The 106,566-nt window shown below is 44.3% G+C and overlaps 1 protein-coding gene across 3 annotated transcripts; it reads left to right on the top strand.

The window, feature by feature from the left end:
- The first annotated feature begins 27,657 nt into the window (after window positions 1–27,657).
- Window positions 27,658–90,607, top strand: LOC147881168 (RNA helicase family protein). 3 transcript variants are annotated; one of them, XM_087369919.1, is made up of 12 exons: window positions 27,658–27,816; window positions 27,945–27,991; window positions 28,087–28,167; window positions 62,297–62,513; window positions 62,769–63,219; window positions 63,395–63,598; window positions 63,733–63,893; window positions 65,097–65,282; window positions 89,409–89,640; window positions 89,734–89,924; window positions 90,039–90,173; window positions 90,311–90,607. In XM_087369919.1, exons 1-12 carry the CDS (start codon window positions 27,728–27,730, stop codon window positions 90,345–90,347), a joined length of 2,031 nt encoding a protein of 676 aa, XP_087226045.1. In that variant the 5' UTR covers window positions 27,658–27,727; the 3' UTR covers window positions 90,348–90,607. The 3 variants fall into 3 exon arrangements, with proteins under 3 accessions (XP_087226045.1, XP_087226044.1, XP_087226046.1); XM_087369918.1 differs by having other exon boundaries at window positions 90,267–90,607; XM_087369920.1 differs by lacking the exon at window positions 65,097–65,282 and having other exon boundaries at window positions 90,267–90,607.
- Window positions 90,608–106,566: the final 15,959 nt, after the last annotated feature.

Genomic DNA, 106,566 nt, shown 5'->3' with positions numbered 1-106,566 from the left:
GTATCTAGATGATGCAAAAGTTTTATAATGCCAGATGTCTTTCATATGATGCGATTTCTTCACCCATGCTAGCCACATGATATAATCTCTTCTTTTTTTTAATGGGCCTCCGACAACACTTGAGAAAACCAGTTGCACATCTCGAAGCACCTAGATTACGGACCACTGGGAGCAAATCACATGGCTCAAAATACTTGTGTTGAGCTCTTCCAAGGTTACCATTCACTTGATGTGCGTGGTCTATTTCCTTAAACATGCTCTCATGAAGGTGACTTTGCACACTTTCGCGGAGTCTCGATGCTTACAGATCTTTCAAAGCACTAGCGAATACTAAAAATGGGTTAACAAATACAAATCTCTAGATGCAAAATCACACAAACTCATTGGAGGAAAAAGTTGCGCAATTTTATCAATGGAGAGACAGGAGAGAGGCACTCTGAAAACAATTATACACTCCTCGATTGTCCAAAGCATCCTAAGATCTAATATGACGTTGAGAAAAAAAAAGAAAGAAAGTTTATTAAAGTCTTTGGAAGACCGATGGGTCTATGAGACTGTGAAAATTTTGATACAACAAGCTGTGGTAGTGGAGCTACTGAACGAGCGTCCATACCAATGCAAAATGCAAAAATGCAGAATGGCAATACAAAGTCCTAAATACAACATAGTCATGTCGATGGTCGACTATATATCAATCTCAGCATCGTTATCAATATCATCATCATCATCGGCAGCAGCAAGATATTAGGATGGATGAGGCAGTGCAAGCATGAAGTCGGCAATAGAGTGCTGTCGATCACTCAGAGGTGCGGTCCTGGCACGTCTATTGGTCGTAGCTCTGTGTCTGACCAGGGCTATTGTGACTCCGTCAATTGGGCTCTGACTCTAAACAAGAGGGGATGTTCCCAAGTGTGATCTGTGTGCCGATCCTCTATCTGAGCTGTTGGGTCATAGGCTCCGGGTCACGGTCATGTTGAGGCCTCGTCTCATGGGAGTCCATGTGATCTAGCTAAAAGAACTCCGTGATAGAGCTCTGAGAGTAATCAACCAAGAAAGAAGTTTGCTCCTGTCTCTGTGCTCGGAGTATCCTCTTGCGGTGTCTAAGTGCCTCATGAATGAAACCAGTCAAACATCGTTGGTCTGGGTAGGAGAGGAAACATGCCAAAATCCTATAACTATCCTTGAGGAGGTAGTGGAAACGTCCTCGAATCTCAGTACACAGGACACCTGAAGATGAAATGCTCCTTTGTTTGAACCTCTTGCATGTCACACAGTGTGCATATGCGTCTCTCCCTGGGTAGTCGCTCTGCGTTGCCGCTCTCGATGCAAAGTTTGTGTGAAGAGATCCGAAACTGTCCAAGAGAGATCCTCAGCGAGAGGTAGGTGAATCTGTGTGTATCCTGGTAGGTCAATGAAACCCTCTGCTGTGATATGTAAGAAGTGATCTCTGTAGAAGCTAAGCTTCACTAGGAGTTCACTCGGTCCAAACCAGGTCCAAAATGTGTGTAGCTGTAGTAGATTCTCATAAATATCCTGGTTGACCTTGTGTGATAGGAGGGGAGAAAACTGAGCATCCATGTTGTATTGGAAGGGAGGTAGTTTATCCATATGGAGCCCCAGTCGCTCAAACTATCTCTTTGTACATGCATACCAGCACCTTTGGTCTCCTTCTATTGCAAGTGCCTTAGAAGAGGATAGAGCTATCCATGGTAGCCTGCTACGTCCCCAGTTAAAATCCCCATATTCCCTAACTCGGTGTAGATACGTGATGACCTGAAATGCAGCATCTAGTTGTAAAGGGGATAACCCAAACTCAGCCTGAATGATATGGTGAGGAACAGATGACTTACCACAAATCATCCGTGATAACATGAGAACCTGTAGCCCCTCCACATGAGCCCACTCTGTATCCGACAAGTTTGGCTTCCAACAAGGACTGTTATACATCCTCGTTGGGCAAACCAAGGAGTCAAAAAGCAACCCCTTGGTGCGTGAATCCAGAAAGTGCGAGCGGAAGCATTGCCTCTCTAGTCTGGCCAATGAAGCATACCCTCTACTGAAGCGTGATTGCATCGCAGGTCTCATAGTGAAGCTGGGACTGGAGAAGATAACCCCAAGATAAGTGTATGATGAAACTATCTCAATAGATGACCCCTCAAATGTGAACTGCTCTTGACGCATGAGAGGATTTGGGAGAAAGGAGAGGAGTGCAAGAATAACTAATGGTACATTATTGAAGTAGGGTTAGAGAATGAAGTATATACAAGCTCAATATGGTTAGGGTTGCGTAGGCCTTTTAGAACTTGTTGTAGACCATGTACAACATAGTGCAATTTATACATGTGTAGGTCCAACGGTCTCATGTTAATCCAACATTTACATGTGATAGGCATTACCATGCCATCCTTGGCTTGTGTGAAGTAATATATTGTGGTATGTATATGCCTTGGGCTAGGAATCAAGTTGGTAAGCCGGTTTTGTTAGAGGTGGTTCAAGGGGAATTATACAAATTAGACCTTTAGCTAAGTTTTTCTCATATTTTTATTCCTCTCAAATGCAAGGTTAACCTTTAATTTAGTAATTAAAGAACAACGTTGCATATATATCTCTATTCTTGCCTTGTTTGTCAACCCTTTCCTCACACCCTCCTCATCTTCTTTGCCAATGTTGCATCATAGTACAATGTTGTGCGCAATGAGGCTTCATATCATGCCATCACCCCAAATTGAAAAGTGATCTTCATCATTCTCGAATACTTAGCATACTTTGTTCAATCATAGCTAATTTCAGAATCCCGAGTGGCACCACTCACACCATGAAGTGACATTACATATGCCCATTGTTTTAGTACTTGGGTCTATAGGCAAAATTTTGATTTATAATCGTATAAGGATTGTTTGTTTTGAAGATGGTACAAGGGACGAGCTTTTAAATGCTATGAGAGCCATATGAAGTAGTTGCCTTGGATCTAAGGTGAAAGAAGAATCATTTGTCTCTCTATGGTCATGGGCCTTGTTATTCTACTTTTTATCCTTATGCCATCATTGTCGATTGATAGTTGATCACCATTTTGAATGGGATATTTCCTATTTCTTGTCTTTGGCAGAGGTTTTATCTTTGTAAACTCTCGGTGGCAACTCTCTTGTCAAGGGAAGATTAGTTTAATAGGCTTGCTTGGCCAGCTTGTTTATACAAGTAGTAGGGAGAAGGGATTGATTGACTAGTCGCTCTTGATTGATCGATTTGACTTGACCAGGTGGTTAGTTGGTTAGTTGGTTAGTTAGGTTGACTAATCGCATTAGAGCTAGAGGGGGTCGCGGGGTGGGGAGAGGGACATAAGGTGGGGGGAAATCAAGCCCCGCCCCGTCCCCACCCATTCATCCACCCCCCCAAAACTTGTTGCTCAAGGATTTTGCATGTTGATGAGATTCCCTCAGGATAGTTTTGTAGGTTTTAGTTTATTTTCTTGCTCTTCTGAGCTAGTTATGTCACCCTATGGGCGCTTGAAATAATATGCTTCTGTGCTTACAGTCTGAGAGGGAAAACATTAGGATTATTTGACCAACCCAAAGTTGGGTTTAATATAAGTCTATGTGCTAGTATGTTAGTGGCTAGTTTGTGTGAGTCATGCACGGATGCGTCAATTTTATGAGCAAAAACCTATGAGCAGGTTTATCCGAGCGTGTTTTTCAAGAGATTTTTAAAAATGTTTTTCTTTAGGAAACATTGTTTTTACACTTTTATTTTCACTAGAACTAGATCCCTTTATCATAAAAATATACAGACTAGTCACTCATTCACTTTTACACAACATAATTTTCTTATTTAGAGACATCCCTTTGTACCCCTGTTATTACCTTAAAAAAGTGTTGATTCCTTTAAGAAACATTCCTCATAATCACTCTCAATGTAATAATACTATGCATATATAATTACTTATTAACACATTTATATCATATGGCAATATCTTTTTAGTGTTTTTATAGCATATTTATGGACATGTTTCTAAAGAAGTTTAAATTACTATAAATAAGTATTAACTTGGGCTTATATATCACTCTCATAAAATACATGTAATATTTAATACTATATATGAAAGATTTTCCAAAATATAACTCCGTAGATGTGCTCAAATGGGGTGTTCCGATTAATTTGAGTGGTTGAATGACTATATTTGGACATTGGATATGAAAGTTATGTCACTTTTAAAAGTGCTGTCCAAGGTAGTTTCGCCAGCGAAACTACCTTGGGAGACTTGCTTCAAAGGAGTTTCGCTGGCGAAACTACCTGGATGGCTTGCTTCAATGAGTTTTCTTTGAAGAAACTCTTTCATGAAGATAGGTTGAGAGAGGGTTTTCAATGTCACCCCCTATTAAGTAAAAGTTGTAAGAAGGATCATAAGAGAATTTTCATAGAGAAGTCTACTCTACATGTGGGTTTCTTCAAAAGCCATCCCATTATGCTCTCACCATTCCTACAGATTCACCTAAAGATTTTTGTATAAAATAGGCATTGCTATAATACTTTGCATATTTCTAAGTGAAACTATGTTTTCTTCTGATCGATTTTTGCCATATTTATGCATAGTTGGAAGCTTTTTTTTTCCTTCGCTCGGACGCTCGGAAGATTTCGCTCAGAAAATGCTCGTCCCCGTCATGCACATAGTCAATAGGATAATTAAGGTCTATAGGCTACAATTCCCCAAGTTTGCAAGGAGTCAAGATGGTCTTCAAGGCCCATGGAGAGTCACAGCAAGTTAAGAGGTGGTTAATGAGCATTGAGGTTCAAGGCGATGGGCATCTTTATAGCCATGTAGCTTTTTTCTATGACCATTGATAGCTTTTTGTTTTGCTTCTAGCCTCATATGATCTAGATTTTAGTTTGACAGTGGTTAAGTTAGTTGAACATGAAATCTAACCTGAGACAAAATCATTCACATGCACTTTTCGTAGAGTATTTTAGTGTATGAAGCTTTTTCATTGGTCACAATCATCACATTAAAAAGTATTCAATCACATATACAACCACTACATAGAGCCGATAGGGAAGAATCTTGAATAGATTATAAAAAACGGGCCACATAGTTGCATTAATGAGGTAAGAAATTCATCTCCCTTTTGATAGTCCTCACTTAGATGGATTTGAAACCTTTGTTGTCCAACTCTTCCTTCCAAGCTAGTTCTTCTCTATAATTTGGCTATAGCCATGAACCTCCTACTTTTTGATCTACAACCCTTGCATTCAGTTCTCCCACTCTTGGACCTTGCTCTTAGTTAGCATTGGGAGACTATTTGGTTATGCTTCCATTTTGGAATGCTTTGCGAGCCTTGACACTCTCTTTCAAAGTTTATTCTCTCTCGTCATGGGGGGGGGGGGGGGGGGGGGGCTCATGCTCCCGGTCCCACTCCTGCTCTTGCACTAAGACCTGCACCGAACACGTGTCAGTCAAACGAAATGGAAAAAGGTGGCAAAGATACAGATAAAGCCGCCAAGAAAGATAACAACAAAGCCAAGAAACAAACACAGCTGAAACTCGAGGATGTGAACACACGCTACAACCGTAGTGGACTCGGAGTTGACAACAAAGCAAAGGCGGGGTCCACCTCTGCCTCAGCTTCAGCTTCAGTTTCACTTCAGTCTCACCTTCGGTCTCAGCTACATCCTCATCCTCAGTTTCATCGCGAGCCTCAGTGTCAGCTCTAGTTTCAGTTTCAGCTCCACTTCCATCCACAGCCTCTACAATTACAACTACTGGCTCTGATATACCCCTACCCATGACATTGATTGCTCCACCCTCCCCTAAGATAGAGGGGTTATCACTGACACCATCTCTTCCATCTCTCCCTTCTTCTTCTGCTCCAGTTCTCTCCGATTATGACACCTACTTTGGAGGGGTCATACGCTATTTTGCACTACTCGACCTTGTTCTCCCCTTTGCCTCTCAGTCAGCCCACGTCCTCCAGGCCACTATCATCTCCATACCGCACCCATCTCACCTAGTCATTACCCAGCCTCCGCTCTCATCCTCACACTTTCATGCCACAGTCCTTTCAGTTTTCGCTAGAGCACAGACAAGCTGACCCATCAGAGGCTTCGGAGAGTTTGCTGATGGAGGTTCATAGCATCCGAGAGTGCGAGAGGGAGCTGTCACGCTTCGCATAGGAGCAAACACGCTTCACCCAGGATTAGGCATGTCTCATACAAGAGCAGTCTCAGGCTATATGAGACCAGGCTGATCTTATTCAGGGGCTCAGATAGGAGATCTCACAGACAGGAGGTCACTGCTATACGTACAGCCCCAGGGAGCACCCTAGTTGTGGAGGCATAGATTGCGAGCATGCAATCTGCCATCGAGGAGACGTCCAGATGGGTCGACGTATAGATTAGGCATGTCATGTCCAATATTTATGCATTAGTACTTGACTCTGAGGTCAATAGCTTTGCGGAGTGTCGAGGACTTAGAGCAGCAGGACAAGCCAATTTCAGGCGTGATCATGGGACCATGGACCACATTCTCGCGCTCAAATGTATCATCGAGGAGGCAAGGGCACGGAAGCAGAGGGTTTACTGTTGCTTTGTGGATTTTCACGAGGCATTTCACAGTTCTGAGAGCCCACCTCATACGACACCTACATTTTTGGGTTATGACCATATCATTTGGACAATCATGGCACTTTATGAGCGAGTTTTAGGTAGACTCTGGACAAGATCTGGATGGACAGATGAGATCATGAGCACTATCGAGGTCAAACAAGGGTGTCCATTATCACCTACCTTGTTTGGCCTCTACATTGACGAGCTCGAGACAGTGATGCAGATGCAGGGGGGGTAGGTTGCTCTCTCGCGGGCACGTTGATCTGGATATTGCTTTACATAAATGACATGGCTCTCTTGTCTTCCTCAATAGAGGGGCTCGAGAGACACCTATTCCTTTTGTGAGTCTCATGATTTGAAGGTCAACTTGGGTAAAACCAAGGTTACGATCTTCAATACATCTTGAGCTGTCATGCGCCAGGAGCAGTTCGCATTTGATGGGTCCCTTGTGGAGGTAGTTTCATCATACACTTATCTTGGCATCGTCTTTTCCGGACCCATCTTCACTATGAGACCCACAATTCATGCACGCCTAAGCAGAGGATATGCTTCATTGGTTGGACTAGAGAGGTAGTGCTTCCACTCTCACTTTCAAGATCTGTTATCCTTGGTCCGCCCAGCAAGGATGTATGGCAGACCATGCTGGGGGCCAGACTTGTCGAATACAGAGTGGGTCAGGGTGGAGCGGCTATAGGTTCTCATGTTATCATGGATGATCCGTGGTAAGCCATCCGTTCCTCATCAGATCATTCGGGCGGAGTTTGGGGTCACCCCCATTACAGCTAGATGCTGCATTTCAAGTCATCGCGTATCTATACCGAGTCAGGGAGTATGGGGATTACACCTCTGGACGTAGCAAGATACCATTGCTAGCACTGTCCTCTTCTATGGCACTTGTAGCAGGGGGAGACCAGAGGTGCTAGTATGCACATACAGAGATGGTTTGAGGGGCTAGGGCTCCACATGGACATACTACCTCCATTCCAATATAGCATGGATGCTCTATTCTCTTCCCTCCTATCACACGAGGTCAACCAGGTTATCCGAGAGGATCTACTACAGCTACACACATTCCAGACTTGGTTTGGCCCGAGTGATCTTCCAGTGAAGCCGGGCTTCTACAAAGATCACTTCTTACATATCACAGCGGAGGGTTTCATTGATCCACCAGGATACACGTAGATTCACCTACCCCACTCATTGAGGATCTCTATGGTCTCTTCACACAGACTTCATATCGAGAGAGTGACAGAGCAGAGCGGTTACCCAAGGAGAGACGCATATGCACACTGTGTGACATGTAGGAGGTTGAGATAGAGGAGCATTTCATCTTCAGATGTCATGTTTACTATGAGGTCTGAGGGCATTTCTACTGCCTCTTTAGAGATAGTTATGGGGTTTTGCCCGTTTCCTCTACTACCTAGACCAGCGGTGTTTGGCTGGTTTTATTCATGAGGTGCTTAGACACCGCGAGAAGAGACTCCAAGAACGGAGAAAGGAGCAGACTTCTTCCTCGACTGATACCTCTTAGAGCTCTATCACGGAGTTCTTTCAGCCAGATCACATAGACTCCCACGAGACGAGACCTCAACATGACCGTGACCCAGAGCTCGTGACCCGACAGCTCAAACAGAGGGTTAACACACATATCATACTTGGGGACATCCCCTCCTTGTTTCGAGTCGGAGCTTGACCGACGGGGGTCACAGTGGCCCTGGTTAGACACAGAGCTACGACCAAGAGACCTACCAGGACTGCACCCTTGAGGTGCTGACATCGCTCTATTGCTGACCTCATGCCTCAACTGCCTCACCGATCTCGATGTCCTGTTGCTGCTGCTGATGATGATGATGATTATGATGATGATGATGATGATGAGATTGATATATAGTCGACTATCGACATGACTATTTTGTACTTAGGACTTAGTATTGCCATTTTGCATTTTTTTGCATTATGCATTGGCGGGGATGCTCATTTAGTAGCTCGACCCCCACAGCTCATTGTATCAGGTGTTCCACAGTCTCATAGACCCATCGGTTTTTTGAAGACTTTAATAAACTTTCTTTCTTTCTTTCTTTCTTTCTTTCTCTAAGAGGGCGATTACAAACCTCTCTTTTGTTTCAAGTATTGTCCTAAAACATACATAACTCAAATTGAAGGTCACCTCTAGACAGCATTAGAGATCACTAGCTTTCACACCTTCTCAAGACTATCTTTCTCTCTCTAACCTCAAGTACATTCAATGTTGAAACCCAAGGTCGCGATGTATACTGGGTCCTCCATGAGGTAGGAGTGAAAATGGACTTCAGTTAGAGAGTTCTCATCCATTTTTGGTCACACCCATAGTGAGCAATGCTCTTTTGCCACACCTAGTCTTTCTCTCTCTAGAACATTGAATCATTTTTATTGTAAAAAGTATTTAAAAATGTCCTTGGGAGAGTGTTTTGATCATGCTACTACTATCATATCTAACAAATACTAAATTTAGTATAAGCAGAGCTATGCCACTACACATTACACCCACAGTTTTGATGATTGCACTTCTCACTAGGTTTGATTTGTGAAACACCTAGTTTATTTAAGATATACCAACCACCGTAAGTGTACTTGGGATAGTAAAAACAAATAGAGTTACTACACACCCTTTGGATGGAAATATTGCTATACATTCAATTGATGATCCACACCTAATATCATTAATGGAATTCAGCCCTCTTTTTGGACCAATTGCTTCTCAACATGTATCATATTCTTATCTTCCAATAGTCTCCAAGATTCTCTATATGAATTGGAGTATTTGGGATGTAATGAATGACCAAGATTGACTACTAACTTAGCTCTTTGTAAATATGTATTGGCTTGCCTACAATGAGTTCTATTTCTTACATTTCAGCCTAAGTTGGATCCTCATTGGATATAGGCCATCATAGCTCAATGTATAGATAGATTACTAGTCTTAAGTCCTCTAAAAAATGCATTTTTAGAGATGCTATATGGACATGCAAAAATCAATACATCAAGAACTAACATCCAACACCATATGATATATAGTTTTTGCTGCATACATATAAATGGTTTCACTTTTGAAGACCTTTACAATGTTTGCATTGACCAATCTAAATTTTCTCATATACATTCTAGTCACCTTGTTGTCAAAGGCGTCTAGCAAATTGCTCGCAAATTGTAACAAAAATGTGAGTTGAGGCCTGCGGACATAAAAAATGTTACCACTGGTGACCAACTTTTGGAAGGGATGTATGGATTGTGAATCCAACAATGATGTAATTGTGCACATCATCGTTTATGCACACCCTCCGCGTAAGAAAGAATTCAAAGGTGGTGGAGGAATGCGAAGAAGAGATATTACTTGGATGGGAGTCTATGATTTACAAAAATGAATTCTTTTGTGAAATTTCAAACAATTTTTAACTTCTATGTGCAATACATGCTTCACTCTCATAAATTTATTCTTTAACATACTTAGATGAAGACTAAAAGAGGGAGCCAAAAAACTGAATAAAGGGAAGGATTGTAAATTATAATGCAAGAGTGCTTCCCATAGAGATGGCCTCCTTAATAACACCTTACATTCTTTTGATAGTAAACTTGAGGTGCATTAGGCAAATTTATACCTACCTATATCTAGAAAAATGGGAGACTTTACATGACCGACCTCTATAAGAGGGCTCCAATGAGATGGGAGGAGGGATGTATAGAGGTGGGATGGGTGGGCAAGGAAGGGGAGACTAATGTAGCTAGAGTCCAAAAAGGACCAGGAGCGACACATGGAAGAGGAAATGGACTCTCTGCTATAAAACCAAACTTGGGATTTGGTTCGCTTGCGTATGGGAAAAATAGCATTGTGGAATTAATGGGTTTATAGGGTGAAATGTGAAGATGGAGGAAAAAGGATATACAAGGCAAGGCTTGTTGTAAAGGGGTTTGCATAGAAGCAAGGTATAGGCTTTGATGAAATATTCTCTCCTGTTGTTAAAATGACTTCAATCAAAATTATTCTGAGTCTTGTGGCTATAGAAGGCTTGCATCTTGAACAATTAGATGTGAAGATAGCTTTTCTTCATGAGATCTAGAGGAAGAGATTTATATGCAGCAGCCACAGGGATAGGAGGTCCAAAGGAAGGAGGAATTGGTATGCAAGTTGAAGAAAAGTCTGTATGGCTTAAAGTAAGCTCCAAGGCAGTGGTATTTGAATTTTGGGAGGTTTATGTAGAACAGGTTTTAGTAGATGTCATTCAAGCCATTGTGTTTATTCTAGAACCTAGACAATGGCGATAGATACGTGATCTTGTTATTGTATGTTGATGACATGCTTATTGCAAGCTCTAACATGTAGGATATAAATGTGCTCAAGAGAAAGTTGGCAAGTACATTTGCAATGAAGGATTTGGGTGCTGCAAAGCAAATCCTTGGCATGAGAATAACAAGAGATAGGAAAAACTGCAAATTGGCATTGTCTCAGAGTGAGTGAAACCTTGAGCAAAATTTAGTGCAAGGAGAAATACCTTGAGCACAAGAAACAGCCGTGCAACAGTTTCCTACTGCCAATGTTCCGATCAATAATTTGCTTGAGATTTCACCTTGAGGATTGGACTCATGACGAGTAGGAGAAATCGAAGAGTAGGAGAAAATTAGTTTAGGTAAGTATTTTTTGTTCATGTCAAGGTTTTTGTTGAGTTAACATTAAAAAAAGCATAACTAATTTTGTTAAAATGTTCTATATACATATGCATATCCATATACATGCATACATACTCTAATGCCATTCTCATATCACAAGCGGCTTCTATGAAGTACTTAAACACATTCTATGGCTATGCTTGTTAAGGGTTTGGACTTGTCTATTGAACTTCTTTGCAATTTTGTAATGAAATTGAATTTTGGTAATCTATTCGCATTTTTTTCCATAATTGAAATAACAAGGATGGATCTTTGATGTGGGGACAAGGTCAAGATGTTGGGGGGGAATGAAGTCATTGCATTTTTGTAATTAAACCAGATAGATACTATAGTGGTGTGAATACTAGGAAAAATAATGTCTCGGTGATAGTAGAGAAGTGTATCAATAATGATATGCTCTTTCCATTTCCCACTATGGATGCAATGATTATAAGTGAAGTAGTTTGGAGTGTTTCAAAGTGGCCTAAGACCTCTTTACAACATATTGGTGTTGCTTCAAGTGATCCAATAGATTTAAGGCATGATATACTCCTTATATTGTAGATGAGATCAATGGCTAGGAGTGAAGCACATGGATCTAAACTATGGGTTAGAGGTCTCCCCACCCTTAAATTATTTTGCCAACTTCAACATGGCATTGCCCCACACCTTAGAGCATTCTCATTGGTACACCTCAAATCACTCTCTAATACCTTAAAATTAGAAAACATTACTTCAAGGCCATTTTGAGGCCCCATTTCTCCCCTAATGAATCTTGGAATCATTGTCTTCTTCTAGTCCCTCTTATCATGGATTATGCGTAGCTATTTATGTGGATCCATCTTGGAGTACTTATGCCATGCATAGTATTTCTTGCAACTCTATTGCTATGTCATATGCTTCTTTCTTTACTACATTAGAAAACTGTGCTCTTCTTAAATTTTGTGGCTACCAATTTTGCCTTGATTCCACTACACAAATTTCATTTATAGAATTCACTAGTCATAGAAACGTCTACATTCTTGAAGTTTGTATTCCAAATCCTACCAAAATTAGACATGGATATCCTCTCACAACCTTGTTGCTTAATCAAAGTGTTGACCTCACATAAGATGTCTATCCACTTATATACATATGGTATAACCAATTGTGTCTCTCCAAAACCATCCAACATTGTTTTACTTTTGTGAGGTGTATGCTTTGAGTTATTATCCACAAATCTTGAATGAGAGCCCTACCCATACCTATGTGCGGCTTGATCCTTCTTATAATCCTTGTATTCCCGTGCACATATCTTTGCACACCGTTCTCAAATTTCTCCCTATATTGATAAATGATGCCTTCGGCATTCCATGTATTTCATACCATGCTCTACAACTCACCGCCTAACTATTTATCCTAAATTTATTGCATATCCTTCTAGCTTAGTCATGATGTCAAGCCATTGACAACATATTATATACAAAGCTTGTATGAGGTTCCAAGGAGCTACCCAAAAAATCTTTTGTATTGTCATTAACATGCTTGATCAGCATGTTGGAAACAACCTTTCTCACAATAGTCAATGGAAAAAACTTATTGCATCGATTCTAGTGATACCTTGTACATTGATGTTGAATCTCTCTTTGCTTACGCTCTCTCTAAATGAAAGTGTCTTTTTTTCTTTCAATATGGAGCATCCTTTTCCAACATTTTGATTGCTGATGATATCATCTATACTAGCATCTTGGTCCATGGGCATGTATTGTTGCAATTGGCTTCCATCCAATAAGGTAATCTGCTTGATGGGTCATTTACATAGGCAAAGACAACCAATGGCTTGCATAGAAGACTCTACGGCATTTGATTTAGTAGTAGTTTGTTCTCTCTTCTCAATCCCCACACCAATGAATTATCACCTAGTAGATCAAATTTTTTGGAGTCATTTATGAAGATATATAAGATCCCCATAAGATCACACCTTCCCCAATGGTCTATACCATGCTCTCTACCCACAAGACAACATTTTTCTCCTTCTAAGATTCACAAATGCAAATAGGCATTGCCTCAACATAAGATTGCTTACGCTCACTCGGTAGATCCAAGGGATGCTATCAAAGGATAGAAGGATAAAGTCTGAACCCTTGGAAAAGTCAAGGATCTAATGGAGGAGATCAAAAGAGAAGGCAGGTCATTTTTAGCCATCCATCAAGAGATAGATTCAAGGGTGGAAATGGAAGAAAAAGGCATCTTGCATCTAGGCTGTCCAATGTGCTCCTGAATCCTCCATCACTTGCCTTCATCTACATCTTCCAATATGTGCCTAAATCCTACCCCTTGATTTTATCCTTTCATCTTCATTACAAGGTTCAATGGTCCATCATATGGTAACTTCTCCCTCTTTATTACACATCCCTTTTGTCAAATTTTGCCAGTTTGGAGCCCACCAAAGGTACCTCACCAAAGGTGCCTCTCACCATTTTGAGGATCCTAGGGCTTTGATCCATCTACCATCCACCCCTTCCAAAGGAAAAGGTTTCCTAATTTCAAATTAAAGGTAACCATGTCAGTTGGGTCAATGCTATGGGGACCTTATCCCATGAATTACAACTAACTTAATCCATTCCTTATGAGGCCCTTTTGAGACTGTGTTTCTCCCCTAATGTTCACTTGAGATCAAAGGACATTGATTTTGCATGGCAATTACAAGTGTCACTTATTGGAATATTACTCATGGGCATGGACATAGCCATTAAGGCAAATTTTCCCTCTTGTTTGTGGCCATTTGAATCCAACATCCCTTTCATATTGTTTGTGCAACATGGAGAGGATAGAGACCCATGACCTTGGAGATCTTGCTACTTATGGGATTCCAGGAAGCAACGTTTATGATTAATGTATGCATTGAACTACCATTATAGATCTGAATATAATAAGCTTTCCAATATGGATGGCTCATGTGAAGTTGTAGGTCCCGCAATTATAAATGTCGATTTAGAGACATCAAATGTGGGCCAAATGTTTACCACAGTACTATGACAACTTCTATTATGGAGGCTACAACCACATGAAAAACTTTCATGCCATCAAATTGAATTTAAAACCCTGCCTCTTTGTTACTTTTGAACCCACTTTCTAAAGGTTTCCAGAGAACTTGCTGCTCTAGTTAGATAATTTTGCATCAAAGAACAAGAAAGGATACTTATTTTCATACCGAGAAGGGCTTTTTTTTTTTGCATAAAAAAGAGAGATTTATATTGATGTCATAAACAATTTATACATCTTAGAACTCCCCTTCATAGGAGAAAAAAAGTGACATGATCAATCCTATTTGTAGCATACCTATAGTATTGTGACCAACTTAAGAACCACAAGAGAAACATTAGACAACAACTATGCAATAGCAACATCTCTCTGAGAGGGGGGAGACAGGTTGACAGCTTTATCATTCTTAGAAGACGAAGGGTCCCCATCTTGTTGAGTCTTAGGATCAACTTGTCCAATAGTAGCACAAAGCTAAGTAGTAGAGGAATCCCTATAGAGGTACTTGGGAGGTTTGTCATGAGTGGCATCCAAGTTGCACCTAATGATATGTTCAGCTAGGTCCTAACTGATCTTGGTATGTTCATTGTTGTAGGCACTTTTCTGAAAATCAAGTCTTCTTTTTTCTTGTCCCACCAGGACATAAAACTAGCATCAGTATTCATCACAACATCATTAAATTGAAAATTATGTTTGGAGATCCATATGAACCACAATGCATGTGCTCTGGATTTGCATCCAAGTCTCCTATTTAGTCCTAAAGTTATCTCTAATAGAATGTCTTTCCAATTTATTGGTTCCCCTATTGCTAGCTAAATGCATTTCCAAACTTTTATAGCATGGGGGCAAGCAATGAAGAGGTGGAAAATGTCTTCAGTTGACCTAGTACACCTCCTGCATCTTCCATCTGCTCTCCTTATAGTAAGTCCTCTTGCATTAGTCCACACAACTCTATGAATAATGAGCCAAGTTAAACTATACATTTTTTCAGGTATCTTAGTGTTCCATAGTTTTCTAAATCTTTCTTTCCATTTGTCCCTACTATCCTGTAAATGCCACCTTGCATTGAGAGTTTTGAAAATATCCTCAATGTCAGAAGGAGAAGTGGGAATTGGGAAAAAGGCTAAGCTACCTACCTAGCTGAATTCTTTGTAATAAATCAAGAAAGCTCCTCCCTTCCACTGGGTGCCACCTTGCCAAAGCCCCAACCTATTTAGCACTAAAGCCTGGCATTGATTATGTAAAGCCAAATCCCTTCTAAATTCTGGCCAAATTTTCCATCTAATCTATTCCCTATTCCATAATTGTCCCCAGGTTTGAAGCTCTTTCTTAAATAGGTGCTCGCTAGTAAAAACTCCTCATCACTTAGGTGAGAACTTTCAAAATAGTGGACACCCAAATAGAATCAATAGCCATAAAATTCCCCTTTCCAAAGAACAGTATATAGGTCTTGATTTCCTCAAATGCCTTCCATATGGATTGCCAAAGGGGACTTCCTTTTGTTTTGCAAATGTTCAGGATTGCATAGGGCAAGGAGAGTAGGATAATTCTTCCACTTGGTTGCCTGACAGGTCTAACTAGCCTCACATTTCTAAGAAGTTGAGCCCAATCACACTCTGGGTTCATTATGGCCTTAATTACCTAGGTTGCAAATAATTTTTTGGCAGCTAGGGTTATATCAATCACTCGTAGCCCCCTTCTTCCCTAGATTTGGTACAATAGGACCCTCTCACCTTGGAGATACTAGTGTTGCTCCCCTAGAGGAAGGACCTACAGTACCTAATGAATCTATCAAGGCTAGTTTTTAGAGGGGGCCCAACAAGGCAGGTAGAAAATGGAAATAGGATAAATGCAATGGTTTAGCACCAAATTTCTTCTTGTAAGATTGGCTTGAAGCCCCTCCATTTATGTAACTTCTTTTGGAATTTGTCCATAAACTAGTCCCACCTTTGTGTCATAGCAATATCAAAGCCCGTAGGGATTCCAAGCAATCTAAAAATAGTTCACCATTGATACAGATTTTGGCTGATGCATTCATTGGCAGGAGCTTCACATAAGAGATAAAAAGAGGCCCCAGCTCCATATCTTCCAAAGACTGAATAAGAAAGTCCCATTCAAGCCTATGATACGTCTTATCAAAATCTACCTTGAGGAAACATATGTCCTATTTAGTCTCTTTGGCATATTCACAGCCCTCCCATATATTGGTAATAACCTCAAGAAGTTTTTTTCCCTTAATAAATCCTTTCTATTCTTGTAAGATCCAATCATTCATCTTATTTGTACTCTAAGAGCTAAAGCCTTGGCAAAGATTTTGTAACTACAGTTTAACAGGGTGTGATTTTTTGGTGAGCTTTTTGTCATGAGCTTTTTTTCAATTTTCATGAATATTGTGAGCTTTTCATTCGCCTGAGAGAGAGAGAGGGGGAGGGGGGGTTTCATGGAGGGGTGGGTGGAAAGTTTGGGTTATGGTTGCACTTAAGAGGAGAGAGGGGGGGGAGGGGAGATAAAGGAAAAGGGGAGGGATGGTCGCATAGGTAAAGTGGCATGGAGAAGGGAGGGGAGGGGAGTTGGAACATATATTTGTTATTATAGTTAGAGGGGGAACTTATAAGGTATGCAAAGAGGAGTGCAAGGAGGAGAGAGAGGATGAGGAATGTGAAACTTATGTTCATCTACTAAATGTAAAGGTGAAGGGAGAGCATATGGGAAATTTGTTCATTTTCAAAGTGTATAATTTGAAACTTTTGACCTCATATTTGGATTCCTCGTCGAATTCCGGTCATTTTGAGTACCAACATGACCATATTCCGATAAAAATTGGAAAAATGGTGTTTTTGTCATTTTGGCCTGTTTTGGGCCTATTTTGAGTCTGCGCTATGGAGCGAGAATGAGGGGAGCAAATTCGGAGGGAAACCGCACTGGGGCAAGAATCGTGATCTAGCTTTCGAGGGCATGCAGGAGCGAACGAACGACATGGCCAAGTTCTTAATTGCTCGTGAGAAGTTTGATCCCCTTGGCCTCTTTTCGAGTGAGTGGTCTGATGCTGTCCTTGGCCGGATTTCTTCCCACTCCCCTCATTCTCGCTCCATAGCGCAGACTCAAAATAGGCCCAAAACAGGCCAAAATGACAAAAACACCATTTTTCCAATTTTTATCGGAATATGGTCATGTTGGTACTCAAAATGACCGGAATTCGACGAGGAATCCAAATATGAGGTCAAAAGTTTCAAATTATACACTTTGAAAATGAACATATCTCCCATAGTTCCTCCCTTCTACTTTGAATATGGACATATCTTCCATAATTTTTTGCCTCCTACTGCCACTCATATTTGCCCCCCCTTGTGCATAGTATACACTCTTCCACCCCTTCCACATGCTATGAAAATGAACATATCCTATATCCTCTCCCCTCTTTCTAACCTCCCCAGCTTTCTTATAACAAAAACATGTATGGATTTCTAAACAAAGCTTGCAAAAACAAAGGAAATGGTAAAAAAGCTCACATTAAAAAGCTCGCCAAAAATTTTTTCCCAGTTTAACATAGTGAGGGCTCTGCAATTCCTAAGTTCATCCTTAGGCCCTTCTTTGGAAATGAGCTTGATAACCCCTCCACTAATATGGGTAGGCAAGGCTCCATTCTTGACACTTTCTTGCCACAGGAGGAGAAGATAAGGACCCACCACCTCCCATAATGTTTTATAAAACTCAATAGGCAATCTATCATCTCCAAGGGCTTTCCCATAAACCATGACAAAATAAGCCTCTTTAAGTTCTACCACGTAGAGAGGTCTCTCAAGAAAGACCATATCAAAACTCTGCACATTGTTCTCTCTCACAGCCTTGTAGAGATCTCTAGCCCTCTGCACCTCCTCATCTAGGACAGTAGTAGAGGAAAGCAAAGATTGGAAGTGGTTCTCAATAATAATGACGTTTCCTTCCTTGTTGGTAGCTAATGTGTTTTCAGCCCTCTTAAGTAGAGGGACTTCTTCATTAGCCCTCTTTCTTCTTATGAGCTCGAAGGTTTCCTTGTTTGGTGTCATTTTTTAATTTTAGACATGTAGCCTATGCAAGAGGTCTTATTATATAGCTAGCACCTCCTTGATATTGTCTTGTATTTTATCCATCCTATGAGCTTTGATTTTTTCCCTATCCTTCCTAGCTTTCTTAAGCATATTTTGAGTATTTTCTATAGCCATTGCCCATGATTATGAGATAGGCTTATTTTTAGAGAAGTCATCCTCCCAAACTGCTTTAACTTGGCATTGAGGACTCTTTAAAGTAAATAGCTTTGGGTCTACTTTGAACTAAGATGAGCACCTTTGTCCAAAACGAAAATCACAATGGAGAGAAACAATCTTGTGGTCTGACATTGTGAAAGCTAAGTGTGCTTGAGTCTTCATGGAGCTCATTCTACTTAAGATCCCCTGGTGGATATAGAATCAATCAAGTCTAGTGTCCCTTCTAAATTCACCAACTTGACCATTACACTAGGTAAATTCACCCTCTAAATCGGTGTCTACCAGCTGAAGATGGTCTTTGAACTCTTCCCATGACTCTAGTTTAGAGCCTCTTATCACTATTCCCTTTTCCAACCATTTGTCTCTTTTTCTAACATATTAAAGTCTCCAATGGCATAACAATTGCCTTCTACAACATCAAGAGAATCACACATGGTTTTTTTGTCCACAAGTGCGAGTGTTGATGTAGTTTTGTTGGAAGGGTTAGAGTGGTGTTAGTTTGTGTAGGGACCGTCGTGTTAATAATGTGCCTAAGATTGTCCTCGTGTGTAGGGAAATGTGTCAATGCAAACGGATCGTTAATCAGAGGTCACGGCGTGAAGATACGAGCAAATTTATGCGAAACAAGGCCCGCACGGGGGCACGAATGAGCAAGTGCTAGGGATGCCGAAATGGTGTGCAATGGGCTGGAAAAATATCTTGTAGTGTGGTGTTTCCGTGTGTGAAATCTTGGTTCAAACGGGGTTCAGTTTGGGTCCCAAATGGATGAGTTACGAGGGATTAAAGTTGGGGTAAATTTTGCTTTTTGGGGGAGGGGGTCTTAAGGGTGGTGTAAATGGACTTTAAGTCCAACTAAGGGGTTTGAACCAAGTTAATTCTACTTAGATCAACTAGCCTATATCCTCCCAATTACTGTAACTGGAAGGTTAACCTAACTAGTTTTATTAACTACAATTAGTTACTAATTGAAGGTTAGTTAAATTGACCTAACTGTTAGTAACTAACCTAAGTTAAACCTAACTAAGTTAGACTAACCTAGCCTAGGTTAAACTAAACCTAACCCTAGGTTAAACTAACCTAGGGTTAAGTTTAGATTAGTTTTTTTTAAATTTTTATTTATTATTATTTTTAAATTATTATTTAAAAAAACTTTGTTTGTGGGGGGGGGGTTGTCGCGGAGGCGACGAGGGGGGGTTCTGGCGACGGGGAGGGTGGTGGGTGGCAGGGAGGGGAGGGTAGAGTGCGCGGGGAGGGTGTGGGGGGGTTTTCGCGATGGCGGGGAGGGTGCAGGGGAGGGGACGGGAGGGTGAAGGGCATGGGGAGGGTGGGGGGGAGGGGAGGGGAGGGTAGATGGCGCGAGGCGGAGGCAGAGGGTGGAGGGGAGGGGGAGGGGAGCGCGGGGGTGAGTGGCGCGATCGCAGGGAGGGGCGAGAGTGGAGCGAGGCGCAGGCGGGCGGGTGTGAGTGAGGTGGGGCATGGGGCGTGCGGGCACCGTCGCCGGTGAGGTGTGTGTGTGAGAGAGAGAGAGAGAGAGAGAGAGAGAGAGAGAGAGAGAGAGAGAAGAGGGAGGGGGGAAGAGCGAGAGAGAGAGAGAGAGAGAGAGAGAGAGAGAGAGAGAGAGAGGGGGGGGAAGAGAGAGAGAGAGAGAGAGAGAGAGAGAGAGAGAGAGAGAGACAGAGACAGAGACAGAGAGAAGGGGGGGGGGAAGGGTGGTGGAGAGGGAGGGGGGGGTGGCGGGGGGGGGGAGGGGGAAATGGAGGGAGGGAGGGGGTTGGGGGGGGGGGGAATGGGGGGGGATGGAGGGAGGGAGCGGGTTGGGGGGGGGGGGAATGGGGGGGGGGGATGGAGGGAGTGGGTGGGGAAATGGAGGGAGGGAGGTGGTGGGCGGGGGGGGAAGAAAGGGTGGTAGTGGAGGGGGTGGAGGAGATGGAAGGGGGGTGGGGGGGGGGGGAATGGAGGGAGGGAGGGGGAAAAGGGGGTGGTGGAGATGAGGGGAGGATGGAGGGGGAGATGGAGGAGGGGGGGTTCGTGGAGGAGATGGAGGGGGGTGGAGGGGAAGATGAAGAAAGGGGGTGGTGGTGGAGGGGGATGGAGGAGACGGAAGGGGGGGTGGGGGGGGAATGGAGAAGGGGAGGGAAGGGGGTGGTGGAGATGGAAGGGGTGGAGGGGAAGATGGAGGAGGGGGGGGGAGGGGGTGGTGGTGGAGGAGGAGATGGAGGAGCGGGGTTGGTGGTGGAGGTAGAGAGAGGGAGGGGAAGATGGAGGAGGGGGAGGGGGAAAAAAGAAAAAAACTTGACGGATAGAAAACTTTGACGGAAATCCAAAGGGAGGAAGAGATGGTCATCTGAATGCTCTCCAAGTCTTTCTCGATGTAACAGGATTGTTGAGGGAGGACCAATGGACAGTGGGTGGATGGCTAGGTCGCTATTGCTGGTGGTGAGATGGGCTCGAAGTAACGTACCATGTGAGGTTGGGAGTAGGGTGGTGGTCGATGGAGAGGGAGGAGTGTCTTGCGTAGGGCTCGGAATGTGGAAGAGGATGGAGGCAAGATGTGAAAGAAAAAGTATGAGAGAGATGGGTGCTCTTTTATAGGAAAGGAAGGGGAGCTGTGGATTTAGTCAAACACATGTGCACCTTTGAATTTGTCCAAGTTTGACTAGGGAGGTGGTTTTAATTTCTCTTTTGGGTTATGGCATTTAGAACCTTTAATCATCGATTGCCCATAACTTTTGGTGGTTGTGTCGGAATGTGCTTCCATTAAAAGGAGAAATGTTTAGAATTTCAAGCTCTACACTCTGACAACCATCACATGGTCTGATTTATTCCTTAAGTTATTGTTTTTTCAAAAAACATGCATTTTCCTAAACCGATAACGATGAGTTTCAGCTAGGATTTTTTTTTTTTTTTAAACTTGAGTTGGAAAATTTTAGCTCTCCTAGCTCTTGAGTGATATGTTCATGATAGTTTGAAGTAGTTTGTTTTTTACACATACCTGTGTATGTTTACTCTACTTGTGACGCTAGTCTTCCCGTCAACGGTGCCAAATGTTAGCTCTTTCCCACGGCTTCCGTGGGAAGGGCAGGGTATTTTCAGTATGCAGGGTTTCGAGGATTTTTGTCAACTACAGATATATAGGGGTTGCCGTTTGTAGTATACGTGTAGCTTAGGACCTCGAGTCATATTCCGGTGAGAGATGTAGGCTTAAGTATGGTAAGCAAACATAGTGCATGCATGTGTAAAAGGAACATGTATCGTCATGGTTGAGGTAATGAAGGCTTTCGTCTTCATTGGGGGTTGCAGGGTTTAGGAGGAGTTCAAGGGTTAGAGGGAGGTTCAGGGTTTAGAAGGAGGTTCCAAGGTTTAGAAAGAGGTTCCAGGGTTTAGAAGAGGTCCCAGGGTTAGAAGGAGTTCCAAGGTTTAGAAGGAGGTTCCAAGGTTTAGGAGGAGCTTCCAGAGTTTAGAAGAGGTTCCAAGGTTTAGAGTAGAGTACATGGTGGAGAGCTCGTCTCCCTTGTAGATCATGGAGATTAAGGGTTGAGGAACGAAGGGTTTAGGGGGAGCATAGGAGTGGGAGAGGAAGAAGGTGTAAGAGCATGGGGGAAAGAAGAGAGAGGAGGGAGGAGGAGGAGGAGGAGGAGGGAGGAGAAGAAGGGAGGAGGAGAGAGGAGTAGGAGGAGGAGGGAGGAGGAAGGAAGAGGGAGGAGGAGAAGGGAGAATGAGGAGGGAGAGGATGGGTTGCAAGGTTGGAGGGGTGGGGAGGAGGAGTTGCAAGATTAGGACATGCTTATGGACGTGGAGTGCAAGGAAGCATGGACACTTGAGACAATTGCTTGGAATACCAAAGTAGAACTCAACACAATGCCCCAAAGAGTGTGGGCATCATTCCATTATGGGGTATTTATACAAGTTGGAGAGCTTCTCTCTCTGCATGTAGGAATTGTAAGACATTCTCTCTCTACATGTAGAACTTGCATATAGAGGTTGCATGTAGAACTCACATGTAGGAGTTGCATGTAGAACTCGCATGTAGGATTTGCATGTAGGAATCGTATGTAGACTTGCATGTAGAACATGCAAGTTGGATTTCTAAGAGGGATTATTTCTAGCCTTATGCAAGTACAAGAGGAGCTTTGCTGCCGCTACTCTACACACACATTCTGTTCTACCTAAGTCCATGTTGGCATAGAGACAACAAAGGCCTTCTCCCTTCCACTTTGAAACAAATCAGTGAAGTTGAGCCTCTAGGCTCTGATACCATGTCAAAAAAAATGGGCAGCGTATACTTCATCGTGCCATAGAATACAATTCCCATGGATCACCTTAGCTTCAACTCTCCCTCCTCACAACATGAGTACACAGGGATTGATAGAGAAACATTTTGATCCTAAAATGAACAGCAAGATAGGCAATGAAAAGCATATTACCATGCTTCATTGACTGGAGGACTGCTGCAGTACATAAGCAATGCCAAAGTACTCGTCCCACATGTAGCCAGTTTATACCTACTACCAAGTGGCAACTACTAAGAAAAATTGTGCATAGCTAATCTGTCTCCAAGCCCTACTTTTCTCTCATCCTTGCCATGTGCTTTTGAGGAGGTTTTAGTGGCTTGGACCAATCGAGAGAACAAGGCCAAATGACCCTTTATAAAAAAGGGAGCTCCGCTCCCTCCTCTATTTCTCTTTCCCCTTTCAAATCTAGGAAAGCTATGTCCCGATGGAGACATTGCCACGTACTATCCTAAAATGTGCTACGTGTACTAGGTAGCATACTATCATTAACCAATTTGTTAGGCTCTTGGTGACTTTCTTTTTCTGAAGTCTCTTGATTGAGCTTCATCCGCACATGTGGCTTATACTTCCGAAACTTCTTACGTTGGGAACCGTGGGCTAACTTTTCCACTGGTAAGGTGTTCCCAAGTAAGGGTTCATTTGTGGTGCATACTCCTTCCAATCCCTCAAGGGACCATTCAAGAGGAGGTGGCTCAGATTTTGAAGGAGCTGGCTTTGCCAAATATAATTCAAGAATCCTTGTTTGGACTCATTCGAATTCATTGAAGTTTTCGACCTTAGCTTTTTTGTGATTTCCTCCAGCTTTCTTGCGGGATCTTCTGCTATTATTCAACTTTGGAGGTTCAACTTTTGGAAGCTTGACTGCCATTAGGGCATGCAAAATGGCTAAGTCATTATCAAAGACTTGAACTTCAATTTGAGCATTCTCAGCCTCAGTTTCGAGGCCCCAAGGAAAATCTAAATCATCATTGGTATGGGTACCTTCTTATGGCTCATTATCCCACTCGAGGTCAGCCATAAAGAATGCTACCTCTAGATCCATTGGTTCTTCATGTGTGAGTTTAATCTTTGTATCCAATTATTGACATTACTTTGTGTATTGCTCGCTATGGCATGCTGTTGCAAGGGAGCTGATTTGCTTGAGATCATCGTTGAAGAAGTTTCATCCAACGCTCTAGGCACAATTGGTTTTATTGCTCCTGTCCCCACATTCACCCTGACTGCGGTGTCGCGATTTTGGATTGTCAGTCTATCAGTTCCCCAATTATTATGGACTGATGCTTCCCGCAACCAAGGATGTCCTAGTAAGATTTGATAGGATTTCTTGGAGAGATCCAAGATTGTGAATTGTAGGGAAAAGCGGACTCCTACGACTTTTGTTAACACGCCATTCACTATTCCCAAGGGTTTTGCCCGTGAATCATCGGTAGGGCATATGTTGAAATTAGCCTTTTGCATTGGGTGGAGACCCCATTCATCATAGAGCTCCTTTGATAGGACATTTACACCTGCTCCACCATCCACTATGCCTTGGTCTTCATTATATGCCTTGTGGATCAAAGGCACAGTAATGTTGCGTATGTCATCTCTCTCACCCATTCACACAAGGATATCTTCAATGTCTTCCATAGGTGGGGGGGAATTTGCGAGTTCAATCTAGCCTTTGAAACTTTCCCTGAGATTGGAACGATTCCGTAGTAGGATTCCAATGGGAATTGACACAGGGCAACTTAGGACACTAGAGAGTGCAGCTCCTTCAAGTTGATGTAGCGGTACATGATGTTGCAGAGTCTGTTGTTGGAATAGAGGCTCGAGTATAGTATCAATACTCTATGGGGCCAAGTCATGGAATCTTGAGCTTGCTTCTCAGCCTCAAATTGAGCTTATTCCTTTTGTACCCATTGTTGAAGTGCCTGAAAATGAGCTTTCTCCACTTTTGTCTTTGGGTATGGAGCTTCCTTTATTTGAGGCTCAGGAGTTGATGTGGATGAGCTTGGCTGCTCATTGCCTGGCGGAAGTAGAGGCACTCGTGCAGTCTTTTTAAGAAGTCGTCTTGATTGGATTGGAATGTTAGAGTCCTTGGTGGCTTCTTTTTGCTGGTGTGTAATTACATTCACAGGTTGTGATATTACGCTTGCTGGCCCCAGACTTTGATGGTCCACCTCAATAATGTCGATTGGGATGTCAGGCTTAGCCTCTATTTGTTGTGGGACCTTATTTTCATGGAACAATCCATACAGGCATGGCCTATGCCACAATCTCTATAGAGTGGTTGGAAAGTAGCGGGGCTACCACAATGAGGGCACTCTTCGATCCGGTGATTTCTCCATAATTGTAGCACTTGATTGGTGCTCAATATGTATTGGGTCGAACTTGATTTGCATAAACTGGTATTAAACCTTATGCGCCTTCTACGTAGTACACTGGGTACTCGGCTTCATACTCGAATGGCGAGTCTACTTCCTCGGCTTGCAGTTGTTGTATTGGAACTGCCTGAGGAGCTAGATTTGGCGCTTTTAGATATGGTCGTGGATTTGGATTCTTGACTAATTGTGGGACTTGTGTCCGAAACAAGATTCAGCCTCAGAGCTGGGGGTGCTTGTGCAAGTGTCGATTGCCTATAGATTCGCATGGGTGCCGATTGGTATTGAGGTTGAGGCGGGTTGTTGTGCATGTTGAAGATGCAACTATTTTCATAATGGCCACCGACTACGCAAATATGGCACCACAACCTTAGCGATGGATTTGCTTGTTAGTGATCCTGGCTCTTAGGACCGAGCATTCATTTGCTGTATGATTGGCCATGCAGTGTGGGCACCATACATTTTCTCGCCATGGATAAGTCTGAGGTGGCATCTGAGACAAGTGAAGCTTTTGTTCCATGGCCTACATCATTTCTTTTTTCAACTTCATAGTCATGGCCTCTAGACGATCTTCATTAGATGTTTCCGTACTGGACTTGGATTTTCCATTTTTTAGAGCGTTTATCTCGTGCACTGGATCTTCCATCATCAATACTGGTGTCAGAGTCGGTCATGCCATCCTCGATGTCAATGGCTGCTGCATGAGCAGCACTGAATGTTTCATAACTGCTAATCTTTTTCATGTCTTTGCGGATTTTCTTCCTTAGGCCTGCAATGAACCAGGCCGTGAGGTACTTAGCATCGAGGCGTGGGTCACATTTGGCTATTAATCGTTTCATCTTGCCCAGGTACGTGCGTACATCTTCTTGGCGACCTTGTTCGAGCTTGCTTAGTTGGAGAGCAACATCTTGTAGTTTTTTGAAAGCACCTCTTGAATTCAGTTTGTAGTAGATCCCATGTGGCTCTCTATTCCACTAGGAGGTCCAGGTACCATTCTGATGCTTCATCGGTTAAGGCCATGGGGAACCAGGCGACCTTGGTTTCATTGGATTGATCTCCGCCTGCTCGGCATGCGGCATCAAAATGTTGGAGGAATTGGGCTAGATTGCCCCTACCATTATATTTGGAAAGTTTGAGTTTGCCCATGGGCTGCATGCCTTGATTGTTATTATTGCTACCAAAATTGTTGCGATTAAAGAAAAATTTCCCCTCCGCATTGAGGTCAATACCCCCTTAGTAGTGGATTTAGGGAGAGGAGGGCGGTCGGCGAGAGAGAGAGAGAGAGAGAGAGAGAGAGAGAGAGAGAGAGAGAGAGAGAGAGAGAGAGAGAGGTGGAAAGGGGGGTGGGAGGGTGAAGCAGGGGGGCGGGGGGAGGGGGTGGTGGAGAAAGGGTGGGGGGGGTTTGGGGGGGGATGGTGGAGAAGTTCCGTTACAAGTGAACGACACTCAGCTACTCAGCTAAAGATAGTTCCCCTTTTGACATATCTCACCTCGCTTCTTGGTGATTTCATATTTGCAACCTTTCGATCGTCATTCCTTTTATAGCTCCCTGTCGGACTCCAACGATTATGCTGATTTCTCTACTAATCGTTCAAACCAGCTCCAGGCTAATATTGTGGAGCAACTTGAACGTGCGTCCTTCATGAGCGCTTTTGTTCCCCCCTATGAGGTACTAATCTTGAAGCACAACCTATAAAGCTTCAAAGCTTGCGAGCGCATTGCAATGGAGGAGAGCTAGCAGAGAAATATCATGATTTTTCGTCTTGAAATACCTGGAACTCTCTTTGTAGGGTTGCCTTTTGGGTCGAGTCGCCTTCTCACCTACACCTCTTACTATGCCTTTGCAGCTTGCCTTTTGGGTCAAGTAGCTCACAGCTTCCTTGCTCACAGCTTCCGCTTCTTTGCTAGTTGCTTGTTCCTTGCTCACAACTTCAGCTTCTCGTAGGTTCCAATCGTTTCTTGCTTGGGTAGCCTCCATCTGCTTAGCCTCCATCCCTAACGCTTCAAAAACGACGTTCCCTGCATTCTTTCTTTCTTTCTTGTGTGAACTGAAAGGGAGAGCAGGAGTGCACCACGTGGCATAAGGAGAGTGTGTTTTGAAGCACCACATCGCATATTCATACGATTGCCACGTGGAACCTCTCCTTGGTATAGAAGTATAGAAGAGAAGGCGCTCACTAAAGGGGGAGGGGGAAGAGGGACCATTTATAATATATTAGTTAGCACTAGGTATGCTCTTCCACTCTATAGGTTAGTGGTAGGGCTCACATGTGGGAAAGACAACATTGTGGGTTGGAATCCTACCCTTTGAAATAATGTAAGCTCGTCTTAGACATAGCTTAAAATAAATTAATAAACCCAAATAAATCAATTAATCCATGGACAAACATAAGTTAATTAACCAAGTGTTGGAAGCCTAAAAGGCATAAATAAAACGAGGAGAGAATTTGGAAGCTACTCCATCTTCCTTAACCTAGGCCTGGCTTCTACTCCATCTTCCTTCCCTATTCGGATTCCAACCCCATTCCTCTCCATGCCCTCCTTCTCCCATCTCCCTCCACCCAGCACCATGCAGGAGTCTCCTGCACCTCGCCATCCTAGCAGAACACGGACCGCCTCCGGGTACCTTTTCGTCTTTTCCTGTTTTCTTTCAGCCCTGTCCTTATGTAACTTTTAACACCATGATTCTGCTTGTAGATTACTAAATGAAACTCTCCGCGTACTTAAACATTTGCAAACTTTGCTTTCAGAAAGTCTCGTTTGGAAGAACAGCGGCGAGCTTTGCCCATTGCAACTGGTACACATTGAAATTCTTATTCTCTGCACTTTACATTCGTTTGGATTTTTGCGTTATTCTCCTGATTTTGTTGTCTCTGGATCGTTCTTGTACAGCGGAGAAGAAACTTGTAGAAGAAGTGCGCAACAACGATACACTTGTGGTCATCGGAGAAACTGGAAGTGGGAAAACTACTCGTAGGTGAATGTTTTGATCATATATTTCGTCAGCAACGTCTTAGACTCACAGGATTTAGGCTCATTTTATCTCTTTATGTTATACATTAATGGAATCTTCGTGTATTTCACCGGTTTACCTTGGATCACTCGTGATGTTACACAATAAGGCGTTTCAAGTATCAATCCCTCTTTTTTCTCAAGATTGTGGTAGCTCGTGCGGTCTCCAAGTGCGACAATGTACTCCAGTTTGTTCCCAAATGTAGTGTATGCCATTTAGTCCTGCACTTTATCTTGACAAGCTTACGTATTTCTACAAGAAATGTTAGTACACTCACTATTCATATGTCAAATGACACCCCAAGCTAAGAAAAGATGTATATATATGTGCGTGTATGTAGATATGTATGTGTGTGTATAACTTTATCTATATATCTATATCTATATCTATCTATCTTTCCATGAGTGTGTGTATTTATGTATGTATGTGAGGTCCTTTGTTCACTTTTTTGAGGAGTAGTATCCTTGAATGAAGCCGAGATCACCCTCACCATCCGTTCCCCCTCCCTCTTGTCTTTCCGGTGTCTCTTGCAGCCTCATCCTTCCCACCCCCTTCGTAGTCTCTGTTTCTTCCTCCGCCCACCTTGCTAGCGTCTCAACTCCGGTCTCTCCTTAGACTCTCGAGCCAGAGCGCAGCTACGTCATCTCAATGCAAGCATTTCTCTTCACAAGCTTAAGGTGGACTCTCCTGTGCTGGCACAATAATCTCTCTCATCTCGAACTCTTGGGCCGAAGCCTTGTCCAAGATAGTCCCTCCCTTGACTCTGGGATATCGGGGTCTCTCTCTACCCCCTTAAGATCAGAGGAGGCTTGCGCTTGCACCTTTGTCTTGGCAAAGAGATGGCTCCATGCTCCAAAGATTTGGTTGGGCCACTGCCCTGCTACACCCAAGCAATGTGCATCCGCTGCCCCAACCTGAAGCCCTCTTGATCTCAAACCTCTAGATGTCAGAGGGCTGGCTGGCACTCAAACTTCTCATAGCATCGAGGCTCGCCCAAATAAGTCACCCAACCCTGCCCAACTCTATGAAGACTCTTAATTAGGAAGTGACCCGTTTCCTGTGAGGTGGGCCACTGAGAAGATCCATGAAGAGACTGCTCCCACTGACCTTTTGTGGGGGGGTGTTTTTGAGAAGTCTTCTCTAAAGCAAGAGCTTCCAAGGCTCTGAGTTTGGGGTGAGATCTCGTGCTACTAGCTTTCCCACAAGGATTCTGCTCTGAATCTCTAGATCTATAATGATGATCACTATCTGCCAAGCGACCCTGGCTCTAGCATTCCTTGTACCATCCGATCTTGCCCTCAAGAAATTATGCACCAAGTGCTTGAGCTGTCCCATGCATCCCCTATGACAGCACCAACACAAGGCTATGTACCTGGTTGTGGCCAAGAGAACCTGGTTGACCCTGAGGGACATCTTGCAAGGGAGGGTATGGCCGAGTACAAAAGCTTGCACCACACACTCTCTAGCATAGGCACAATTTGCTTCCCCGCTGAAATGTCAATGCCCACCTAGTAGCTTGAATATCTAGCTGTGTGTCCTCGTCAGATCCACCGGAAGCCTACTGCGACCCTTGTCCAGGATCCTATACCTCCTCAATCGCCATCAGGAAGCCGGCTGATTTGGTCCAATTGATCCTAACCTCAAATGCCATACGATACAACTCAAGGGCTCCTCGGGCTTCGTCCAGACTCGATGATGTGTACTCCTCAAAGAGTGCCGTGTCGTCTACAAACTTTGAGTGTAGTAGCTCCTCTTGGTGGATCGGGAGCCTCATTGTCGTGAGGGCCGTTGCTTTGGATCACAAAAGACAAATTAGTGTCGATATGCATTTGGTTGGCACTCTCTATATACAATGCAGAAACCCCTTGAATCCATTTGTTCAAGTCTGCATTGTGCCCTCTTGAAAAAGCTACACCCCTTTGCCTCCTCGAAAAGGATTGCGATAGGTTGAGAGATGTCATCCAGGATATTGCATTCCTGAACAAAACTTGTATGGGGTGTGAATGATGTCAATTGAGGGGGTCCTAGACCTTAGATTAAAGATCTTGGCCAAAATTTTGTAGGCGATATCTAGTAGGGTGATCAAGCGGCACTAGCGAATGTCTGCGCGATCCCCCCTAAGCAAATCCACGCACGTGATGAAATTCTAAGGGAGCACCTTTTTCTGTATGGTTTTAGCCCATTTTGGTGCAGTTATCTTGTTATTCATTCTTAATGTCTACATCTCTTATTGAGTATTTGTGATTGTATTCTTATTAACACCTGTCAATTTGAAGTTGGATCTACATCATTATCTCCCTTTGGTTTAAGATTCTTCCGTTGGTTCTCCATTCTTCCACTATGTGGAAGGTCTAACTAGAAGCCCTTTATTCCCTTCACTTGCACATCAATTCAGCTTTGAGATAGACAATGTACATGTAGGTAGTGCAAAAATTGGACAGAGCTTCAAGAAATGATTGTTGTAGATGGAGGTGCAAAAAGCTCTTTGATTGCTTGGAGATGATGTTATGTACCCGAATGCTCATTCTCAGATTAGGGGCTTATTCTAGCAAGGTTAGGGGAGCCTTGGGATTAAGAGAAGCAGGCAAATGTGGGCCTAGAGGACTTAGGCAATAGCAAAGGGCTAGTTGGCTATATTTAGCAAGGACCCTACTGATAGCAATTGTCACATGTATGCAAAACAAGGAGTTTTGGGTATGCATTCATGCATTTGATGGTGCCCATGTCACGTGTATGGGGCAAGGTTGACTTTTGATCCATGGATGAACAATACATTTATTGTTTTTAGCACGTTTTGGCATGGAGGGTCTCGGAGTAGCTTAGGTTGTAGTCTCTAGGGGTGACGACATTGTAAGGGAAGGACCATGCTTGCTTGTTCGATTGGAAGCGAGACATAGCTGGAATACATTGATTTTTTTGTAATGCTATTGATGTAAGAAATCCTAGATTTACTATATTTAGAAATGTGCTAAGGAACAGAAAAGAGACTGAGATAGCAGAGAACAAGGAATAATTGTATTGCTTGAATATCTGTAGGGTGGATGTGATTGTCATCCATACAATTTGGCCTCTCTTATATAGAGAGTGAAGAGTCACACATGAAAAGGTGTGTACTCCAAAGGGTATGTGCATGAAGAGGTGTGTACCCCTTGTGAAGGGTGTGACCCTTGATGAGAGGGTACATTACAATAGGAATGTCTCTTGATTAGAATGTCTCTTGTGAAGGGTTGTGCCTCATTAAGAAGTGTCCCGTCGAAAGGGCAAGTGTCCCGTCGAAAGGGCATACCCTTCCACAAGTGTCCATTCATCAAACCATCCATAAGTCTAGAAAGAGAGAAAGGAATACGTCACAGATCGTGACATCCCCTCCCACTCAAAAGAAGACCCTGGTGGAGATAATGAACTGATGTAGAAAATATCATGGTAGATGCTGAAAATACTGCTGTAAAAGATCAGGGTACTGCTGTAAGTCTTCATCAGACTGCCAAGTAGCATCGGAGTCGTCCAGATCTCGCCAAAGAACAAGGAATTCCGTGATAAGTCGATGTCGAGTCTCTCGCTGTCGATGGTCCAGAATACGCTCAGGTCTTCGATTTCTGGGACATAATCACCTGCAGGAGGAACTGCTTCATCGCCTGGAATGTACGTCTTTAGCCAAGAAATATGAAATGTTGGATGGATTTTACCCCATGATGGTGGTAATTCCAATTTATAACTTAAAGGTGAATTTTTCTTGATGATCCGGAAAGGTCCATAGTATCTTGGTCGCAACTTAGGAAACACAGACTTAACCGTCTTATAGCGATGTGGGGCTACAAATAAGAGCACCATGTCACCAGTGTTAAATTCCAGGTGACGTCTATGTTTGTTGGCAGACCGTTGATACCGCTCTTGCGCTTTTCGCATATGATCCCTGACTTGCAGTAGAATGTCTTGCATTTCTTGAACCAGTTGATCAGCTAGGGCCACTCGATGTTGAAGTACAAAATTTGTTGGTACAATCGGAGTGTGTCCATAAGCTGCTTGGAATGGAGTCACGCTGATGGCACTATGGAAAGAGTTATTATAAGCAAACTCAAGGAGTGGTAGATACTCTTCCCAGGCGGCGAGGCGTGACTGAACATAATGTCGAAGCATTTCTTCCAGAACTTGTTGACTCTTTCAGTCTGGCCATCTGATTCTGGGTGGTAAGCTGAACTGAACAGTAGAGTTGTACCCAAAGATTCGAACAGTGAAATCCAAAAGTGACTGGTAAACTTAGGATCTCTGTCGGATATGATATTCTTGGGTAATCCATGGTGTCGGAAGATGTGTTGTATAAAGAGTTTGGCTATGTCCGGGGCCTGTGCACTGCTTTTGCAAGCAACAAAGTGTGCCATTTTGGACAAGCGATCAACAATTACCATAATCTGAGTATTACCTCGAGAAGATCGTGGTAGTGTTGTAATGAAATCCATGGAAATACTTTCCCACCTTTCAGTTGGAATTGGAAGAGGCTGAAGAAGTCCTGTTGGAAGTCGTCGACTTGCTTTCATTTGTTGACATGATAAGCAAGATGTAACCATTTTGATGACATCTCTTTTCATCTGAGGCCAGTAGTATGTTGCACTGAGTAACCGATAAGTCTTATTGATGCCTGGATGGGCAGCATAAGGAACTACATGATGCTCTTTTAACAAAAGACGTCGAACATCCTTGTCATGTGGTACACAGACGCGATCTTGATAATATAGAAGGTCGTCCGTATAAGAATAGGATGAGAAAATCTTTTGTTCGGAAGTCGAAGGTTGATCTTTGGAAAGAACCTGTACTGCTGTGCCGAAGTCTTTATCATTGAAATACTTTCCTTTGAATGAATTCGGAACATCCACAGATAATGTAGAGATTACCATGGCTGATGCTAGAGGTAACCTGCTGAGAGCATGTGCAACTACATTGCGTAGTCCTGGTATGTACTCAATGGTCATGTGAAAGTTGGCCAGAAACTCAACCCAGCGTGCTTGTCTAGCATTCATGACTGGCTGAGTAAAAATGTACTTTAAAGAGTGATGGTTTGTTTTGACCACAGAGTCGGCACCCATGAGATAATGTTTCCAAGAGCGATAAGCATGTACAACAGCAAGAAACTCCTTATCATAGACCGGATATCGGGTTTGGATATCAGAATGTTTATGGCTGTCAAAAGCAATAACCCTGCCTTCTTGCATCAAGACTGCTCCTGTAGCGATGTCGGAAGCGTCGGTCATGACCTCAAATGGAAGGTTTGGGTCAGCAATAGCCATAACTGGTGTGGTAGTGAGTGCCTGCTTGAGTTGTTGGAAACTATACTCTGTTTCGGGAAGCCACTGAAAAATTGCTGTGCTTTTCAATAATTCGGACAGAGGAGCTGCGATTTCGGAAAACTGATAGACCTTGGTATGGTAGAAGTTTGCCAATCCGAGAAAAGAGCGGACATCATGAACATTCTTAGGAGTAGGCCAGTTTCGGATTACCTCGACCTTCTTGGGATCCACAGAGATACCTTGAGCTGAAATAACATGTCCCAAATATTCAAGTTGGGTCTTGAAGAACTCACTCTTCTCAATGTTGATGTAGAGAGAATTTGCGCGGAGAACTTCAAAAACTTGGTGAAGATGTTGTTTGTGCTCAAGTAGGGATCTGCTGAAAACGAGGATGTCATCGAGGTAAACGATGACGAACTTATCGAGGAAAGGCCTGAAGATGTCGTTCATTAATGTCATGAATGTGGCCGGGGCATTGTTTAACCCAAAAGGCATGACCAAACATTCATAGTGTCCATACTTTGTTCGAAAAGCTGTATTGTATTCATCACCTTCTCGTATGCGAATTTGATGATAACCTGAACGAAAATCAATCTTGGAGAATTGTGTTGCATGTAGAAGTTGATCGAAGAGGTCATCAATGCGAGGCAATGGATACTTGTTTTTGATAGTGAGCTTGTTGTGGGCTCGGTAGTCGATGCAGAGGCGCATAGACTTGTTCTTTTTTTCCACAAGTAGTACAGGAGATCTGAAAGGGCTGCGACTGGGCCGAATGTGACCTTTGTCGAGTAGTTCGGTGACCTGTCTTTGGATTTCTTCATTTTGAGTGTGAGAAACCCGATAAGGAGGTTTCGACGGTGGATTACTGCCGGGAATAAGTTCAATTGGGTGATCCACTGGTCGTCGAGGTGGTAACTGCTTTGGCAATTCCTGTGGAAAAAGATCCAGGTAAGGCTGGAAAAAAGGTTGGTTGAGGTATTCAGGAGGGTCCTTTGTTGGTGTCTCCTCTACTGCCGTAACCAACAGAAGTGAAGTCTTTGCTTGGCGTTTACGAACCCACTTCTTTACTTGTAGGGCAGAGGCAACTGGAGTTGAAGGAGAGTCCCTAGAACTAGTTAGCTCAATAAGTTTTCCCTGGTGGACAAACTGGATAGTATGGCTGCGAAAACTGATTGATGGATCATAGTCGTAGAGCCACTGTTGTCCAAGTATGACATCGTACCGAGAAAGAGGCATAATGTCGAAGTTCAACTTGTCCGTATAATGTTGGATGCGAAAAGACAAGTTTTTAATCCTGGTGTTGCACAAGAAAGTAGTTCCATTCGCGAGTTCAATCTGATAGTCCATGAGACTAGGACTGGTGGTCAACCGAAGTTTATCGACCACAGAACTGGCTAGGAAATTATGAGAACAGCCACTGTCGATGAGGATGGTGACCGTTGTTCCACGAATCGATCCTTGAACACAAAGTACTTGAGTGGCCAGGGAAGGTTCGGGGTTGTTGGCAAGGCTCAGGTGGATGGTATTCGCCATTCGAACAGCTTTGCCTTTCTTGTCTTGTGCTGAGGTAGCATCTTCTTTTGGGGAAGTGCTAGGTTTCATGTTAGAGTTTTGCTTTGGTTGCTTGGGACAATCGAACCATCTATGGTCGCCTGTACAGATGGTACAAAGTCCTTTTGTGCTGGAGTTGTTCTTCTTGTCAGTGGCCGTACCTTTATGTTGGGGATGTCGGTAATGACTTTGTGAAGAAGAAGAAACACGATCCTTGGAGGAGTGCTTCTGTTGGAATCCAGCAAATGATTTCTGAGGCTTCTGGGGATCTTGAGACTGTCGCTGACCTGGATTACCGAAGTTTTTTCGAAACCTGGTGTTATCTTGAGGGCGAGCACCTTTGGCAATAGGCGAGTTCTGTGTGCGAATAGCACTCTGCTTCCCTGTGTTTAGGAAATCTGTAATGCGCTCTGCGTAAGCAATAGCGCCATCTGTGATGGTGATGTTTGCTTTAAGAACATCAATGCGTAACGAGGGATTTAGGCCTGAGATGAAAGCATGAAGGCGATCATCCTCAGTTAAACCATCAATCTCCAGCACCAATGTGGTGAACTGAGAGATATAGGAAGACAGGTACAAACTGCTTACGGAGCACGTGTTCAAAACGTTCCCATGTTAACACACTTTTTTCGTCCTTTAAGCGTCTTTGCCACCATAGAAATGCTGTATCCTTCAGGAGGGAGGCTGCCAAGGCGATCTTTTTGCCTTCCGTGAGGTCAACAGTGTCAAAATACATGCGCATTTTAGCGAGCCATTGGTCAACTATTCGGCGATTACGTTGACCAGTGTAGGCTTCCGGAAGTTTGACGTCAAGTCTTTTAGTTTTGGAAGCTTGAAGTAATCGGTAGAGGGCACGTAGTTCAGTGTTTTCTACCTCTGGTGGGAAAGAGTCCGCATCGTCGTCCTCTGTATGTGCTGGACTTCGAGAATCTTGGAGTTGTTGAACTTTTTGAACCAGGTCAGAGATGCTGTCCTGAAGCTGAGATATTTGAAGTTGCAATAGAGATTCACTTTGGACGTTGCCTTCAGGGGTCTTTTTAGGACTTGATTCTTTAATCTCTGGAGAGGCTTCACGCGAGCGGTGCGACATGTCGGAAATCCCTGTGAGAAAAGCGCGAACTTGCGCTCTAGTTTGTACCATCCCTGAAAGAGGATTCGGGCTGCTCCCTAAGGTTGCTCATATTGGAGGGGGCAGGCGAGGCAGGATGGAACCACCCGTGGAACTCTGGTAAAGGAGGTTTTGTCGGAGGTAACACTGGAGATTCTGAAAAAGGTGTTACTGCTCGTGATAAGACAGGGGTAGGTAGCAGAGTCCACGGATCTGAGAAAGGGTAAGGAGCTGCTGTCGGAAGAGGAGGATATCCAGGAGAGGGAGTGCCTTCAGGATGTAAATACTGACTTGGAGAAGGTACACCCTGTAGAGGAGGATATCTGGGAGCTGAAGGAGGTGGAGAGTACCCTGGAGATGCCGAAGGTGAAGGGTAAAACTCTCTCCAAAAATGAACAGCAAACTCCTGAGGAATATCGTGTTCCGGATATCTTCGTGTCTCGTGGAACACAACCTGTACTGTGCTGAGGAAATAATGTAACTGAGGTGCCTCACGCAGAAGGTAGAGGATGTGATCCAAGTCACTCGCATGGTTGTTAAGACACTCGTGTCTTATGATAAGACACTTAAGACACTTAAGACACGTGTCTTACCTTAAGACACCTTTAGACACTCTTGTGTTTTTTTTTTTTTTGGGTGGGTGGGGAGTACACACATTGAGTTTGACTTTGGATCTAGCAGTGGCAGTCATAGATTCAGATTAGGATGAATCTTCAGAGATTTGAGTCTTGAGAGTCGAAAGCTTCCTTCCAATTATATGTATCGAGATGCAGTTTTCATTCATGTTACATGTGACAAGATTCAATTGTCAGTTTAAGCCTTTAAATACTCAAAATTTGCGAGCTCTTCAGCCATGAGTCTTAACTTTAACTTTTAAGACTTAAGTGACAAGTCTTGACTCTTAACTACATTGTACAAGTGCATTGTTTCTTCTTGCATTATTTAAGTGTAGCTTATTGTACTTCTAGAATCTAGCAGCTAGCTATGCTAGCAAGTTGTACATTTGTATACTTATACATATATTAATTAAATATTTATTATTATAACCACAATGGCGTGTCTTACGTGTCTTATCTTTAAGACACTTTAGACACTCGTGTCTGAAGCGTGTCTAACGTGTCGTGTCTTAGCGTGTCTTACAACCATGGTCACTCGGAGGGCACGTGACACAGAAGACCCAAGATGCAAAGGCTCCAAAATGGGCTGGCTGTGCAATTTGAACACGATATTGTGTAGTAGCAGGTGCCTGAGGTGTCCTTGAATGGCCGGGTGAATTACCAGGGGTTTCCATGCTTTAATGTGGATTCTTTCATTTGCTGTAATTTGTTAAAGAGAATCCGTAAAAAGCAGATTGGAAAGACTCCACCTGGCAATACTTTAATCTGCCAAGTGATTGCGTAGAAGAAGGCTGCAAATCGTTGTCCGGAGGTCCATGTTGCAGTGTTTTGCGAGGAGTGCTCGAGGCTTGTCTGGTCCGGGCTGTCAACGGGCTGTCTTCATCGCGAGAATAGTTGCAACTGGTGCTGAAATGGCAGGGTAAAAATGGCGAAACAAGGAGAGGGCAGCAGGCTGTCACTGGCGAGGCTGAGAGCATTGCCCAGGGCGGGACTGCGCAGGAAAAAAAAAGGGGGGGCTGGCGAGGCCAATCAAATGCGTAGGGGCTGGCGCAGGACTGTGGGCAGTACGGCACAGACTGGTGCAGGGGTGCGCAGGAATGTCCGTACTGTGCTGGTGTTGCGCAGGGCTGGGGCCAGTAATTTCGTACGGTGCAGGCTGGCTGTCCGTACGGCTGTACGGCAGGCTTGCGCAGGCTGTACGGCAGGGCAGCGAAAAGACGTACAGATTGTACGGAATCACTGCGCAGGAAGGTACGGAAGAGGCGCAGGGCTGTACGGCTGGCTGCGCAGGCAGGTACCGAAGGATGGCGCAGGGCTGTACGGCTGTCAGCGCAGAAGGGTATGGAAGTCCGTACAGTTTTTGGTTTTCGTTGAAGGAGAGGCTGCGACTTTTCGCTAGGGCTGCCTAAAGGGTTAGTGGCCCCAAAAATTTAAATGGGGGTTTAATTAACCCTAGGTAGCTAGGGTAAACCTAGGGGTAGGGGATGGGTTTAATTTTTTTCCCTTTTTACCCCTCTAGAATGATGAAGGTATGAAGCTGTCCTTCATGAAAGAGATAAAGATTGGGATTAGCCAGAGAGCGATGAAGCCCTTGGCGGCAGAAGAAGGTATCAATATGCTGATTCCAGGCCCTAGGAGCTTGCTTGAGACCGTAGAGGGCCTTGCGAAGGCGACAGACCATGGAAGGAGAACGAGAATCAATGAAGCCGGGTGGCTGATCCACATATACCTCTTCTTGAAGATCGCCATTCAAAAACGCAGATTTGACGTCCATTTGAAAAATGGGCCACTGATGGTGGGCGGCAAGAGCAAGGATCGTTCGGATGGTGCTCATCCGGGCGGTAGGTGCAAAGGTCTCCCCATAGTCGATGCCGGGTCGTTGAGCATAGCCTTTAGCCACCAGCGTACTTGGGGCCTAGGAGGTGTGCCTATTCGAAGGGGTGTGACCCTTGGAATAGGTGCACCTGTTCATGAGGGGATATGTCCCTATTGTTAAAAGGGGTGTGACCCTGCATGAATAGGTATGTCCCTTTGCCCACGATGGGGTATGTCCCGTGAGTGAGGAGTCGAGACTCGTCACCAAAAGGTGTGTCCCATGGTGGAAAAGGTGCGTCCCTTGGTTTTTGGGACAGCCCAAGCACCTGAAAGGACACGATTTTGATCGTGTCCATTCACATCAACTTGTGATGTGAGGGAGATGGAGAGGCCAGGATGACTTTAGGCCGGGTAGGCGTTAAAAAATTTTACGCTCATCCTCTCCATCTCTTCCATGCACAATGTGCACGGATGTCCTTCTAGCGGCAAAAATGTATCAGATCAGCGCTAGAAGGTGGGGGGCATTTCCTACAGGCAGGAGCGAATTTTGCTCTGATACCACTGTAAGAAATCCTAGATTTACTATATTTAGAAATGTGCTAAGGAACAGAAAAGAGACTGAGATAGCAGAGAACAAGGAATAATTGTATTGCTTGAATATCTGTAGGGTGGATGTGATTGTCATCCATACAATTTGGCCTCTCTTATATAGAGAGTGAAGAGTCACACATGAAAAGGTGTGTACTCCAAAGGGTATGTGCATGAAGAGGTGTGTACCCCTTGTGAAGGGTGTGACCCTTGATGAGAGGGTACATTACAATAGGAATGTCTCTTGATTAGAATGTCTCTTGTGAAGGGTTGTGCCTCATTAAGAAGTGTCCCGTCGAAAGGGCAAGTGTCCCGTCGAAAGGGCATACCCTTCCACAAGTGTCCATTCATCAAACCATCCATAAGTCTAGAAAGAGAGAAAGGAATACGTCACAGATCGTGACAATTGATGATATGGAAAGTGCAAAGCTCCAAGCGGCTAGTGCGCCTCATTCTGATAAATTGCATAGCTATAGCTGTAGGAGGTAATTTAATTGGAAGATGGTTGGAAGTAGTCGAGGTGTGTGTTACCTCCTTGGTTGTTGCAAGTGCTATGAGATCTGGATAGTAGTTTGTTTGGTTGCTGCAAATGAATGCGTATTGTAGGAGGTAATTTAATTGGAAGATGGTTGGAAGTAGTCGAGGTGTGTGTTACCTCCTTGGTTGTTGCAAGTGCTATGAGATCTGGATAGTAGTTTGTTTGGTTGCTGCAAATGACACGTATTGTTGGGAATGGAGCAAGATTGCAAGAAGAACACGAAGCGGAAGGAAGCTGAAATGAAATTACAGCAACAAAAAAGAGAGAGAACAGTTCATAACAATAAAACCCTAGGATGGTCCCTAATTGAGGTCAACATAGAGGACACTAGCGTAGACATAGAGAAAACCCTAGGATGGACCCATGAGAGAGAACACTAGGGTAGTCATAGAGATAAGGACCCTACGACGGACCCTAATGGGGGGCAACATACATGTGATGACTAACTCAACCTTTGACTGAGGTTGGGGGGAAAACCTCATAAGGGGAAAAGTGCCCCTAGCCCCTTGTTACATTGGCCATTGCCTTAGAGATTAATAGAGAGAGAGGGCCTTGCTTGTGGGTGTGCCCGCCTAGTAAGTGAGGCTAGGGTGGGCTTGTGTTGTGGGTGTGCCCGCCCCTCATGAGAGTAGGTTAGTGTGGCTGTCCAGTGCCATGGAGGTTCCCAGGCGGGGCACGAAGGGGTGTTGTAGGGCTGCTCTTAAGAGGCGCGCCATTTATGGGCTGTGGAGAAGAGGGTGGGACGACCTTGTAAACTACTCGGTGCTTTCTATCAATTCAGACAACGGATTTTGTAGAGGCGTTTGAATGAAATGATTGCGAGTTGCCAAACACATATTCTTGAACTTAGTAGATTGCAATTAAGCTGGAATTAAGACTTATACAGCTTAAACACAAAGTGACATCATTGGAAATTGCAATATGATTGAGGGGCCAAGACGGCCCCCCCCTTATCCAGGGTCACTTTATTCTTGAAAATGGAGATACAAGACCAAGGTGCAATGCACCTTCCAAACTGATGAACTCAGTGAAAACCTAGGACCTAGATACAAGACTCAAGAGCATATGTACAAGGTAGACAACAAAAAGGAGGACTCCAAGCTCAGGTTTCAACTCTTGGCTTGCCCAATCCACAAGGAAGAAGATTGCAACAATCACCACTTACATCCAACATTAGAGCAAGCACTAGTTTCTAGAAAGATAATAGAAACAACATGAAATAGTGCTGTAAATGAGATAAACTTGACAATACAGACTCCCTTCGTGACTTGACCCTTTTGTAGATGAAGTCCTTGATGCCTTTGAAGCTACCTTGGGTGAGGAGAGTGTGGAAATGGGGCTGGAATGAAGACAGCTTAGAAAAAACAGCCTGTAGGCTAGAGAGAGAAAGATTTTATGGAGTGAGCTGTAGAGAGAGAGTGCCAATGCTGATCCCAAGGGAGGGGATGTAAGAGAGGAGGTGCTGCTGTTCCAGAGGTGCAGAGAAAGGCAGATTTCTGCAAGGGGAAGGGGCTGGAACAGTAGAGAGAGAAATTCTGCAGTAGAGAGGGAAAGACTGCAGTAGGAGAGAGAAAGGGGCTGTGGCTGCTCCAGGCTAGGAGAAGGAGAGAGGATGATGCTGCTGTTCCAGAAGAGCTGAGAGGGGGCAGATTTTTGGAGAGGTGGGGCTAGAACTGTAGAGAGAGAGTGTGTTGTTGTAGAGAGAGAGAGTGCTGCTGAGGTGAGAGAATGGCCTAGGGAGAAGCTGGCTGCACCCAAGGAGCTGGAGAGGTTCTGCTGCATCAACCAAAAGGAGGGAGAAGTTTTTCATGTAGGGAATGAAGGGGAGAGGCCTTCTTTTATAGGCTCAGCCCCCCGCCCCCCCTCCCCCCCCGCCCCCCCCCCAAGGCTTAGAGTGGAAGGTGGACACTTGTCCCAGATTTTTGGTGGGCTGCAGTCCCAAAGAGGACAGCCCACAACCTTCCCCAAATCTACCACATTTGGGGCCAGACACTTGGCCTGCATGCCCTGCCACTTGCCATGCATGCTGCCGCATGTGTGGGACAAGTGGACTGACCTGCCAGCTCAGATTCCATGTGGCAGTCTGCCACGTGTCAGCTGCCATGTGTCACTCTCAAAAACCCTAAAATTTCAAAGTTGTCAGAATTCAATTCTGATCGCACCCACGGGTTCCTAACAGCTTGGACTATCTATTGACGTACTCTAAGGTCATAATTGAGCCATACTGAGCTCATTTGTTTGTCGTCTTATCTTGTATCTCCATTACTCTTGGCATGCTACCAAGCCCATACCCAAAGCTTAGGGAACATTCTCTTGAATGGTTCCTAGGTCAGTATGCAATCTGTGCATTTGATTGGTCCCATGTTTGGGTACTCAGGTGGGGTGTGGTTTCCAGATGTCCCTCTCAAAGAGAGGCCATCACTCTTGTGGGTCACTAATGCCCACAACCCCAAGCAAGGGGGTCCACTCTCAAATGCTAGACCTAGTCCCCATTGTCCGTAACTGAACAGTAGGAAAACATTTCATTTCTTAATAAGCATACTATTGAAAAACAAAAAGAAATAGTACCAAGCAAGTGGATACATGTTGAAGCAGGATGATAGACCTGTAGGTCAGACGGCCACCTTGTTGGCTTCAGTCCTCCATGGGCTGGGGGCAAGAGCCCTATATATAGGGCTGTGTGCATCCCTGTAGGTGGGTTGGCCCACCTGGCTAGGTCGGCCTGTTTGGAGTAGGGGCTCAGCCCTGATATAGGGCCTTGTGGAGCCCTAGTTGTAGGGCTGTAGGGGTTGGCCCCTAGGGCTGTGGGTCAGCTTGCATCAGCAGGCTGGTCGGCCTTGCACTTATGGTAGCCGACTAGGAGGCTTTGGGGCTACATTTAGCCCTCCCTTTCCCCAACATGTGTTTTGGGCAATTCATTCCGGTGTCTAGTGGAGGAGCAGAGACAGCCCAGTGTAGCACCTGTGTGGAGCAGTCCTTCCACTCCTTGTGCCTCCTTTTCGTTGTGGTTGTTGAGCTGTCCGGTTGAGCTCTCGAGCAGCCTGTGTTTGCAGAGGTTTTTCGAGATGGCTGAGAACAAGACTAGAATTCCAGTGTTGCCCATGTTCCTGCTTGACCGGCAGTTGGATGGGCTCAATTACAGCATCTGGCGGGTGATGATGGAGTTTGTGTTACAGTCATACGACCTGACAAATTTCATCTTGATCGGGGTTGCCCGACCAGATTCCCTGGCGAAGGACATTGGCATCCTGGAGCAAAAGGAGGCCGAGATCCTGTCTCAGCTCTGGGATTGTGTTAATGCAGGGGAAGATAATTTATAATTCTTAACTGTACTCCTTAGGTGATTAATCACGTGAAGCACATGCCTTCTATTCATCCTTGATCACCAGTGGTAGGGTGAATGAGTTGACCTAGGAGGAATTGGTCCCCATGGTGCTTGACTAGGAGGAGCGCTTCGTCGATTGTACCTATGACAGTCAGCTTGAGGCTTTGACAGCTGATTAGAAGGGCAAAAAGCAGCTGGCAGTTGAGGAATGAGAAGCTCTCAAGGCATCCCGTACATGTAACGATGTGGCCGGAAAGGTCATTATTGGCGTAAGTATCCCCAAAGGAATGTTGAGGGGTCTAGTAACCAATTGGCCAATAGTGTAACTGCTGCGACCACGTATACTCTAGCCTTTTAGTAGCACTAGGTAGGCTCCCAGTAGGATTTCCGAATCCAGATGATTGCTTGCTTGCTTGGTTGTGGCAGTCGGACTTGCCGATCAGGTGCACCTAGCATGGAGTCATTAATCGAGGCAGGCTTTTAGGCAGGACCTCGAGCCATGAGGAGTTGTTTCCGTTGACTCAGGTGGCAGTTACGAGTTTGTATTATGTTTGGACGTTATGACTTGGCAAATCCAGAGGGGGTCTCCGACTGTTCTGTTGCAGCTATTGTTTGATGCTTTCGGAGATCTAGATGAGTCAGTAGATTGCGAGTGCGGGAACCCAGACACAATTATTGATCCTTGCGAGGTGTTATCAACCCGTTGTCATTGGAGCACAGAAGCTCATCGATCTGGTGACAATATACTAGCTTGGACTTGAGAGGGGCTTCAGAGGGGGCTATCTAGCTCTGTGGTACAGGTGCCCATGCAGGAAAGCAGACCTTGCACCTGTGGCTGTATCTGTTGGATTACTGTTCCAGTACCTTTTGCTGGAGTCTTGTACCAGTACCAGTTGTTGGATTGTTGTATTAGATGACCGAGTGTATCATTACTAGACTAGAGGAGTGTACCTAGGACCTGTGGCCTGGAAGCAATAGTTCCAAGTTTCCAGTGATCGTGTTGAGGTAGCTCGTGCCTCGAGGGGGCTTCTTCGACAGCACCTGTGGCAGTCTTCAGTGGTGGAGCATCACACGATGGATTCCTTCAGCTGTTCCAGCGCCACACCCAGCTCCCTGGCATCTTTGTTCCATCCATGACCTGAGAGTGGGTGCTATAGGTCAACATCTCCTGATCTCACCTAGAGAGAGAGAGGGCCTTGCTTGTGGGTGTGCCCGCCCAGTGAGTGAGGCTAGGGTAGCGTAGAGAGGGACGGTTTGTGTTTTGGGTGTGCCTGCCCCTTGTGAGAGTAGGTTAGTGTGGCAGTCGAGTGCGATGGAGGTTCCCAAGCGGGGTATGGAGGGATGTGGGCAGGCATGCCCTGTTGGGCTGCCCTTAAGAGGCGCCCCATTTATGGGATGTGGAGAAGAGGGTGGGCTGACCTGCAGGTCGGCCACCTTGCTGGCTTCAGCCCTCCATGGGATGGGGGCTGGAGCCCTATATATAGGGCTGTGTGCATCGTTGCCTCAAATGGAAGGTTTGGGTAAGCAATAGCCATAACTGGTGTGGTAGTGAGTGCTTGCTTGAGTTGTTGGAAACTATACTCGGTTTCGGGAAGCCACTGAATTTTCGTCCAAGTGGTGATCAGCTGTTCAACTATATCGTTTTATCTTACGCAGGTGCAGAAGCCCCAACAGCTATCATTTTCTCTATCTTTAGAACAACAAAATTTCTAAATTTGTATGATTGGACTTATTCTAGTCTTACAAAGGTATATATAATTCGGACATAGGAGCTATGATTTCGGAAAACTGATAGACCTTTGTATGGTAGAAGTTTGCCAATCTGAGAAAAGAGCGGACATCATGAACATTCTTAGGAGTAGGCCAGTTTCGGATTACCTCGACCTTCTTGGGATCCACAGAGATGCCTTGAGCGGAAATAACATGTCCCAAATATTCGAGTTGGGTCTTGAAGAACTCACTCTTCTCAATGTTGATGTAGATAGAATTTGCACGGAGAACTTCAAAAACTTGGTGAAGATGTTGTTTGTGCTCTTGTAGGGATCTGCCGAAAACGAGGATGTCATCGAGGTAAACGATGACGAACTTATCGAGGAAAGGCTTGAAGATGTCGTTCATGAGTGTCATGAATGTGGCTGGGGCATTCGATGATAACCTGAACAAAGATCAATCTTTGAGCATGTAGAAGTTGATCGAAGAGGTCATCGATGCGAGGCAATGGATACTTGTTTTTGATAGTGAGCTTGTTGAGGGCTCGGTAGTCGATGCAGAGGTGCATTGACTTAATCTTTTTTCCCACAAGTAGTACAGGAGATCCGAAAGGGCTGCGATTGGGCCGAATGTGACCTTTGTCGAGTAGTTCGGTGACGTGTCTTTGGATTTCTTCATTTTGAGTGTAAGAAACCCGATAAGGAGGTTTCGACGGTGGATTACTGTCGAGAATAAGTTCGATTGGGTGATCCACAGGTCGTCGAGGTGGTAACTGCTTTGGCAATTCCTGTGGAAAAATATCCAGGTAAGGCTGGAAAAAAGGTTGGTTGAGGTATTCAGGAGGATCCTTAGTTGGTGTCTCCTCTACTGCCGTAACCAACAGAAGTGAAGTCTTTACTTGACGTTTACGAACCCACTTCTTTACTTGTAGGACAGAGGCAACTGGGGTTGAAGGAGAGTTCCTAGAACCAGTTAGCTCAATAAGTTTTCCCTGGTGGACAAACTGGATAGTATGGCTGCAAAAACTAATTGATGGATCATAGTTGTAGAGCCACTGTTGTCCGAGTATGACATCGTACCGAGAAAGAGGCATGATGTCGAAGTTCAACTTGTCCGTATAATGTTGGATGCGAAAAGACAAGTTTTTAATCTTGGTGTTGCACAAGAAAGTCGTTCCATTTGCGAGTTCAATTTGATAGTCCATGAGACTAGGACTGGTGGTCAACCGAAGTTTGTCGACCATAGAGCTAGCTAGGAAGTTATGAGAACAGCCACTGTCGATGCGGATAGTGACCGTTGTTTCACGAATCGATCCTTGAACACAAAGTTCTTGAGTGGCCAGGGAAGGTTCGGGATTGCTGGCAAGGCTTAGGTGGATGGTATTTGCCATTCGAACAGCTTTGCCTTTCTTGTCTTGTGCTGGGGTAGCATCTTCTCTTTGGGAAGTGCTAGGTTCCATATTGGAATTTTGCTTTGGTCGCTTGGGACAATCGAACCATCTATGGTCGCCTGTACAGATGGTACAAAGTCCTTTTGTGCTGGAGTTGTTCTTCTTGTCAGTGGCCGTACCTTTATGTTGGGGATGTCGATAATGGCTTTGTGAAGAAGAAGAGGCGCGATCCTTGGAGGAGTGCTTCTGTTGGAATCCAGCATATGATTTATGAGTCTTCTGGGGATCTTGAGATTGTCGCTGACCTTGATTACCAGAGTTTTTTCAAAACCTTGTGTTGTCTTGAGGGCGAGCACCTTTGTTCATAGGAGAGTTCTGTGTGCGATTAGCACTCTGCTTCCCTGTGTTTTGGAAATCTGTAATGCGCTCTGCGTAAGCAATAGCGCCAGCTGTGGTGGTGATGTTTGCTTTAAGGACATCAATGCGTAACGAGGGATTTAGGCTTGAGATGAAAGCATAAAGGTGATCATCCTCAGTTAAACCATCAATCTCCAGCACCAATGTGGTGAACTGAGAGATGTAGGAAGACAGGGAGCCCGTTTGCTCCAACTGTCGGAGTTTTGAACGTGCTTGGAAGTCCGCGTTGGCAGGTATGAATTGCTTACGGAGCACGTGTTCAAAACGTTCCCATGTTAATACACTTTTGCCGTCCTTTAAGCGTCTTTGCCACCATAGAAAAGCTGTATCCTTAAGGAGGGAGGCTGCCAAGGCGATCTTTTAACCTTCAGTGAGGTCAACAGTATCAAAATACATGCGCATTTTTGCGAGCCATTGGTCAACTATTCGGCGATTGCGTTGCCAGTGTAGGCTTCCGGAAGTTTAATGTCAAGTCTTTTAGTTTTGGAAGCTTGAAGTAAACGGTAGAGGGCACGTAGTTCAGTGTTTTCTACCTCTGGTGGGAATGAATCCGCATAGTCGTCTGGTTGTGTCACGTCATCCTTTGTATGTGTGGTATTGCGAGACTCTTGAAGTTGTTGAACTTTCTGGACCAAGTCGGATATGCTGTCCTGAAGTTGGGAAATTTGAAGTTGCAGTAGTGTTTCGCCTTGTACGTTGACTTCAGGGTTCTTTTTTGGACTTGAGTCTTTGATCTCTGGAGAGGCTTCACGCGAGCGGTGCGACATATTGGAGATCCTTGTGAGAAAAGCGCGAACTTGCGCTCTAGTTTGTACCATTCCTGGAAGAAGATTGGGGCTGCTCCCTGAGGTTGCTCATGCTGGAGGAGGCAGGCAAGGCAAGATGGAACCACCCGTGGAAGTCTGGTAAAGGAGGTCCTGTCTGAGGTAACACTGGGGATGCCGAAAGTGGTGTTACTGCTCGTGAGAGGACAGGAGTAGGTTGCAGAGTCCACGGATCTGAGAAAGGATAAAGAGCTGCTGTCGGAAGTGGAGGATATTCAGGAGAAGGAGTGCCTTCAGAGTGTAAATACTGTCTTGGAGAAGGTACAACCTGTATAGGAGGATATCTGGGAGCTGAAGGAGGTGGAGAGTACCCTGGAGATGCTGAAGGTGAGGGGTAAAATTCTCTCCAAAGATGGACAGCAAACTCTCGAGGAATATTGGGTTCTGGGTATCTTCGTGTCTCGTGGAACACAACCTGTACTGTGCTGAGGAAGTAATGTAATTGAGGTGCCTCATGCAGAAGATATAGGATGTGGTCCAAATCACTAGGAGGGCACGTGACACAGAAAACCCACGATGCAAAAGCTCCGAAATGGGCTGGTTGTGCAATCTGAACACGATATTGTGTGGTAGATGATGCCTGAGGTGTCCTTGAAATGCCGGGGGAATTACCAGGGGTTTCCATGCTTTAAGGAAGCGTCTTTCATTTGCTGTAATTTGATAATGACAAGAGAATCCTTAAAAGCAGAATGATTTAATCTGCCAAATTGTTGCGTAGAAGAGGCCTGCAGATTTCTGTCCGGAGGTCCATGTTGCAATGGGTGGCGAGGAGCAGATCTGGGCTTGGCATTTAATAGGCTGTCTTCATAGTGAAAGGAAGCTGAAACTGCTGCTGATCTGGCAGGAAAAAGGTGGCGAAACAAGGAGAGCAGGTATCAATGGCGCAGACTGGTTGCAGGCTGATCTGCGACAGAAGGGCTGGCTGGCGCTGTGCTCACGCTGCAGGCTGGAAAGGAACAGGGCTGCAAAACCAGCGGGGCTGCAAATGGCAAGTGGCTGGCAGCGAAAAAGGCGAGGGCTGGCAGCGAAAATGGCGTGGGCTGGCAGCGAGATGGCGCGGCAAGATTGGCAGCGAACCAGCGCGGGCTGGCAGCGAAATGGTGCGGGCTGGCAGTGAGATGGCGAGGCAAGACTGGCAGCGAACCAGCACGGGCTGGCAGTGAAAATGGCGAGGGAAGAGTTGGAAGCGAACCTGCGCGGGCTGGCAGCGAAATGGCGAGGGCTGAGGGCAGATCCTGTGTGCAAATCTGTACGATGGAGGCGAGCCTGCGTGACAAATCCGTACGGCGTCAAAGGGTGCGTCCCTTTTTCGTTGGTGGCTGCCTAGGTTGGGTGATTGCCCAAAAATTAAAAGTTGGGTTTATTTAACCCTAGGGTAGCTAGGGTAAACCTAAGGTTTGGGGCTGGGTTTTTCATTTTAACCCCTCTAGGTACCCTTTTTATAGGTGCTTGGTGCCTAAAAGGTGTGCCTATTCGAAGGGGTGTGACCCTTGGAATAGGTGCACCTTTTCATGAAGGGGTGTATCCCTGTTTTTAAAAGGGGTGTCCCTACATGAATAGGTGTGTCCTGTTGTCCATGATGGGGTGTGTCCCTTGGGTGAGGAGTCGAGACTCTTTATCAAAAGGTGTGTCCGATGGTGGAAAAGGTGCGTCCCTTGGTTTTGGGACAGCCTAAGCACCTGAAAAGACACGATTTTTGTCGTGTCCATTCACATCAACTTGTGATGTGTGGGAGACATCAACTTGTGATGTGTGGGAGATGGAGAGGCCATAGATGACTTTAGGCACGGTTGGCGCGAAAAATTTTTACGCTCATCCTCTCCATCTCTTCCATGCACAATGTGCACGGATATCCTTCTAGCAGAAAAGATGTATTAGATCGGCGCTAGAAGGTGGGGGGCATTTCCTACAGGCAGGAGCGAATTTTGCTCTGATACCACTGTAAGAAATCCTAGACTTACTATATTTAGAAATGTGCTAAGGAACAGAAAGGAGACTGAAATAGCAGAGAACAAGGAATAATTGTATTGCTTGAATGTCTGTAGGGTATCCATTGTGTCATCCATACAATTGGGCCTCTCTTATATAGAGAGTCAAGAGTCACACATGAAAAGGTGTGTACTCCAAAATGTGTGTGCATGAAGAGGTGTGTACCCCTTGTGAAGGGTGTGACCCTTGATGAGAGGGTACACTACAATAGAAATGTCTCTTCAATAGAGTGTCTCTTGTGAAGGGTTGTGCCTCATAGGAAGTGTCCCGTCGAAAGGGCAAGGGTTGTGCCTCATAGGAAGTGTCCTGTCGAAAGGGCATACCCTTCCACAAGTGTCCATTCATCAAACCATCCATAAGTCTAGAAATAGAGAAAGGAATACGTCACCGATCGTGACAGTTCTCTGAAAACATATAGAGCGGTAAGTGAATATAACAAGAACATGAGAGACACCAGTAGGCCTAAAATAGCTGCTGTATATCAGCCCTCAATGGAGCCGTAAAACATGGATACAATCCTCATAAAGGAGTAAAGTACTGTTCAATAACAGCAATACAAAACCTGAGGTACATCCTGCTGGAAGAGCACAAGAGGGGCTGTAGAAGGGCTGAGTATTGCTGTCCTGAATCTCAGCAAGGCGGGTACTTCAAGGCAATGAGAGAAGTTGGAAGATGGGGTGTAGAACCGGGCTGAGAAGTAGGAGGAAAGAGGATTGAACTGAGGGGCAGCAGCAGGCAGAGATGAGGGATCTGCAGAGGGAGCGTGGGCAGCCAACAGGGCAGCTATGGGGCTCAGGTAGGGACGGCCAGGAGCAGGCAGTAGCTGAGGACCTGAGGAGCTGCTGGAATGGATGATCAAAATGAGGAGGGGGAGGGCCCTTATATAGGGAAGGCCAGGGTAGGTGGTCGGTCTAGTTGGCCTAGACCGACCAGCTGGTCGGCCAGGGTTGGTCGGCCTGGTCTGTCCCCCTCTGTCCCCCGCTTCGGCCCTGTCTTGTGGGTGCTGGTGTTGTGCAGGAGCGAGTCCTGTGGAGGTCGAAAAGGAGCCGGAATACGGACTAACTGAGACCTCTCTCACTGGGCGGGCACACCCACATCAAAGGCCCTCACTCAGGACAGAACACCTGGAGATGTCAATCTCAACACCCCCTCTCAGCTCCAGGGTGTGGCACAAGACCCAGAGAGCTGGCATGACACTGGAGGAGGGGAGAGGAAACTGGTTTGGTGAAAATGTCGGCGACGTTGTCGGTAGTTGGTGCTGAAGAGGAGCAAAATGGTACCGTCAAGAACCTTCTCCCGAGTGTAGTGGTACTGAATTTCGATGTGCTTTGTCCGAGCATGGAAGACCGGATTGCGAGCAAGGGCGATACAGCTTTGATTGTCACAAAAAAGTGTGGTAGGAGCGTGTTGCTGAAAACCACAATCGAGAAGAAGGCGCCGAAGCCACACAGCCTCACAGGTGGCACTACACATGGCACGATACTCAGCCTCAGTGGAGGATAGGGCGATCGTGGGTTGTCGTTTACTGGACCAGGAGATAGCCGCAGAGCCAAAGGAGAAAACATAGCCCGTGGTAGAGCGGCGAGAATCGGGGTCGCCAGCCTAATCAGAGTCACTCCAACCTCGGAGAGTGAGCGGGGAAGGAGAGGAGCCACCGGCAGTATATAGGAGCCCGAAAGTAGAGGTTCCCTGAAGATAGCGGAGGAGACGACGAGCAGCCTGCCAATGAGAAAGCGAAGGGGTTTGCATAAAGGTGCTGAGGGTGCCGACAGAGAAGCCGAGATCCAGCTGAGTGTTAAGGAGCCAGATAAGAGAACCAACAAGCTGGCGGTAGAGGGAGGCATCAGGATAAGCAGTGGACCCAGAAGCAGAGAGTTTAGAGTTGGGATCCATGGGAGAAGTGATGGGCCGACAGTCAGCCATGTGGAAAGTTTCGAGGAGCTCGTGAACATAGCGCTGCTGAGAGACAAAATACCCCCTCTTGGTCTGCCAAATCTCGAGACCCAAGAAAAAATGGAGGAGACCCATATCCGTCATCTCAAATTCAGTTTGAAGAGCAACTTTAATGGCAAGGATATGATTGGTATGACTCACAGTAAGAATCAGATCATCCACATAAAGAATGATGAAGGTATGAAGCTGTCCTTCATGAAAGAGATAAAGATTGGGATTAGCCAGAGAGCGATGAAGCCCTTGGCGGCAGAAGAAGGTATCAATATGCTGATTCCAGGCCCTAGGAGCTTGCTTGAGACCGTAGAGGGCCTTGCGAAGGCGACAGACCATGGAAGGAGAACGAGAATCAATGAAGCCGGGTGGCTGATCCACATATACCTCTTCTTGAAGATCGCCATTCAAAAACGCAGATTTGACGTCCATTTGAAAAATGGGCCACTGATGGTGGGCGGTAAGAGCAAGGATCGTTCGGATGGTGCTCATCCGGGCGGTAGGTGCAAAGGTCTCCCCATAGTCGATGCCGGGTCGTTGAGCATAGCCTTTAGCCACCAGCCGAGCTTTATACGTGTCGACAGAGCCATCAGAGGTGTACTTTGTTTTGAATATCCACCGGACACCGATTACGGAACGGTGAGAGGGACGAGGAACAAGGTCCCAGGTGTGGTTCCGAAGAAGACATAAGGGCATAATTGACATGGAGGGGATCAGAAGAGGACGGTGGGGGGTGGCGATGAGAGCGACGAGGCCCATCATCAGGGTGCGGTTCGGAGTAGGGATCCTCAAGACCGGAGGAGCGGAGAGTATCAATGAGCCATCGCGGAACACGTATCGAGCGGGGTTCCAAGGGGGGAGCAGACGAGGTTGGAGCTGGAGAAGGAGGCGGAGGAGAGAGAATAGAAGGAGATGTAACGGGGGACGAGGCAGGTGGAGGGGTAGAGGGTTCCGGGGCATCAGACGGATCTCCAAGAACAGGAGGAGAGTCGGAGGATGGCGGAAGGACCTGCTCGTCGAAAAGGACATCCCTGCTCACGGAGATGATGCGGCGGCGGGGATCATATAGGCGATATCCACTGGAGACGGAGTTGTAGCCCACAAACGAGAGCTTGTGGGACTTAGGATCAAGCTTTCCACGATCAGATTTAGGAATATGAACATAAGCATCACAGCCAAACACTCGAAAATGAGAAACATCGGGCTTAGAACCATAGTAAGCCTGATAAGGGGTCATGCCTGGAACCGCTGATGTCGGAGAGCGGTTAAGAGTATGGATCGCTGTCATCATGGCCTCAGCCCACAGGGACTGAGGGAGCTGACTGTGAGTCAGCATTGTCTGAGCCATTTCAACGCCGGTACGATGTTTACGTTCAACCACGCCATTATCAGAAGGGGTACCTGTGTTGGCAAATTCCCGTTTGATACCATGACTACGCAAGAACCGATCAAACTCGAGAGAGGTGAACTCACCACCCTTATCAGCACGAAGAATTTTGAGCGAGTGGTTGGATTCTTTCTCGACCAGGGCCAGCCAGGTCTGGAAACGACTGAAAGCCAGATCCTTGTGGGAAAGAAAATAGATCCAAGAATAGCGACTGAAGTCATCAACAAGGAGCATGTAGTACGAGGCTCCCCCCAGTGACAACCTGCATAGGGCCACATAGGTCGAGGTGAACAAGGCCAAGCGGAACGGTGGCACGGCGAGAGGCATGACGGGCGAACGGCTCGCGATGTTGTTTGCCCAATATACAAGAGGGACAGAGACCTTGGCGAGTGTCGACGTTAGGGAGGCCGAGGACAAGCTGGTCACGGAATGCACGATGGAGAGCATCAATGTGTAGATGACCAAACCGATAGTGCCAAAGGTCGCCAAGGGAGGTGCCTGTAAGGGAGGGAAGGGCGACAAGCTTGTAGATACCATTGGTAGAATGGCCGGTCCAAACCGGCTGTCCTGTAGCACGATCGCGGATGGTAACAGAGGTCGCTTCAAACTCGACCTTCATATTGTTTTGACAAATCTGATGAACCGAAAGGAGATGAAAGCCGAGAGACGGAACATAAAGAACACGAGAGGAGTGTTTACCCCCTTTGCCATCAGGAATAATATCAAGAGAGCCCTCTGAATGAACGTGAATAGAGTGCTTGTCGCCGATGCAGACACGACCAGAATGAGGAGTGAGATCCTGGAGCAGCGAGGAGGAGGGGGTCATATGCCGAGAAGCCCCACTATCAACGATCCATTCACGAGCATCGGAACTATGGAGAGCCAATGACTCTACTGCAGAAAGGGGTACCGAATTCAAGAGCTCAAGGTGAACAAATGCAGGGGTGGGGGTAAGGGAAGCATCAGCCGCAGTGGCCATGGGTGCGTCGGCTCGTTTGTGTTTGCGGTAGGGACAATTGCGCCAATAATGGCCAGGAGTGCCACAGTGATTGCAATTGCCTTTGGGAGCAGGACGGTCGCTGGAGGGATCTGAAGAAGATGGGCTAGCGGCAGAGGACGGAGCATTCTTGGATCGAGGTTTAGGACGGTGGGCCACAAGAGCCTCAGAAGGGCCATTAGAGGATTTGATGAACTGTTCCTCCTGATCCATCATCATGGGGACAAGTTCCTCCCAAGTGATGGTGCTGAGGCGGCCAGAGGTAATAAGAGAAGAATAGAATGCGGCGTATCGACTGTCAGTAATAACATGAGATAAGAGAGTAATAGCCATATCTTCGGAGGAGATAGCCTTGCCTGCATGGAGGATGTCCTAATGCATGCTCTGCATTTTATTGATGTGGTCCCGTATGGAAGAGGAAGTGGCCGGATCGAGGCGACGAAGCTGAACTTCCAAGGAGATACGTTTCATGGGAGTGACGCGAAGATACATGCCATCAAGGAATTCCCAAATAGCACGTGCAGAAGTAAGATGCTTGATATGATTGAGAACCCCTGGTTGACAATTGAGAAAGATGAACGAGCGCACACGAGCATTCAATTTGTCCTAGATAAGAGGAGCATGTGGATCATCCTCAGGAGCCGGACGAGGGATCCCGGGATCAACAAACTCGGCAAGATCATAAGATTCCAATATGGATGCCATCTGAATTTTCCAAAGGGAATAGTTGGTCCCATCCAACTGTCGAGCATCTGGAAATGTAGGAAGGGTGGGGATGCGTACAGGCTTGTCAGACTCTTGAAAGAAGCTGGACATAGGGGGAACGCGAAGATCCGGAGCAGAATCCTTTGTTTCAGCAGCCATGACTGGAAACAGGGAGTGGACAGCAACCAGGGGCTGAAGAGGACAGCCGACCAGGAGAATAGGTTGTACATTTTGACATTGACACTGCTGTGAGAAGTGCAGCGGAAATGAGCCGAAGAGAGAGAGACAGAGAGACAGAGAGAGAGCATGCCTGACACACACCACACTAAGAAGGAGAGGAGGAGAGAAAGGCACAAGAGAATGTTGAGATTGACATCTCCAGGTGTTCTGTCCTGAGTGAGGGCCTTTGATGTGGGTGTGCCCGCCCAGTGAGAGAGGTCTCAGTTAGTCTGTATTCCGGCTCCTTTTCGACCTCCACAGGACTCGCTCCTGCACAACACCAGCACCCACGAGACAGGGCCGAAGCGGGGGACAGAGGGGGACAGACCAGGCCGACCAACCCTGGCCGACCAGCTCCTGGCCGACCAGCTGGTCGGCCCAGTTGGCTGACCGACCAGCTGGTCGGTCTAGGCCAACTAGACCGACCACCTACCCTGGCCTTCCCTATATAAGGGCCCTCCCCCTCCTCATTTTGATCATCCATTCCAGCAGCTCCTCAGGTCCTCAGCTACTGCCTGCTCCTGGCCGTCCCTACCTGAGCCCCATAGCTGCCCTGTTGGCTGCCCACGCTCCCTCTGCAGATCCCTCATCTCTGCCTGCTGCTGCCCCTCAGTTCAGTCCTCTTTCCTCCTACTTCTCAGCCCGGTTCTACACCCCATCTTCCAACTTCTCTCATTGCCTTGAAGTACCCGCCTTGCTGAGATTCAGGACAGCAATACTCAGCCCCTCTTGTGCTCTTCCAGCAGGATGTACCTCAGGTTTTGTATTGCTGTTATTGAACAGTACTTTACTCCTTTATGAGGATTGTATCCATGTTTTACGGCTCCATTGAGGGCTGATATACAGCAGCTATTTTAGGCCTACTGGTGTCTCTCATGTTCTTTTTATATTCGCTTTCCGCTCTATATGTTTTCATGGTATCAGAGCACCAGAATACTCTCTGATCTTGGAGCTCCTGTAGTGATGAAGTAGAAGGAGCTCGTCCTCGTCGGCAACTCTCTTTCCCGCTGACTACAGAGCTCTCTTCTTCCCCTATATATATATATCTTTTTTTTTTTTTTGCTGCCTTTCTCTCGTCGGCAGCCCCGTTCCAGATTTCGATCTGCCCTCCCCGAATAGATATAAGCTTTGTGAAACTTTGGATGGGGTAAGGTTTTGGTGAAAAGATCCGCCACATTTTGATGTGTAGGGAAAAAGACCATGCTGATCACCCCTACATGTAGCTGCTCCTTGACATAGTATAATGTACATTGTATCTCTATGTGTTTTGTATGTGGCAATGCCACTCCGACTGTCAGTAAGAATTGGAGTAGACTCCTCCAATGGTACTTGGTCTCTTGGTTTGCTATTTCCTGGGATACTGCATACTGAATGTTTGGTTGTGTATTACAGTAATACACACGTAAATTAGGCATCCCAGAGCCTGGCTGTAAATGGTGGCATTAAGCGGTTCGCTGTCATCATGCATGGACAGCTTAAGCCCTGGGTCAATAGCAGTTGAAATGGGCTTGCAATTCTGAAATTTGAACTGTTCAAGCAGTTTTCCTTTGTACTGAGACTGCAACAAACCAATGCCTTTGTCATCGTGCACAAATTGAATGCCCAAGTAATAATCTGTTCCAAAATGTCACAAACTGAGGTGACTAGGCCTGGACTGCTGCAGGTTCAAATCTGCAAAGAAACTTCCAGAAACTGGTTCAGACACTTAGAAAACAGCTCGAAATCCTCCAAAACAGAGGCAACCTGCAGCAAACTCCTCTAGGAGCGAGGTGACTGCTTCAGCAGTTCAAACCTGCAGCAAAGCAGGTTGAAATCTGCAGAAACAAGTTGGAATCTGCTGCGCTTGTTGTAGATACAACTCCAATGAGCAGTCGCACTGAGCTAGGACAGCTCCAGAGAACTCCAGAAAGAGGTGCACAGCAGCAGGTGCTCAAAAACAGGTTGACGAGCCCTAGAAATGCTTTAAAATCTGATTAAATTTGCAGCAGACCAGTTGCCTATGCTGGAAACAGCCTCAGCTACTCACTTTACTCTGAACAGCTCCCAAATGCAGCTTGCCTTCAAAAACGAGATGAAGGCTTAGATTTTTCGAGACAAAATTGAAGGTTCTCTGAACAGAGGCCTGGGGAGATGGTGGGAGTGGAGGGCAACCTGCTCCGATACCAAATGTTGGAAATGGAGGAAGAGTTCCTGGACAACATGAAGCTGAAATGAAATTGCAGCAGCCAGAAAGAGAGAGAAATCGAGGTTAGTCAAAACCCTAGGACTGAGGTCAACATACATGTTGTGACTAACTTAACCACAAACTCAACCTCTAATTGAGGTTGGGGGGGGGGGAACCTTATAAGGGACAAATTTCCCCTAGCCCCTTATTACATTAGCTACTGCCTAGAGATTAATATTTCTAACATGTGCATTACCTAGACAGCAATATATTTGCTGCTCTATTTGCTGCCTGGCAGGTCGCCTAGGCTGTTTGTAGATGGCAGGTTGAGGATTGACCTTGGAGAAGGGGAAGTGTGCTGAAATAGAGGGGAAAAAGAATGGTGATCATATGGACAGCAGGTCGCTTCTTTTTTCATTGAATTTAGGGGTCTAAGATAAGAAAAGCAAGCTAAAGTCAGCCAATGGAAGGACCGATTTAGAGGAAAAAACAAATCTTTTTAGCCCTTTTCACTTTAGTTGACATGTTTTTTAAAGGATGCTTTTTGAGGCTTCTAGAGCTCCAATAAGAGAATGATCACGCCGGAAAATATTTCTCTCAATGGACGCATGGGTAGACCTATCTTATTAGTAATACACTATTGTCACAAGCCCACCTGCCAATATGCATTTTGCCAACATGAATTTTGAAGAAACCCTAATCATCAAAAAGCGCAACTATGGAAGTGTTGACCAATTTAATTTGCCTCAATCAACCTACATATCAGAAAACATAGGAGGATACGATCTCTCTACTCTCAACACAAAGAAGGTAGAACTCGAGCCAAAGGGAACTTGCTAGATCGTCTCTTTTAAATAACAATTCTTACACTGAACTAAAAATTGAACTGATTGAGTCCTTTGATAGGGGTAAAGTTATGGGCTGGAAATCTAGCTCCCGTGTTGGGCTAACGCAGTGGAATCTTTCGAACCGAGATGGCAGCTTATGCTTGGGTACTGGTGAGAACATAAGCGTAGCCTTGCTGACTAAGTTCTTATGCGCTTACCCAGTCTACTACCAGATCTGAGGGAGATACCACTGCCTCTTTCAGGAGGGGAACGGTTTTGGTCCACTCTCATGACTGACCCACTTCCAGGACCAGGTTTGCATTGGGCTCTATTTGATTGAGATGCGACGGTACAGAGATACACTACTATGACAGATTAGACAGCAGTAGGCAGGTACAACATCACAGGCTTTGGAGGTAGATCGAGCACAGTGCCGTGTCAGTCTTCTATGCTTTTGAGTCGACTCCTGGACACAGTGGGTGGAGGAGTTAGCTGACTTGCGAGCACTATGAATCAGTAGAGAGAGACGACATGATACTATCAAGCGAGCGGTGCCTTTTATATATTCTAGTCGAAGGTGTACATATAGAAATAGCTGTTGGAATCGGAGTCCTAGTGTGTGTGGTCCTAGTGTGCGTGGTCCTAGAGTCCTAGGAGTGTCCTATAGTTGTGTGAGTGTGAAAAGTCTTGAGGCCACTTGTGCCACCTCATGTGGTAGGTGTGATTCCTCCCTTAGATTACAGGATCTAGATTCTCTTGTGTGTGACCTCATCTATGAGGTATCAGTGTGGGAAGATAAGGCTTGCCCAGCCTATAAATGAGGCCATGTACTTGCCACGAATTTATGAACTATCAACAGCAGCTATTGTGCCTCAGCTCTTGTCTCCAATCATGTGTCTCTCACCCTCTCCCATTTTCAAAAGTTGGTATCAGAGCCACCTTGAAGCGTCTTGCCCATTCCTCTCCTCGTAAGCTCCTCTTGTAGCTACTCGTGATTTCCTCCTCTCCTTGAGGTGATGAGCGTCATCAACAAGGAGCTGCGTTGCCACACCTGCACTGCCACACCAGATCTGAGTCAGCCTGCTTCGCAATCTGCTCACGCCTTGCTGCTGCCGCCTCTCCGCTATTTTCCTTGGCGCCGTCTGGTGCTAGCTGTGGGGTCCGAACCCACACGCGCTTGTGCGCCATTCTGCTCGCCATACTGCGGAGCTTCTACATGCTCGAGCTTGCTGAGTGCCCGTACACCCACGTTGCTTCTAGTTGCCCACGCAACTTCTCCTACTGCCCATGTAGCTAGACCTGCGATAGCTCCGGTCTTGTAACAAGGCGTTGACTTGGCGGCGTCTCGTATGTACTGGCGACTGACGACCTGAGGGCCGTGGCCATCGACTCGCACGTCAACGCAGCGGAAGCGTGGTGGGCCCATAAACCTCACGATCTATTGTCCATGATTCGGCTCATTGATTCCTTGCTGCCTCCCTGTCTCTTGAGGATGCCTTGATGCAGTAGCAGCCCAGCAATTCAGTCGTCATTTTGACTGACACAAGTCCTGTTCATGACCAATTTACTGCCCGAAACCCTAATTTTTGCCCCTATACAATTTATGCTCAACTTCTCGAATTTTTGGGTGTTTTCATGATGTGAGGGTTCCCAACCGTTGAACGAGAACTCTTTTGTTAGAAATTTAGAAAAGCCCCAATTTTTTGCAAACCCTAATTTTGCAGCAACCCTAACCCTAAAATTTAGGGCTTTTCTGTTCTGTGTCTTCCTTTGCCATAATTGAAGCTTCTACCATGTAAAATTTTGGCCTTTTTTGAAATCTGAGTAAACATTGTAAGGGATTTAGACACTGGCTGTAATAACAGCTAAGACCTTCCCACCAATGGATAGCATAAAAAACTCCTCGTTCATCGAGAAATTCTCAGGGAGCATTTTCCCAACTTGGCAAACAAAACTCTGGCTTCTTCTTATGCGAGAAGGCATATGGAATATCACCAATGGCAAGGAGCCCAAACCCCAAGGTGATGATGCTAGAATCAGTTGGTGGGAGAACCAAAATGATAAAGCAATGGCTATCATTGGCCTAGCTTTAGCTGACAACCTTATCCACCATGTGGATTTTGATAAGACAGCAAACGACGTTTGGGAAAAGTTAGAGAATTTGTTTGGAAATAAGATCTATAATTCCAAAGTATTTCTCAAACAAAAACTCTTCAAGCTCAAGATGAAGGAAACCGAAACCCTCAATGAACACTTGAGCAATCTTGGGTCAATTGTCCAACAATTATCTGCCATTCGAGCCATTGTTGAAGATGATGATCAAGTTGCTGTACTTCTCTCCAATATTGAAGACATTTCCAAGTACAATGAGATCCTTGCTGTCCTAAGAGTCAGCCGCAATATTGAAGGCTTTTCTGTTCTGTGTCTTCCTTTGCCATAATTGAAGCTTCTACCATGTAAAATTTTGGCCTTTTTTGAAATCTGAGTAAACATTGTAAGGGATTTAGACACTGGCTGTAATAACAGCTAAGACCTTCCCACCAATGGATAGCATAAAAAACTCCTCGTTCATCGAGAAATTCTCAGGGAGCATTTTCCCAACTTGGCAAACAAAACTCTGGCTTCTTCTTATGCGAGAAGGCATATGGAATATCACCAATGGCAAGGAGCCCAAACCCCAAGGTGATGATGCTAGAATCAGTTGGTGGGAGAACCAAAATGATAAAGCAATGGCTATCATTGGCCTAGCTTTAGCTGACAACCTTATCCACCATGTGGATTTTGATAAGACAGCAAACGACGTTTGGGAAAAGTTAGAGAATTTGTTTGGAAATAAGATCTATAATTCCAAAGTATTTCTCAAACAAAAACTCTTCAAGCTCAAGATGAAGGAAACCGAAACCCTCAATGAACACTTGAGCAATCTTGGGTCAATTGTCCAACAATTATCTGCCATTCGAGCCATTGTTGAAGATGATGATCAAGTTGCTGTACTTCTCTCCAATATTGAAGACATTTCCAAGTACAATGAGATCCTTGCTGTCCTAAGAGTCAGCCGCAATATGAGCTTTAAGGATATGGTAGCTCATCTCATTGATGAGGACCGTAGGCTTACAGAGAAAGCAGAATCTTCCTTCGAATCTGGCAAGGCATTCTTTCTCAAGAATAAGGCCAAGAAGAACGGAAAACCTCTTAAATGTAATTACTGTCAGAAACTTGGCCATCCAGAGGATTGTTGCTTCAAGAAAATGGCAAAGGTACAAGCCAAAGAACATGCCAATCTGGTTGCGGAGTAGAGCGAGGACGAAGACGATGAAGCTACACCTTCTAGACCTGAGGAACAAGCCTGCACTGCCGCTATTTCTGGTATATCCCTCAATGAGGTGATAGATGAAGAGTGGGCTTTCTAGAGCCATGTGTGTTAGGTACTCTGCCTTCGGTAGTCCCCCTAAAATGATGTAATAAGTTGTCATTTTGTGTGCCTTGTCCTATAAAAGGCTCCACTTATTTCCATGTACCCAGTTAGGAGACAGGGGGGGTGTTATGTCTTTCCTTTATCAGGCCTCGCCGAGTTCCAGGATGTTGGTGTACTCCCTAGACCTATGAGTTGGTCATGCATCCATGCTCAGATTTGAGTCTTTGATCACGTTGACACCTAAGCCATGAGAGTGCTTAGTTCAACCTTTGAATTATGCTCAGCTATTAGCCTCCGAGATTGCCTGGGATGCACAGTTTGGATGATGTCATAGTCTCTCACCCTAGCTCCGAAGGGGGGTTTGTTGGAATCGGAGTCCTAGTGTGTGTGGTCCTAGTGTGCGTGGTCCTAGAGTCCTAGGAGTGTCCTATAGTTGTGTGAGTGTGAAAAGTCTTGAGGCCACTTGTGCCACCTCATGTGGTAGGTGTGATTCCTCCCCTAGATTACAGGATCTAGATTCTCTTGTGTGTGACCTCATCTATGAGGTATCAGTGTGGGAAGATAAGGCTTGCCCAGCCTATAAATGAGGCCATGTACTTGCTACGAATTTATCAACTATCAACATTAACTATTGTGCCTCAGCTCTTGTCTCCAATCATGTGTCTCTCACCCTCTCCCATTTTCAACAATAGCTTGGTATAGTTGTCCAGACCGGCTAAAACTGGTTGCTGTGAATGGCTGGTCAACAAAAATGACTGGAAAACAGTCAAAGACACTAGAATAAATTGGATCCAAATTGAAATACACCTCATTTATTGCTAATTCCAGAATGGAGAGTGTCACCAACAAAGGAGGGGGTGAAAAGCTTAAAGAGTGATGAGAGGGGAAGAGGGAGTGATATGACCAATGGTGAGGTCGAAGTCTATGCTATTCCTTTTAGCCACACTAGCCTCTTTCCTAGGCCAATGGCATCTTTCAGTGGTTTCTCTATATTTTTCCTGGATAATGGAAACCATGATATTTTAGCAAGTGTTCAATTTGACAAGGACATGTACGTTGCCAAGGTTTGTATTTTAAAATGAGCACAGATAAGTATCTTTATCAAATGTTCAATGGTCTTCAGGACCATAGGTTGGTAGTCACCCAATTTTAAATACCTCTTCTTCTTTATCTGTTGTTATTTAGTCTCATTGCATGAAGGAAAGGAAATATACTAGCATGTTAAGAAGGTATGCTATTTTAACTGTTAAGTGAAGCTTTTATTGTCATTTTTACAGAACTACCACAGTTTCTGCATGCTGGAGGCTTTTGCAAGAATGGGAAAAGAATTGGCATTACCCAACCTCGACGAGTTGCAGCTGTGACAGTGGCGACACGTGTAGCCAAAGAAATGGGTGTACAACTGGGTCAGGAAGTTGGTTATTCTATTAGATTTGAGGACAAAACTAATCCTGTTACACAGATCAAGTATATGACTGATGGGATGCTTCTTAGGTGAGTGCCTTTTTCACCAATGCAAAATTCTCAGAAAGTTACGGATACGTTTCTATACGGAGGATCAAGTTTTGATGGGTGGAACTGGTCCCTGTGCTTTTTTGTTATTTACTAAGTTTACACTGATGGCTTGTTTCAGCAAGGGCTGAAGTCCTTGCACTGGCACCAAACAGTTTTTTCTCAATGTCCATTTATATGGCCAATATTAAGCCAAAGTCTTTTAGCATGAAATAAATTTTCCTCTTCATGTTGCAGAGAGGCCCTTTTAGATCCTTTACTCCATAATTATTCAACTATAATTGTGGATGAGGCTCATGAAAGAACGGTTCATACAGACGTACTCATAGGAATTTTGAAGGCAGTGCAAAAGAGGAGGTTTTTGCGGCAAGAAGGAATGAGCACAACGGTCTACAAAGCAAGTGCAAAGGACAATGGAGCTGTCAAAAGTTTCTCTCTCTCTGAACATGCCAACAAGAAGAGTGATATAGGAGGAGTCATAGAACATCAGGAAATGTCCGTAGCGATGGAAAATTCCCCACTGAAGCTCATCATCATGTCTGCTACACTGGATGCCAAAGGATTTTCTGAGTATTTCGATAATGCAAAGGCTGTGTATATCCAAGGGAGGCAATATCCAGTTGAGATACTGTATACTTATAAGCCTGAACCAGATTACCTTGATGCTGTATTGATTACAATTTTACAGGTTTGAGTCTGCCTGCCTGCCTGTTTGTGATTTACATGTACTTGTTGTTGCTAATGCTGCACCATTTCTCTTGTTGCTGAGGATAACTTAACCCCTTTTTCGGTGGAAATTCTGTTCTTATCCATGCCAAAGTTACACTGACATCATGGCCTTTGGTCTTGTGTGTTTGCGCCAGGTGCATCTAGAGGAAGAGGCTGGGGACATGCTTGTGTTTTTGACAGGTCAAGAAGAGATAGAATCAGTTGAGCGTCTCATACAGGAACGTGCTGGTCAGTTGCCTGAAGGTACACAACAAATTGTTGTTGGTCTCATCTATGCAGCTCTGCCATGCGAACAGCAGATGCGGGTTTTTGAGCCTGCCCCAGCTGGATCTCGCAAGGTTACATTACTGTTCTCATTTATTATTTAACTTTCACAGTGCTAATTTGTGTCCTGGTGAACACTTTCCCAGATTACAAATTGGCCAGTGCACATTGTTCTGCTCAACTGTAATACAGCTACGTTTGAATGCAGGTCATCTTGGCCACCAACATCGCAGAAACCTCTGTAACAATTCCTGGAGTTCGGTTTGTAATTGATCCTGGTCTGGTGAAAGCACGCATGTATAACCCACGAATAGGGGTAGAATCCTTGCTTGTGGTGCCTATTTCAAAGGCTCAGGCCCTGCAGCGAAGGTATGCATAGCTCTTCATTTAATGTCAAGATAGTCTTAAGTCTATGGATATGTCTTCACAAATTTGTCCACTTTGTTATATTGTGCAATGTTTGGGGTCCTTAGGTAGGTAACCTTCAGTACTGTTTTGCGGGATCAATGAAATATGAGATTGAAAGGAGATGAAGAAGATGTGGGGAGTAAAATCAGAGGGTGTTTTAGTGCATTGCAGAATCCTTCTTGTCCGCCTTGTGAGATGCACTACGTAGGCGTTGAACCAGCACTTAAATTATGATGAAATTTTTTCAAAGAGCAATGGTCCAATTTAAATTTGGAACTTGAGATGGTACTAAAAGCATCCACACTGGAATGCAAAACTTTTGCATTAAACAGTGAATGTGGTGGCCAGCTAAAGCCAAGTTGAACACTTTTTACCCACTTATGCAATATTGTCACCACAAATTTGGATGCTTTGCATGCTTTGTCACACTTGATTTCTAGAGTCAAGAGACTGGCGCTGGAAAGTTGATACTGTAAAACAACTGCAGGGTACTGCATTTATTCGAAATTGTGTGAGTGACCTCAAAAGGATGCCATTTGTCTTTTCCTCACTAGCATGCTACCAATGCAGCTGTCCTTTATACTAGTTTTTCGAGTTTAGTAATGCTAAACTTAGTTCTTAAATGGTGCGTTGCCCTATCAGCTAGATTTAGATGTAGATGCTCGTTGGGGAGAGACTAAAATGAAAATGTTTAGACTTCACAAGCAGTTGTAGCTTGAATGAAGAGATTTTGGACTACCTTTTGATTAGCCTTCTCCTTTAGTGCTAGCCTTCATCATGGCTGAGTCTGCCCTTCACCTCCGGAGTGCCGACAGAAACTCAGTACGAAGCCTTTGTATAAATGGATGCTCAAGTATGTGTGGGTGTGTGGATTTGTATGTGTGAGAGCATATTTTTATACTATGGTCTACACCCACTGTTGGGCGCTGATGACGTCAGTGAGGATGTCATAGTAGCTAGTCCCTGCTATGCATGATGGAGTTTATGGTTTTCAATCTTGTGAGTGACTATCATGAGATTGAAACTGCACTATGTTGTGTTTTTAGAAGATGAGTTTGGGAATGTTCCTGGATTCATCTAGGTATATGCTAAACTTAGTTTCTCTCTCTTCAGTACCTTTAATTGGGATAAAGGGATTTGTTTGAATTCTTATTATCCCAACAGTGGTCGTGCAGGTCGTGAAAGGTCTGGGAAGTGCTTTCGTTTATATACAGAAGATGCCTTTGAGAAGCTTGACGATTCAACAATTCCTGAAATAAAGCGTTGCAACCTTGCAAGTGTTGTCCTGCAGCTGAAAGCATTGGGGATTGATGATATACTTGGGTTTGACTTTATGGACAAGCCATCCAGGTAAGTTCACTATTGCATGTTTTGTCATGATATTCTTCAGATACTTCTGTACTTCTCTTGCAAGGGAGAAATCCTTCTGTATTTCGAGGAGGATAAGGTCAGGAAAATGAACCACAAAAGAGAATAATCCCTGGAAGTATTATCAATCTGGGTTTGCAGTAGCCTCAGGCCATGTGACCAGGTTACTAAGCAACGAGTCATATACACTACTCTTCATCCGCCAGGCTTTGATCTTCTCTCTCTCTCTCTCTCTCTCTCTGTGTGTGTGTGTGCAGTCAGAGAGTTTTTTGAGGCCATGTTTTAGTTATCTATCACAGATGCAGGGCAGTTTCATATTGTCATTATTTAAGAGTGGTTTTGTGCGGTGAGTTTCAATTTTAGACTTTGACATAACACACTACACAACTCTTTGTCACACTAGATGTGTTGTGTGAGTGCAGGGGGGAGTTGGATGAATTTTTTCATGTTTGTCTCCCTCAGACTTTTTGGGGGACGAGCATTTTCTGAGCGAAATCTTCCGAGCGTCCGAGCGAAGGAAAAAAAAAGCTTCCAACTATGCATAAATATGGCAAAAATCGATCAGAAGAAAACATAGTTTCACTTAGAAATATGCAAAGTATTATAGCAATGCTTATTTTATACAAAGATCTTTAGGTGAATCTGTAGGAATGGTGAGAGCATAATGGGATGGCTTTTGAAGAAACCCACATGTAGAGTAGACTTCTCTATGAAAATTCCCTTATGATCCTTCTTACAACTTTTACTTAATAGGGGGTGACATTGAAAACCCTCTCTCAACCTATCTTCATGAAAGAGTTTCTTCAAAGAAAACTCATTGAAGCAAGCCATCCAGGTAGTTTCGCCAGCGAAACCCCTTTGAAGCAAGTCTCCCAAGGTAGTTTCGCTGGCGAAACTACCTTGGACAACACTTTTAAAAGTGACATAACTTTCATATCCAATGTCCAAATATAGTCATTCAACCACTCAAATTGATCGGAACACCCCATTTGAGCACATCTATGGAGTTATATTTTGGAAAATCTTTCATATATAGTATTAAATATTACATGTATTTTATGAGAGTGATATATAAGCCCAAGTTAATACTTATTTATAGTAATTTAAACTTCTTTAGAAACATGTCCATAAATATGCTATAAAAACACTAAAAAGATATTGCCATATGATATAAATGTGTTAATAAGTAATTATATATGCATAGTATTATTACATTGAGAGTGATTATGAGGAATGTTTCTTAAAGGAGTCAACACTTTTTTAAGGTAATAACTGGGGTACAAAGGGATGTCTCTAAATGAGAAAATCATGTTGTGTAAAAATGAATGAGTGACTAGTCTGTATATTTTTATGATAAAGGGATCTAGTTCTAGTGAAAATAAAAGTGTAAAAACCATGTTTCCTAAAGAAAAACATTTTTAAAAATCTCTTGAAAAACACGCTCGGATAAACCTGCTCATAGGTTTTTGCTCGTAAAATTGACGCATCCGACTTTTTGTGGGGCCTTTGTTGGATACAACACATGGATACCCAGGATCTGTTTGTCGCAGTTTGCTACTTTCCCCCGGAGACCTCCCACTTTGCCAGAGATATTCGAGGTGATGATGAGACATCCCCATTTGCTGCCCTTTATCAGTCCATCGTTGACTTTTCTAGCCGCGGAGAAGTCCTTCTAGTGGGGGACTTCAACGTGAGGACAAGGACCCGTCAGGTATCACTTCTTGATTTCAAAGATGATTCCACTCTACTGGCAGAGGTTGACCTTGAGGAGGCAGGTATGCTACGGGTTTCGGCTAACAGGCGAGGTCCACTTTCATCCTATGGGCAGGCCCTATTAGACCTGGGCAGAATACATGATCTCATTATCTATAATGGTCTTGACAGATGGCCCGCTTCAGGTGGTTTCACATGCTTTCCACATGGGGGGGCTCCAGTGTTATTGATTACATCATGGGATCCCCTGTCTTGACATCTCGCATTACTGACTTCACTGTAGCACCTCTCCCCCAAGGGGCTGATCACACATACCTTTTCTTTCACATCTCCACCTCCCTTCACACAGCACCTTCCACCCCACTCAGGGCTTACTCCACCTACCACGATATACGCTTTGATCGAGATCACTCACCTTCTTACTCTGGCTGTCTGTACATACTTCTCGCTTATATTGACTTCATACCCCTTTTAGAGGATCGTGCTGCCCTTGTCACCCGCTCACTACACGAGGCTGCCATTCACGCCTTTTCCCACACCACCCGCTCCACCCGCCCACCACCCCTTGGAACCGTACCCTGTAATAGTTGGTACGATGATGAGTGTAAGGCCTTACGCCGTCAACTCAGATTCGAAACCAAAAACAGTCTTCCGAGCGCACCAGATACGCTACGTGAATACCGTAGATTGGTACGAAGGAAGAAACTAGACTTCGTTCATTGAAACGAGGAGGAGCTACTGAACATTTTGTTTAGTAACAACTCTAAGGACTTCTGGCGGAGATTTCTAGAAGGACGGTCCCCTCCGCCACTCACTGACACCCAGATCTGGTTTGATTATGCACGCACACTTTATGACATCCCAAATCAGCCAGTCCCTAGCCTCTCACACATGCCTCGTCCCACATCTTGCACCCTCTTCACTAGAGGAGGGGTAAAGGATGCTGTAATGAAACTTCATAATGGCCGAGCGAAGGATCATGAGGGACTATGTACTGAGTTCATTGCATATGGGATTAACCTCCTAGCCCTGATCTTAGTAAAGCTTTTTAATGAAGCGGTTTGTTTGGGATTTCCATACACTTGGACCATTAACACTATCTCACCCATCCACAAGGCAAGGGATTCCATGAGCCCGGAGAACTACATGACCATTATGATTGGACATGTCATGTCCAAGATTTATGCATCAGTGCTTGACTCCGAGGTTAGCATACTTCCAGAGTGTCGAGGACTCAGAGCAGCAGGACATGGACCACATTCTGACGTGATCATGGAACCATGGACCACATTCTGACGCTCAAATGTATCATCGAGGAGGCGAGATCACGGAAGCAGAGGGTTTATTATTGCTTTGTGGATTTTCGCAAGACATTTGACATAGTCCTGAGAGCCCGCCTCATACGGTGCCTACAGGACTTGGGTTATGACCAGGAGATCATTTGGGCTGTCATGGCACTTTACGAGAGAGTTTTTGGCAGAGTTCGGGTAGGATCGGGGTGGACAGACGAGATCATGAGTACCATCGGGGTCAAACAAGGGTATCCTTTGTCGCCTACCTTGTTTGGCCTCTACATTGATGAGCTTGAGACAGTGATGCAGACATAGGGGGGTGTAGGTTGCTCTCTTGCAGGCACGCTGATCCGGATTTTGCTCTATGCAGATGACGTGGCTCTCGTCTTCTTTAGCAGAGGAGCTTCAGAGACACCTAGACGCACTACAGTCCTTTTGTGAGTCTCATGATTTGAAGGTCAACTTGGGTAAAACCAAGGTCATGATCTTCAATACATCTCGAGCCATCATGCGTCAGGAGCAGTTCACATTTGCGGGGTCATCTGTTGAGATAGTTTCATCATACACTTATCTTGGGGTTATCTTCTCCAAACCGAGCTTCACTATGAGACCCGCGATGCAGGCACGCTTGAGTAGAGGGTATGCCTCATTGGCCAGGCTAGAGAGACAGTGCTTCCGCTCACACTTTCAGGACCCACGCACCAAGGGATTGCTTTTTGACTCCTTGGCTCGCTCAGCGGGGATGTACGACAGTCCTTGTTGGGGGCGAGACTTGTTTGATACAGAGTGGGCCCGTGTGGAGCGGCTACAAGTTCTCATGCTATCACAGATGATTCGTGGTAAGTCATCCGTTCCTCACCAGATCAATCAAGCTGAGTTTGGGTCATCCCCTTTACAGCTAGATGCTGCATTTTAGGTCGTCACATATCTGTACCGAGTTAAAAAATATGGGGATTATACCTTGGGGCGTAGCAGGCTACCATGGATAGCTTTATCCTCTTCTATGGCACTTGCAGCAGGAGGAGATCAGAGGTGCTTGTATGCACGTACAGAGAGATGGTTTGAGCGACTGGGGCTTCACATGGATAGACTACCTCCCTTCTAGTATAGCATGGATGCTCCGTTCTCTCCCCTCTTATAAAACGAGGTCAACCAGGTTATCCGTGAGAATCTACTACAGCTATACACTTTTCGGACCTGGTTGGAACCGAGTGAACTTCCAATGAAGCTTAGCTTCTACAGAGATCACTTCTTACATATCACAGTGGAGGGTTTCATTGACCCACCATGACACACGCAGATTCACCTACCTCACTCGATGAGGATCTCTCTTGGGCAGTTCCGGGTGTCTTCACATAGACTTCGCATTGAGAGCGTCAGAGCAGAGCGACTATCTAGGGAGCGGCGCATATGCACACTCATGAGGCACTTAGACACCGCGAGAGGATACTCGAGCACGGAGACAGGAGCAGACTTCTTCCTCGGTTGATCCCTCTCAGAGCTCTATCACGGAGTTCTCGACACACAGATCACACTTGGAGACATCTCCTCCTTGTTTAGAGTTGGAGCCCGACCGATGGGGGTCACAATAGCCCTGGTTAGACGTAGAGCTACGACCAAGAGACGTGCCAGGACCGCACCTTTGAGTGGCCGACAGCACTCTATTGCCGACTTCATGCCTCCACTGCCTCATCCATCTTGATATCTTGCTGTTGTTGGGGATGATGATGATGCTGAGATTGATATATAGTCGACCACCGACATCACTATGTTGTACTTAGGACTTAGTACTGCCATTTTGCATTTTTGGCATTTTGCATTTTGCATTGGTATGGATGCTCGTTTAGTAGCTCCACTACCACAGCTCGTTGTATCAGGATTTTCACAGTCTCATAGACCCATCGGTCTTCCGAAGACTTTAATAAACTTTCTTTTCTTTCTCTCTCTCTCTCTCTCTCTCTCTCTCTCTCTCTCTCTTGCAGCCACCTATCCACCCAAGCAGGTTTGTGCATACTTGCACTTGCACACAAGACTTGATGCTCACTGTACCTTACCAAGGTGTTTTTTCCAAACTTTTTCTAGCCTTGGGTGATTTCTCATTCAAGCCATCAAGCAATGTGCACTTGTTGGGTTGTGGCTGTCACATCTTTGAACAAAATCAAATTTTGCTCGGTGCTTAGAAAATGCATTAATAATTGTAACCAAGGGATTAATGTGATTTCCTTAGGAAGAGTCCCTGGAAAAGTTTAGAAAGCTTACTATTTTAGCTAAATCTAGTAGAAACTGTTACAGCTTATGGGGAGGACGGGAGCTGCGGTGTGGCATAATTGCGGTCCGCCTGTAGGTCGTGTCTCTAGTTTGGTAAACATTGAGGGAAGATCCCCAAGCCTGATCTGTCCATCGACACGCTGATGGGTCTGTTGTATCTCTTGCTTTGGGTCTTGGCTATACTGTCTCCCTGGGGCATGCTGGTCCAACTGGAAAAACTCAGTTATGGCACGTTAGGTGGGGTTTGGCTGAGCACCTTGATCTTGTCCTCCTCTAATATCCGTCTTTGACATCGCGGATTGATGAAGTCCTCCTCTAAGATCCATAAGCGTTGATCTTTGTGGAAGGTTAGCTTCACAAGAAGCTTGCTAGAGGCTAACCAAGTCCTAATGTGTCTTGGATAACTTGGTTAGCCTTGTGGTAGGTGAGCAGAATAGAGGGGGCCTCGAGGCTATATTGAAAGGGGGGTTTGTCCATATGGAGTGATGAGTCCCAGGCTCTCAAGCCATGTGCATGTAGGAGCACACCGACACCTCTGCTCGCCCTTAGTTGCTATTGTCATGGATGCAAATAAACAAAACCATGGTAATTAGCATCGGCCTAAGGGCGATGGCTATAACCCTTGATTCAGAATGTTGCGTCAAGATGTAGTGGGTTCCCCAAACTTAGCCAAAATGATATTGTATGGGATTTGACGGTTTGTTGCGGATCATTTCTGCAATAAGAGAATCCAAAGCCTTTGCACTTGAGCCCAATCTACCTCTGATACATCAGATCCCCAGCAAGGGCCTTCTGGGTAGACCAAGGAGTCAAAGAGAAGAGGCTTCGTCTTGGGATCCTAAAAATGAGGGTGAAAGCACTATTGCTCAAGCCTAGCAAGTGCGGTATCACCTGCTCAGTCGGGCCTATGTCACTTTTCGCATCGTGAAAATCAAGCCAAAGAAAAGGACTCCCAAATATGTGTAGAGAATGCAATGACCTCCATTGGTAATCCATCCAAGGTGAATTGCTCTTTGTGCATGGCTACTCGGGATGTGTTGAAGATCATTACCTTGGTTTTGCCAAGGTCTTCAGATCATGCTGTTAGAATTATTAATATATTCTAGGCAGTGGCCAATGTACTGTAATAAGTGAATTAGGGGCACTTTTCCCTCTTAGAGGTTTTTCCCCCTAACCACGGTGTAATCTCTAACTACGGTTAGTGATTAGGTAGGATTTTTTCACTTAGACAATACCCTTATCTCTTTCTTTGTACTCACACTTCAGTCACTTCAGTTTAGTACACTTAGGGAGTGAGCTACGTTCAACTCACTCTCCATCTTGCTCACTATTGCTCTCTTGCATTTTCTCACATTTGGTATCAGAGCACATCCTTCCCGGACCTCAGCTTCTTGCTTCCAGCTCCATCGCCAAGCTCCAGCTCCCGTTTGTCCGTACAGCTCCACTGCGACCTGCCGTCCGTATAGTCCATACAAATGTAAGGATTCTGTACCAGTGACTGCTTCCGTTCGTACACCTGCGCAGACTTCCATCTGTACGGTCCGCACGACCGTACGGAGTTTCGTCTATACACCCGTGCAGAACTTTGCCGTACAGGCTGTACAATTCTGCATTCCGCCGTACAACCGTACATCTGTGTCGTCCATACAGGTTTTGTCATCCGTACTGTCCGTACATTTCATACCTCTGCTTTCGTACAGTCGTCTGTACATTGTACGTATTTTGTACAGTTTTGTACTTGCAGATTTTTGCAGGCTGAAGGTGTCCGGTGTCCGTCATTTGTTGACAGGGTTCATTTGTAGGCTCAGTTGTGCATTCAGCCATTGTTTGGCTTAGCTTTTGGGAGCATGTTTGAAGCTTTACTTGACATTGCAGTAGATCTGCAAGTTTTGGAGAATTTTGGGGCTTTTGCAATTGCAGTGCAATCTCGCAGTGAAATTTGGGGCTTTTGCAGGCAGAGTGCAATTTGTGCAACATTTGGGGCTTTCAGATCATTTTCCCTCTTTTGTATGCAATTTCCCACAAGAAATTGGGGCTTTTGCATTTGGGTTGCAATTTTGTAGGTAAACGAGCATTTTGGAAGTTTGCAAGCAGTTTTGGACTCAGTACGAGTCAATTTGCAAACTTTTGCCACTTTTTGCAGATTCTATTTGCAGATTTTTGGGCATTTGACAGAGCATTGAGGTGTATTTTGAGCCTTTGATAGGTTGTGACAGTATTTGTCACTGTGGCTGGTTTCCTTTGCAGATTTTACTTGTGCATTTGACATCCCAGAAAGTTTTTACTTGGTCAATTTGCTGTGTTTTTTGAGATTATTTGGTGAAAATGGCTCAGAACAACGCCAATGAGGTGTTCGGGGTTCTCACACAGGAGGATAAGTTGGATGGCACCAACTACTCCTCGTGCAGTTTCATGGTTCGCAATGTCTTGGTTGGTAGACATCTTTGGGATTATGTCAATGGAGATGAAGCAAGACCAGATACAGTGGTTACACGTGTCACTCCTACAGCTGGAGGCAAGGGTAGAGCAAATGCAGCACAAGTAGTTGGAGCAGCCGCTCCAGGAGCTCCCACAGCAGAGCAAGAAAGATGGGACTGTAGAGATGCACAAGCTCTTTCAGTGATTTCTCTCTCTGTCAAGAGGTTCATTATATATCACATTCGGTCATGTAAGACATCTATGGCAGCTTGGCAGATACTATGTTTGCAGCAAGAAATGATGCTAGAGTTTCCTTTCTGAAGCGAGGCATATGGATGACGGAGATTCCATGAATTCTCACCTCACAAAGCTTTAGGACTTGAGGGAACAGTTGCTGAATATTGATGAAGTCATTCTGGATTGAGAGATGATCACCACCACTCTCTCTCTTCCTGAGTCCTATCTCGGTTTCCACACCTCATTGAGGGGGGCAGCAATCCTCTCTTCTCATGAGTTGGTAGGACTTCTGTTGCAGGAGGAGCAGACTTGTAGAAATATGGTAACCCGGGCTGGTGAGCATGCCATGCTTTCCAAGTTCAAGCCCAAGGGTAAAGGGCAGCAAAAGCCACATGCCAATCAGCCCGCACATCAGCATAAAGTTGATTTAGGACAGCCCTCTTATAAGGCAAAGGGTGATGCAGATAAGCAGAAAAAGAAGGGCATTTGTCATTATTGCAAGAAGCCAAGTCATTATATTGGAGAATTCAAGAAGCGCATAGCCAAAGAGAAGAAGAGGGATTCAAGTATGGTTGTGTCAGATGCATCAGCTCCTCATTCTCATGATGGGGGAGATGTTGCAGCCAACTTTGTGGAAGAGCACTATGTCTTTCTGTCTTGCACTTCAGATTTTTCAGTGGGTAGTTCAGATGCTACAGCACTAATGATGATGACCCATATGCTTTTTTGACTTGCAGCTATGATCCTTCAAAGGATGCATTCTCTCTCAGTGTCAATGAGACACTGAATACTTGTTTTGATAGTGATGCTTCAAAGCACATCACTTTCAAGAAGAGTCTTTTTGCATCTTTGCACCCATCACCTACCAAAAAGAAAATGACTTGTGCAAATAATTCTTCTTATTTACTGTGTGGAGTGGGGGACATTATTCTTGTGAGGGAAAGAGAGGAGTGGAACGTTAGAAGACAGAGAGAGAGAGAGACACAAGGAAGTGTGGGTGTGTAAAAATGTGTTGAGCCACACCACAAACTCAAAGGTTTTATTAGGATTAGGGATTCACCCTATGACTGTCTTAAGACAGTCATAGGGGTCATAACTTTTTAAAGGGTGGCAATGTGCCTTTACCCCAACAACCTCCCACCTAAAGGCCAATGTGCCTAAAGGGGAGAAAAGAATAAAAATTACAGCAATATACAGTTAGTGTATACAAGACCATAAAATAAGAATGGTCTCATCCTAATCCCATGATGTGGCGACAATGTGCAAACCGCTCTGTAGGCAAGCTCTTAGTGAGCAAATCTGCAGGATTATCATCAGTATGCACCTTCACAAGCTCAAGCCGCTTGTCTTCCAGTACCTCCCTGATGAAATGGTATTTCACATCTATGTGCTTGGTCTTCTGATGAAAGACCGGATTCTTTGCCAACATGATAGCACTCTGACTATCACAATGCAAAACTGGCATATCTCCTGTAATGCCCAAATCTCCCACCAGCCGAGTAAGCCATATTGCTTCCTTGCAAGCCTCAGTGGCTGCAACATATTCAGCTTCAGTGGTTGACAGTGCAATGCATTTCTGCAACGGAGACACCCATGATATAGCACCTCCTGCAAATGTGAAAATATAACCGGTAGTAGACTTCCGGTTATCTGCATTCCCTGCATAGTCTGAATCTGTAAAACCATGCACCAATGCATCCTGCCTACCATAGCATATGCACAAGTCTTTGGTACCCTTGAGATACCTCAAGACGCCTTTCACTGCTTCCCAGTGCCGCTTGCCTGGATTTGCCATATACCTGCTGATGACTCCCACCGCAAAAGCAATATCCGGACGAGTGGCAACCATGGCATACATCAAAGAACCAACTGCAGATGCATACGGAACCTTGGCCATCTCAGCCTTATCATCATCTGATCTGGGGCTGTCCTTACTGCTGAGTTTTAAATGAGGCGGCAACGGGGTACTAATAGACTTCCCCCCCTCCATTTTAAACCGCTGCAGTACTTTGTCAATGTACTCCTTCTGTGACAGAAACAAAAATCCCTTGGACCTGTCACGAATAATCCGCATACCAAGAATATGGTTTGCATCACCCAAGTCTTTCATGTCAAAAGACTTATGCAGTTGCTTCTTCAAAGCACTAATCTCCTGCTGAGATTTGCTGGCAATCAGCATGTCATCCACATATAGAATGAGTAGCATCAAACTGCCATCCTTTGCCAGTTTGGTGTACAAGCAGTGATCGGTCTCACACCTATGATACCCTTGGGACTGCATGAAGGCATCAAACTTCTTGTACCATTCTCTTGGCGCCTGCTTGAGTCCATACAAGCTCCTCTTGAGCTTACACACAAGCTGCTCTTTCCCTTTAACATCATATCCCTCTGGCTGACTCATGTAGATCTCATCATAGAGATCTCCGTGAAGAAAAGCAGTCTTCACATCCATCTGACATAAATCCATGTCCTCATGAGCAACAAGAGCTAACACTGCTCTTAAAGTGGTCATTTTGACTACAGGGGAAAAGATCTCATCAAAGTCAATGCCCTTCTCCTGCTTAAATCCCTTGGCAACCAATCTGGCCTTATACCTCGGTAAAGCATTTGAATCCACTTTGACTTTGTAAACCCACTTGCATGGCAAAACCTTTCTGCCTGCAGGTAGCTGCACCAAGTCCCATGTATCATTATGAAGTAAGGAGTCCATTTCTGACTGCATGGCTTTCACCCACTTTCTTTTCTCTGTTCTTCCCATAGCTTCCTTGAAGCTGGAAGGCTCACCACAATCTGTCAGCATGATAAAATCAGCCACATTATTGGCTCCTGGAACAAACCTGTCAGGAGGCCGTTGTGCACGGGTGCTCCTCCTAACAAAATGTTCCGTAATAGGCTGCTGTCTAGCCTGTTCGTCATGCATGACGGGTGGCTGTACCACCATATTTGGCTGTTCTACAGCGTCATTTGCTGACATATCCAGTGGTGCATCATTGGCAAAATTGTCTGGCTGATTTTCAGCCTGTACACCCTCTTGAACAGGTTATTTACAGCAGCCTGCTGCTGCATATTAATGGGCATTCTTCGCTGTCCAACATCATCATAAACAACCCTCCTGTATTCCACAGGTTGCATGGGTTCTTTGTGTACACTATCCTCTTTAAAGATGACGTCATTGCTGCGTATAATCTTCCGTTTGACAGGATCCCATAACCTGTACCCCATTTCACCTTCGTCACCGTAACCCATGAAGATGCATCTGAAAGACTTTGGCTCCAGTTTGGTGCGCAGTTCTTTGCGTACATGAGCAAAGCACTCGCAGCCAAACACACGTAAGTGCTTATATGAAGGTGGCTTGCCAGACCACACCTCCTCTGGCACTTTCAACTCCAAAGCCTTGTTCGGCGACCTGTTAATTATGTGAACTGCTGTTTGCACGGCTTCTGCCCAAAAGCCATGGGGCAATGCAGCATAAGACAACATACATCGAACTTTCTCCTGAATAGTTCGATTCATCCGCTCACTCACACCATTTTGAGATGCATTATGAGGGGCTGTGAGTTCCTGTTTAATGCCCTTAGCTTCGCAAAACCGTACAAAAGCATGTGACACATACTCACCCCCATTATCGGATCTGAGGCATTTCAGCCTACGTCCTGTCCGATTCTCAACCTGAGCGACAAACTTCTTGAAAGCATCTAAGGCATCGCTCTTATGCTTCAAGAAATAGACCCACACTTTGCGTGTGGCATCATCAATAAAAGTAATGAAATACTTTGCACCCCCTAGTGATAGCTGTGGCATCTCACACAAATCAGTGTGTACTAGATCAAGCGGTGCTCTATTCTGGGGAGTTCTCTTCTTATGAGGAGTCATAGAATGCTTTCCGAAAATGCAATGATCACAAGTAGGCAAATCTGAAAATGAAAGAGACGGCAGATAACCCAAACGTGACAGTTCTTGCATTCCTTTAACGGACATGTGTCCCAACCGGCTATGCCACAATGAAACCTTTGGCAGCTTGGTTATGGCAACAACATGATTACCTACACTGGAAACATAAAGAGGGTACAAGGTATCACTCTTATAACCCTCAGCCACTACAACGTGGCCATCAGTAATTACCCATTTGGAATCCCCAAATGTGGTGTGATAACCACTGTCATCCAACAAGCCAGTGCTAATCAGATTTTTCTTGATTTGCGGCACATGGCGAACACCATCAAGCATAAATATGCGTCCGTCAGGGAATACTATCTGTATACTGCCAATCCCTGCAATCTGACATGCATAGTTGTTCCCAAGGTGAACAACTCCATGAGTACCTGTGTAGGAAGTAAACCACTCCCTATGAGGCGTAACATGAAAAGAAGCACCTGAATCCAAGAGCCAGGTGTGCATGTCATGGCCATCAACAACCAATGTATGTGCAATTACAGCAGAAGAACATAATACATCATGTCTGTCACTGTCACTGTCCTCTGCTGCAACATTCACTGCATCCAAGTCATCTGCCTTGGCCTTGCCTTTGCCTTTGCTTCCACTGCCTGCATCCTTTGTCTTAGCGTTCTTGGCTTTCTGATCCCGTATAAACTTGAAGCACTTAGACTTCACATGTCCCTTCTTGCCACAGTAAAAGCATTCAATATCCTTTTTGCCACGGGACTGACTGCGGGATTTGGACTTGCCAGCAGATCTCCCCTTCTGCTGAGTCCTACCTCTTTCCTGTACCTGCAAAGCATTGGAAGACTTGCTGCCCGCATTATTTTTCCTGCTCATCTCCTCCATGAGAAGAGAGCTCTCCACATCAGCATACATAAGAGTGACATTTGAATTAGACAGGGTGGTCTTGAAAGTGTCCCAACTCTCAGGGAGGGTACACAACAAGAAAGTAGCCTTGAACTCCTCATCAAGGTTCAATCCCTGTGCAATAAGCTGTGTAAAGATGGCATTGAACTCACTCAAGTGTGAGGTCATAGCTGTACCTTCCTTCATGCGAAGGTCGACAAGCTTCTTAAACCAATAAACCTTACTGGCTGAGCTCTTTTGGGCATACAATTCTTCTAGCCTCTGCCATAGGCCATAAGAGGTCTTTTCAGCCTGAACATTGAACACAAGAGAATCAATGAGAGTAAGCATAATAGCAGCCCTTGCAGACAAATCAAGCTCCTCCCACTCATCATCTGCCATCCCAGATGGCTTGACACCCTTCACCCTTATGGGCTTAGAAATCTTCTTTAGCAGAAGTACATTCAAACACTGTTCTGCCCATAATGCATAATTGTGTGCCCCTTCCAATTTCTTTATGTTCAGTATTGAGGATTCACTTCCCCCTGATGCCATATCAGACAAGGAAAGTGCCTGACTCCCTGTAAGTCAAAAAATGACTAAATAAAATTCTGATTTCTCAGAAAACCTGCTCTATCAAGAGCCAGGAGCACTCACAATAGTGCTGTTTTTTACTGTCAAAAAAAAAATCTGCAGCAAAACAGAAAATTTTCCCTCCAGTCACTGTACCTTTTGACACCCTGTACCGTGCTCAAATAGGCATAAAACAGTAACTACAGAATGCTGCAGCTGTTCCACAAATGCTTTACAAGTACACAAAACACTGATGTCCTGATCACTTCTCCCACCTCAGATGAGGTATTGCACTGATTTTATATGCATAAACCACTTGTCATACACTGTTTTGTCCACTGAAAAAAGGCTCCAAACACCTCAGCCTGTCACAAAACCTGCAACAAAGTATGGGACAAAGCCCAAACAATCACCCTTCTGCCAAGGGGATAAAAGGCATCTGAAGTTCTCAAACAGTAACTCAAGTGCTCACAAGCAAAATCTGGGCAAAAGCCCCTTGATTTGACACCTGTACCAAGTGAAAAACACCTCAACACTGAGGTAGCATACAAAATACAGCGCTCTCCTGGCACTTTCACCTGACAAAGTAATGCATAAACTGCCTGTGTGCACAGTGGCAACACAGATCCCAACGTACAAACACCGAAAAGAAGATCTTTTGAGCACTGTCAACGATGGACAGTTAGGGACCGAGTAAACTCGATGCGCCCTGGCCAAGCGTGGCTCAACTGAGATTTTCTAAGTGCCGTACACAAAATGTGACCTGCAAAGAAATGTCACTGATACACTGCGGAAAACGAGACCAATGTGGGCACCCTGGCTCCACACTGCCTCAAGGCATACAGTGCATACACTTCCAGGCAAAAGCCCTATGAAATTGTCACCCGAAAACTGAGATTTGCACTCAGTGTAAGCATAAAAGCCCTCTGCAAAATCAAGGCATCTGACCTTCCCGAAAAAATAACTGTGCAAGCACCACACACTGTGGCACTAGTCACCTCAAGCACGAGGGACACGAGTGTACTTGATGTACCTCAAACACAGTTTTAAAACTGAAAAAATTCGGAAATGCATCCAAAAAAAAAAAAAACCTCGTACTTCTGTACCTGCGTGTACTTGCAAGTACCACGCAAAAGGGCAGAGTGCTCTCTCTTTTCCTTCTTCCCCAAAAACAAATCTGTGCCTGCTGTACCTTTTGCACCTGCGCAGGGTACCTGCTGTACCCTGTACCTGCGAAGGCACGGATCCCCAAAATTTTTTTAAAAAAATTTCTGTACCTGCGAGGGCACGGCGTCCGTACAGCCGGTACTGCTGGCTGTCGCGGCGTCCGTACAGCCGGTACGGCTGGTCGTGGCTGCTGCCTTGCAGCCGGTCGACTGGCTGCGCGCAGCCGGTGCTGCGTGCTGCGCGCGCTGGCTGCGCCCGCCTGGTAGGCTGCGGCCGCTGGGTAGCGGATAGCAGCTAGCAGCAGCTAGCTGCTGCTGCAGCTATGGGTGCTGGCGCACCTGCTGCGCCCTGCTGTGCCCTGTGCCCTGCTTGCTGCTGCTGCGCCCTGCTCGCGCTGAGGGCACGAGGCCCGAGGGGTAGAGCGAGGGGTAGACCGAAGTGAGAGGGAGAGGAAGGCTCTGATATCACTTGTGAGGGAAAGAGAGGAGTGGAACGTTAGGAGACAGAGAGAGAGAGAGACACAAGGAAGTGTGGGTGTGTAAAAATGTGTTGAGCCACACCACAAACTCAAAGGTTTTATTAGGATTAGGGATTCACCCTATGACTGTCTTAAGACAGTCATAGGGGTCATAACTTTTTAAAGGGTGGCAATGTGCCTTTACCCCAACAATTCTCACATCCATTGATGGCACAGATTTCAGAATTTCAGATGTTCTCTATGTGCTAGGCATAGAGAAGAATTTGCTTTCAGTGTCCTCACTCAATAGAGGAGGATTTCATGTTGTTTTTGATGGTGATATGATTTTAGGTTGTTTTTGATAATGATCAGTGCGCAGTTAGAGACAAAGAGAATGACTATGCTTTGATGTTGTCTAGATTTTTGTATCGGGGTCTTTTTCAGCTTGATTTATATGAAAAAAGATTCGATCTTGCATTATCAGTGAGTACTCCCACTGTTGCGATGCAGAATGCGGAGTTATGGCATGTCAGGTATGGGCACATGAGCTATGGCAGCTTAATGACACTTCAAAAGCATGATATGGTTGATGCATTGCCTCCTCCTCATGCATGTGAAGGTTGCATCCTTGGCAAGATGCATAGACTTCCCTTCAAGAAGGATGGTGCAGTGAAAGCTACACGGAAATTACAGCTTATTCACAATGATCTTTGCGGTCTCATGAGGACACCTGCATAGACTTCTAATTTTGCCTTGAGACCATAGACCCAAGTGTAGTTAGTGAAGTCATCTATGGATGTCACAATTTATAGCCAGGCTGTTGGATGCCTCATCTACTTGTGCAATAGACGGCCCGATATTCAGTATGCAGTATCTCAGGCGAGCATTTATACAAGCCTATTGCCACTCCCATGGAGCCGGGGCTGAAGCTTACTATGTATGATGCTGGTGAATCAGTGGATGTCACACTTTATAGCCAGGTTGTTGGATGCCTCATCTACTTGTGTAATACACGGCCCGATATTCAGTATGCAGTATCTCAGGTGAGTAATATATACACAGTCCAAAGACAACACATTGGTAGGCTGTAAACGCATCTTTAGATATTTGGAAGGCACAAAGTCTTTTGGCTTGATGTTTCCCAGGGGGTGACTTGCAGGTGCATGCTTACAGTGATTCAGATTGGGCTGGAGACTATGATATCTGGCAGTCCACTGGTAATCGTTTCTTTTTGGGCAACGCTTGCATTTATTGGCTGAGCAAGAAGCAATCTACAGTGGCTACTTCCTCATGTGAAGTTGAGTACAGGGCAGCTTTCACAGTGACAATTGAGTGTGTTTGGTTGCGACGTTTGTTCGTTGATCTTCGTCTCATATTGGAGGGTCCCTCTCCTATTCTCACTGATAGTCAGAGTGCTATTGCAGTGGCAAAGAATCTTGTGTTTCATGCTCGCACGAAGCACATTGAGGTTCATTATCATTATGTGAGAGAGTTGCATGTAGGGGAGATCAGTATGATCTATGTGTAAACACATGACAATGTTGCAGACATCTTCACCAAAGCACTTCCACGTAAGAAGTTGTTGGGGTAAAGGCACATTGCCACCCTTTAAAATGTTATGACACCTATGACTGTCTTAAGACAGTCATAGGGTGAAAACCTAATCCTAATAAAACCTATGAGTTTGTGGTGTGGCTCAACACTTTTACACGCCCACACTTCTTGTGTGTGTCTCTCTGTCTCTGTCTCCGTTGTTCCACTCTCTCACTCTTTCCCTCACAAGTGGTATCAGAGCCTCTACCTCTCCCTCTCCACTCCGGTCTACCCCTCCCTCTCCCCTCGGGCCTCGTGCGCGGCAGCAGCGAGCGGGCGCGGCAGCAGCGAGCAGGCGCGTAGCAGCGCGCAGGTCGCGTGCGAGCAGCCGCAGCCGCAGCAGCAGCAGCTAGCTGCTGCTAGCTGCTACCCGCTACCAGGCGGGCGCAGCCAGCGCGCAGCACCGGCGCGCACCCAGGCTGCACACGGGCAGCCGTACCGGAGCGACCCATATAGCCAGCCGTACCGGCTGTACGGAATTCGTACAGGCCGTCGTACCGGCTCTACGGTCGCGTGACCAGCAGCAGCCGGCTGCACACAGGCAGCCGACCTTCTTCAGCGGGCGAGGACGCGTGCAAGACCTTCGACATTTGTTTTTTGGGATCCGTGCCCTCGTAGGTACAGGGTACAGAAGGTACCCTGCGCAGGTACAGAAGGTACAGCAGGCACATATTTTTTTTTTTTGGGAAGAAAGAAAAAAAAAAAGAGAGCACTCTGCTCTTCATTCCCGGAATTTTTTCAGTTCTCAAAACTGTGTGTTTGAGGTACAGCAAGTACACTCGTGTCCCTCGTGCTTGAGGTGACTAGTGCCACAGTGTGTGGTGGTTGCACAGTTATTTTGTTTCGGGAAGGTCAGATGCCTTGATTTTGCAGAGGGCTTTTATGCTTTTGCTGAGTGCAAATCTCAGTTTTCGGGTGACAATTTCAAAGGGCTTTTGCTTGGAAGTGTATGCAGTGTATGCCTTGAGGCAGTGTGGAGCCAGGATGCCCACATTGGTCTTGTTTCCGCAATGTACTCAGTGACATTTCTTGCAGGTCACATTTTGTGTACAGCACTTAGAAAATCTCAGTTGAGCCACGTTTGGCCAGGGCGCATCGAGTTTACTCGGTCCCTAACTGTCCATCGTTGACAGTGCTCAAAAGATTTTCTCTTCAGTGTTTGTACGTTGGGATCTGTGTTGTTATTGTGTACACAGGGCCGTTTATGCATTACATTGTCAGGTGAAAGTGCCAGGAGAGCGCTGTATTTTGTATGCTACCTCAGTGTTGAGGGTGTTTTTCACTTGGTACAGGTGTCAAATCAAGGGGCTTTTGACCAGATTTTGCTTGTGAGCACTTGAGTTACTGTTTGAGATCTTTAGATGCCTTTTATCCCCTTGGCAGAAGGGTGATTGTTTGGGATTTGTCCCATACTTTGTTGCAGGTTTGTGACAGGCTGAGGTGTTTGGAGCCTTTTTCAGTGGACAAAACAGTGTATGACAAGTGGTTTATGCATATAAAATCAGTGCAATACCTCATCTAAGGTGGGAGAAGTGTCCAGGACAGCAGTGTTTTGTGCTTCGTCAGATGATGATGCACTGATAAAGCACTTGTGGAACAGCTGCAGCATTCTGAAGTTACTGTTTTATGCCTCTTTGAGCACGGTACAGTGTGTCAGAATATACAGTGACTGGAGGGAAAATTTTCTGTTTTGCTGCAGATTTTTTGACAGTAAAAAACAGCACTATTGTGAGTGCTCCTGGCTCTTGATAGAGCAGGTTTTCTGAGAAATCAGAATTTTATTTAGTCATTTTTGACTTACAGGGAGTCAGGCACTTTCCTTATCTGATATGGCATCAGGGGGAAGTGAATCTTCAATACTGAACATAAAGAAATTGGAAGGGGCACACAATTATGCATTATGGGCAGAACAGTGTTTGAATGTACTTCAGCTAAAGAAGATTTCTAAGCCCATAAGGGTGAAGGGTGTCAAGCCATCTGGGATGGCAGATGATGAGTGGGAGGAGCTTGATTTGTCTGCAAGGGCTGCTATTATGCTTACTCTCATTGATTCTCTTGTGTTCAATGTTCAGGCTGAAAAGACCTCTTATGGCCTATGGCAGAGGCTAGAAGAATTGTATGCCCAAAAGAGCTCAGCCAGTAAGGTTTATTGGTTGAAGAAGCTTGTCGACCTTCGCATGAAGGAAGGTACAGCTATGACCTCACACTTGAGTGAGTTCAATGCCATCTTTACACAGCTTATTGCACAGGGATTGAACCTTGATGAGGAGTTCAAGGCTACTTTCTTGTTGTGTACCCTCCCTGAGAGTTGGGACACTTTCAAGACCACCCTGTCTAATTCAAATGTCACTCTTATGTATGCTGATGTGGAGAGCTCTCTTCTCATGGAGGAGATGAGCAAGAAAAATAATGCGGGCAGCAAGTCTTCCAATGCTTTGCAGGTACAGGAAAGAGGTAGGACTCAGCAGAAGGGGAGATCTGCTGGCAAGTCCAAATCCCGCAGTCATTCCCGTGGCAAAAAGGATATTGAATGCTTTTATTGTGGCAAGAAGGGACATGTGAAGTCTAAGTGCTTCAAGTTTATACGGGATCAGAAAGCCAAGAACGCTGAGACAAAGGATGCAGGCAGTGGAAGCAAAGGCAAAGGCAAGGCCAAGGCAGATGACTTGGATGCAGTGAATGTTGCAGCAGAGGATAGTGACAGTGACAGACATGATGTATTATGTTCTTCTGCTGTAATTGCACATACATTGATTATTGATGGCCATGACATGCACACCTGGCTCTTGGATTCAGGTGCTTCTTTTCATGTTACTCCTCATAGGGAGTGGTTTACTTCCTACACAGGTACTCATGGAGTTGTTCACCTTGGGAACAACTATGCATGTCAGATTGCAGGGATTGGCAGTATACAGATAGTATTCCCTGATGGACGCATATTTATGCTTGATGGTGTTCGCCATGTGCCGCAAATCAAGAAAAATCTGATTAGCACTGGCTTGTTGGATGACAGTGGTTACCACACCACATTTGGGGATTCCAAATGGGTGATTACTGATGGCTAGGTTGTAGTGGCTGAGGGTTATAAGAGTGATACCTTGTACCCTCTTTATGTTTCCAGTGCAGGTAATCATGTTGTTGCCATAACCGAGCTGCCAAAGGTTTCATTGTGGCATAGCCGGTTGGGACACATGTCCGTTAAAGGAATGCAAGAACTGTCACGTTTGGGTTATCTGCCGTCTCTTTCGTTTTCAGATTTGCCTACTTGTGATCATTGCATATTTGGCAAGCATTCTATGACTCCTCATAAGAGGAGAACTCCCCATAATAGAGCACCGCTTGATCTAGTGCACACTGATTTGTGTGAGATGCCACAGCTATCACTAGGGGGTACAAAGTATTTCATTACTTTTATTGATGATGCCACACGTAAAGTGTGGGTCTATTTCTTGAAGCATAAGAGCGATGCCTTAGATGCTTTCAAGAAGTTTGTCGCTCAGGTTGAGAATCGGACAGGACGCAGGCTGAAATGCCTCAGATCCGATAATGGGGGTGAGTATGTGTCACATGCTTTTGTACAGTTTTGCGAAGCTAAGGGCATTAAACAGGAACTCACAGCCCCTCATAATGCATCTCAAAATGGTGTGAGTGAGCGGATGAATCGAACTATTCAGGAGAAAGTTCGATGTATGTTGTCTTATGCTGCATTGCCCCATGGCTTTTGGGCAGAAGCCGTGCAAACAGCAGTTCACATAATTAACAGGTCGCCAAACAAGGCTTTGGAGTTGAAAGTGCTAGAGGAGGTGTGGTCTGGCAAGCCACCTTCATATAAGCACTTACGTGTGTTTGGCTGCGAGTGCTTTGCTCATGTACGCAAAGAATTGCGCACCAAACTGGAGCCAAAGTCTTTCAGATGCATCTTCATGGGTTACGGTGACGAAGGTGAAATGGGGTACAGGTTATGGGATCCCGTCAAACGGAAGATTATACGCAGCAATGACGTCATCTTTAAAGAGGATAGTGTACACAAAGAACCCGTGCAACCAATGGAATACAGGAGGGTTGTTTATGATGATGTCGGACAGCAAAGAATGCCCATTAATATGCAGCAGCAGGCTGCTGTAGATAACCCTGTTCAAGAGGGTATACAGGCTGAAAATCAGCCAGACAATTTTGCCAATGATGCACCACTGGATATGCCAGCAAATGGGGCTGTAGAACAGCCAAATATGGTGGTACAGCCACCCGTCATGCATGACGAACAGGCTAGACAGCAGCCTAATCCGGAACATTTTGTTAGGAGAAGCACCCGTGTACAACGGCCTCCTGACAGGTTTGTTCCAGGAGCCAATAATGTGGCTGATTTTATCATGCTGACAGATTGGTGAGCCTTCCAGCTTCAAGGAAGCTATGGGAAGAACAGAGAAAAGGAAGTGGGAGAAAGCCATGCAGTCAGAAATGGACTCCCTACTTCAAAATGATACATGGGACTTGGTGCAGCTACCAGCAGGCAAAAAGGTTTTGCCATGCAAGTGGGTTTACAAAGTCAAAGTGGATTCAAATGCTTTACCCAGGTATAAGGCCAGATTGGTTGCCAAGGGATTTAAGCAGGAGAAGGGCATTGACTTTGATGAGATCTTTTCCCCTGTAGTCAAGATGACTACTTTGAGGGCAGTGTTAGCTCTAGTTTCTCATGAAGACATGGATTTATGCCAGATGGATGTGAAGACTGCTTTTCTTCACGGAGATCTCCATGATGAGATCTACATGAGTCAGCCAGAGGGATATGCTGTTAAAGGGAAAGAGCAGCTTGTGTGTAAGCTCAAGAGGAGCTTGTATGGACTTAAGCAGGCGCCAAGAGAATGGTACAAGAAGTTTGATGCCTTCATGCAGTCCCAAGGGTATCATAGGTGTGAGACCGATCACTGCTTGTACACTAAACTGGCAAAGGATGGCAGTTTGATGCTACTCATTCTATATGTAGATGACATGTTGATTGCCAGCAAATCTCAGCAGGAGATTAGTGCTTTGAAGAAACAACTGCATAAGTCTTTTGATATGAAAGACTTGGGTGATGCAAACCACATTCTTGGTATGCGGATTATTCGTGACAGGTCAGGTCCAAGGGACTTTTGTTTCTGTCACAGAAGGAGTACATTGACAAAGTACTGCAGAGGTTTAAAATGGAGGGGGGGAAGTCTATTAGTACCTTGTTGCCTCCTCATTTAAAACTTAGCAGTTGCCAGTAAGGACAGCCCCAGATCAGATGATGATAAGGCTGAAATGGCCAAGGTTCCGTATGCATCTGCAGTTGGTTCTTTGATGTATGCCATGGTTGCCACTCGTCCGGATATTGCTTTTGCGGTGGGAGTCATCAGGAGGTATATGGCAAATCCAGGCAAGCGGCACTGGGAAGCAGTGAAAGGTGTCTTGAGGTATCTCAAGGGTACCAAAGACTTGTGCATATGCTATGGTAGGCAGGATGCATTGGTGCATGGTTTTACAGATTTTGACTATGCAGGGAATGCAGATAACCGGAAGTCTACTACCGGTTATATTTTCACATTTGCAGGAGGTGCTATATCATGGGTGTCTCGGTTGCAGAAATGCATTGCACTGTCAACCATTGAAGCTGAATATGTTGCAGCCACTGAGGCTTGCAAGGAAGCAATATGGCTTACTCGGCTGGTGGGAGATTTGGGCATTACAGGAGATATGCCAGTTTTGCATTGTGATAGTCAGAGTGCTATCATGTTGGCAAAGAATCCGGTCTTTCATCAGAAGACCAAGCACATAGATGTGAAATACCATTTCATCAGGGCGGTACTGGAAGACAAGCGACTTGAGCTTGTGAAGGTGCATACTGATGATAATCCTGCAGATTTGCTCACTAAGAGCTTACCTACAGAGCGGTTTGCACATTGCTGCCACATCATGGGATTAGGATGAGACCATTCTTATTTTATGGTCTTGTATACAGTAACTGTATATTGCTGTAATTTTTATTCTTTTCTCCCCTTTAGGCACATTGGCCTTTAGGTGGGAGGTTGTTGGGGTAAAGGCACATTGCCACCCTTTAAAATGTTATGACACCTATAAGACAGTCATAGAGTGAAAACCTAATCCTAATAAAACCTATGAGTTTGTGGTGTGGCTCAACACTTTTACACACCCACACTTCTTGTGTCTCTCTCTCTCTCTGTCTCCGTTGTTCCACTCTCTCACTCTTTCCCTCACAGAAGTTTGAGGCATTTCGCAGTGCTCTAAACTTATCTCCTTTTGGTGATTGATCACTACCTTGTACACCACATTGGCACTGTAGGGAGGTGTTAGAATTATTAATATATTCTAGGCAGTGGCCAATGTAATGTAATAAGTGAGTTAGGGGCACTTTTCCCTCTTAGAGGCTTTTCCTCCTAACCTCGGTCTAATCTCTAACTACGGTTAATGATTAGATAGGGTTTTGTCACTTAGACAAAACCCTTATCTTTTTCTTTGTACTCACACTTCAGTCACTTCAGTTCAGTACACTTCGGGAGTGAACTACGTTCAGCTCAGTCTCCATCTTGCTCACTCTTGCTCTCTTGCATTTTCTCACACGTGCGTCTCGCAGAAGGTATGGAGTGTTTGAAGTGTCATTGAAGGCCCTCAGCTGAAGAGGAGAGTAAGACCACATTGTTTGCACAGAGGAGAATCTGGATTAAGTAGCCAGCACCTCTCCCAGTGTCCCGGTCAAGGTCTCAAGGTTGTCAGTGTAGAGGTCAAATAGAGTTGGTGATAGTGTACCTTCGATAGTGCTCTTTATCTCCTCTATCCACCCTATAGCTGTGCGAACCATGCCTGAGACCCTCTCATAGAGTGCCATGACCGCCCAAATGATCTCCTGATTACACCCCAGATTCCGCAAGCGTTTGATGGTGAGTCTCGGGCAGAGTTTCAAAAACCTTGTGGACATCCACAAAGCAGAAATAAACCCTCTGTCTCCACGCTCTGGCCGCCTCAATGATACTTCGGAGTGTGAGGATGTGATATAGAGTCGCATGATCAGCTCTGAAGGCTGCCTGCCCATCAGCTGTGAGTCTTTGGAGCTCTGTAAAGTGGCTAACTTGTGTGTCATGCGCGGATGCATAGATCTTGGATTTGCATGAGAGAGAGAGTGAGAGAGAGCCTCGACGATATCTTGGAGTGTGAGGATGTGATAGAGTCACATGATCAGCACAGAAGCCTGCCTGTTCGTCAGATGTGAGTCCTTGGAGCTCTATAATATGGCTAACTTGTGTCTTGAGCACTCTTGCATAGATCAGAGAGAGAGAGAGAGGATTTAAGGATACAAAGTCAAGTCAATTGTTTCTGTTGATGCTAACCCCACTAATTTTCCCCTTCATTATACTGTTTAGATCGTGAATTGAAGTAGTGACAACTCTAATGATGCCATTGTGTGCTTGGTAGATTATTTATAAAAGAGAGAAAATCCCGGCAATCGTGGAGTATTTTAGTTTTCTTTTAGAGAATACATTACCGACTTGTAGCTTGTTATAAGGGTTATGAACGTGATGTTTTGGCTGCTTCATTTAATAACTGACGTGTGCTATTCACACTGTGCAGTATGGCAATTGTAAAGTCTTTAGAGCATCTGTATACCCTTGGTGCTTTAACAGATGAAGGGAAATTGTCAGATCCACTCGGCTTGCAGATGTCTCGATTCCCTTTGGAACCTCTATATGCAAAAGCCATGATTTTGTCTTGTGATTTCAACTGCTCTGCTGAGATGTTGGCATTGGTTGCAATGCTTTCTGTGGAGTCCATCTTCTACAACCATCGAGAGAAGCTTAATGAGGTTACATTCAGCTATCCAGTACAGCTATGACAGAATTTTGTTATCCACCACCTGCAGGCTTCTTACATTTGACCTCCTCCTGAATTGATGCAGGCGAAATTAGCCAGGCAGCGATTTTCAAGCTCTGAGGGTGATCATATAACATTGGTCAATGTTTTGCGGGCTTACGTAAATGAGGTAGAGAAAAGCAGTGATGGTGGTACAACAGCTAAAGGTGTCCAAAGGTGGTGTAGAGAGAACTTCATCAACAGTCGATCTCTAAGGCGTGCATTAGATATTTACAGGTTATGAAGTGACCTAATAAAAAATACTGACTTGTAAGCTGTGATAGCTGATAGCTTTTCAGGTTACTTTGGCCTCCCCAATAGATTGCGTGACGTGGATGATTTTATATGCAGACAAATCCAACGATATGTCATTGGCATGGGCTTGGCAGTCGTCTCCTGTTCAGATGATATGACACAGTTTCGTAGATGTTTGACTGCCAGTTTTTTCCTGAACACAGCTTGTAGGCAGCCAGATGGTACTTACAGGTATGAACAGAAGTTTACATCTTTTGATCAGTTTGCCTATTCTACACGTCTTAACTAGACAATTGCATGAATGATGATGCCATTTGCATGCAGGGCCATGTCCTCTGGGCAAATCGTATCGATTCACCCCTCCTCAGTATTGTTTGGAAAGAAGTCCAACTGTGTATTATTTGATGAACTTGTATGCACGACTCGGCATTACATTCGCAATGTTACTCAGATAGATTCACTGTGGCTAATGGAGCTTGCTCCTCACTATTTTACTGCAAGAGATTCACTCAATCGGGCGAGTTGACTCTTTTTTCTTTAAAATGATCATTGCTGGCATTGCGAAGGAAGTCATGCATTCACAAATTGAAATTTCCGATGTGACCAAGATATGGTTGCAGTGATCAGGTGAGACCCAAGTTTCACAGGGGCGTGTGTCTGCAATTCGACTTTTGTGGAGCCAGGAATTGTAACTTGTAAATGAATTCCTTGGATGGGATCACGTTACTGGAATATGATGTATAGGTAGGCAAGTGCTTCAAAATCATCTTTGCCAAATAATTGTCCGGGCTTTAAAAACAATTTTATTGATCTCTTTGTTCCTTCATGGAACCCCCCCTCAGGTCTACCCCTTGTGCTGATTATGAATAGCACATTTTATTGGGAATAGATAGATTGTGATGCTGATTCATGCGGCTGGAACGAGCTGAGATTTATAGACTTTTTGTGCGTAAGCTGCCCAAGAAACTCAGCATGCCAAATGTTAAATGTTAAATAAGAGGCTAGGCCTTAGTTCTAATGTGGGAAAATTTATAGTGGAGTATTTGGGAGGGCAACAGCAAAGTATATCCTTCCCCCAGAAAGGATCCTTCAAATGTCTTTTAACCCAAGTCAAGGCCAAGCCATCTTATGCCATATCCAAAGCATTCCTATGCACCTAAAGCTTTGTCCTAATTAAAAAGTCTTTGTGCGTGTATCCAAAGTTTACCCATCCCTTTGCTGAGACCCCTGATTGTTTTTCATGAAGATGTTGCTTATTCAAAGAATTCCTATACACCTAAAGTTTTGTCCAAATTAAAAAAGTCTTGTGCTTGTGTATCCAGCGTTCACTTGTCCCTTGCTTTGAGATCCCTTGGTTTTTTTCATGAAGATGTTTGCCAACAAAAAGTGGAAGTGTCATCTCCACGTTTGATTCAACTTGGCTATAGTGCAGCTCAACAGTGTTATGACACCAGGATGTTGAAAAGGCAATACACAAAATGTCAGAGAGGAGCTAAGTTTGGTTTAAGGTTAGGAGATGATAATGATAGATCGAATAATAATTGTGAGGATGCTAGCTTCAAGCATGTGTGGCTCCATATCTCAATCGGTCGAGGCTTAGGAAGGCAAGGAGAAATTGGAAAGTGTCTCGTTGATGTCTAAAATTGCAAGAAAACATGTCTCTTTCTGGAGAGGCTTAGGAAGGTAAGGAGAAATTGGAAAGTGTGTCGATGTCTAAAATTGCAAGAAAACATGTCTGTTTCAAGATGAGGGGATAGTTTGAACTAACAAAAAGGAATCAAGGAAGGAAAGATTACAAAATTGAATGATAGACATCTAGACATAATTTTCTCAAGCATGAGCTTACCACATTTGAAGTCTTTGCAAAGTATTGTACACTTGAGGATTGAGGTAGTGCAGGGAGGAAGCATACAAAAAGTAAAGATATGAGTTACACATTTGAGCATCTTGAAAAAGGTGTAATTATTATGATCTTTCATTGTGAACAATGCTATACTTCCTAAATGAAAAATTATCATCCTATGTCCTTTCTAGGAACTTTATGGTCAAAGATATGAGTTACACATTTGAGCATCTTGAAAAAGGTGTAATTATTATGATCTTTCATTGTGAACAATGCTATACTTCCTAAATGAAAAATTATCATCCTATGTCCTTTCTAGGAACTTTATGGTCAAGGTTGGTGGGAAACAGGCATCCACTCGATGAGGAGTCCAATGCTATTCCTAGAGGTCTTGGACGAGAAGGTTGTAGTTATTTGCAAGGGGATTCAAAGCATACAATGCAACCTTAAGGAGTCGTCAATTGTTGTATCGTTGTTGTTGGCATTATTACGAAGGCTACTTAAGCCATATATAATATTATCACCATTGCATAGAAGAAAAGGGTTTGAAATATGCAAGGTTGCTTGGACCAAAAATCGAGGAATTGTTGTTACACAGGATACAAAGCATACAAAACCTTGAATGATGAAGTATTACAGTATAGTTTTATGGACGTACGCAAGGACTTTCTACAAGTGGGTCACCATATAGTTGTTATGAGTTCTATTGTTGGAATGCAATTGTTTCAACAACCATAATGCATAGAGGCACAACGTTTCCCTAAATCTTTTACTTGAGGTTTGAATTTGTCTCAAAGGTATGCATGCATACCTCACAATCTTAGCATGTTGGTCAAAACATTCTTGTTATTGATGGCATATGAACGAATGCCCACATTGAGTCCCCATATAAGGAGGATAAATGGGCCTGACACATGGCAACCTTACTAGGCATCAATTGGTGTTTGTGACGCATGAGCAAAGGAAGGACCACATGTAGGCTAAGTAGGGGGGGGGTGTCCATATGGCAACCACATGATGATCCACCTCTAGGTTTGTATTGATTGCCATTACATATGTGCAATACATTCTACGAGTACATTAGATTGGCAATGTATGAGTCCAATTAGAAAGGGCTACAAGACCATGGAGTAGGAGGCTTTATAGGGCTTGTACACCTTATAGAATGACCCAACTAGGGACATGTAACACTTGCCTCTAGTTAAGGCTAATTACAGACGGGTGGTCAATACATGGGGGGATTATAGTTTCGTCAAGATCATTACAAGAGCCCTAAGGGGTTGGCTCAGCTAGTTGAGTTGGCCCTATTTGGGGTTTGGTTACCAGTGCCAAGACCACTAAGAGAATCTGAAGTTCAAGAAACCGATAGCATTGGAGAAACTCCAATCTATGAGGGGCCGGAAAATACTCGCACAATAAACCTTGCCCTTGAAGGGGAGGAAGAAAAGTTGGTTTTCATTGGGAAACAGCTTCGATAGGAAGATGAAACCAAACTCAAAGCACTCCTAATGGAATACTGTGACTGCCTAGCATGGTCATACAAAGAGATGAAAGGAATTTCACCAGACGTGGTAGTACACACGATACCTATAAGGGAAGGTGCCCACCCTAAGGTATGTGGATCCTATCCAACAAATCCTAAGTATGGCACCATGGTTTATGACGAGCTGTAAAAACTCCTGGATGTCGGATTTATTTATGAGATAGAGCACACTAATTGGGTTTCATCCATTGTCATCATGCCTAAATGCAACAAGAAGCTCAGAATATGCGTAAATTTACAGAATGTGAATGCCGCCACAATTAGGAATCACTATTCCCTACCCTTAACAAAAACAGTGTTGGAAAAGGTGGCAGGTTTCGAGGTATATAGCTTCTTGGGTGGCTTCAGTGGCTATAACCAAGTGCAAAATCCTCTTAAAGACTAATAAAAAATAGCATTTGCTACAGAATGGGATATTTTTGCCTATAGAGTCATGCCATTCGGCCTTTATAATGCCCTGGCCACATTCTAGTGAGTCATGTTCACAGCTTTCAAGTCATTTCTAAATAAGTTTTTACAGGTGTTCTTGGATGATTTGTGCATTCACTCGAACAAAAAAGACCACTTCAAATGTCTTGAAGGAGTACTAATCAAATGCAGGGAGTATGGCATTTCCTAAATCCAACAAAATGCCAGTTCATGGTCACCCACGGAGTTGTTTTGGGACACATCGCTTCTCAACATGGGATTGTAACTGACATGGAAAAAATCAAAATCATCATGTAATTGCCTCCTACAAATTCCAAAGGTGTAAGGTCTTTATGGGACATGCTGGCTATTATAGACGATTTATCTTGCGGTATGCCATGATAGCTAGACCACTTTACAAATTATTAGTGGAATTCTTATGGACAGAAGAATGTGACCAAGACTTTGAGCTTTTAAAGTGGCGCCTAATCACAGCACCTATCCTTATATCTTCCAATTGGGATATTGATTTTGATGTTCATACTGATGGATCGAAGTATGCAATTGGGAATGTGCTTTGTCAACCTGGTGAAAATAAGAAAGACTACCCATTCTACTTCGCCAGTCGATAACTCAATAATGTGGAGATCAACTATAACACCACAAAAAGAGAAGCCCTAGCAATGGTGCATATGTTAAGAAATTTCGGTACTATCTACTAGCAAATGATTTTGTCTTCTACAACCACCATCAAGCATTGCTTTATTTTGTGAACCGTCCATGTACAACATGAATCTTCTACACCTACCATCAAGCATTGCTTTATCTTGTGAACCGTCCGTGTACAACAGGAAGAATAACCAAATGGTTCCTCTTTCTTCAAGAATTCAATTTTAAAATAGTGGTCCTCAAAGGTTTCCAACACTACATTGCCGATCACATGTCTCGTGTCAAGTCGGGAGAAGAAGCCACTCGAGTAGAAGATGACTTGCCAAATGTCACTATTTCAGATAGATGGTGTTTCAGATTGGTGTGCAGATATCATTGGGTACTTAATGGCAGGAAGACCACCCCCTAAAATGAAAGCAGTGGATTCTAGAAAACTAATTTTAAAAGCTGCACCCTATCAACTCATTACCGGACAACTATACAAGATGGGCAAGGACTAGGTTTTAAGAAGATGTGTACTGCCTCATGAGATCATGCCAATCCTAAGTGAAGTCCATGAAGGCATTATAGGAGGACACTTCCAAGGGGAAGCCATAGCAAGAAAAGTCCTCCTCGCAGGCTACTGGTGGCCAACACTTTGCGCAGATGCTTATGAATATGTCAAAAGTTGTGATTAATGCCAACGGACTACTAAACCACAACACAAAAACTTCAATCGCCTATTCCTTACACCTCATTCTCACTGTGACCTCCTCACTGGTTCAAGAATTTGTCAAGCACATCAACACGTGAGGCCAAAATATTAAACTATTCCAGACAAAGAAGAAGTGTATTTGGGCTAGACAATGCACATCAACCGGAGGGATTATAACTCAAAAGGCAACTGTTTGAGTCTCTCTCTCTCTCTCTCTCTCTCTGTCTCTCTCTGTCCCTCTCTCTGTCACTCTCTCTTTCTTCTTCTTTTTTGACTTTCACCTCTACATACGACTTTTGGGAACTGCAAAAGGTAGATGGACGGTCTAGTAATAGGGAACATCAGGGACACGAGTAGCAATTAGGTGCTATATGAGGCAGGAGGCTAGAACAAGTAAGTTCCCTTATATTGATTTGTTTTGTTGCTTCATGTAGATTACAGAGATAGTTGATTGGAAGTTCCTTTCATTCTTTTTTGAGAGTTTTTCCTTTGCATACAACTATTACATATGGTTGAGCCATAACATTGTTTGTAAATAGTAGCAACCAACTGAAGTTGCCAAGAAAGATTAGCAAACCAAAGAAACAGCCTTAGATTCTCTCTCCAACAAAGAGAACCATAACATAGGAGAAGGGGAAGGGAAAGGCACTTCAAAACCTTTTAATTCCAACCGAGGTGAATCCTGGGTGGAAGTTTTTCCTTAAAGCTAGGCCAGAAGTCTACCACGACATGGATAAGTGGATGCAAGACACATGGGGCACCCCGTACAAGCCAAGCCAATGAGGCTATCACATTAGAAGCCTCAAGAAAGAACTTTATGAAGACTTTATTTTTGTATATAGAAGGATATACTAGACAACCATAGTCATGAACAATGAGGTGGGCACTGTATTTTTTTTTTTGGGCAAAAAAGGAAAGTGATTTTATTACTTCATTTTGTACATTATCAGTGTTCGACTATACTAGCAATGCTGATCACTTAAGCACTTCCATCTTGCAACCATAGAAGCAAAAACAAAGAAGTCAAGTCCGAAAAAAAGGCTGAGAGGAGCTTCTTAGAAGTGGAAGGAGAAGTTGGATGTTTCCTCTTTAGAGTCATTGTGAAGGGAATATGAAGCAACATCAGCAGTAGTATTAATAGAATGACCAGGAGCAACAACAACACCTTGAGAAGGGTCAATGGACATAGCATAATCGTGCCCTGAAATAGGTAACACCACAGCAAGTCCCTGAATCTGATGAGAAAGGGAAGAGGGTAGTTGAGTAGAGAAACTAGCACAAGGAACTTGAGTGTAGGATCCAGGAGAAGCAAAAGGTAGCTGATCTGAAGTGTCCACATCGATAGAGGGGGATTGGTTGGAGAGGCTAACCATAGGAGAATAGAGAGAAGGGACAACAACAACTGAGGGGCACTAAATATAACCAGCATCAGTAAGGTTGATGAGGGGGTGAAGAAGCTCTGAGAACCAGTACCAACAGCAAGGGGGTGAAGAAGCTATGAGAACCAGTACCAACAACAGTGGAAGGAACCTTGGCTGAGGAGCCAACCAAATCAGAGGGAGCTTGAAGGGTTCAAGATTGTGAGGAGGGTCCTAGAGGAGAAGAGGGTATCTGAAAGGGAGAACCAGTTGTTGATGCTTTCCTCTGCAAGAAATTGGGTAGCTTGGAATGTTCATCTGAGATAAAACAATGACGTTTATGTCTGGAAATGTATGCATTTATCCTTTGATGTTCAAGGTTGTAGGCACTAATGAAGAAGTTAAGTCTTCTTTTTTTCTGTCCCACCGTGAAGCAAATAGAGCATCAGTACATAAATATTTATGATTAAATTGAAAATTATTTCTAGAGACCCATATGAACCAAAGAGCATGGGCTCTTATTTGGAACCAAGGCTCATGCCTTACTTTGCATGCATCACCTAGTAAGATAGCTTTCCAATTTACAGGTTCTCGACACTCAATTTGAATAAACTTTCATACTCTTCTGGCATGAGGGCAAGCAACAAATAAGTGAAAAACATTTTCCATAGAGTCTAGGCATCTGATACATTTGCCATCTCCCTTACCAATTCTGAGTCCTCCAGAATTAGACCACACTACTTTGTGAAGAATAAGCCAAGCAAGGCAAGACATTTTCTCAGGCATATTCCTAGCACAAATTCTATGCAACTTGGCATATCATTTCAATTTATCATCTTTTGTTAATTGAGGGTTCTAAATAGATCCTCCATGTTTCCAGTAGGTGTTGGTATAGGCAGTAAAGAGGAGCACCTCACCCAGCTGAATTCTTTGTGTAGGCAAAGGATTGAACCTCCCTTCCAACTAATCTCTCCCTTCCATAGGTCCAATCTCTCCATGACTAGTCCTTGCTGTTAGGTGGGCACTTACAACTAGTCTAATTCTTAGAACTAAGGTGGTATTGATGGTTTAGTACTAAGCTGTTTACTTGCAATAGCACCTCCGCCCCCCCCCCCCCCCCCCACCCCCCACGCACCCCCCCCCCCTCCCCAAACACCCCATGCCCCCCCCCCCTTGCGCGCATGTCGCGTACCCCCCCCAACCCCATGCACCCCCGTCCCCCCCCTTGCGCGCATGTCGCGTACCCCCCATACCCCATGCGCCCCCCCCCCTCCCCAACACCCCATGCCCCCCCCCCCCCTTGCGCGCATGTCGCGTACCCCCCCCCCCCCCCCCCCCCCCCCACCAGATTTTGTGTTGCTCAAGCTTCGGAGAAGTCTAGGAGTGTAGGTCTCCAAGATGCCAAAATTTTGAAGCTCCTAGCAATACCATTTTAAATCCCAACGAGAAGAAAGAGCAACATGGATCTGGACATGCCTCATGTGGTAAACCCACCAATGATGTCTTGTTAGATGGTAATCTTATGTTTAGTGAGAACTCTATGGAGGACGACCCCATGGAGGAAGGTAAATATTCCGGGTGCTACCTTGGTTGCTGCAAAAGGGGGTGAGGATGACAGTGATGATGATATCCATTGAGTTTGTTTGATAGGTTATCCTACCCTACTACAACCTCAGGGGGTCCAACTTGTGTATGCCATGTGTACAATGTGTGTTCAAAAGGTATTAAAAAAAACCCCTTTGTAACCTGTTTTACCCCATATTATATATCCCTACTGTGAAATTTTTGGCAAATAATTATATCCCTTCTATAAATGTGAAACTTGAGAAGCCTATGTATTTTGCCCTCCTCTTGTAGATTTCAACGTAAGCTAAATTAGATGCTACCTATGAGATACCATGTTGTGTGATAAAAAAAAGCACTTTATGTTTTATGTCCATGCACTCTCTCCACACACATACTAGAATGCATTTGCATACTTTGCATCTTTGCACACTACTACGAAGCTAGGTAGAAAATGGTAGCCTAAAAGTGCCATTTCTACATTATAAATGGCACTTTCTTACCACCGTTTCCACATGCGCTATTTTTTGGAAATGGCAACCAAAAGTTCCATATATTTTTGCCATTTTTACATATGAAATGGCAACCAAAAGTGCCATATATTTCTGCCATTTTTAATGTATGAAATGGCACTACATTTTAGATCAAATGTGAAAAATGGCAAATCTTGCCATTTATTAGGTTTGAAATGGGAAAGGTGACATAAAAGTTACCATTAGTTTTATTTGGAATGGCAAAAGATGGCATAAAAATTACCATTTTTGATGTCAAAATAGCATATAAGTTGCCATTTATTATATTATAATGGTAAGAGTTGGAACCACATTTGGCATTTCTTATGTCATTAACAACATAAAAGTGTTATTTAGTGGCTTGTTAATTGCACAAATTTGTTATGAAGGTTCTATTTTGTATGTTGTAAATGCCAAAAAGTGACATTAAATTTTTTATTTATAAGGTTCTAATCAATAACTAGAAAGTTACCTTTTACTAGCTTTTAAAATTTTTAAAAAAGTGACATTAAAGTGGGATTCTAAATGGCTAAAATGTTACATTGACAAACTGTATCCATCAATGAAATTTACTGTCTAACTGTGAAATATTTTCAAAATTCTAAAGCATACCAATAGTCATATTACACAAAAAACATGTAAGTGTACTACACATAATACACTTGGAGTTTTAAAACGATAACTCATAAGCATCTTACAAATTCAAGACATTTTACTTGATAAAAGATACTATTCATTAGTTGATTGAGAAATAAAGAATAGATTTTGTAGATGTTAAAGTAAAATATATAGAATTTATGATTGCATTGTTGACTCGATCTTCTACATAACCAACTCCTATTGGTACAATATGAACTCTAAACGTAAGATCCAAACTAGTCATCGTTCCTAATCGAATTGTCTTTTGAGTCCTTATGAAAATCTTTACTCACTACCTGCTTTAAAAGCATCAACCTACAAAGATACAATCAAGAAAATAAATAGATCATTAGTAGATTATTTGTTTTGCATATAATTGAAATTTTTTAACAATTGTTGCAATACTAATTAAGAAAAATAAATAAAAGTTTACTTATTTGGCAAACATGTATCTCATTTGTTTGCACTATTGTCTATTCTACACTAGTTGTTAATCCATGAACCTTTTGGATGTAAATAAAATTTAAGAATTAATAGTGCTTCATGTGAAATCTTTCTACTCTACTCAATAATCCATAAACCTTTGGAGAAAAATATATATGATTAACATGTGAGAGAGAGAGAGAGAGAGAGAGAATCATCTTTCATGGAAAAATTATCATGAAATTAAGCAACAAATTTACCAACGATGGAGCCAAAATGACTTTTTCGCAAATCACTATATGTGACTTGCAATCGATTAAGACATACTTTCGTAAGGCATATTTTTATCAAATCATTAAGTTGTTATTGTAAGTAATCCATAGCCTTAACATTTTCATGAATCTTCCTTTACAACTGAATAGTCTTCTCATGTATCAATCGGTTTAAATCACCAATCACCAAAAAAAGCAATAGTCTTTTAGTGGGTACATCCTAGCTCATCTAGAATAAAAAACGTTATTATCCCCAACATCACTTTGATTAACTTGCTATGCATCCATATATAGAGAATGATGAAGGCCTTGTGTTGTTACCTACCATATGATATTGAAGCATGAGACTTCTTGGGTTAACATAATCCAATCTTCTGTGCCACAAGTTTCTAATGACACATGTACTTAAGAGAAGCATATTCTACCAATTGCACTTTCCATCCAAGTCAAATAATCCATCATTCCTCCTACCTAGGTTGGACAACCTCAAGGTTAGAACATGTGTGCCATACCACATGCTCCTTCCCTTAGTTGTTGCCACTCCCAGGCTAATAGGACTATGTCAAGAGAAGGCTCTAACTTTCTTGCACCCCAAACACTAAGCCCTTATAGGCCCAACACTAGCAATTAACGCTACCTTTAGGCTCATGCATATAGTAGCTTTATTTTGCTCAAAGCCACTGTTTTCCATAATTAGCTCTGCTAATCCTCACGTACTCAGCGTCTATCTCTTCAATAAGAGATAGATTATAGTATGTAGTACTAAAGGCCTTCTCCTCAAGTCAGTAGAAGATCTCGATTCCTCTTATTTATCTTCTGCTACTATCATGTTTGCATGCTGGCCATTTTCTTGAAGCATATGTCTTCAGTATGATTAAGCTTATTGCAGAAGGTACACTTCAAGAATGGTTTAGTCTTCATTCCTTATTAATGAAGTGATTACCATGTCATCGTAACCCATCTCTCTGGCTACTCCGAGTATTACAAGAACTTATTGTACTTTGAGATACTCTCAATACTAGAGAGTGGACTACAATTTGATCATCTTCATCAACTTTGGCCTTAAGAACAACCAATTATTGAAGAAGTGATTCCAAATGTGCTCAAGTGCTCAGTGAGCATGTCGCTTTACTTTATCTTCAAATTAAACAGTTTTTTCTTTAGAAATACTTTTGAATTATTAATCTTGTTTCTAGACAAATTTTCTACCTTCTCCCAAAAATTGTTTGCTATTTATCAAAATCCACATGATGAATTAGATTACTAGCCCCTCTCCTAAATATTGTTTGCTATTTATCAAAATCCACATGATGAATTAGATTACCAAAAAAGTCAAGTGCATTGATTTATCATTTTCCAAAAGAGTATCTTTTGGACATCATATGTTGAGGATCTTTTCCTTTCCATTCATGATGTTCCATATTATCTCATTAACAGAAGTCAGATCTTGGTCTGTTATGTGGAAAAATTAGTTCTGAAGAACTTTTCCACAAGCATTCTTTATGCTTCCATAATCGATTACAGCAAAAATACAAGAGATATCTATAGTTAGGAAAACAATGTGAGTAGACTGAAGCTGCTTCGGCCACTCTCAGGAAGCACTAGAGTAGTAATCTACTAGCCAAGCTATTAGGGGAGAAAACATTTGGCAATTGAAGTGTTCATCTCCTTGAGCAAGAGAAGCTCACACAAGATCATTCAAAAAATCATAGGCATGAGCAAAAATATGTATTTCAAACAAGTGACCGATGGCATGGACACCTTCCTCAGTCACAAGTAAAAAAGAAAAAATGGTGTGTATTTATTTGATGTCGATTGAGTGAGGATCGAGCTGGAATACTAGGGGCAAAAAACTTAGGAAGGGCAGCCGTAGAGAAACTTCCAAGAGGAGCTTATGCAAGTGGCAGTGGATTTGAATGGGGATAACAAGGAAAGAGGAGGAGAAGGCCACACAAAGGAAATGGCAAGGTGAAGGCAACTAGCAAGTATATAGAGAAAGTTGATATAGGAAGGTATGACGTGTCTTTGGCATTCTTCATTTTTTTGGTGTGTTTTTCCTACTACAGATGGACTAAACGTAACTGATAAAGTTGTAATTTGTTAGCTATTTCTCAAGGTAAAATCACCTCAAAAGATGTGGTTGCTACCTCGATGAAGGGAGGAGTAGAATTGAAAAAAAGAAGTGTTGAAAGATCCTATACAACAAAGAGAAGATAAAAGATAAAAAGGGTATGTGGTTATATTTGTATGTGCTTAATTTCAATTGTATCTAATGTATGCTAACTTGGTTTGGGTCATATATGTAAACCCACAGAGGATGCCACATGTTATGAGGGAGGACATTGCATACAGGGGGTCCCAATCCCCCACCCCATAGCCATGTCAAATCCCTCTCCCACTCCCAAAAAGATCCGATGGGATTCGAGAGAGGGGGCTAACTCCTTAATGTATCCAAGGCCCTCATCATCCCACTATTGCTTATGAGATTAATTTAGAGCCACAATCCATGTGTGCAACAATGCCTCCATGAGGCAATATACAGTATTCCACACAAGTCGCACCCAAGGGGGTTCTCCCTTTTCCAGCACACCCCATGGGCTAAGCACCTTGAAAGGTGAGCCAACTAGCCTAACCAACAAGCCCGAGGACACAAAACCGCCTGGGGAGGAAAAACCAAAGTCCTCCCAAAGTGCCAAACATGTGTAAATCACCAAAGTGCATGCACGTGTAAAATCCTTGGGCGAATTGCCCTCTTTTTAACATAGGAACACCTTGTAGGGAGTCTAGCCATTGCAAGTGCACCTGCAACACGAGCAACATTCCAAAGGAGTCAAAGGAGCCATAAAAGTGGATTCTCAGTTCCAGAGGGATGGGAGTGAGAAATTTGGTTGTGTTGTACTTTGAACTAAGGGTGAGAATTTCGACCCTATTTCAACACTGTACGTAACTTCCAACAAGAAGGACACACTTGCATGGGAGGTCTCTTCACCGAATGCATGTCTTTCAAGTCCACTCCGAGAAATGAAGATTCTAAGCCACTATGGCGAAGGATAATTTGCATCTCACATCACTCGGCAATCGAGCCTAACAAGTTAGAACCTACATTTTGGCTTAGTACTTCAGGATCAAGCACGACAAAGTTAGAGCCTACATTCTGGCTTAGTATTTGAGGATCAAGCCCCCCCACCAGTCGCATCACCTTTCTCCATCTCAGTACTAGCTTCCTCAAGTATGGCAACAAGAACTTACATAGCTCCTCATCATGAGGATCTCCATCATATTCGGATGGAGTGATGTAAGTTTCAGACGGGTTCAACACTTCCGTTAGAGGCATGTCATCTACAAGCATTGTGTGCTCTAGATCAATATCAATGCCATGCTTGCAAATTGTGGTAAAGGGCTTCAAGTAGCGCAAGTCATCCAGTTGTGTTGGATGGTGGTATTCTTCAGAAGTGTTGCATTCTTGTGAAAAATTGAACTTAATCTTGAAAGAACTCAACCCACCATCCCACACCATGTTTCTCTCTATCAAAGCCACCAAGGGCTCTACATTCCTCTTGGTCACGCTACTCCACGTAGCAATCTCAAAGTGGGTCCACAAACTTCATCAAGTTGGGCCACAAAGGCACAATGTGTGATCCAACTTGAAATATGTCACCCCCTTCGACCACTGGAGGAGCATTCTTCCACCATCTCTTTAGCAAGATCCCATTCATATAAAAAATAATCAGGTTCTTTGGAGGGGTGACATTTTCAATAGCACCTATAAGGAAGGATAGAAACACAAAGCTAAACACATGGCAAACTTACAAAAAACAATATTACGGGCTTGTAGATAAATTCATGAAAATTAACAAGGTTAAATACATGAAAGAAAACAAGTTTAAATACATGAGAAGTAACAAAAAACAATAAGAGTGTAGGTAAAAATGGATTGTGAACAATAAACGCAAAACTAACTCAAAGAGCATTTCTTTCAAAAATAGGAGAGCTAGCTCAAATACAATGTATCATTGCTTTGAGGATCTTGTCCTATACAATGGGGTGGGGCATTTTCCAATGTCAGTTCACAGAATCCCTAGGATTCTCTAGGAAACTAAATTTCTATTTCATTGAGCCAATTGGAAGAAAGCTATTGAGTGGTGTGTCGTCTAGCGTGTCATCATCTTCATAGGTTGAGCCTGAAATAGTAGAAATAATTTCAGCAGCCTTTAACACCTTCTTGCTGCTATCCTTCTTGTTGTCCTTCATCCCTTCTAGGATGTCCTCCCAGTTGTCCTATCCTTTAGGCTATCAACCATCCCTTCTGGGATGTCCTTCTGGTTGTCCATCATCTTTTCAAGGATGTCCTCTACCAAAACATTCGGGCACAGAAGCTTCACAGCTTGGTTTGCAATGGCATCCAACATCTGTCCTTCCTCTTCAAAACTGTCTGAGTCACCTTGGTTTTCCATGTCTGCAGTGTCAATGAAAATCCACCAGGAAATTAATTGCAAAATATATTGTTGTTCAATCACATTGGTTTAAGACAATCGCATAACTAGTGTTTGGCCCAAACTGGCACGGTGATATATTGCATGATGTTCCAACCACCGGGATGGTAATTCCAAGCTAGCCCAGTTTAGAAATTAAACAATTAAACTATTCCAAAACTCATTCACAGAAAAACATCGAGTGGGTGAAATATATTATTGTTCAACCACCTGGTTTAGGACAATCACATAACTAGTGTTTGAGTAAATCAGCACGGTAACATATTGCATCATGTTCCAACCATCGGGCTAGTTTAGAGCAATCACATTAAGTCCAAGCCAGCCTAGTTTAAAAATCAAGTAAACAATTAAACAATTCAAAAACTTATTCACGAACAACCACCGGGTTGGTTTAGGCAACCACTAACCTACATTGTTTCAACCATGTATATGATGTGCTTGTCCCATTACTTGCATCTTGTCCGCTTTTTGTAGATGTCCTTCTAATTTTGAGGAACTCTCATATTCACATGCCAGAATGTTGTCACTAGATCAATAACTTTTGTACTTAGGCTATCTCTCCTTTTCTTGCATTCTATTGAAGCCCATAGACTTTTGGGATCGGGATGATCCTGCATTGCTTCCGCCAACCATTGTAGCCATGTTGGTCCTTTTGATTGACAACATCTTCAACATTGTGAGCCCAAGCCATTTCTCCTTTGTTTCAGAGGGTATCAACACAGATAATGTCACCTTCTTTGTGCCCAGTTAATCTAAGCTGTGCATGCTAAAAATTGTGAAGACTCGAGGCTAGTAGCATTCACCTAAATGGCTTGATGTTACTGCCTCGAATGCTCATATCAAATGTGAGACCACAACTTCTATTCTTTGCTCTGATGGCAATGATCAAATGCATGCATTTGCAACTGCTTCCTGTTGCTGCTCTATAAGGAATCTTCTTTCTTGTCATTGTTTCTTCCTTTGGAAATGTTGCAAAGTGTCTTCTATTTTCATTTCAATACCGTGCCATTTCTTTCCTTGCCCCACAATCTGTTCCCTGTGCCTTAACCAAGATTTTCAGCTTGTCTATCTCGCAACCTCCATCTAGTTCTCTTGCAAGCCATGATGAGCTACATCTTGCCATTGACGCCATGGAGACGATCAATGAACCACCACCAGAACAGAGACTAACTAGCTTGTGAGGTGAGCAAAGAATAGAAGATGAATTACCCGAGTAAAGAAGATACTGCCAATCCAAAAGAATGAGGTCATGTCAAGTTGACTTTGCATGGGGTAGGTTGCAAGGTGGTGGAAGGAGAATGTACTTTGTAAGGTGATACGAGGTTAATGTTCAAAGATTTATAGGGCGGAAGTTGAAAAAATTTGACAGTGCATGGGGAGAGCAAATTTTCAACCGCCATGATTTTCCCCCTTCGGCGATACACGTTAGCAAAATTTGATATATTGGTTGTTGTCAAGCAAGTGCAATGTGGCCTAAATTTCTTTAAAATACATATAGGCCAAAGGGCACGCTATTAGGTTTGATGTTGTATATTATGAAATGCAATGATCTTTGACATGCTTATAAGCCATATAGCAAGGAATTGCATGGAACAAGAGCCAACACAAAATTGTAAATAGTATTGGATTTATTAAAAGATCTTTGCACAAGCACAAATTGCACATTTTTGAATTCTTCCATTCTAGGGTGAGCCTAGATACCAATCTTACAAACTATCAATGTTTTAAGACCACCATGCACTAGTCCCTCTAGTTTGGCTTCCATTTTTTCAATTGGTCTTGGTTTTCAATAGAACACGCCCGAGAATGGGTGTGCATAATTTTAGAACAACATTGGAGGCCACATCTAAGGTTCTCAATTGGGTGTGTTCTTCAGTTGAGGAGAAGCTCACTTAGTGTAGTTTTGAATAATTACTTAGTTGCATGTATGTGTAGGATAAAATTTTGATGTTTTTGGATAAATTGTTATATCCTATCTCTTCAAGATACATACTTCACATGCAACATAGCACTTGTAATGCTTTAATGGTCTCGTTCCAAATTATTCCATATGTTTTTGGTCTCATGTTCAAGATTGGAATGCATACTACAACTTGAAGACAAAGTTTGTCAAATTCCATTGAGCAATGCATAAGTTAATAAGGGTCAGGCAAGATACCCATATGCAAAAAATGCCCTAAACCTCACAAAAAATGGCTACACCCAAG

The sequence above is a fragment of the Dipteris shenzhenensis genome, chromosome 31, assembly GCF_047967505.1.
Source record: "Dipteris shenzhenensis isolate YYH24624 ecotype China chromosome 31, Dip_SZ_1.0, whole genome shotgun sequence".
Lineage (NCBI taxonomy): Eukaryota > Viridiplantae > Streptophyta > Polypodiopsida > Gleicheniales > Dipteridaceae > Dipteris > Dipteris shenzhenensis.
Note: the sequence above shows the minus strand (reverse complement) of the source record. Positions and strands in the feature narration are given on the sequence as shown.

Bases quoted from the DNA above. Each gene is read 5' to 3' on its own strand.
- LOC147881168 (XM_087369918.1), top strand. From the start codon at position 27,728: ATGCCCTCCTTCTCCCATCTCCCTCCACCCAGCACCATGCAGGAGTCT. The intron at 63,599-63,732 runs GTTACATTACTG...GTTTGAATGCAG, and splicing joins CCCCAGCTGGATCTCGCAAG to GTCATCTTGGCCACCAACAT. The intron at 89,641-89,733 runs GTTACATTCAGC...GAATTGATGCAG, and splicing joins ATCGAGAGAAGCTTAATGAG to GCGAAATTAGCCAGGCAGCG.